The sequence below is a fragment of the Scyliorhinus canicula genome, chromosome 9 (genome assembly GCF_902713615.1).
Source record: "Scyliorhinus canicula chromosome 9, sScyCan1.1, whole genome shotgun sequence".
Taxonomy (NCBI): domain Eukaryota; kingdom Metazoa; phylum Chordata; class Chondrichthyes; order Carcharhiniformes; family Scyliorhinidae; genus Scyliorhinus; species Scyliorhinus canicula.
This window is the reverse complement of record NC_052154.1, coordinates 72259296-72403474: the sequence shown is the minus strand read 5'-3', so window position 1 is coordinate 72403474 and position 144179 is coordinate 72259296. Positions and strand designations below refer to the sequence as shown.

At 46.3% G+C, this 144179-nt stretch overlaps 1 protein-coding gene across 1 annotated transcript; it reads left to right on the top strand.

The window, feature by feature from the left end:
- Positions 1-42588: 42588 nt before the first annotated feature.
- Positions 42589-138080, top strand: fa2h (fatty acid 2-hydroxylase). The gene is made up of 7 exons (XM_038806904.1): positions 42589-43103; positions 118220-118300; positions 124977-125119; positions 127790-127893; positions 128528-128700; positions 132858-133110; positions 135248-138080. Exons 1-7 carry the CDS (start codon positions 42792-42794, stop codon positions 135325-135327), a joined length of 1146 nt encoding a protein of 381 aa, XP_038662832.1. The 5' UTR covers positions 42589-42791; the 3' UTR covers positions 135328-138080.
- Positions 138081-144179: the final 6099 nt, after the last annotated feature.

Sequence of the window (144179 nt, the reverse complement as noted above, 5' to 3'; positions counted from 1 at the left end):
ATTCTAACAGGGATCAGACTGGATACAGGGAGGGTGTTTTCCCTGGTTGGGGGACCGGGGACATAGTCTCAGAATATGGGGTAGACGATTTAGGACTGAGATGAGGAAATATTTCTTCATTCAGAGAGCAGTGAACCTGTGGAATTCTCTATCACAGAAGGCTGAGGAAACCAAGTCACTGAATGTATTTAAGAAAGGGGCAACACGGTGGTGCAGTGGTTAGCACTGCTGTCTCACGGCGTTGAGGTCCCAGGGTCGATCCCGGCCCTGAGTCACTTTCCATGTGGAGTTTGCACATCCCCCCCTGTTTGTGGGGGTTTCACCCCCACAAACCAAGATGTGCAGGGTAGGTGGATTGGTCACACTAAATTGTCCCTTAATTGGGAAAAATGAATCGGGTACTCTAAATTTATTCAAAAGAAAAAAAAAGAAAGAGATAAATTTTCAATTTTAATTGCATCAAGGGGTATGTGGGGAAAGTGGGAATATGGCATTGAGATTGACGATCAGCCATGATCGTATTGAATGGCGGAGCAGTTGCGAATGGCCGAATGGCCTTTCCCTGGTCCTAGTTTCTATGTTTCCATATCAATAGACTGGTCAGTTGGGCAGAAAAGTGACAAATGGAATTCAATCAGAGAAATGTGAGTCAATGCATTTGGAGAAGCCAAACAGGGCAAGGGATACACAATAAATGGCAGGATGCTGAAAAGTCTAGAGAAGCAGAGAGACTTTGGAATGTATTGTCTACAGATCACTTAAGGGAGAAGGACAGATAGATAAAGTTGGTTAAGAAGGTATACAAGGTGCTTTCCTTTTTTGCCTGAAACCTAAGAGTATCAGAGCAGGGAGGTTAGGCAAGAACAATATAAAACTCTAATTAGTCTGCAGCTGGAGTTCTGCATGTGGTTCTGGTCACTGCGTTACAGGATGCGATCACAGGGTACAGAAGAATTACAAGGATGATCCCAGGAGTGGAGAGTTTTAGCTATGAGGAAAGATTGGATAGACTTTGCTTTGGACAGAGGATTTTGAGAAGTAATTTAATTAGGATGTATAAAATTGTGATTGCCTAGACAGAGTGGATGGTAAGGTCCTATTTCTGTTAGCAGCGAGGTCAAAAATTGGTGATATATTTGAAAGAGCTGGTGGAAGGATTGGGAAAATTGAGGAGTTGGGAGGGTGGTGGGGGTCTGAAACCTGCTGCCTGAAAGGATGATAAATAGAGTAAGTCTGTTTAAAAAACACTTGAATATGCACTTTAAGTGTGTTTTTAATAATCTTTTTTATTGTCACATGTAGGCTTACACCGCAATGTCATTACTGTGAAAAGACTCTAGTTCGCCACACTCCGGTGCTTGTTTGGGTACACAGAGGAAGTATTCAGAATGTCCAAATATCCTAACAGCGTGTCTTTTGGGACCTGTGGGAGGAAACCGGAGCATCCGGAACAAATCCACACAGATACGGGGAGAATGTGCAGACTCCACACAGGCAGTGACCCAAGCCAAGAATCGAACCAGTTGCTACCTACAGGGCGATAGACAAAGGACAGGATTCTCCAGCCTCCCAACCACACGGGCTGGATTCTGCGATTTGGAGACTATGGGCTGGATTCTCCAATCCCCGATGCTGAAATCGCTTTCGGTTATGGGGCGGAGAATTCCAAATAACGACAAAATCGGGGGCGGTGCCGCTTTCGCGGTGCTCCGCCCCCTGAAAAGCAACGTACTCTAGGAGTACACCGCGCCATGTATCTACGGCCTCAGGCCATTGCCTGAGGCCCACCCCGCAGTGCTCCATCTCCAACCGGCAGAGTTCCCGACGGCGTGGGACTCTCATGGTCTCACCAGTCTGGAACTCCGTGTGGCAGCTGAGGACTCAGTCAAGCGCTGCCACAGTCGGGGGAGGGCTGACATGCGGGCAGGTGAGACTTTATTCGGGGCAGGGGGAACTGTGGAGGGACAGTCCGGGGCCTGCGAGCCAGCCAAAGGGGGAACTATTTTTGCGGTCCAGGTCTGCGGGCTGCTACCGTCATGAAGCATTAGATTCTTATTTTTCAGATAGGTCATGATTGTCCCAATGGCCTTCTTTTATACCATAAATATTTCTATGTTTATATCTCCCAATCTACCATTGCCAACTCGCCCCTCATTCCTATGCAGTTCATTTTATTTAGATCAGTGATCTTGGGTGCGATTCTCTGGAATAAATTCTAGGTGTGGTAGCGAGCGGGAATTGCCGTGAACTTCCCGGCGCTCAGCCCAGCGAGGCCAACAATGCTATTCAACGTTAACTGGTCCACTTACCAAGGCCTCACAGGCGTCTCACCGCAAATTAAGGCTCGCCAGCTGATTCGCCGGGACTGTGCTCGCCAGCCCCCCCCGCTAACAAGGTCGAGCAGCCCTTAAGCTGCTCTTGGCAGGGGTTGGTTTAAGGGGCTGGTTTAGCACAGGGCTAAGGAGCTGGCTTTTAAAGCAGATCAAGGCAGGCCTCCCTGAACAGGTGCCGGAATGTGGCGACTAGGGACTTTTCACAGTCACTTCATTTGAAGCCTACTCGTGACAATAAGCGATTGTCATTTTTCCTTTTCCTGATCAGCCAGCCCCAGTCAGCTCACAACAATGGCCCCAAGGAGACCAGCCTCAAGATTCAGGGACACTGACCTGTGGAGGCTCCAAGACACAGTGGGGGCTGGGAGGGATATCCTGTTCCCTTGTGGTTCCTGGAGGGTCAGGCATTGGGCAGCCAGTGCTGCCTGGGATGAGGTGGCGGCAGCTGCCAGCTCGGGGAGTGTGACCAGGAGGACTGGCCTCCAGTGCCGGAAAAAGGTCAATGACCTACACTGGACAGCACGAGTGAGTAGACAACAAGATGCCCCACCCCTCAAGGGAGCATCCACCCCCAACTCTCATGCGACCTCCAACCCTCCCTCCATCCTCCTGCCCCTTCAAACTCTCAACCCTCCCTCCATCCCCCTTCCCCTTCAACCCTCCCTCCAACCTACCCTCCCTTCAATATCCTACAACCCTCCCTCCACACCCCCCTCCCACTGCTGTGAACCACACGTGTGGCTAACGATGCCCCTTCTATCTCTCCTCAGGATAAGCTCCCCCATAATCTTTGGGAGAGGGACCAGACCGGCAGAGGGGTGCCAGACTTAAGGTTCCTCACCTCCTTCGAGGAGTGTGCCCTGGAGGTGATTGATGTGGCCGAGGACAGGGCAGTCACCCTGGCGGAGGCTAGCGGATGAAGCAGAGGTGAAGAACCAGCAGACCCCCCCCCCGGAGGACCTGTCAAACGTGAGTTGTTATTGCCTTACTGACTGACCCATCCCTCCCACTGACCACATGTCCATTCTCCCGCAGGTCCTCCAGCGGCGGCGCCGGCCCCTCTCCTGCCTCCCAAGAGACCACCTCGGATGAGAGCTCCAAGGATGCATCCCGGGCGGCACAGCTGTCATCCCGGCGGAGGTTATGGATGGTCATTGGGGCAGATGGGCAGGGACAAGGGTTGCCCCCAGAATGGGTAAACACGATCCAGGAGTTGACATGGTGGTACTATGAGTGGTTGCCCCCCAGTTGCGTTCCCCAGTGCCTCCCCCACCTTCCTATGGCAGCCCACCCCTGCAGAGGGTCCCCCACCCCCAGTTGAGTGTCACCCACCCCCCACCGAGCACTAGGGTGACAAGTCCAGTAACCTCGGGCTCTTTGCCTGTGAGCAAAAATGGCTACTCACCTCCTCGGCTCTTCACAGAAGCCCTTCCACCAGGTTCCCGTTTTTCAAATGGAGTACTAATCAGCGGCAGCATGAACATTTGCTGGGGAGGCTGCTGGCTGACAGGAGGCCATTGGATTAGGGATGGCTCTCGTTAATTGTATGGAAATAGGGCTTGAGTGGTGGTAATTGGTTTCTCGCCACGCTACAGCGAGATCATGATTTTGCCAATGGGAGCGAACGGTTGTATCAGAAACTGTTTGGCACCTGGAGCGGTTCTCGCTTTTGGCCTCTCTCATTATTCACCGGCCTCGTTTCACTTGAGTGGGGACGCAACAAGGCAGGAGAATCCTGTCCCTTAGTGTTGGACTTAACTATACCATTCTCACACTCAATATACAATTCTGTAATTATGGTCACTCTTTTCTTTATTTGAAGGTTACTAATTAATCCTTTATCATTGAACATTAGGAAGCTGTGTGACTGCAGGATACTCACACATCTTGAGCCTTCCTGGGAAATGATTCGGCAGTTTTAATCTTTTTGATCATGAATGAGGGTTTGCTGAACAACATTAGCAATGTCACGTGTAACAGGCCATAAGGGTGCAGTTTAAAAGCATTGGTGGCTCTTGGATATCATATCCAAATGGCCTTTCTTCAAACGTAAGCTTAAGCTGTGAGTATTCACCTGTGAAGTATTATAATAGGCATACCCAACTCCTTCCACGTGTGCACATTTGTCTAATAGAAGTCACTTAATAGTGGCCATGAGCAAAATGCGTAGCTAATTTTTATCTTAAAAATCAGGTCTGATTAGAAGAATTGCAACATCTCCACTGACCAATATTAACTGCTCAATGCAGCATAAGGATTCAATCCAGGATTTTCATAACCCACCATTGATGCCTTTATTAACTCCAGTCATTGAAGTGCCGAACCCTCACTAATCTGGGTGTCAGTTTCAGTCACGTAGATCTGCAGGTTTTTGAATTGGAGACGCATACCAGAACTTGAGTTTATATTCTGTTCCGGCATCCCAGCAGAGTACAATCAGACTGGTGTAAAACCTTCAAAAGGTGTATCCAGGATCCTGCTGCTCATTCTCGGATGTTCATGGTTTCGTGGCACTTTTCAGCCAAGAGTGGTGAATTTGTCCCATGTCCTAGCTAACTCTCTTCCCTTACCCAATCGCCAGAAAACAACTTGAGCTGGATTCTCCGCTGGCGCGATGCTCCGTTTTGCTGGCAGCCTGGGGGTGGGTTTCCCGATGGTGTGGGGTTGCCCCACAATGGGAAACCCACCCCCAGCCGGCATAACGGAGCATCCTGCTGGCGGGGTAAAACGGAAATGTGGCGTGGCGGGGCGGAGAATCCAGAGAAAGGGGAACTAGGCCACTGAGATAGAAGATCAGCCATGACCATATTGAATGTGGAGCAGGCGAGGAGGAATGAATGGTCTACTTGTGCTCCTAGTTTCTATGTTTCTATATCAATGGGCTGGCCATCTGGACAGAAAAGTGACAAATTCCAGTCCTACCAGTGTGCTCCTGATAGTTACGAACAGCTGAAATAGGGTGGAAGTAGGCCATTCGGCTCCCATAGCCTAGCTCCACCATTCAATACGATTATGACTGATCTGTTTGTGTTCCCAATTCAAAGTTCCCATCTATCCCCAGTAGCCTTTGATTCCCTTGCCTAAATAGAATCTCTCCACCTCCGCCTTAAACATATTCCATGATCCCATTGCCTTCTGAGGCAAAATGTTCTCGAGTTGCACAATGCTCAAGAGAAAATAATTATCTTCATCTCTGTCCGATGAGGGCAACCCCTAGTTTTAAAACAGTGCCCCCTAGTTCAGGACCCACCCACAAGAGGAATCATCCTTTCTATGACCACCTTGTCAAGACCATTCAGGACCTGATATACCAAGTCAACCCTCACTCTTCTAAACACCAATAGAAACAAATACAGTCTGTCCAACCAATCCTCATAAGACAACCTACTCATTCCAGATATCATTCATGATTGGTGTACAAAGGCCATCGACGGGATTCTTCATTCCTGAGAACAAGTGTTGACTCTGAGGCAGGATTCGCGGACTTCCACTAAAGCACCTGGATTTGCGGACTGTTGAGGGGCTAACACCAGCACCACATGGAACACAATCGATTCCAATGGGAAACGGTGCGGGGTTCACCGGGTCCTTGATTGGCAATCGGGAGGCTGACAAGCTGCAGCCTTCACTGCCCACCCACACTCATCCCAGCCAACAAGATGGCACTGGTTACGCTGATGAGTCAGCTTAGGCCTGAGGGCATCTAGCAAGGGGTGGCCTAGGATGACACCCATACGACCTGTGGCCATAGGTTCACAGTGGGCAGTCAGCAGCATGAGCAGCCTCATGGCTGCCTTTCAGGCCATGGCAATGGTGTTCTGCACCTGTCCACCCCAACTCCACAGCTCCACGGCCAACCCCCCGCTACTCTCCCCCGGCCCTGGCAGAAGCCCCCCAGCCAGCAGCATGGTTGTCAGCAAACTATGGCAATGTTGGTGACTTTCCATACCCTCTCTCTCTCCCTCAGCAGCCACGGCAACTTATTCAAGATTTTTAAAAGCACAAGTGAACCTCACGGTAGGGAATTCCCCCCGTGGAGGCGGAGAATCGCAGAGGCCATGGAGCAGACTGGGTCAGGCCCGCTAATGATATGCCAACAGCGTTTACTATATGTGCGGAGTGGTACTCATTAACGCTGCTGTTTATTTATAACGATTTGGCGTGAAACCGGCAGCCGGCACGATTTCGGCATCAAATTCAATTCTCCGTCCAATCGTGATTCACGATTCCGGCGTCAACTAACGGAGAATCCCGCCCCATGTATTTCCAGATCATTTAATTTAACAGGAACATAGAAGTGTACAATGTTTGTAGGTGATACCATTGAATGTTTAAAGTGTTGAATGAGATGCATGCCAAACATAGAGATCAGTTCTTTTCGGCAAGGGTCCTTATTACCTGCAATCCAATGTATAATCTGGTGCATAAAATAATCTGGGATAACAAACAACAGAACTGTTTATTCTTTGAGATTTGTGGGTGGGATTTCCATTCTACATGCACAATACCTCTCTGGATGATTGAGAACACCCACACCATACTGAATTACTAAATATCAATGCATAGTAAACACCTTTTCCCAAAGGTAGAGGAGTCTAGAACGAGGGGGCATAGGTTTAAGGTGAGAGGGGAGAGATACGAAAGAGACCAGAGGGGAAATTTCTTCACACAGAGGGTGGTGAGCATCTGGAATGAGCTGCCAGAGGCAGTGGGAGAAGCAGATACAATCTTTTCCTTTAAAAAGCAGTTAGACTGTTACATGGGCAGTGTGGGTATAGCGGGATATGGGCCAAATGTGGGCAAGTGGGACTAGCTTAGTGATAGAAAATGGGCCAAAGGGCCTGGTTCCATGCTGTAAATATCCATGATCTATGACTCTGTTAACAGATCGTTCATCTCACAAAATTGATCCTGAAAGTTAAATAGTCAAACCTGTCAGTTGTGTTCCTTGAATTAGTCTTTCTTCACAGACCAGAGAAGGAACATTTTTAAGCCCCTCATTAATACGTCAGTCCCAATTGGTTACAGTCTTCAGAGTTTTCATCTTGCCTCCGCATCCATTCTGGGTGACTCATAGCTAACTGGGGTATACTAAATCTCACTGCTTCTTCAGCATGCATCCTTGCCGAATACGAAGACAATCCACTAGATTTAACCCAAATTATCCTCACACTGAAGGTCGCCTACTCATTCTGAAGGAGGCTTGTCAAAGACCAGCTGCGAGGAGTTGGTTTGCCTTGTCCAGGTAGTCAGCCTTGATTCAGCAGCACTTTCAACTCTGACCAGGTAGGTTCAGAAACATTTACATATATTCAAGACTACTCCCATCCCCGTCCCTGTCCGCCGTCTCCCGTCACCCCTGAGCAATATTTAGAGAGTGCAGCAATGCTGGATGTGGCATATTTCAGGTGAGATGTGAAATCGAGGCTCAATCTTCCCCCTTGGGTGGATGTCAAAGATCCCTTGGCACAACACAAAGAACAACAGGGGAATTTCCCAGCGCTTTGGCAAAGGAAACCAAGAGTCAGAAAAACTGGGTCATTTTCAGGGTGGCAAATGTAAATGGTGGAGAGTGATAAATATCTACAGTACAGGGATCAGTGCTGGAGTCTCAACTATTTCCCATCCATTTTCATGACTTTGATGAAGGCACCCAGTGTATTGCAACCAAATTTGTTGAGGTCACAAAGAGAGCTGGGAAAGCATATTTGTGAGGAGGACACGAAAGAGCCCTCAAATCAATATAGAGGGGTAAATGAGTGGACAGAAATTTGTAGATAGAGTAATTGGGAAATTGGGAGGTTGCCCACTTGGGCAGGAGAATAGAAAAACAGCAGATTATTTAAATGGAGAGAGACTGCAGGATACTATAGCACGGAGGGATTGCAGGCACCGAGGGATTGCAGGCACGGAGGGATTGGGGGCACGGAGGGATTGGGGGCACGGAGGGATTGGGGGCACGGAGGGATTGGGGGCACGGAGGGATTGGGGGCACGGAGGGATTGGGGGCACGGAGGGATTGCAGGCACAGAGGGATTGGGGCACGGAGGGATTGGGGGCACGGAGGGATTGAGGGCACGGAGGGATTGGGGGCACGGAGGGATTGCGGGCACGGCGGGATTGCAGGCACAGAGGGATTGGGGCACGGAGGGATTGGGGGCACGGAGGGATTGCGGGGACGGAGGGATTGGGGGCACGGAGGGATTGGGGGCACGGAGGGATTGGGGGCACGGAGGGATTGAGGGCACGGAGGGATTGGGGGCACGGAGGGATTGCGGGCACGGCGGGATTGCAGGCACAGAGGGATTGGGGGCACGGAGGGATTGGGGGCACTGAGGGATTGCAGGCACGGAGGGATTGGGGGCACGGAGGGATTGCAGGCACGGAGGGATTGGGGGCACGGAGGGATTGGGGCATGGAGGGATTGCAGGCACGGAGGGATTGCAGGCACGGAGGGATTGCAGGCACAGAGGGATTGGGGGCACGGAGGGATTGGGGGCACGGAGGGATTGCGGGCACGGAGGGATTGGGGGCACAGAGGGATTGGGGGCACGGAGGGAATTGGGGCACAGAGGGATTGGGGGCATGGAGGGATTGTAGGCACGGAGGGATGGGGGGCACAGAGGGATTGCAGGCACGGAGGGATTGGGGGCACGGAGGGATTGCAGGCACGGAGGGATTGGGGGCATGGAGGGATTGTAGGCACGGAGGGATGGGGGGCACAGAGGGATTGCAGGCACGGAGGGATTGCAGGCACGGAGGGATTGGGGGCACGGAGGGATTGGTTGCACGGAGGGATTGGGGGCACGGAGGGATTGGGGGCACGGAGGGATTGCAGGCACAGAGGGATTGGAGGCACGGAGGGATTGGGGGCACGGAGGGATTGCAGGCACGGAGGGATTGGGGGCACGGAGGGATTGGGGGCATGGAGGGATCGGGGGCACGGAGGGATTGGGGGCACGGAGGGATTGGGGGCACGGAGGGATTGGGGGCACAGAGGGATTGGGGGCACGGAGGGATTGGGGGCACGGAGGGATTGGGGGCACGGAGGGATTGCAGGCACGGAGGGATTGGGGGCACGGAGGGATTGCAGGCACGGAGGGATTGGGGGCACGGAGGGATTGGGGGCACGGAGGGATTGGGGGGAACGGAGGGATTGGGTGCACGGAGGGATTGGGTGCACGGAGGGATTGGGGGGAACGGAGGGATTGGGGGCACGGAGGGATTGCAGGCACAGAGGGATTGGAGGCACGGAGGGATTGGGGGCACGGAGGGATTGCGGGGACGGAGGGATTGGGGGCACGGAGGGATTGGGGGCACGGAGGGATTGCAGGCACGGAGGGATTGGGGGCACGGAGGGATTGGGGGCACGGAGGGATTGGGGGCACGGAGGGATTGGGGGCACGGAGGGATTGCAGGCACGGAGGGATTGGGGGCACGGAGGGATTGCAGGCACGGAGGGATTGGGGGCACGGAGGGATTGGGGGCACGGAGGGATTGGGGGCACGGAGGGATTGGGGGCACGGAGGGATTGGGGGCACGGAGGGATTGGGGGCACGGAGGGATTGGGGGCACGGAGGGATTGGGGGCACGGAGGGATTGGGGGCACGGAGGGATTGGGGGCACGGAGGGATTGGGGGCACGGAGGGATTGGGGGCACGGAGGGATTGGGGGCACGGAGTGATTGGGGGCACGGAGGGATTGGGGGCACGGAGGGATTGGGGGCACGGAGGGATTGGGGGCACGGAGGGATTGGGGGCACGGAGGGATTGGGGGCACGGAGGGATTGGGGGCACGGAGGGATTGGGGGCACGGAGGGATTGGGGGCACGGAGGGATTGGGGGCACGGAGTGATTGGGGGCACGGAGGGATTGGGGGCACGGAGGGATTGGGGGCACGGAGGGATTGCAGGCACGGAGGGATTGGGGGCACGGAGGGATTGGGGGAACGGAGGGAATTGGGGCACAGAGGGATTGGGGGCATGGAGGGATTGCAGGCACGGAGGGATGGGGGGCACAGAGGGATTGCAGGCACGGAGGGATTGGGGGCACGGAGGGATTGGTTGCACGGAGGGATTGGGGGCACGGAGGGATTGGGGGCACGGAGGGATTGCAGGCACAGAGGGATTGGAGGCACGGAGGGATTGGGGGCACGGAGGGATTGCAGGCACGGAGGGATTGGGGGCACGGAGGGATTGGGGGCACGGAGGGATTGGGGGCACGGAGGGATTGGGGGCACGGAGGGATTGGGGGCACGGAGGGATTGCAGGCACGGAGGGATTGGGGGCACGGAGGGATTGCGGGCACGGAGGGATTGGGGGCACGGAGGGATTGGGGGCACGGAGGGATTGGGGGCACGGAGGGATTGCGGGGACGGAGGGATTGGGGGCACGGAGGGATTGGGGGCACGGAGGGATTGCAGGCACGGAGGGATTGGGGGCACGGAGGGATTGGGGGCACGGAGGGATTGGGGGCACGGAGGGATTGCAGGCACGGAGGGATTGGGGGCACGGAGGGATTGGGGGCACGGAGGGATTGTGGGCACGGAAGGATTTGGGGCACGGAGGGATTGCAGGCACGGGGGGTTTGGGGGATCTTTGTACCTGAATCATAAAAGGTTAGCGTAAAGTTACTGCAAGTAATTCGGAAAGCAAATAGTATGTTAGCTTTAATTGCAAAGGGGATGGAGAATAAAAGTAGGGAAGTCTTGCCACAATTGTATAGGTATTACTGAGACTCGAGTAGTGTGTATAGTTTTGGTCTCCTTACTTAGGAACATAGGCCATGTGACCCATGTGACCCCTTGAGCCTGAATCAGTTAGATCAGTTAAAACTTCAACCTCAACACCATTTTCCCACATCTTTAACATCTAGGAATCCATCAATGTCAGTCTTAAACATAGTCAATGACTGAGCCTCCACTCTCTGTGGGGTTTAGAATTCCAAAGATTTCCCAGCCTTGAGTGAAGGAACTGCTCCCCATCTCAGTCCTAAATGGCCGACCCCTTATTCTGAGATAGTCTGCTGGTTATCGAGACCCCTACCCCCCCAGGCCAGGTGAAACATCCTTCCTGCCTATACCTTGCTTAGCCCTGTAAGAATTTTGCACACTTCAATGAGATCACCTCTCATCCTTCTAAACTATAGAGAATACAGGCCCAGTCTCCTCAATCTCGCCATCCCAGGAATCAGTCTGGTGAGCTTTTGTTGCAATCTCCCTATGATGAGTATATCCTTCCTTAGTTAAGGAGACCAAAAGTGTACGCAGTACTATGGGTGCAGTAACACCAAGATTCAATAGCAGCTCCTGTACTCAGTTTCAGTGAGAAATCTGGCACGTAGCTCTCCAGCTGCACAGCCAGGTTTTCTCTCCAGATTCCCGGGCCCTCAGCGCACAGAGAATCTGGGAACTGTGGTTTGTGGGGTCATTCTGGCGAGGGGGGGGGGTGCTGGGGCAGTGCCCTGCTTGCTATACTTACCTGTGCACCCCCGGCATGGTCATCATGACTTGTTTTCGTGACGTCACCAGCGCCAGCATGACGTCACCCCAGCTGGATAGGAAATTATCTTGAGGGCAGAGGTAGTGGCATCAAACTGGCTCATGAAATTCCAAAGTACGCAAATCAAGCTCACACCCTTCCTGGGCGTGAACCTGATCATGTCATCGAAGGAGGAGGAGAGGGGAAGATCCCAAACCAAAATATCAACGGTGCAAATCCTGCTTTTGACCTTTCGCAGCCATTATGGCATTTGCCCTGTGGCTAGTGCAGCCACTAAATCGCATCTTTTGTTTTCTGTGCGTTAATCAATTCTCACTCACTGCCAGTAATCTCATGAATTCTAATTCTGCTTACCAACCTTTTGTGAGGGACCTTTTCAACAGCCTTCTAAAAATCCAGATACATCACATCCACTGGTTCCCCATTATCTATTCTGCTAGTTACAGCCTCCAAAAGCTCCAACAGGTGTGTTAAACATGATTTCCCTTTCATAAATCCATGTTGACTCTGCCCACACAGATTACTATGTTCTAAGTGTGCATTTGTCATATCCTTTATAATAAATTGCCAGCATTTTCCCTACTACCACTTAAGAAGAGTTGGAAGCTGTTCAGAGAAGATTTACGAGGCTGATTCCTGGGGCGAAGATGTTGTTTTCTGAAGAAAAGTTGAACAGGTTGCACACATTGGAGTTTGAAAGAATGAGAAGTGATCTTATTCAAACACAAAGGATTCTGAGGGAGCCTGACTCTTTTTAAGGAAAAATGTCAAAATAAAGGGGGCGGGATTCTCCCAACGGGAGACTAAGGGCGCGATTCTCCCGAGTTACGAAAAATCGGGAAGCTGGCGTCAAAAACGGGCGCGTTTGACGCCAGCCTCCGCCACCCCAACCGGGAACCGATTCATCTCCCCGGTCGGGGCTAGCATCGCGCGGCCGTTAACGAATTTAACGAATTTCGCTAAGCCCGCGAGCCAAAGTTAGCGACGGCTGACGCGTCAGATAACGTCAGCCGCGCATGCGCGGATTGGACGACTCCAACCCGCGTATGCGCGGATGACGTCATCACGCATATGCGTGAAACCCGCGCATGCGCGGGCCGGTATGCCCCTCAGCCGCCCCGCGAATGGATCCAGCGGGGCGGCGGAGGGAGAAAGAGTGCGCGGGTTAAGTACCCGCTGCCCGCGATCTGTGCCCACCGATCGCGGGCCCATGGCACCCTTGGCACGGCCGTGGTTCGGTGCCATGGTTCCCCAGATCGGGACTTTACGGCCGTTTTTACGAACGGTCAGACCAGGTGTGTTTTACGTTCATAAAAACGGCCGTAAAGGCCTTGGAAATCGGCCCATCGGCCAGGGGTGAATCGCTGCTCACCGTAAAAAAATGGTGAGCAGCGATTCGTGTCGGGGGGCGGTCGTGGGGGGGGGGGGGGGTGGAGAATAGCAGGAGGGCGTCGGACCAGCGTGTCCGTAAAAATTTACACCGCCCGCTATTCTCCGATTTTTCGTAAGTCCGGAGAATTGCGCCCTAAGTGCCGACGCCGGAGTGAAAACTGGAAAAACTCGCCCCTATTCTCCCACCCCCGGGGGGCTAGGAGCGGTGCCGCGTCATTTATGTGCGCCGGGCCTTGGCGCCGCATAAATTACGCGGACGGTGCTGCATAAATGACGTCACCCACACATGCGCAGGTTGGCCGGCACCAACCCGCGCATGCGCGGTTGCCGTCCTCCCCGCGGGCGCCCCTCAAGAAATGGAGGATTGATCTTGCGGGGCGGCGGACCAATCGCGGGCCAGACCCCTTTTGAGCACCTCCCCGGTGCTCGATCCTCTCCCCCCCCCCCCCTCCACAGGCCGCCCCCGGAGCATTCGCACACTGTTCATGCCGGCAGCGACCAGGTGTGGTTGGCGCCGGCGTGAACATGTCGTATTGGGCAGGCCGCTCGGCCAGTCCGGGCCGGAGAATCGGCGCCCTCCTGTTACAAACGGCGAGCGGCGATTCTCCCAGCGGCCTGCCGTAAATCTCGGTGCCCCGTTTTGGGGGGGGTGCCAGGCGGCGTGGCGGGACTCGCCCAGCCCCCCCGTGATTCTCCCACCTTGCGTGGGGTGGGGGGGGGGAGAATTGCGCCCAGGGTTTCCCCATTTAAAATGGAGATGAGGAGGAATTTATTCTCTCAGGGCATCATTTACCAGTGAACAATGGTGGCTGGGTTGTTGAATATATTCAAGGCTGAGTCAGAAAGATTTTTGGTCTACAATGGAGTCAAGGATTATGGACGTTTGGGAGTTGCGAAAGCAGGAAAGTGGACTCAAGTCCACAATCTTATTTAATGGTGGAATAGCCTTGAAGGGCTGAATGGCCTCTTTCTGAGGAGCATATGGCCTACACTTATCGCTCACCCCACATCATTGAAACAGATTATTTGGTCATTTATCTTATTGCTCTTTCTAATACATGGACTGTTGCTATAGTAAACGCAAGCCTTCCTTTTTCCTCAACCAGCTGGGTTACTGGGGAGAGGATGCAGCATATAACTCAGTGATGCAATGAATAATATGTTGCTCCATCCAGAAACTGACCTTTTGGAACATTGAAACAAGATCTCTCCCTTAGTCAATAAGTGAAATTAATCATGGGGAAAGCCTGTTTGCAATGTTATCATGTATCTACCTCAATGAGGTTCCTATAAAGTAACAAATGCATTACACGGGTACACCGAGGTATTGCTACAGCACTTGAAAATACCATGATTCTTAACTCAGGTGGGGAACTACATGTGATTGTTTTAATAAATTTAGAGTACCCAATTCCTTTTTTCCAATTTATGGGCAATTTAGCCTGGCCAATCTACCTAACCTTAACATCTTTTTGGGTTGCAGGGGTGAGACCCATGCAAACTCCACGGGGAAAGTGACTCGGGGCCGGAATCGAACCCGGGTCCTCGGTGCCGTGAGGAAGCAGTGCTGCGCCATCGTGCTGTCCAACTACATGTGTTTTAATGTTGCCAGTTAAACAATATTATTTAACTTGCATATCATTTGCAACTCAATATACTTGAAAAGCTTTTTTTACAATTTCTTCACATTAAAAAATGATATTGGTAGCTTTGTTGTCCCTTGGCCGTGACAGTTTTTCCATAACCTTTCGTCTGAAGGTTGCACATGAGTTCCAACTTGTCAGTGCACAATCATGTGGGTTTGTTGAAGAGCTTCTGGAATAACTTGTCCCGTGTTTCCCTGTTTTCTCATGGGCTCTGCCTTCATTTACATGTTGACGCAAGTATGCTATTTGGATCCTACCTTTTCATAAATACGTACATCTAACTTGTTAGGCCTATAAATATGAGCAACCCTGTTGTATAGGGAAGCTTTTGTTCTGCACAAGGAGACAAAAGCAGGTTGTGCCGCAGCATAAGCAATGTGTATACCACAGGCGTGCCTTTACAATGATTTGTAAGGAGAGATGTTGTGTAATGCATTGTATTGTGAATCAACATTCCCGCGAATTGTTGTATTTAATTTAAAATATTTGGCCCTTCAAGGACTCAGTTCTGGTGTTAAGTTATTTATCTAAAGACTATAAATATCTCAGATTAATGTGAAAAGTCGCCAATGTGCAAGATATGCATGTAAGATATACATCATTCCCGAATCACAGAATTGTTACAGTGCAGAGGAGGCCATTCGGCCCATCATGTTTGCACCGGCTCTCTGAATGAACAATGCACTGAGTGCCATTCTCCTGCCTTTTCTCCATAATTTCTGGACATTCTCTCTTTTTTGATAACAATTCCCTTTTGAATGCTTTGATTGAACTTCCCTCCACCATGCTCTGAGGCACTGCATTCCAGATCTTTACCACTCACTGCCTGGAAACATTTCTCCCCATATCACTTTTGCTTCTTCTACCGATGACTTTAAATTTGTGCCCTCTCGTTCTCAATCCTTTCATTAATGGGAACAGTTTTGCCATTTCTAATGATTTGCTGGAGTTTTTTTGTGGCTGTAACAGAAGGTTGATGAGGACAATGCTGTTGATGTGGTTTTTCTGGACTTTCTAAAGGTGTTCGATACAGTGCCGCACAACAGACTTATGAGAAAAGTTAAAGCTCATGAAATAAAAGTGATAGTAGCAACATGGACCTGGAACTGACTGTAATCGTCAATGGGCATTTTTTGGACTGGAGGAAGATACAATAGATTTTTATGTATGTATTTTCTGACGTTGTTATTGATGTTCTTGTTTTTAATTTTGTGCCTTTGTGCTTTGCACCGAATGTTGAAACGCCTCCCAGCAAAACAGTGCTAACGTCCTCATCCATCTTCATAACTGATGGTCTTCACCCCTGGAACCATTCTTATGAAACTTTTCTGCAGTCTCTCCAATGCCTTCACATCTTTCCTAAAGTGTGCTGCCCAAGTCTGGATGCTGTACTCCATACTGGAGCCCAAACTAGTGTCCGACACAACTTCAACGTAACCTCCTTTCTCTTTACTGTACGGCACTATTAATAAAGTCCAGGATGCTGTATGCTCAATTAACCACTCTCTCAAGCTGTTTTGCCACCATCAATGACATATGCACATATACACCGAGGTCTCGCTCTGTTTCTACACCCAATTTAGAAGTGTGCCCTTTATTTCATATTGTCTCTCTATGTTCTTCCTACTAAAATGAATCACTTTACATTTCTCCACATTGAACTTCAGCTGCTACTTGTACCACCACCCCACCAATTTGTCTACAAACATTTGAAGGTCGACACTATCCTCTTCACAGTTCACAATGCTTCCAAATTTCATATCAAATTGTGCCCTGTACACCATAGTCCAGGTCATTAACATATATCAAGAGAAACAAGGGTCCCAATGCTGAGCCCCAGGGAACTCATTTATTTATTTATTTTCATTGCCAAACAGTGCACACATAGAAATCCATTTCAGATCTATCTCCAGTCCAAAATATGCCAATTGACGATGACCTTTTGTTTCCTGTCACTCAGCCAATTCCAGGTTCATGTTGCTACTGTCCCTTTTATTCCATGAGCTTTAACTTTTCTCACAAGTGCGGCACTGTATAGAACATCTTTAGGAAGTCCATGCACACCACTGCAGCATTATCCTCATCAACCCTCTGTTACCGCCAAAAAAATGTCCAGCAAGTCAGTCAAACATGAGTTTTCCTTTCGAAATCTATGCAGGATTTCTTTAACCCATATTTGTGAAAGTAAATGTACATGGTGCAAAAATTGAGATGTAAGTTATATTGAGTAAATGGGGGAATCTTGGGAGAAAGAAGAAAATATTGTGTGGGATTCTCCGTTCCCCCAACGGCGATTTCATAATTGCCGATCGGGCGGAGAATCCCTTTTTACGATGGAATCGGGGGCGGTGCCTGTTTTCAGATGCTCCACCCCCCCTCCAAAACAGCATCATTGACGAGCCGAACATCATTGGGACAGCCTCAGGATGTTACCTGAAGGCCCACCCTGATGGGCCGAGTTCCCGACCACATAGTTGACTCATGGTCTCAGCGGTCGAGAACCCGGTGTGGCAGCTGCGGACTGTGTCCAGCGCCGGCAATAATCGGGCGGGAGCTGTACTGCTGGCCGAGGGGGCTTTGGTGACGGCTGGGGGACTGGGGGGGTGGGGGGGGAGGGTGGCCCGGGAGTGGCACAGCCGGCGTCATGTTGTACGGCGCGACTGTTGCAGGTTGCCGCCGTGCACATGCTTGGCCATGGAGCTGGTCATTCCAGAGGCGTTTATATCGAGAAGGCCGTGCATTTTACGCGGCGCCGCTGCTAGCCCCTCACTGGTCAGAGAGTCGGTGCTGGGGCCTCACCAATTTTTCCCACGTAAAACACCATGGATCTTCCAGAGATAGCCCCAAAATTGGAGAATCCAGACCATTGTTTTCTTTGATTATTTGAGAGTGTGGTGAGTTGGTAATGATTATAGTACAATAATGTATTGGGAGGTGGTGGCAGAGTGGTAATATCACTGGGTAGTAATCCATAGGCCCAGGTAACTGCTCTGAGGACATGAGTTCAAACTCCACCATGGAGGTTGGCAGAATTTAAATACAAGTCATAAAATCTCAATCTAAAACTGCAATATTAACTTGTAACAAAATCTGGAATTATTAACTAACCTCTATGAAACTATCATTGGTTGTCCATCTGGCTCATTAATATCCTTCAGAGGAGGAAATCTGCCATCCTTACCCGATACGGCCTACAAGGTCAGTGACGCCAATATCCCATGAAAGATTGAAGGAAAAACATTGCAAACAGCAACAGCAGCTGAGGAGTAATCTTTAAAAAGAGATGTTAGTCTTTTTTTCAAAAGCACTGTAAAGGAGAACGACAAACAATCTGTGTCTATGATGCATAATGATATTCGCACTGAACCACAAAGAGCAACATGCAATCAAGTTTATTGTGTAATCCACAGTTAATTACTTGCAATTAATACATGCAAACAAAGAAAGAAGAGGCTCACCCAATAGGCAATGAGAGAACATCCAATTCATACCAAGTGATTCAACTAAAGAGCACTGGTGCTCACCATGGACACGAAGTAGCTACAGCAGACAAAATATTAAACTATTCTCACCTCCACAAACTCTTGCATGCAGTATTTATATAAAGAAACACATGTTGCATTTATTTTAAGGAGGCAACATGATGTCAACAAATTACAAATTTTTCTGTCATAAACAAAACAACCCATCCCTAATTAATTGCCCCATTTGAAAGGGGCACTCTCACCCCTCTATAACAACAAAAATCTACAAGGAAATACATCAACTTAAATTAAAATGCCAATCCTGGGATTGATTTTGCATTTCAGCTCCTCTGTTGCCTACTTAAAAATAAAGAATTTGGCCACAATTCAAGCAGGAAGTTTAAGCATACTTTATATACCTTTAAGTTCCCCACAAGAATCTCAAGCATTAAAATAAATGTGACTTGTGGGATTCATGAGTGAATCCTTACCATGCTGGTTATCTGTGGCACCTTAACTCATAATAATGAAGAACAAATTGTCTCTTATTATCAGGCCTTGAGGATTTATCAGCTTTTAGTCCCATGAATTTCTCCAGCACTGTTTTATTGGAATATTAATTTCCTTCAATTCCTCCTTCTCACATGTGAAATCCAATGGTGTGCTTTCAGACATTGGGCGCAATCTTCCTAAAAAGGAACAAAGTCCCCCAGCAAGCACGTTTAGCCGTGTGTTTCCCGGCACTCGCAGTGCCGAGAAACACATGATTTTTCATTTTTTAAATTATTTTTATTGATATTTTCAAAAACATATCACAAACAGAAAATAACAACAAGAAAACAGTATTAACAACAACAAAAAGAAAAACACACTAACCCCCAAAACCGAACCCCCCCCCCCCCCCCACTAACTGCAAAAAGGAGAAATAGATAAACACCCGGCATATTCAATAACACATATACATATTTCTCCCTTCCCCCGAAACAAACCCCCCCCCACCCCTCCTCTCCCTCCCTCTCCCCCCCCCACCCCGGGGTTGCTGCTGCTGCCGGGCTATTTTCCTACCGTTCTGCCAGGAAGTCCAGGAAAGGCTGCCACCGCCTAAAGAACCCCTGTACTGATCCCCTCAGGGCAAATTTCACCTTCTCCAACTTGATGAACCCTGCCATATCATTGATCCAGGCCTCCACGCTTGGGGACCTCGCATCCTTCCATTGAAGCAAAATCCTCCGCTGGGCTACTAGGGACGCAAAGGCCAGAACACTGGCCTCTTTCGCCTCCTGCACTCCCGGCTCCACTGCAACCCCAAAAATTGTGAGTCCCCAGCCTGGTTTGACCCTGGATCCTACCACCCTCGGCACCATCCTTGCTACCCCCTTACAAAACTCCTCCAGCGCTGGGCATGCCCAGAACATATGGGTGTGGTTCGCTGGGCTCCCCGAGCACCTAGCACACCTGTCTTCGCCCCTCCACCTGCCGCCTGGCAAATGCCCTAACCTGCATGTACCTAAACATGTTCCCCAGGGGGAGCCCAAACTTCCCCTCTAACTCACCCAGGCTCACTAACCTCCCATCCACAAACAGGTCCCTCAACCGCCTAATACCTACCCTGTGCCAGCCCAGAAACCCGCCATCGAAGCTCCCTGGAACAAACCGGTTGTTCCCCCGTATCGGGGACTCCATCGAGCCCCCCACCTCCCCCCTGTGCCGTCTCCATTGCCCCCAAAATTTGAGGATAGCCGCCACCACCGGGCTCATGGTATACCTTGTTGGAAGGAGCGGCAACGGCGCCGTTACCAGCGCCTCCAGGCTCATGCCCACACAGGACGCCATCTCCATCCTCTTCCATGCTGCCTCTGCCCCGTCCATTACCCACTTACGCACCATCGCTGCATTGGCAGCCCAGTAGTACCCACAGAGGTTGTGCAACGCCACCCCCCCCTATCCCTGCCCCACTCCAAAAACACCCTTCTCACCCTCGGAGTCCCATGCGCCCATACAAATCCCGTAATACTCCTGTTGACTCTCCTAAAAAAGGCCTTCGGGATAAGGATGGGGAGGCACTGGAACAGGAACAAAAACCTTGGGAGCACCGTCATCTTGACGGACTGCACCCTGCCCGCCAGCGACAGCGGCAACATGTCCCATCTTTTGAACTCCTCCTCCATTTGCTCCACCAGCCTAGTGAGGTTAAGCTTGTGAAGGGCCCCCCAGCTCCTAGCCACCTGGACTCCCAGGTACCGAAAGCTCCTCCCCGCCCTTTTCAGCGGGAGCCTACCAATCCCCTCCTCTTGATCCCCCGGGTGCACGATGAACAGCTCGCTCTTACCCAGGTTGAGCTTGTAACCAGAAAAGCCCCCAAATTCCCTAAGGATCTGCATCACCTCCGGCATTCCCCCCACTGGGTCCGCCACATAAAGCAACAAGTCTTCTGTGTATAATGACAACTCGGTGCTCCTCTCCACCCCGCACCAGACCCCTCCAATTCCTCGACTCCCTCAACGCCATGGCCAGGGGCTCAATTGCCAACGCAAAGAGCAAAGGGGACAGGGGACGCCCCTGCCTCGTCCCCCGGTACAACCGAAAGTACTCCGATCTCCTCCTATTCGTGGCTACGCTCGCCATCGGGGACTCATATAACAGCCTCACCCAACTGACAAACCCCTCCCCGAACCCAAACCTTTCCAGCACCTCCCACAAGTACCCCCACTCAACCCTATCAAAGGCCTTCTCCGCGTCCAACGCCACCACTATCTCCGCCTCCCCTTCTACCGCCGGCATCATTATAACATTCAGAAGCCTACGTATATTGGTGTTCAGCTGCCTTCCCTTCACAAACCCTGTCTGGTCCTCATGAATGACCCCCGGCACACAGTCCTCTATCCTTGTGGCCAAGATCTTCGCCAACATCTTGGCATCCACATTTAACAACGAGATCGGCCTATATGATCCACACTGTAGGGGGTCCTTGTCCCGTTTAAGGATCAAGGAAATCAGCGCCCATGACATAGTCGGGGGCAAAGCCCCCCCCTCCCTTGCCTCGTTAAAGGTCCTAACCAACAGGGGGCCCAACAGGTCTGCATACATTTTGTAAAATTCGACCGGGAACCCATCCGGCCCCGGCGCTTTCCCCGACTGCATGCTGCCTATCCCTTTGACCAGCTCCTCCAGCTCAATCGGCGCCCCCAGCCCCTCCACCTGCCCTCCTCCACCTTCGGAAAGCTCAGCCTATCCAAAAAGCGCCCCCCCCCCCCCCCCCCCCCCCCCTCCACCGGGGGCTCGGACCAGTACAATTCCCCATAAAAGTCCCTGTAGACCCCATTAATGTCCACCCCCCTTCGCACCACATTTCCTCCCCTATCCTTCACTCCCCCAATCTCCCTGGCCGCGTCTCGTTTACGTAGCTGATGCGCCAGCATCCTACTCGCCTTCTCCCCATATTCGTACACCGCTCCCTGTGCCTTCCTCCACTGAGCTTCCGCCTTTCCGGTGGTCAGCAAGTCGAACTTGGCCTGCAGGTTACGTTGCTCCCTCAACAGTCCCTCCTCCGGAGCCTCCGTGTATCTCCTGTCCACCCTCACCATCTCCCCCACCAACCTCTCCCTCTCTCTTTGCTCTCCCCTCTCCCTATGGGCTCGGATGGAAATCAACTCCCCTCTAATCACCGCCTTCAATGCCTCCCAAACCGTCCCCACCCGGATCTCCCCATTATCATTGGCCTCTAAGTACCTCTTGATGCACCCCCGAACCCGCCCGCCCACCTTCTCATCCGCCAGCAGTCCCACCTCCAGGCGCCAGAGCGGGCGCTGGTCCCTCTCCTCTCCCCCAGTTCAAGGTCTACCCAGTCATGGTCCGAAATGACTATGGCCGAATACTCGGCATCCTTCACCCTCGAAATCAGCCCCCTGCTCAGGACAAAAAATTCGATTCGGGAATAGGCTTTATGCACGTGGGGAAAAAATGAATACTCCCTGGCCCTCGGCCTCGCAAACCTCCCTTCTGGTCCACAAACTCCCTCAACACCTTAGCCGCCGCAGGCCACCTGCCCATCCTGGACATAGATCGATCCAATGGGGGATCCAGCACTGTGTTAAAGTCCCCCCACAGTATCAGGCCCCCCGTCTCTAGATCCAGAATGCGGCCCAGCATACGCCGCATAAAACCCGCATCGTCCCAATTTGGGGCATAGACATTCACCAGCACCACCCGCTCCCCTTGCAACTTGCCGCTCACCATCACATACCTCCCTCCACTGTCAGCCATCACCTTTGACGCCTCAAACAACACCCTTTTTCCCACCAGAATCACTACCCCCCCGATTTTTTGCATCCAGCCCCGAATGAAACACCTGGCCAACCCAGCCCTTCCTCAGTCTAACCTGGTCCGCCACCTTCAGGTGCGTCTCCTGGAGCATAGCAACGACCGCCTTCAGCCCCTTCAGGTGAGTAAACACCTGGGCCCGTTTGACCGGCCCATTCAGCCCCCTCACATTCCAAGTTAGCAGCCAGATCTGAGGGCTCCCTGCCCCCCTCCCCTGCCGACTAGCCATAACCCGTCCCCTGCCCGCCCCAGGCCAGCGCCCCCCGCTCGGCCCGTACCCCATGGCGGCAAACCTCCACCCCAGACCCCCCGCATACTCCAGCTCCTTCCTGGCCATTTCAGCAGCAACCCGGCACACCCCCCCCCCCCCCCCCCCCCCCTCCTCCTCCTCAGGCTAGGACCCCTCCCAGCCACGTTACTCCCTCCGTAACACTCCCGTGAGCCAGCTAACTTCTGCTGACCACGGCGACTCCCGCCACACCTCCGACCCCTCCCAACGTGGGGCTACTCCTCCTCCCCAGACCCATCAGCAGACCCTCCTCCTCCTCCCCCTCCTGCTCTCGCGCGGGGGGAAAAAAGCCCGCGCTTCTCAGCTCCGCCCCCGCCCCCATCCACCCTCAGCACGAGAAACTGAAGAAAAGCCTTCCCTCTGCCCGACCCCGCCCCCACAAAAAAGACAGCACCCCACCCACCCAAGAACCAACACACAACCAGCTTAAAACAGCATAAAACAGCATAACACAGAGACCCTTCCCACCAAAAGTTAACACAGTTATTTACAAACCCCTGGCCCTCAGTCAGAGTCCAACTTCTCGGCCTGCACAAAGGCCCACGCCTCCTCCGGGGACTCAAAATAAAAGTGCCGGTCCTTGAAAGTGACCACAGACGCGCCGGCTGTAACATGCCAAACTTCACACTCTTTCTGTGGAGCACCGCCTTCGTCCGGTTGTACCCGGCCCTCCGCTTAGCCATCTCCTCACTCCAGTCCTGGTAGATCCGCACTACCATGTTCTCCCACTTGTTGCTCCGCTCCTTCTTGGCCCACCGAAGCACGCACTCTCGGTCAGCGAACCGGTGGAACCGCACCAGCACCACCCGTGGCGGCTCATTCGGCTTGGGCCTCCTGGCCAGTATTCTGTGGGCCCCCACCAGCCCCAGGGGCCCCTGGAAGGACCCAGCTCCCATCAGCGAGTTCAACAAAACGACCACATAGGCCCCCAGGTCTGACCCCTCCAGCCCCTCCATGAGGCCCAGGATCCACAAATTTTTCCGCCTCGACCGGTTCTCCATCTCCTCGAACCGCTCCTGCCACTTCTTATGGAGCACCTCATGCATCTCCACCTTTACCGCGAGGGCCGCAGCCTCATCCTCTCTTTCGGAGGCTTGTTGTTGGAGCCCCCGGATCTCCACCCCCTGGGCTGTCTGCGTCGCCAGCAGCTTGTCCGCATTCATCTTCAGCGAGTCTAGCAGCTCCACTTTTAGCTCTTGAAAACATCGCTGGAGAGTCTCCTGCTGCAGCTGCGCCCACTGCCTCCATTCCTCGAGGCCTCCACCAGGCGCCATCTTGATTCTCTTCCCCCGCTTTTTCTTAGGCGCTGTGGTGGTATGAATGTGAGCACTGTCATTGGTGCAGAGCATGGGTTTCCCATTGGCTCTGGCTGGTCATGTGCCTCTCGTCCGATTGGCTGGGACTAGTCATGTGACTGCTCACCAATTGGTCGAGAGGCAAGTAGACCCCGCCTCCGAGGCGGGGTATAAGTACCCAGATTCCCTGCGGTTGGCCTTACTCTGTAGTCGACCACTGGGCTAACAACTAGCTGATTAAAGCCACAGTTTGGATCTTAATCGTGTCTCGAGTCCAATTGATGGTACATCAATTTAATCAGCTAGAATTCTGGAATGGAGCTACGCATCGAGCCTGACTGCGTCCGCACCAGCCCACATGCTTCAAATGTGTCTGCAATCTTTAAACACTGGCAGGCGTGTTTTAACAGTTACCTGACAACTGCAGCCAGCCAGCCCACCAAGGAGCAGAAACTCCATATCCTCCACTCATGCGTGGGCACAGCGGTATACTCAATGATTGAGGACGAAAGCGATTACGATGCGGCCATGGAGATTCTCAAAGGGCACTTTCTCCGGCCGGTCAACAAAGTATATGCACGGCATCTCCTGACGACTAGACAACAGTTCCCCGGTGAGTCACTCGATGTGTTTTACCAGGCCCTCACAGCTCCAGGGAGAACGTGCGCATGTCTCCAAGTTTCGGCGACTGAGCACATGGAACTTTTAATTAGAGACGCTTACGTTGCTGGCATGCAGTCCCCTTCTATCCGCCAACGATTGCTACAGAAGAACACCCTCAGCCTAGCTGAGGCACGGACCCTTGCAACCTCCCTGGAGGTTGCTGACCTGAACGCCCGCGCATACACCCCCGGCCGCGCGGCAACACCCTGGACTTCATGGCACGCGCCACCCCCGTCCTCCGTGGACCCCGAACCCCCCCCCCCCAGCCAAGCCTGCGCTGCGGGTCGTTCCGACAAACTAGCGGGGCCCCGTTGCTATCTTTGTGGCCTCTCCAAGCACCCCTGCCCGCGCTGCCCGGCCCGCTCCGCTCTGTGCAAGAGCTGCGGGAAGAAGGGTCACTACGTGGTGGTCTGCCAGACCAAGTCGGTCGCTGCTGTTCCGCGCAGCGACCGCGGATCCCGGGCCCCCCTAGGGCCCAGCGCCGCGCACCAACGTCTCCGGCCCGCCTCCCGACCACCGCAATGGCCCCACGGTCCTCCCGACCCTCGCTCCCAGCTGCCCCGACCGGCCCGCAGACGCCGCTGACACTGTCCCCAGCCGCCACGAGGTTCCCACGGGCACCGCCATCTTGGGCCCCGGCGACATGTGCGGGCCATGGGCGCTGCCATCTTGGGGCCCCGGCTCCACGTGCGGGTCCTGAGCGCCGCCATCTTGGGACCCCGACTCCACGTGCGGGTCCTGGGCGCCGCCATCTTGGGCCAACATGGAAGGCCCTGCCAGCGATTACTCTGCCACTGAGGAGGATCTGGAACTCTCACCATGACTTGCTTCCATCAAACTCGACCAGTCGCGACCACGCATGCTCGCCAAGACTACGACAACGATCCAGCTCAACGGACACAAAACAAGGTGCCTGCTGGATTCCGGGAGCACGGAAAGTTTCATCCACCCCGACACGGTAAGACGCTACGCGCTCCCCATCCATCCAGTTAAGCATAAGATTGAATTGGCCTCGGGTTCGTACTCCGTCCAAATCACTGGGTGCTGCATAGCGGACCTCACGGTCCAGGGGAGGGTTTTCAAAAACTTCAAACTCCTCATCCTCCCCCTTCTATGCGCTCCAGCACTCTTGGGCCTGGATTTCCAGTGCAACCTGCAGAGCTTGACCTTTCAATTCGGCAGCCCTATTCCCCCTCTTACTGTTTGCAGCCTCGCGTCCCTCAAAGTGGACCCCCCTTTCCTTGTTTGCTAATCTCACCCCAGATTGTAAACCTGTCGCCACTAGGAGTAGACGATACAGTGCCTTGGACCGGACCTTCATCGGGTCCGAGGTCCAGAGGCTCCTTAAGGAAGGAGTTATCGAGGCCAGCAACAGTCACTGGCGAGCCCAAGTGCTGGTAGTTCGGACTGGGGAGAAAAACCGGATAGTCATTGATTACAGCCAGACCATCAACAGGTTTACGCAGCTGGATCCTGGTTAACAGGATCACGAAATACAAAGTCTTCTCCACGGTGGACCTTAAGTCTGCCTACCACCAGCTCCCCATCCACGCGAGTGACCGAAAGTACACCGCGTTTGACGCAGATGGGCGCCTCTACCACTTCCTCAGGGTTCCATTCGGTGTCACAAATGGAGTCTCGGTCTTCCAACGGGAGATGGACCGAATGGTCGGCAAGCACGGCTTACGGGCCACCTTCCCGTACCTCAATAACGTCACCATCTGCGGCCACGACCAGCAGGATCACGACACCAACCTCCAAAACTGTCCACGTACAACTACGATATCTTGTATCGTCCTGGGAAGCTCAACGAGCCTCCCGATGCCCTATCCCGTGGTACCTGTGCCAGCACACAGATCGACCGCCTCCGCTCCATCCACACGGACCTCTGCCATCCAGGGGTCACCCATTTTTACCATTTTATTAAGACCCGCAACCTGCCCTACTCCGTTGAGGAAGTCAGGACCGTCACCAGGGACTGCCACGTCTGCGCCGAGTGCAAACTGCACTTCTACCGCCCCGGACGAGCGCATCTGATCAAGGCATCCTGCCCCTTTGAACGTCTCAGTATAGACTTCAAGGGTCCCCTCCCCTCCAACAACCGTAACACATATTTCTTGAGTGTTATCGACGAATCTCCCGCTTCCCTTTCGCCATTCCCTGTCCCGACATGACCACAACAACCGTTGTGGTCCTATCCATCTTCTCCCTGTTCGGTTACCCCGCGTACATCCACAGCGACCGGGGGTCCTCCTTTATGAGTGACGAACTGCGTCAGTTCCTGCTCAGCAGGGGCATAGCCTCTAGCAGGACAACCAGTTATAACCCCCGGGGTAACGGTCAGGTCGAGCGGGAGAATGGCACCATTTGGAAGACCATCCTGCTGGACCTACGGTCCAGAGACCTCCCTATCCCCCGTTGGCAAGAGGTCATCCCCGATGCCCTCCATTCAATCCGGTCTCTCCTCTGTACTACCACTAATCAAACACCTCATGAACGTCTTCTGGTTTTCCCCAGGAAGTCGTCCTCAGGATCCCCTCTCCCGACATGGCTGGCGACCCCCGGGCCCATCTTGCTCCGGAAGCATGTGCGGGTGCACAAGTCTGACCTGCTGGTTGAGCGAGTCCAGTTACTCCACGCCAACCCGCAATATGCGTACGTGGAGTATCCCGACGGTCGGCAGGATACGGTCTCGCTTCGGGACCTGGCACCCACCGGCGTGTGGCCTTCTCCCACTACATCAACACCTCCCCCCCAACCCCAATTCCCCGCAGCGTCCCCTGCGCCCCCACGACCCAGCACACATGCCCCTGATTACAGCGTCTCCACCACCAGCCCGGGGTACGGAGACACATCTACGACCGACGCTCCCGGAGGCAAGGACGACCATCGGCCCGACGTCACCGGCTCCACTGCGACGGTCCTCTAGAACACCACGGGCACCCGACAGGCTGATCGTGTCCATCTAATGCGACCATGGAACATTTTGGACTTTGTTGTTATTCTGTTGCACCTTAAGTAGTAGTAGTAGTATTGTTTTTTTTGCCACGAGCCAGTGGGCAGCCCACCTTTCTCGATTTTCGCTGCTCATACCACCAGTCCTCGGACTTCCCCCCCCCCCCCCCCCTCTCTCTTCCACTTACACCCCCCCTCAGCCTTCTTTCTCCACAAGGGATGAATGTGGTGGTATGAATGTGAGCACTGCCATTGGTGCAGAGCATGGGTTTCCCATTGGCTCTGGCTGGTCATGTGCCTCTCGTCCGATTGGCTGGGACTAGTCATGTGACTGCTCACCAATTGGTCGAGAGGCAAGTAGACACCGCCTCCGAGGCGGGGTATAAATACCCAGAGTTCCCGGTGGTCAGCCTTACTCTGTAGTCGACCACCGGGCTAACAACTAGCTGATTAAAGCCACAGTTTGGATCTTAATCGTGTCTCGAGTCCAATTGATGGTACATCAGGCGCTGCCACCGCTATTTTGCTGGCCCCACTCCTGGTCAAGGCTTTAGACCACTGGGGATCCGCTGCTGACACCTTCCCACACCTTTTCAATGCGATTTGTGTTGAATAAGGGGCCTGAACAGGGAATGCATGGCCGAGGCTGCACATAGCCTCATTTGTACAATAGGGAGCTCTGCTTGCAGGAACTCCTCGTTGTAGCGAGAGATTGGAATGCCATTTGTAAATGGCGTCCCGATCTCCAAGGCCCCAAAATAATCCCTGACCTCCTGCCAGACCAAACACAATATTGGAGGCCCCCCCCCCACACCCCCAACAACCACGCCAGGCAACATCAGCCTGATCTTGCACAAAAAATGCCAGCTTGGCACCTGGGCAGTGCCAACCTTGTAGTGCCCATGCCAGCTGGCAGGGCCACCTGGGCACCTTGGCAGTGCCAGGCTGAAGCTCAGGTGGCAGTGCCACCCTGCCCAAAGGGCAAGCAGCGGGGGGGGGGGGCCCCGAACCCCTTGGAGACCCCCACGAATGTCATTCCATTTCTGGGGACAAGTACAAAACAGCTCGAGGTCTCTGATGTGAAGGGGTTGAATACCAAAGACTCAAGTACCGTGGAATCTGCCCATTAGAGTAAGGCTTACTGCCTCGCTCTAATATGCAGATTTGCCAAAAGCCGGTCCCGCTTTTGGAGGCGGGTTTCACCTCACAACACCCCACAAGATCACGTTGAATCTCGCGAGGCGTTGCAAGCTGGGTAGATCTCGGGAGCGTTGCCTCCCCACTTTCAACAGCCATGCTGCGCCGTAGTGAGCTGCTTTTCTGGCGCTGCATGGTTGTGGGATCATACCCAATGTCATCGAAGTACAGAATATAGAGGAGAAATAGGAGTGGGCTAAGTATAGATCCTTGGGAACACCAGAGGTAACACCACAGAATCATTTTACAAGATGTAAGGATCTTTCCTGCTGAATCCCTTATTTCCCCTTCATTTTTGCTATTATCATTTTTGATCCATGGATGCTTAATGGACCTGTATCTTTAAATCAAGCAGCAGCGAGAATGAGGAATTTAAATGTTACAACAGATAATACTCTGTCAGCTTTGGACAGCAGGGCCCAGACTTCTCGGCACCTGAGAGATGGGGTGGGACTCAGGTCGATAGTTTGGCTGGTGGCCAGTGAATTGGCAAAATGCCATATTCTGCCCGGTAGCAGGTGGTGATTGGATCGTACCTGAGTGGGTGATTTCCAAAGATCTACAGAAAGCAGTTTGATTTGTGGAAGCACAGGGACAAGGACTTGCTCCCTCTCTCTCTCTCCAGAAAGGCTGTGAGTTGATGTCTTTCTGAATCTACAGGGAAACCATCACAGGCTGCAAACAGAGACCTGGATTTGAAAGCCTAGATTGAAGGAAGAAAAAACTGCATAGCTGGACACAGAATCTGTACAGACCTACAGTGAAAACATTGAACTGAAAGCCTGGATTGAAGCAAAGGTGCTAAAAACAACCATCTGAAACAAGACTCTTATCATTTGACTTTCATCCTTATTATTTTTATACTCCTTTTTGTTTGTCTGTCTTGTGTGCGTATGTGGGTGTGTGTGTGTAGAGGGTGGAGGGAAGTTAAAGTGGGGGGATTAGGAATTAGATAATAGTTAATCAGTTGTATTTGCTGCGTATTTAATTTTGTTTTTTGTTATAAATAAAAAGTAATTGTGTTGACATTTACAAACCTAGTGACTGTAATTATTGGGCAGCCAAAGGCCAAAGACTTTGGGTATTTTTCTAAGAATTATTGGTTAATTCTCTTATAAAAGGTGAAAGATTTATATGATATGAAGAGAAACCAGAGTGTATTGGTTAATTCAATTATGTTGCGACTCCAGTTCAAGAGGGGCTGGAACTGACTGCGCACTACCCCAGGGTGGCGTAATAAAGAGGAGGGAAATGTTGGGAGATGGGGGATTTTGAGAGGCATTTACAGGGTTAAGTCAACTGGAAGCACAACCACTAATGGAGTGATTAAAAATCCAGGTACTCAAAAGGTCAGAATTGGAGGAGTACAGGCTCCTCAGAGATTTATAGGGTTAGAAGCAATTATACAGATAGGAAGGGCACAGGGCCATGTATGGATTTGAAAACAGGGATGAAGAATTTAAAATTTATGCATTGTCAGACAGGGAGCCACTGAAGGTCAAAATATAAGTTGAAATATGGCAACAGAATTTTGTACGAGCACAAAATTACTTGGGGTAGAGGCATAGAAGAGAGAGCTGGCCAGAAACGTATTGGAATGGTCAAGAAATGGAAGTAATAAAAGTATGGATAAGCAGCTGAGCTTAAGGAGGGTTGAAATCAAGTGATATTACTGAGGTGGAAGTAAGAAGTCTTCATGATTGTGTGTACAAGTGATTGGAATCACAACTTGGGATCAAACAACGTAAAGGTTGAGAATGGTCTTACTCAGCTTAAAGCAGTTACCAGGGATTGAAATGGTGAACAGAGGACATATTTGTATTGGGGACCCAAAATAATGGTTTCAGTCTTCCTACTATTGAGTTGGAAGAAATTTCGACTCAACCAATGTAGGATGATGGACAAGCAGAATGTCAAATTACAGGCAGTTGTGGATTCCAAGGTGCTGGTGAGATCGAGCTGACCATTGTCCGCAAGCTTGCATAATCTGATATTGCATCTTTGGGTGATATAGGCCAGGGTTATCATGTAGATGAGAAATCAATAGGGGCCAGGAGTAGATCTTTGGTGATCTCCAGAGTTAACTTTGAGGGAGCAGGAAGAGAAGCCATTGCAACTGATTCTCTGGCTTTGATTCAATAGATAAGAATGGAAGCAAGCTAGAGCAGTCCCACCCAGCTGGTAACAGAGAGGCACTGGCAGAGGATGCTGTGATCAACTTTACCAAAAGCTCCAGACAGGATGAGAAAGAATAGTTTAGATGATCACAAACAACATCATGTGTGATTTTAACAAGGGCCATTGCAATACTACATCGGACCTAGAAAGTTGATTGTAGAGATGCAAACATGGAATTGTGTGAATGATGTGCACAGATTTAGAAAGGAACAATACATTCAAGGATTTTGGACAGGAAGGAATCGTGCCATGAGGTCTTTTACACCCACTTGAGAGACAAATACAGCCTTGGTTTAACATCTCATCTGAATAGCACCTCCAACAGCGCAACAATCCAACAGCAGCACACTAAGATGTGTGCTGGAGTATGTGCTCAAAGCTCTTGAGTGAGATTTGAAACTCTAATTTTTTTTAAATTTAGAGTACCCATTCATTTTTTCCAATTAAGAGGCAATTTAGCGTGGCCAATCCACCTACCCTGCACATAGAACATAAAACATAGAACAGTACAGCACAGAACAGGCCCTTCGGCCCTCGATGTTGTGCCGAGCAATGATCACCCTACTCAAACCCACGTATCCACCCGTAACCCAAACAACCCCCCCCCCTTAACTTTTAGGACACTACGGGCAATTTAGCATGGCCAATCCACCTAACCCGCACATCTTTGGACTGTGGGAGGAAACCGGAGCACCCGGAGGAAACCCACGCACACACGGGGAGGACGTGCAGACTCCGCACAGACAGTGACCAAGCCGGGAACCGAACCTGGGACCCTGGAGCTGTGAAGCATTTATGCTAACCACCATGCTACCGTGCTGTCTCTCAGAATACCTTCAAACAACTTCCCACCCAGAGGTTAGGTTCACGGGTCTGTAGTCTCCAGGCTTTTCCCTTCCCACTCTTTGGGCTGTGGGGGCAAAACCCACACAAACACAGGGAGAATGTGCAAACTCCGCATGGACAGTGTCCCAGAGCCGGGATCGAACCTGGCTGGCACCGTGGCGCCGTGAGGCAGCAAAGCTAACCACTGCGCCACCGTGCTGCCCGTTGAAACTCTAATTTAAAAGGTAAAGAGTTCTAGATCTTGAACCAAGGCTGGCATTTAAATTTATAAATAGTACGTGCATTATAAGCAATACTGGATTTAATCTCCCTGTTTGCCTAAAGGGGAAATACCACAACCTCCTTACACTATACAGGCTGTAAAATGTCACACAACATAAACAAGGTGCTTATCTTCTTGTATTTTGTTTATTTACACTGAATGAGATCAATCCAGCTAAATCCAAATACTTTACAAAGCTTGAAAATACATCAAAGAATGAAAAATCACTTCAGAAACTTCCGGAAAGTTGGTGGGATTATCGGTCTGTAAGAAAGATGTTTTAATACTGACATTGCACAGGTGAGGAACCTGGTTGGTTGTGAGGGAAGGGAAAAGCCTGGCGACTACAGACCCGTGAACATAACCTCTGGGTGGGAAGTTGTTTGAAGGTATTCTGAGAGACAGGATCTACAGGCATTGAGAGAAGCATGGACTGATTAGAGACAGTCAGCATGGCTTTGTGAATGGAAAATCATGGATTAGATTCTCCATTTCAGCAGCTAAGTGCCGGCTCAAATGGAGAATTTGCAGCGTTTTACAACAAAACAATCGGCACCAACCTTCACCATTTCTGGGACTGGTGAGGGGCTAGTAGCGGCGCCGGTTGAAACTCCCGGCTCCCGCGCCGAAAACTGCCGGAGAATGGCCGATCCCTGACCGCGCATGTGTACGGAGGCGACCTGCAACGGTCGCACAGTACAACATGGTGCTGACCGTTCGAGGACCCAGCCCGCCATCCGCGACCCCACAGGCCACCCCTGGCCACCCTCCACACCCCCACCAGCCCCCCCTAGCCCACGCAGAAGTCCCCCTGGCCGCTGCATGGATTTTGGCCGAGTGGGGCGGCGCTGGACACAGTCTGCAGCTGCCACGTCGGGCTCCTGACCACTGAGACCACGTGTCCCGTGCAGTCGGGAATTCGGCCCAGCGAGGGTAGAACATCGTGGGAGGGCCTGCAGATGATGCTCCAATGCCGTTGCAATGGTGCGCTGTGCGTGATGCGATGACACCATTTCGGAGGGGGTGGAGCATGGCTAACCAGCATCAAACTGGCTTTGACCCCTATTTGGGTGTCGGGGTCGATACTCCGCCTGATCGCCGATTACGATATCGGCGTCAGGTAATGGAGAATCCCGCCCCATGTCTCAGGAATTTGATTGAATTTTTTGAAGGGGTAACCAAGAAGGTAGATGAGGACAGTGCAGTCGACGTTTTTACATGGACTTTAGCAAGGTACCGCATGGTAGATTGCTGCATTTGTTAAATCTCACGGTAGCCAATTGGATACAAATCTGGCTTGATGACAGAACACAGGTGGTTGTAGATGGCTCTTTTTCAAACTGGAGGCCTGTGACCAGCGGTGTGCCTCGGGGATGAGTGCTGGGTGCACAGTAATTTATTTATTTATTTGGATGAGAATTTAGGAGGCATGGTTAGTAAGTTTGCACAGTGGACAGTGAAGAAGCTTATCTAGGATTGAAAATGAAATGAAAATTAAATTAAATTAAAATTGCTTATTGTCACGAGTAGGCTTCAATGAAGTTACTATGAAAAGCCCCTAGTCACCACATTCCGATCTTGATCAATTGGCCAGTGGGCCGATGAATGGCAAATATAGTTTAATTTATATAAATGTGAGGTGATGCATTTTGGTAGATCGAATCGGGGCAGGACCTACTCAGTTAATGGTAGGGTGTTGGGGAGAGTTACAGGACAAAGAGATCTAAGAGTACAGGTTCATAGCTCCTTGAAAGTGGAGTGACAGGTGGACAGGGTGATGAAGAAGGCATTCATTGGTTTCATTGGTTAGAACACTGAATACAGGAGTTGGGACATCTTGTTGAAGTTGTACAAGACATTATTAAGGATACACTTGGAATACTGTGTACTGTTCTGCTCACCCTATTATAGAAAGGATATTATTAAACTAGAAAGAGTGCAGAAAAGATTTACTAGTGTCATGTGAGAGTATCTTTAAGAAATGAGTGTTTATAAATTTTTTTTAAAATATTTTTATTCTCCTTTTTCACATTTTCTCCCAAATTTACACCCACCAACAATAAACAATAATCAGCAACAAATATGTCAATCCCCATGACAATAACAACGATCCCATCCTCCTACCAACCCCCAAACATCAGCCCGCATGTTTGATGGAACCATCAATTCACCAGACACGTGTTTCCGATATGAATCTAGGCTTTAATCAACATACTTCAGAGCCAGCCTGTTACCTGTTGATGAACTCTCTGTGAACTGCAGGCTGACTCTGGACAAGGGTATTTATACAGCAGCACTAGTGGGAGGAGTCGTGGGCAGAGCCAAGGGTGGAGCCCTGTACAAGCTCCTGAGCATTCCCAGAGCTACTCCCCCTAGTGGTCGGGTAATGCTACTGCGCTTACAATATACAGTGTGAATTTACCATGTTATATTCACCACATTCACCTCCTGCAAAGAAATCAAGTCCGGCGGGGGTGGTGGTTTACAAAGTCAGTCTGTCCGGTGGTCGAACTGTCCGGAGCACCGGGGTTGCAGCCTCTTGTGGTGGCTGGATGGGTGTTGAGTGCTGGGGAATGATGACGGACTCCAGGGAGAGTTGGATCCGAGCTTGATACTCTCCTGGTTCGACCGGGGACTGGGGGCGCTGGGGGCTGGCCGGTGTGGGCGCGCGGAACTGGTGGAGTGAGCTTGTGGGCTCGGGAGCACGAGGGGGCGGCAGCATGGGGTGTAGGGTGAGGGGTCCTTCTGTGAGGGTCGAGGGGGCGCTGGATCCGGCGGGTGCCAGATCCCGGAGGGATACAGTGTCCTGACGGCCGTCAGGGAACTCGACGAATGCGTACTGGGGGTTGGAGTGGAGCAGGCGCACCTTTTCAACAAGGGGGTCGGTTTTGTGCGCCCTGACGTGTTTCCTCAGGAGTACGGGGCCCGGCGTCCTCAGCCATGCCGGAAGTGAGACCCCCGTGGTAGTGCCCCTGGAAAAAATGAAGAGCCTCTCGTGAGAGGTCTGATTGGTCACTGTGCACAAAAGGGACCTAATAGCGTGGAGCGCGTCTGGGAGGACTTCCTGCCACTGGGAGACTTGGAGCTTTCTAGACCGGAGGGTCAGTAGGACGGTCTTCCAGACCGTCGCATTCTCCCTTTCTACCTGCCCGTTCCCCCTGGGGTTGTAGCTGGTAGTCCTGCTCGAGGCAATGCCCTTGTCGAGCAGGTACTGACGCAGCTCGTCGCTCATGAAGGACGAACCCCGGTCGCTGTGTACGTAGCTGGGGAAACCAAACAGGGTGAAGATGCTATGCAGGGCCCTAATGATTGTGTGGGAGATCATGTCGGGGCACGGGATAGCAAATGGGAAACGGGAGAACTCATCTATGACGTTTAGAAAGAAAACGTTCTCGTTAGTTGAGGGGAGTGGCCCTTTGAAATCAATCGCGAGGCGTTCAAAGGGCCTAGAAGCCTTGACCAGGTGGGCCCTGTCTGGTCTATAGAAGTGCGGTTTGCACTCCGCACAGATCGGGCAGTCCCTGGTGACCGCTTTTACCTCCTCGTTGGAGAAAGGCAGGTTTCGGGCTCTGATGTAGTGGGCGAGCCGGGTGACCCCAGGGTGGCAAAGGTCATTGTGGATGACTTTCCATCGGTCAATCTGCGCGCTGGCGCATGTCCCGCGGGATAGGGCATCCAGAGGCTCGTTGAGCTTCCCGGGTCGATACTTAATGTCGTAATTGTAGGTGGAGAGTTCGATCCTCCACCTCAGAATTTTGTCATTTTTCATTTTGCCCCTTTGCGAGTTGTCAAACATGAAGGCAACTGATCTTTGGTCGGTGATGAGGGTGAACCTCCTACCTGTGAGGTAGTGCCTCCAGTGGCGAAAAGCCTCCACAATGGCTTGTGCTTCTTTCTCGACTGAGGAGTGTCGGAGTTCTGAAGCAGAGAGGGCACGGGAGAAAAATGCGACTGGTCTCCCTGCCTGATTTAGTGTGGCTGCTAGAGCTACATCTGAGGCGTCGCTCTCAACCTGGAATGGAGTGGATTCATCCACCGCCCGCATGACCGCTTTGGCGATGTCCTCCTTGATGCCGTCGAAGGCCTGGCGTGCCTCGGCTGACAGGGGAAATCGTGTGGCCCTAAAGAGCGGGAGAAAACGGTGGAGGTTGGCGTCATGTTCCTGCTGGTCATAGCCACAGATGGTAACATTGTCCAAGTACGGAAACGTGGCCTGCAGCCCGTACTGGTCCGCCATTCGGTCCATTGCTCGTTGGAACACCGAGACCCTATTAGTGACGCCGAAAGGGACCCGGAGGAAATGGAAGAGGCGGCCATCGGCCTCGAATGCCGTGTAGTGGCGGTCCTCCGGGCGGATTGGGAGCTGGTGGTATGCAGACTTCAGATCCACTGTGCAAAAGAGCTGGTACTGGGCGATCTGGTTCACCATGTCTGCAATCCTGGGGAGGGGATACGCGTCGAGGAGCGTAAATCTATTTATGGTCTGACTATAGTCGACAACCATGCGGAATTTTTCCCCGGTCTTAATGACCATCACCTAAGCTCTCCAGGGACTATTGCTGGCCTCTATAACCCCCTCACTGAGAAGCCTTCGGACCTCTGTTCTGATAAATATCCGATCCTGCAGGCTGTATCGCCTGCTACGAGTGGCTATGGGTTTACAGTCCTTTGTGAGATTGGCGAAGAGAGGAGGGGGGGGGAGATTCGCAGCGTAGCGAGGCTGCAGATAATGAGTGGGGGCAGGGGCCCCCCCGAAGCTGAGGGTGAGGCTCTTAAGGTTACATTGGAAGTCTAGGCCTAATAATAGTGGCGTGCAGATTTCGGGCAAAACGTAGTTCGAATTTCGAGTGGCTAGCACCTCGGATTGTGAGTGTCACGGCGGTGCGTCCCTGGATCTGGACCGAATGGGAGCCTGAAGCGAGCGAGATAGTTTGCTGCGTGGGGAAAACGGGGAGCGAACAGCGTCTTACCAGGTCTGGATGTATGAAGCTCTCAGTGCTCCCGGAGTCGAAGAGGCATGGTGTTTTGTACCCGTTGATTTGGAACTCTGCCATCGAATTTCGCAGATGCTTCGGGCATGATTGGTCCAGAGTGACTGCGCTGAGTTGCGGGTAGTCGGCGGCTCGATCAGCTGTGCTGGAGTGGCCCCGTGATGACTGCCCTCTGAGTTCGTAGTCGTACTCTTCCGATGAGTTGTCCGAGCGTGGAGATGCTGGTCGGGCCCGTGGATCGCACGTGGCGGGCGGCGAGGAAGATGGCGTCCAAGATGGTGGCCCCCATGAGTCGCACGTGGTCGGCCGCGTGGTGGAGGTTTGCCAAGATGGCGGCCCCCATGGATCGCACGTGGCGGGAGGGGGCGGAGTCGGGGCATAGGCCGCAGAGTTTCGGGCCCCACAGGCCTGCGGGGGTGGGGAGCGATTACTTTGTGCCGCTGGGGAGTTGGGAGCTGGGGCCCTTTTAGCGAGGCACACTCTTGCGTAGTGGCCTTTCCGACCGCAGCTGCTGCAGGTCGCGTTGCGGGCCGGGCAGTGCTGCCGCGGGTGCTGGTTCTGGCCGCAGAAATGGCAGGCTTGAGCAGCATAATGGCTGGCTGGGGCAGCATGGTGGCTGGGCGGCCGCGTAGCACAGGCCTGGGGGAGTCGCTGGTCGGGGGCCCATGATTGGGTCGCGGGGTCCGCGGGGAATGGGTTAAGGCTGTGGAAGGAGACCTCCATCGTGGTCGCAGCTTCCACAGTCGTTTCTAAGTCTTGGGGCCCCTTTTCCAGCAGCCGTTGGCGCACATAATTAGACCTGAGGCCCGCTACAAAAACATCGCGTACCGCAAGTTCTCTGTGTTCAGCCGCTTATCATTGTGTCAAAGAGGTCTTTTGTCTTCTGAATGTTGTTTGGGAATTTATTAAGGATTACTTAGTGCTGTATTCTTTGGGGGTTATATTTGAATTAATGGTTGCTAAGATGTTCACTGTATGTTTTAAAAAGGTTAATTTGAGTTCATCGAATAAACATTGTTTTGCTTTAAAAAATACTTTTCCATTTCTTTTCAATTTTTTAACCACACCTGTAGAGTGGGCCGTGTGCTCCCCATACAACAATCTATTTTTTTTTTTTAATGATTTTTATTCAAATTTTTCAACAACCAATTTTCTCCCAACAATAAAATAAACAAGGCGTAGAATAAACAGAAACAAAAGCCCCTCCCCCCATACAAAACAATAAATTAACAACAAAAAAAGTAACAAACGAGTAGTTGCAAAAACGAACCCCCTTAACAGACCCATAATCCACCCCCCCCCCAGGGTTGCTGCTGAAATTGACCACCCTCTAACACTCCGCCAGGAAATCAAGAAAAGGCTGCCACCGCCGACAGAACCCTTGCACCGACCCCACCACTCACCATTACGTATCTGCCACAGCTATCCGCCACCACACTCGCCGCCACAAACGACCAGCTCTTACCAACTAAAATCGCCACCCCTCGATTCTTCGCATCTAGCCCCGAGTGGAACACCTGCCCAACCCAACCTCTTCTCAGCCTCACCTGGTCCGCCACCTTAAGCTGCATCTCCTGGAGCATGGCTACGTCCGCACCCAGCCCCTTCAAGTGCACTGTTGCACGTTTTACTATGGGCGTAAAACGCGTTTATTGGGGTGTATTAACTTCCAAGTGCTTAACACCACTAGGCTCTGTCTTATGTATTTATTCAGCTTAGGAGTCGCCAGTTGCCGTATAGACAACGTCACGAGTATTCCAAGGTCAAGTTCAAAGTAATAAAGACGATACACCGATTAGTAAGGTCCAAACGATAATATTTATTATACAGTTATAATAAATACTCATGCACACACTAAGAGACTAAGCTATGACTAAACTAAAGTAATCAGAATACTTATCTAACAGGAACAGGCAAGGTCAGGGAGCGAGGCCTTCGTCCTGGTCTTGGGCTGCAACCTTCAGCAAGCGTTCTGGTCACTGGGGGTTCTAGCGGGCTTAGTTCGCGTAGCGAGCGTCGTACTGGCACTTACGGTTCGGCGGCTGGTGCTCAACGGCTGGAGTCAGAGTGGATCTTCAAGTTCTTGGTCAGGGCCGGAGCACGGAATAACAGACCTTGACCGAAGTTGAGCCGGAGCACGGAAAACAGACCGGACAACACGAGGTCCCTGTCTTTTATAGGGATCCCATTGTCCTTCCCTCTTCTTGGGCGGGCTTTAACCTTTGGATATCTATTGGGTCAATTCCTCATCGATACTGTTTTCATTCCCCAATGCGAGGGGGTCTCCGTGATGGGGGGGGCGTTTCTTATGCCCTTTTGTTTGGAGGTTTCTGGTGCCTCGATGTCTGGGCCTTGATTCAAATGTGTCCATTCAGAATCAAATGTATCTATTGTGTGGGTGTTCAGGTCTGATTGCCTCATTAGCATGCAAAGCGTTTTGCCATTTGCACCTAGCTAAGGTCTTCTCACCTGAGCCCAAACTGGTTTCTGTTACTTGCAGAATGCAAAATGCTCTCTTTGCAGACTGCTGATCTGGCTAAACTGCCTGTTTCCCTGCAGACTTAGCGCTTGGCTTATTTTGTAGCTCAGCGTCCATTTTAGGTGGCTACAGCACCAAGACCCGGGACCGCTTCACCAGCCCATTCAGCCCTCTCACGTTGCATGTGACCAGCCGAATCGGGGGAGTGCTCCCCCGCCCTCTGCGCCGGTCAGCCATGACTCTCCCTCGGCTCACCACGTGCCCACAAAACCCCCCAGGCCCGTTCCCCACGGTGGCAGACCCCCCTCCCAACTCCCCCCATCGCCAGCAGTTCCCCTTCAGCCCCTCCAGCAGCAACCCGGTACCTCCCCCCTATTCCCGCCCCCTCCCCCCCCCTCCCCCCCACCCCACTAGCTAGGGCTCCCCCCAGCGGCGTAATCCCTTCCATCGTACTTCCGTAAATCAGCCGACTCTTGCTGACCCCGGCTGCTCCCGCCACCCCAATGACCCTCCCCAGTGCAACACAACCACCACTCCCCCCACCCAGTGCCGGTCCCGCCCACTGCTCCTGCAGCGCGGGAAGCCCGCGCTTCCATTTCAGACCCCCCCCCCCCCGACCGGGAAAAAGAAGGGCGCGTGACCCAGCGGGCCCACGAACAGCTCCCCAGCCCTCCACTAGTGAAAAAACAAGAAAGCACCAAAATGAATAATAAGAGCCCCAAAAATGTGAAAAAGCAAAAAAAAAAGGCTGAATGACATAACAACCACAACCAGAAAAACGAAAGGATACCACGGAGGACAAAGCCTCCGGACTATGTACATCAGTCTGCAGCCCCCCAGTCCTCAGTTCGAGTCCAACTTCTCTGCCTGGACGAAGGCCCAGGCATCCTCCGGGGAATTGAAGTAGAGCTGGCGGTCTTTGTAAGTGACCCAGAGACGTGCCGGCTGTAACAGGCCAAACTTCACTCCCTTCTTGTGAAGCACTGCCTTCGTCCGATTAAAACCAGCCCTTCTCTTTGCCACCTCCGCACTCCAGTCCTGATAAATCCAAATCTCTGCATTCTCCCACTTGCTGCTCCTCTCCTTCTCCAGCACACACTCACGGTCAACGAAGCGGTGAAAACGGACCAGCAGCGTCCTGGGCGGCTCATTCGGCTTGGGCTTCTTCATCAGCACTCGATAGGCAGCCTCCAGTTCCATGGGCCCCCAGAATGACCCTGCGCCCATGAACGAGTTCAACATCACCGCCACATAGGCCCCCAAGTCCGAAACTTCCAGCCCCTCCGGGAGGCCCAGGATCTGCAAGTTCTTCCTACAGGAGCGATTCTCCATCTCCTCCAGCCTCGCTTGCCATTTCTTGTGGAGCGCTTCGTGCGACTCCACCTTCACTGCCAGGCCTAGGATTTCGCCCTCGCTCTCCGAGGCCTTTTGCCATAGTTCCCGGATCTCGTCACCCTGGGCCGTCTGAGTCACCATGGGCTTGCCAGCGAGGCCTTAAGTGGTTCCAAAAGCTCAGCCTTCAGCTCTCTGAAGCAGCGCTGAAGCAGCTCCTGCTGCTCCTGCGCCCGCTGCTGCCACGCTGCCGGCTCCCCGCCCACCGCCATCTTGTTTCTCCTGCCTCGCACCTTTCTTTGCTCCAAAGCCGTTTTTTAAACCGCTCCGCTCCTGGTCCAGTCCATCCACCGGCAGAAAAGCGCAGTGGATGTGTTCCCACACCGGGAAAAGTCCAGCGAGCACCACAACGGGCCCTTAAAAGAGCCCAAAAGACCGAAAATAGCGGGAGCTACCGAATGTGCGGCTTAGCTCCGCATCACCGCAACCGGAAGTCCACCATACCACAATCTATTAAAAGTTGTGAGTCAGGTGAACTCCATGATACACTTCTGGGTTCTCTAAACTATGGCCCATAACACAAGGATGCTACCGGGACTTGATGGTTTAAGTTACTTTTTTTATAAATTTAGAGTGCCCAATTATTTTTTTTCCAATTAAGGGGCAATTTAGCTTGGCCATTCCACCTACTCTGCACATCTTGGGTTGTGGGGGTGAGACCCGCGCAGACAAGGGGAGTATGTGCAAACTCCCCAGACAGTAACCCAGGGCCAGGATTGAACCTGGGTCCTCAGCGCCATGAGACACCAGTGCTAACCACTGCCCCACTGTGCCGCCCCGATATGACATCTTTAACACCGTGATGAATCATCCCCAAGTGTGTCCCTGGAGCAGTATCAGACAAAATTTAACACTGAGCCAAACAAAAAGATATGACAGGCGGCCATGTAAGCTTCGTTAAAAATGAAGATTTTCAAGGAGAGAAGCTTAGCCGGGGTGGCCTCAGATATTCCAGGTCCATTTAGACCATCAATAACACCTGCCTCCACCCACTTCACCTGATGAAGGTGCAGCGCTCTGAAAGCTTACAATTTCAAATAAACCTGTTGGACTTTAACCTGGTGCTGTGAGACGTCTTACTGTATCAATAACACCGCGGAGATACAATCCCTGCCTCAACTGATAACTCACTGAACAAGCTTAAAGCAGATGGGGGGGGGGGGGGGGAGGGGAGATGGGTGAGCCAGCAGGTAGACACTCTGAGAGGCTGCAGAGGCCAGAGTTTCCCGCTCAAAGTGCAGCAGCTAAACTACTCCAAGGTCCAACCTCCTCGCTCTCCAGCCGTGGTAGAAGGGGAGATATGGATGTAGGCTATGGGAGATGGGTGGATGTCTGGTTGTCTTAGTCAATGGAGGAAGTCTCTCATTAATATGAATGCTGGGCCACAAAGTTCGGCAGAGGGCGGGACCGTGTCAGGTGTATGTTGGCGTCATGGCTCATTATGTTAATGCTGGGCAGTGGAGGCGGTCGCGAGTTTTACAGTAGTGGAATGTGAGTATTGGGAGGTGAGGCAAGGCAGGGCAAGGAGCAGTGTAGTGATTAATACAGACAGAGCGAGAAAGAAGGACAGCCAGTCACACACGCACAGAGATGGAGAAAAAGCGCTACTTCAGTGTAGACGAGGTGCAGCAGCACACGACAGTGGACTCCTGCTGGATCATCCACGAGCGGCGGGTGTACGACGTGTCAGCGTTCATCCAGCGCCACCCGGGCGGAGAGCAGATGATCGTCCAGCGGGCGGGCAGGGACGTGAGCCGGGACATGGCAGGACCGCCACACCGTCACAGCCCCAACGCCTTGCGCTGGCTGCAGCAGTACTACATTGGGGAGCTGAGGCAGGACAACCAGGTGGAGGAGGACGAGGAGGAAGAGGAGGTGGAAGAATTCGCCCAGAAAAAACAAGTAAGTCTAAAAAAAAGTTTTGGGGTCAACTCACAAAAGTGGCCCGGGCCCCTCCCAGTCATCTCTTGCAGCGCCCCCGCCAAGTGACATTTTGTGCAAAGTCATCTTTTCATTAAAGTGAAGAAAACGCGCAATATTTCTCGCAGACAAAAAAAAAGCAAATTTGGAATATTAAACAATTTTGTTAAAACTCTCCGTATGTGAAACTTTTAATACAACCAGTAAGTGCAGAGTGAGGGATACAACAATGGAACCAAATCGACGGGGAAGATTTATGCACAGGTTGACAATTAAAATCTTTTGGCTTTGTGTAAACAGCACACCCGGAAGTTCTGGATGCTCTCTAGTCTACTGTGACTTACTTCAGTGCCTGTTTTTGTTTTTGTTCTAAAGAAAAAATGCACCTGCTCCAGTACTTGGGACTGAGAGAATCCAGGCTCTGTGTGTGGCGAAAAATATCACAGAGGCACCGTTTCAATGTTCTCTGGATCAGCGCGGAGAACTGTTCTGAGTGTTTAAAACAAATCTGAGCGAAAGTAAAAGAGAAAAATAGCTTACGCCTGTGGTAACTGTGGAAAGGGGAAATGGGCTTTGAGAAATACAACGCATTTCATGGCCATTATTTGAGTTACAGGGAGGAGATTTGTACCCAGGGGAGGGAGAGTGGATTGTGCATTGATCCCTGTCGCGGAGAAACAGGTGCAACAGCAAGTATTTTTTTTAAAGGGCGTTAACCGACAGGTTAACAACCAAACCGGTTTAGCAAGTGCATTCATTTCTCGTTTCTCCCGCCCTCCCCCTTATTTTTTGTAAGCGAGGGTGTCTGTGGGAGAGAAGATCTGTAAAAATGCAGTTAAAATAAATCGACCTTGCTGAAACTGCAAACACAAATAAACTCATGCCGGAATTCTCCAGTTACTGTGAGGAGTTGGCCGTGTATTCCATGAATTGCAGGGTCACAGACCCCCCCCCCCCCCCTTGAGTGCCACGGTTCAATCTCTGTGTAAAAGTTGTGCCTATAACACAGCTCTGAAATAGAGCACGGGGTCTGCCTGCTTTTTAGGCGAATTAATACATTTATCAAGTTCTGAAATAGCTTGGAAATGTGTGATGAGCAGGAATGGTCAGATTCACCATGGCCTCATACAAGAACGCAGCACAGAAGATCATTATCATGTCTTATCTATGCCAACTCTTTAACAGAACTACCCAATTAGTACCACTCCCCTGCTCTTTCCACATAACCCGCTGATTAGTTTTTTCTTTAAGCAGAGATCCATTTTCCGTTTTGAAAGCAGCTAATGAATCACCTTCCACCAACCCTTCAGGCATTCCCAATCAGCACCTGCTGCTTCCCCCTCCCCAAACCCTGTTGCTTCTGGTTCTTCGCCAATCGCAAATCGTTATCAGCGTTCCTGTCATTGGGAGCAGTTTCTACTCTTTATTTCTTCTCTCGAAACCATTTGTGCATTTGAACACACCCACCCCAATCAAATCTCCCCTTCCATGTTCAAAGAGGAGTCCCGGCTTCTCCAGTCTCTGCTCATAGCTGAGGCCCCTCATCCTGGGTACATTTTAGTAAATCACTTCTGCACTCTCTTTAAGGCAGCACGGTGGTTAGCACAGTTGCTTCACAGCTCCAGGGTCTTGGGTTCGATTCCCGGCTTGGGTCACTATCTGTGCGGAGTCTACAATTTCTCCCCGTGCGTGCGTGGGTTTCCTCCGGGTGCATCGGTTTCCTCCCACAGTCCAAAGATGTGCAGGTTAGGTGGATTGGACATGATAAATTGCCCTTAGTGTCCAAACAGGTTAGGTAGGGTTACTGGGTTACAGGAATGGGGTGGAGGCCTGGGCTTAGTGCGCTGCCCTTTCCAGGAGCCGGTGCAGACTTGATGGGCCGAATGGCCTTCTGCACTGTAAATTCTATGATTCTATAAGGCCATGTCATCTATCTTCCAAATGTAATACCCAGAATTGGTTACATTCTCCAACTGAGACCCAACCATGTTCTAACAGTTTGCTATGGCACGCTTGCTTTTGTATCCTCTGCCTTTGAACGGCACCAACGATTCCTATATGCTTTTTCACGAAACAGCTTTGTGAACTTGTCCTGTTACCATCAACAAATTTTGGGCAAATGTTCTCTGGTTTTTTTGCTCCTGTATCCATTAAAAATTATATTAGTTCATAATGCCTCCTTTTTCTTGTACCAAAGTGTATCACTTAACACACTCTGGGTTAGATTTTGTCTGTCGTGTTTATTGGTTTTCCCTAGTCTCTTGACCTCCTTGAGGTATAGAACATAGAACAGTACAGCACAGAACAGGCCCTTCGGCCCTCAATGTTGTGCCGAGCCATGATCACCCTACTCAAACCCACGTATCCACCCTATACCCCCAACAACTCCCCCCCCCCCCCCCCCCCCCCCCCCCTTAACCTTACTTTTATTAGGACACTACGGGCAATTTAGCATGGCCAATCCACCTAACCTGCACATCTTTGGACTGTGGGAGGAAACCGGAGCACCCGGAGGAAACCCACGCACACAGGGGGTCATGATGGAGTATGTTGATATCCTCTTCATTGTGGTTACAACATTGCTGAGATTTGTACCAGCTGCAAACTTTGAAATTCTGACCTGAATACCCAAGTCCAGGTCATTAACATGCGCACCAAATAATCTGGAGGCCATAAAATCTGATCCTTGGCAATAAAGCTTGCCGTTAAGTATGCACTTTAATAGAATGAGGTAGTGACAATATGCCTATATTTCTAGTGTTTATTATTTTGGAATGGCTGATTTATTTTTAAGAAACAACTATACTAAAAATAGGGGGACTGCGTCAAGCAAAGTTACCTTGCAAAAGTTCATGTGGTCACTCCCTGGTGTAGGAGAGATGGGGCATTTTGGTGACAGACATGACTTGTGCACATGGAGAAGTTTCTTCTGTGGGACAGGATTGGAGGCAAGGCAATATTTATGAGCAATTTTCTAAAATTTCTGTAGAGGGTCTCAAGTAAAGATTGTAAATGGATAGGTGGTCAAAATGGTACTTTTGGAAGGAATGTTGGGAAGTGGGCACTTTGTAGATTCCTCCCTATTTAAGCACATTAGAAAACTGCATGAATTGTTCGTGAGCGCAGTAAGTGTTTAGCACTGCAGCCTCACAACGCTGAGGACCCGGGTTTGATCCCGACCCTGGGTCACCGCCCGTGTGGAGTTTGCACATTCTCCCCGTGTCTTTGTGGGTCTCACCTCCACAACCCAAAAAGATGTGCAGGGTGGATGAATTGGCCACGTGAAATTGCCCCTTAATTGGGGAAAAAAAGAATTGATCATGGTGATGCTGTGCAAACACTAACTCGTATTCCATATAAAAAAAATTCTAACTTCACTCTTGGCATTGAATCCTTGTGGTAGGATTTTTCAGGTCTTTCTGTGCTAAATAACAGGATATTTTTCCTCTTCTAATTGCCACACGATCAACTATCATGTACCCTGTCCTTGTATACATTCTTGAGTTGGGCATATTTTCCATGTCGAGTTAAGATCAGTTGTATTATTTCCCTCAAAATACAAGTCTTTCCTGCATTAATATTTTTACATATTGCTGAATCCATAAATTGGGAGGGACATGGTGAGATTTTGTTCGAGTCTTAGACCCTTTCTTTGAATTATCAGCCCATTGAGAGCATAGTCTGTCTCATGGTGGGGATGCCACCATGGTTTAGGATTTAATTGCAATGAATATTTCAGCAATTGTGTTCAGTGAACTTGTACGATTCACAAATGTAAATTTTTTTGCACTTTGTTAGTGAGACTAGGTTCTTATTACTCATGCTAGATCAGCAGGCACGATCTGTAATTGAGAACTTTCAGTGTACTCAAAAGAAACTACCCTTCGTATTCCATAGAATCCTTATAGTGCAGAAGAAGGCCATTCAGCCCTAGAGTTTGCACTGACTCTCCGAAAGAGCAGCCCATGTTATCCCCATAACCCTACCTTTGGACTGGGGAAGGAAACCCAAGTAGACGCGGGGAGAATGTGCAAATTCCGCACAGTCGCCCAAGACTGTGATCGAACCAGTGTCTCCGGTGCTGCGAGGTAGCAGTGCTAACCACTGTGCCGTCTCAAACACAGTCCGAAATATCACACCTGGCAACACTCACCCTTTTTCTCCCTGCACCGCTCAGTCAACCAAGTTTCCATGTACAGCCAAAATTTTTAGTTCCTTTTAGGCCACTGAAATGTATGAACAAAATGGCAAGAGCTTGTTCATTGGATGCATATATTGGCTCTATGAAGGAAAGTGTTATGCCACTGAAACACTTTTATTTGTTCATAGGACGTTGGAGCTGCCCCAGACCAGCATTTATTGCCCATTCCTAATTGCCCATGAGAAGGTGGCAGTGAGTTTCCTCCTTGAACCGCTGAAGTGCTGTAGGAACACAGGAGGGGTTTAGACCCAGTGACAGTGAAGGAACTGCAATATATTTCCAGATGGCGCGTGAGGGGGGCAACCTCCAGGTGGTGCTGTTTCCATGTATCTGATGCCCTTGTCCTTCTGGATGGTGGAAATTGTTGAAACGTGCTGGCGAAGGAGCCTTGATGAGATACTGCAGTGTATCTTGTAGATGGTACACACTGCACTGTTGTCACTGTGCGGCTGTGAAATCTGGGTGGGGTGACAATCAAGAGTGCTTGTTTTTCCCCTATTCATTCGTGGGATGTGGATGTTGCTGGCTGGGCCAGCATTTATTGCCTCTCCCTAATTGCCTTTGAATTGAGTGGCAGTGTGTCAACCAGATTTGTCAGACCAAGTTAAGGCATGAGAGATTCCCTTCCCTCCGAGGCATTAGTGAACCAGATGTGAAGAAGTGGTCATGGTCACCATTAGACCTCTAATTCCAGATTTTCTGATTTATTGAATTCAAATGTCACAATTTATCATGGTGGGATTCTAACCTGGATCCCCAGAGCATTACCCTGGGACTCTGGATTCCTAGTCCAGTGAAAGTACCACTATGCCACTGCTTACCGTTTGGACTGGATGTTGTTGAGCTTCATGAACAGAGACGTTAGTGCAATCAAACGGCCTCGCTGCGCCCCACTCGGTAATGCAGTGAGGCCGTTCAATCTCGTGGGCCACCTTTCACGAGTTCTTAACGCCTCGCAAGATCACACATTTAAGTGAACCATTAGGCTCATGTAAATATGTCGGCTCCCAATTCTCCCGAGGCCTGGAAACTAAAGCCCATGCCAGGGAGACCTCACAATGGTGCTGCTTAGCACTGGTCCACGCAAATGTGGACCTGGTGTAACGGCATTTGGGGTGTCTCTCAGGCCATTGGAGACCCCTGGGTGGTCAGGGATAGGGCAGGGTTCCACCCTGGCTCTCCTCCTGGCCCCCAAGCACCTTGGCAGTGCCAGACTGTCACTTTGGCACTGCCAAGGCTCTTTGGTAGCACTGCCTGGCTGATGGGGCACTGTCAAGGTGACACTGAAAGGTGGGGGGTGAGGAGGTATGAAGGGTGAGGGTCCTGAAAAGGAGGGACTCTAAAGTGTGTGGGTGGGGTGGCATGAAAATGGGGAAGGGGGCTCTCAACGGCCCAATAGCAGGGTGTACTCACTTGGGAGGTGTGGGCTAATGCTCATGTGTTTTTGTGGGGGTGGGGGGAATGCTCATGGGTGTGGGGGACCCTCAAGCTCACTTGGAGATAGTGGCAACCCGACCTCTGAGGAGCCGGTCTTGCCAGTGAGTCCAGCTCTCCATTGTTGAAAAAAGGTGGGCTAAGGAGCACTAGAACCACCCAAGGTCCAAAAGAATGACTAAGTGTCGGTAAATATCAGTATGGATTTCACCGAAAAAGTTAACGAGAAACACCCCTCCAAACCTGCCCAGAATGACACTTGGATATTTTTCTGTTGAATTGCGCACATGTGGTGAGTTGTTCACCACAGAATTATCGGCCTTTGACCTGCTTTTATAGCCACAATATTTCTAAGGCTGGTCCAGTTCAGTTTCGGGTCAATGATAGCCCATAGAATCTTGATAATGAAGGATTCAGCAATGGTAGTGTCATCGGGAGATGAATACATTCTATCTTGTTGGAGGTAGTTATTGTTCGCACCACACAAGTCCCAGGCAGTCATCCCAATCCTGAAAAATGTCCAGGTCTTGCACCATGTGCACATGAACTGCTTCAGTGTTTGAGGATTGGTGCACCTATTGTGCAATAATCTATGAACATCCCGACTTCTGGTCTTATGATGGAGGAAGGTCATTGATGAAACAGTTGAAGATTGGACCCTATCTGAGGATCTCCTGCAGTCCAAGGATGAGATGATTGACCTCCAGCCACCACCATCACCTTCCCTTGTGCCAGATGTGACTCCAACCATTCGGGAGTTTTCCTGCTGATTCCCACTGACTCCAGTTTTGCTAGGGTTCCTTGATGCCACACTCTGTCACATGCTTCCTTGATATCAAGGGTAGTCACACTCGCCTCATCTCTGGAATTCAGCTCTTTGTGTCTATGTGTGATCAAGGTTGCAATGAGGTCAGGAGCTAAGTGGCCCTGATGGACCCAAACTGAGTGTCAGTGATAGGCATTGCTGAGTAAGTACAGCTTGATAGCCCTGTCAGTCTCACACTTTGATGGGGCAGTAATTGACCAGGTTGGATTTCTCTTGCTCCTGCAGTTTCCACATTGCTGGAAAGATGCTGGCGTGCTAGCCATACTGGATCAGCTTGACTAAGGGCGTGGCTAGCTCTGGAGTAAAAGACTTCAGTACTGTTCCCTCCATGTTGTTGGAGCCCAAAGCCTTTGCAGAACCTAGTGACTTGAGTGGTTTCTTGATATCATGTAGAGTGAATTGAACTATGATGCTCGGGTCCTCAGACGGTTTGAGATGGGTCATTCACTTGGCACTTTTGGCAGTGGATGGTTGCAAGTGTTGCACTCATCTGCTAGACTCTCCCAATACTGAGGATGGGGCTAATTGTGGAGCCTCCTCCAGTGAGTTGTTTAATTGTCCACCACTATTCACAACTGGATGTGGCAGGACTGCAGAGCTTAGATCTGATCCATTAATTATAGGATTGATTTGCTTTGTCCATCGCATGCAGCTTCTTGTTTGTCAATCCTGTGTTGAAGCTCCACTAGATTGACACCTCATATTTTGGTATACAGTGTGATGTTTCTGGCAGGCCCTCCTGCACTCTATATTTAATTTCTGTTGGATTCCAGCACCAAGGGTGATTCAAAAGTACTTTTATGTCACAGATGGTTTGTCAGCAATTTAGCAGAATTTGGGATTATGTTGGGCTTTTAAAAGTTGGGAGTTGCTTGACATGGTGAGTAGAAAACATTAATTATATGGATGCAGAGGGCAGCACGGTGGCCTAGTGGTTAGCGCAGCTGCCTCACGGCGCTGAGGTCCCAGGTTCGATCCCGCTCTGGGTCACTGTCCGTGTGGAGTTTGCACCTTCTCCCCGTGTCTGCGTGGGTTTCGCCCCCACAACCCAAAAATGCGCAGAGTAGGTGGATTGGCCACACTAAATTGCCCCCTTAATTGGAAAAAATAATTGGATAATCTAAATTTTTTTTTTAAATTAAAAAAAATTATATGGATGCAGAGTACAATACCATGTTTATGTGAGCAGCACTGACGAGGCTGTAATGATCCCCCAGGCTCCTCAAGGGCATGAAGAATCCACCATGTAGTCCAGACTGGGTCGAATTTGCAGGTTTCTTTCCCTGAGCTACTTGAGATTTTACAACAACTAGTCCATAAATTACTAGTTTTCTGAATGAAATCTGAAGTCAAGACCTTGTCTTGTTTAGCCCAGTACTACAGCCTACTGCTTTTGCTATGTACATTTTTATTAAGGGAAACAGAAGGGAATTGAGAGTTGCCATCACAATGGTTCCGTCTCAGAATTAGAGTTGCAAAGCTACCAACTTCACTCCAGAGATAAGAGTCCATATTTCCATGATAATATGTCAGTGCAGCACTGAGGAAATACTGCACATACTTTCAGTTGCAATGTGAATCAGAAAGCCCTGATTCTCCCCCCAGGCGGGCTTCAGCAATCCCTTGATACTTCTTAAAAACAACAAGGGAAGTCTCCATGTTCTAGAAAACATCCATCCCTCTACAAACAGATCACCTAGTTTATCACATTCCTATAATAACTACATTTCAGAAACATTTCATTATCTGTGATAAAGTAACGTCTCCATAATCCCAGATGACCATAGGTTGCTTTCCCTTTTGAGGGGGGAGAGCTGACTGGTGGTGATTTAACCTGAGGGTCACCACACCTCGGGCAAGGTTGAGAAGGTGGGACCTTCACGAACGACTTCAGCCGGTACAGAAATTGAACCCACGCTTTTGGCCTTGCACTGCATCACTAACCAGATGAGCCAACTGAGGTACCTTGCCATAGGTGCTATAGAAATGCAAGCGCTCTAAAAATAACCACTTTGCTGCAGTGATTGAAATTGTGGCTTTAAAAACAATTTAGAGTACCCAATTCATTTTTCCAATTAAGGGGCAATTTAGCATGGCCAATGCACCTATCCAGCGCATCTTTGGGTTGTGGGGGCGAAACCCATGCAAACACAATGAGAATGTGGAAACGCCACACGGATAGTGACCCAGAGCCAGGATTGAACCTGGGACCTTGGCACTGTGAGACTGCAATGGTAACCACTGCGCCACTATTGCCCAAAATTGCAGCTGTTAACAAATCTGTTTTTCTTTATCTTCTCCCTTTTGCATGCCCCCACCACACAGACATTTTATTCAGATTGTTACGTTACTCATTCCATTGACTACTAATTGTTGGAGTTCTAATTCACTTTGAAAACTAGGATTTAACTTCAAAGGGTAAAGTGCGTCTTAAAAATCACCCCTGTGGTTTACTTGTTTTCTCATACTGTTGAGTGGACCATCAAGTCGGACATGCTTCCAGTAACCTAAGTGAATATGCTTCAGATCTAATATACTTTTCTACATGTTTTTCTTTTCTATTTCTGGAGAACTGGATTGTTTTATGGAGATGGACCGAGATCAAACATTGGCTCTGAGGTTCAATGGATCTGCACGTGCATATGAGTTCAGCATTCCTCTGGAAAACTAAAAGTGCCTTTTTATCCTGTTGGAGCCATTGAATTGAGGGGCCTCTCTACAATTTCAGGATTGACAGCTCTGTAGACTCATTAAAAGATAGGTCGTTTAAATCTGAAACAGTTAATTTTGTGGACAACTTGTTCGCTGGGTACGAATAACAGAGCTTTACAGAGAAGCGATTTAAAACATACAGTGCAGTGAAGTTATTCTCTTAAAATATGTTTTTTTGTATTGTCCTAAAGTACCTCAATGACCTGAACTGCAGGATATCTCTTCATATTGGGGCTGCAGAAGTATGGCACGTGAATGGCTGCAAAAGAGGCTGACCGTGGTCTTCAACCAGTTTTTATTTTGTTCATTGGTCAACTGAAACAACCCATTGTGGGTGGTGGTAGTTTGTTACAGTCCACTCTCGAGTCCAAGTTGCTGTTGCAAAATACACTTTTACATGCATGTTGCAATCTGGAGCTATGGAGAGTGTAGTAGAGTCTCCCAACATTCTTTCCATCTGACTCCATTACTGACCAGGAATCCCTCTTGCTTCTATTTCACGCTATTGAAATGTGTTGGAAGGATTTGGTATTCAAACTGTTTGGCCATGTTATGGACACTGCTTCCTTGGCTATTAAGTCCTCAGGTGGGACTCTTAATACATAGCTTCTGGCTGAGGTTGGGGCATTGCCCACTGTGCTACAAGACCTCCCACCCACAACTGGGAGTCATGAGCAAATATTTTTTCTCCTGACTCTGAGCACGCAACCCTATCACTCAGCCAGTTACTTGCTCCTTTCCTTTTGCTATTGTTTCGCTCTCCACGCCCCCTCATACTTGGCTGCAGTGTAGGGATTGACTTAAGTAGTCGGAGCTTTTTTGAGGGGGTGATTGTGGATTTGAAGCTTCGGAAGTGCGTTATCCGCCCAAGCTTCTTGACCTGGGTGGTTTGGTAACTTTGCCTTGGCACTATTGATATGTTCCAGAGGCAAACCTTGGGCTAAGACTCTAATATTGGCATCATGATACATGGTCTCAAAAGTTTTGAGCTGAAATGCAAGATGTGGATGGATTTGTTAAAACAGAGCAAAGCTGATGTGTTTTAGGTGTCTGAGACTGTGCTCTGATCTGATGGTGGCTTGTTGTCAATGGTGTAAAAGCATTCATGTTACCTCCTGAAGTTTCCACTGAAGAGCAACTGATGGGATGCTCTGTACCTTCATGACAATAAAAGCTTGTTGTCATTTGAGGCAGTGGAGCATCAGCGACATGTGTTTATACAGCTTCTTATACAGCCACGGTGATGGATGTTTGAAAAGCACATGCTGATTAGGAAGGGAGGGGTTAGAAGTGACAGCTTGATCATATGACTGCTTAAGGACCATGCAGAATTTTAGGCACCCAATTTCAAAGTTCTGTGTAGATGTTTCACAGTTGAACAAAGCAGTTGTTGAATGTGAAGTTTATCCAAATTCTCTGGATGCAATTTTTGCAAAATTTGGAAAGAATTCAATCTTCACCAAGCTAGATGCAAATATAGGTTTTTGGCAGCTCCTCCATGAAAAGCCTGGGTCTTGCAACCTTTACACCATTGGAGAAGTTTTGTTTCAACAATTACCCTTCAGCACCACAAATCTTCCAGTGGATATATGCAAGTAACCCAGAAGGACTAGCTGGAATTGTATGTCACATGGGTTATGTCCTGATCCATGGGTCCACTCAGAACAGAGTGAGCTGTGCTACAATGCCTGCAGGAAGCAAGACTTGTGTTCAACAGCAAATGTGAATTCTTGCTGACCGTCAAGTTCTTTGGGTATATTGTGGAAGCATCTGGTCGTTGATCCGCAGAAGACAGCAATAAAGGAATTTCCAGCTCTGTGGACCATGACTTTGAGCTCCAGATATTCCTAGGTATGGTAATCCAAGTTAATAAATTCCTGCCCAATTTAGCTGTGCCACTACGCCTCCTATTACGACATGGCAATAAATGGTGCTGGGAGGAATCCAGCAGATGTCTTTTGAGAAAATCAAAGGGGCTGATATCACCTGATATTTTATCTCGCTATGACCCAGAACTACCTATTATCATTGCTGCAGATGGAGGATTGGGAGCTGTACTCGTTTTCAGATGCAGGCAGATGGGAAGCTTGGAGCAGTTTACTGCATGTCCCACTCAATGACAATAGATTGAACAGAGATGTGCAGTAACTAGGAGGGGGAAAAGCATTGGGCAGCACGGTTGCATAGTGGTCAGCACAATTGTTTCACAGCTCCAGGGTCCCAGGTTTGATTCCCGGCTTGGGTCACTGTCTGTGCGGCGTCTACATGTTCTCCCCGTGTGTGCGTGGGTTTCCTCTGGGTGCTCCAGTTTCCTCCCACAGTCCAAAGGTGTGCAGGTTAGGTGGATTGGCCATGCTGCATTGCCCTTAGTATTGGGTGGGGTAAAGTTGGAAGGGTGGGGGGTTGGCTAATTCTGTTGAGTACAAAGAGCTCAGTGAGCTCAGTTTTAGAAGCACTGGGAATAAATCTTGGTGTTTGGATTGATGGTATAACTGGCAATGTAGGTGGTGCGGTACCGTACCACATAATTTTGGCAAAGATTATGATGCGGTAGCTTTTAGAGTGCTTCACAAGTGCTTATGATATATTTAGGCTGGTGAAGGGAAAAAATGTTAACTTTGTTTGAGATCACCCTGCAGTGATTCTTACTGGAAAGACCATGGGTACCACATTTGGTTTCAGAAATGTTTGAGTAACTTGGCTGTTGTTACTTTTGAACCTGAGTCATTCGGCGGGATTCTCCATTCTTGAGACTAACTGTTCAAGCCGGGGCAGGATTCGTGGAGTTCCATGACAGCAAAACTGGCACCGCACCTGGACTGACTTCAGCAACTGGTAAGGGGCTAGTACTGGCACCACGTGGAACCCAATCAATTCCATTGAAAAACGGTGTTGGATTTGCTAGGTCTGTGATTGACATTTGGGGGAGGCTGACTGGCTGAAGCCGCATATACACACTCCACTCCCCACACTCACTCATCCCAGCCAACAAGATGGTACTGGTAGCGCTGGAGCATGCCCATCCTGCTGAAGGGTCGGCTGGGGCCGACCTAGGGAGTGCCCTGGAGGGTCAAGCATAAGACCTGTGGCCCTAAGTTAACAGTGGGCAGTCAACGGCATGCGCAGCTGCACGGCTGCCTTGCAGGCTGCGGCAATGGTGTTCCATCACCGACCCCACAGTCCACCTCCTGACCACACCCCGCTACTCCCCGACCCCGGCAGAAGCCCCCCGGCCAGCGGCACAACTGTCAGCAAACTATGGCGATGTTGTAAGGGAGGCGGTGGCTCTGCGATATTGTCACTTGACTAGTAATCTAGATACCCAGAGTAACACTGTGGGGTCCCAGGTTCAAATCTGCCACTGCAGATGCTGAAATTTGAATTAAATAATTAAAAGTGAGGGCAGCATGGCGGCGCAGTGGTTAGCACTGCTGCCTCACGCCGCTGAGGACCTGGGTTCGATCCCGGCCCCGGGTCACTGTTCGTGTGGAGTTTGCACATTCTCCACATGTTTGCGTGGATTGCACCCGCACAACCCAAAGATGTGCAGGCTAGGTGGACTGGCCACGCTAAATTGCCCCTTAATTGGGGGAAAAAAATAATTGGATACTCTAAATTAAAAAAAAAAAATTAGAAGTCTAATGATGAGCATGAAACCATCGTCAATTGTTGTAAAAACCCATCTGATTCACTTTATCCTTTAGGGAAGGAAATCTGCCATCCTTATATGGTTGCCTACAAGTGACTTCAGACGCACAGCAATGTGGTTGACTTTTAATTGCCCTGTCATGGGCAATTGGGGATGGGCAATAAATGCCAGTGACGCCCACATCCCATGAACAAACAAAAAAAACTTTTCATACCCCCTCTCTCTCCCTCCCCTCACTCTCCCCTCCCCTCTCTCTCCCTCAGCAGCCGTAGCGCCTGTTTCACGATTTTTAAAAGCACAAGCGAACCTCGCCATCGGGAATTCGCCACAGTGGAGGCGTAGAATCAGAGGCCCAAGGGGATACCGGGTCGGGCCCGCTAATGATATGCCATGGGTGTTTACTGTACATGCGTTCTGGAACGCATTGACGCCACGGTCGAGGCGATGGGGAATTGCGATTTATTGTGAAACGGGCCTGCCATGATTTCTGCATTAGAACCGATTCTCTGCCCAATCGCGTTTCCTGATTTCGGCATCAGCTGATGGAGAATCCTGCCCAGCCCAATGTTTAGTGATAAAGAGTGAACGCGGAAAATCTAAACCTTTTATCCAAGTTATATTGGACTTCACTTCTGTTAATTAGAATTCATTGGAATTCTAACTGTTTATATTGCAGATAATCTAGATTGCCTTGGTTCCTGGCACACTAACATCTGCCCTTTTTCTATCTTCTTCTTGGGCTGTCCTTCGGAGTCAAGGAGGATGACTAGCTTCCACACTAAAGGCGAGTTCTCGGGTGACTGAGGAGTCCAATGCATGACCTGCAGTCTCTGCCACAGGTGGGAAAGATGATGGTTGGAGGAGTGGGTGGGTGGGCCAACTGGCTTGCCATGCACTCATTTTGCTGTCGATGCCTGGCTTCAGCTTGCTCTCAGTGATGAAACTTGGTTCCTTCTCGGATACTTTTCTTCCGCTTTGGATGGTCTTAGGCCAGTGACTCACAGATGTTGGTGGGGGTGTTGAATTTTTTCATGGAGGCTTGGAATGTCCTTGAAGCATTTCCTCTGCCCTCGTGGGGCTTCCTTGCCGTGTTAAAGCTCCGAGTAGAGCATTCGCTTTGAGAGTCTTGTGTTTGGCATTCAGGCAATGTGGTTCACCCAACAGAACTAATCGAGTGTGATCAATGTTTTGATGAGGGGGTGTTGGCCTGGTGAGGACACTTGACATTAATATGTCTATTCAGCCAATGGAGTTACAGGATCTTGTGGAGAGGTAGCGCTGGTGGCACTTGTCCAGGGTTTTGAGGTACCAGCTATACATTGTCCAGCTCAGAGTGATAACTGTCCTAATGTAACCATACTGCAAGAACAGATGGGTAGCATCTTGAGACATATTTGACCATCCTGATTTCTCTCTCCTACTATCCCTCAATGTGTAGGCCCGTGGCTTATGCAGCACATCAATGACCTTTCCATGTCTGGTGGTTACCGTTGTCAACTCTCCGGATTTTAAAAGATAAATCTCTGGACACTACTGTGAGCAATGCTGGGAAAAATCAGATGAGTGATTTTTAAAAGCACCTTTCATTTTACTTTTGAACATTAAAAAAAAATGTATATTGGAGGTTGGGTAAACAGCTATTTGGTTGAAAGGATGGGCTGGAGATGAAAGTGACTAAACCACTCCTAGTTGTGGAACTCAAAACATTTTTTTAGTCAGAAAATAATGAGAGTCCGCATTGCCTGCAGCAGGATTTAGTTTGTTGAGGTGGCACCTCCTTTTTAAGTAAGTGTCAATGGCTCCTGGACAAAGTAATGTTGCTTAATCTTTCTTGCAGCTGACTTTGACTGACTATAATGGGTAAATGTAATTTAAATATATACCCCAAGCATCGGCAAGATGCAGCCATGGATATTACTTATCCTGGAGAAGAGTTGTCTTCGTGAGGCAGAATGATAGTTATCCATCAGATCTTTGCGACGATTATGGGGAGTAAAATAATTGGAATTCAACCTGGTAGGGAGAGAAGGATTTATTATTGTCAAGGAATGTTGTTAATCATAGCATCTTGAATGCAGAATTATCCACGTATTTACATATCCAACAGTTAAACCCATTGTACATGATGGACTAGGCAAAGTTTTTTCTATTTTGCTCCAACTCGATACTTGCAGCTTCAGCACAGTTTCTGCAAGTGTATGACTGAACAGATTGTCTAGATATTCCGAAGATATTTGTTACTCAGTTTGAAGGTTTTAATGTTCACAAACGTACTTTGTTTACCAGCAACAGCAGAGTGAATAATTCGGGATTCTCCACTGGTAGTTTTAAACACGCAATCCCAGTTGAAAATATCTTTTTAAATATTCTCAGTACACCAACAGAACCAAAGTGTGAAATGAGAGAGGCCATTCCTGTCATCAAGCTATATCTTCAAATGTGATGTCCTATTGTGGACTTTGGCCCCATCTGTTTAATCCCCTTTAGGGAACGTTCTGTGCACAATACTCCCTAATCCCCAAAAGTGGTTATGCAACACTCCGGAATAGTTATCCACCCTCTCATTGCCACTGACACCCCTGATGTAATGTTCTCACAACAACAACATCTCCATACCCTGGCAGTGTGGCAGGCAGCCACACTATTGGATTGATCCAATATGCAGCTTGCTGTAATCGCTAACTGCTCTGGCTATTCAAAAGAAAAAGATATATTTTTCTCCAATTAAGGGGCAATTTAGTGTGGTCAATCCATCTATCCTGCACAGATTAGGATTATGGGGATGCGACCCACGCAGGCACGGAGAATGTGCAAACTCCACAGAGGCCGGAATCGAACCCGGTCCTCGGTGCCATGAGGCAGCAGTGCTAACCAATGTGCCACCGTACCACCCACTGCTCTGGGTATTTTCTGTTTGAAATGTCTTCTTTTGCGACCGCCTTGCCATTTCTCAAACTATTAATTGCTTTGGTGGGTTCTGTAGTATTTGGAACCCAGTGGGGGCTTTTGTCCAAGTGACCATTGATGTGTGAGCCTCGATATTAAATGTCTACCGCTATAGAATATTTTATTGCAGATTCCTCGGAGCCGAGACCAGTCATCAACTGATTTCTGTGGTGTTGCTCTGATGCAGAAAAATGTTTTTGTATCTTACAACAGTCAAAATTTTCATACCTCTGATTCTTGGCCACCATTTCAGGGTCAAAGTCCAGATCAGAGACCCTGGTGCAGATGACACTTGGAGGAATTAGCTTCAGTTAGATTAGACAGGAAATGTTCCCATCCAGGAGGTTGTTAATGTTGAATGGACAGTTTTTCCTCCAGGTGTGTCTAAATCTGCTGCCCAACACTGCCTCTGCTGACATAGGTAATTCAGCACCAATCAACACTGAGACTTAATTGATTTGCTTGGCTCAGCCACAAACTGCATAGTCTTAACGTAAAATTCGAAAATGCTGGAGAAACTCAGCAGGTCTGATCGCATCTATGTTTAAGCTCCCGGAAGAAACCGAGAGCTCTCAGGCCCTCCTGTGGGGACGGAGGTGTAGATGGATTGGACCTTGATGGTGAAGAGGTGGTTAGGGCCAGGAAATTGGAAATTGTTGATCTGACGTAGGGCATCTGAGAAATCACGAATGTAGGTGGGGAGGAACTGGACAAAGGGAGAGAGAATGGAGTCTGAATGGGAAGAAATTAGTTCTGAGAGGCAAGTTACAGGCATCTCTTCCAGGACTGTCCTGCATGTGGATTTTGGGTAGGTGGTTGAAGCAGCCTGTGCAAGGTTTTGGGCCTGTTAGAAGTGTGGAGGAAAGACCTCCTCCAGAGACAATGAGGTCAGACTTTCCAGCATTTTCTGTTTTTATTTTGGATTGCCAGAGTCTGCAATATTTTGCTTTTATTGACTGCACAAACTAATTGCGCCATGTAAGGAAGCAGCAGAATATGTAGCCTCAATATTTAGTTCAGTGGTAGTGCACTTGTTTCATGAGTCAGATGATCTTTGACTCGATGCCCAATCTGGTGACTTGAACATCATCCACGGCTGATACCGGGGTGCAAAACTGAGGGATGTTTCACCTTCAAAGGTGCTGCCTCCTTGGCTGCAATGTTAAATCCAAATGAATGTGCCCAGTTCTCAAGTGGGCACAAGTGATCACCAGCAAGGGATTTCTCTCAAGCCCGAAGGAATGTTTATCCTCAACCAGCTAAAACGGTTTGTATAGTAACTTATCTTGTTGCTGCTTGTGGGACTTTGTGCGCATTGGCAGCCATGTTTCCCACCATTGCAACAGTACCTACACTTCAGGAGTACTTGGCTGATCGGCAGTTTGGGTCATCTGCAGGTCATGAAAGTTGCTAAATTTATTTCAGTTTTTTTTTAAATTAAAATTTAAGAGTACCCAGCTCATTTTTTCCAATTAAGGGACAATTTAGCGTGTTCAATCCACCTACCTTGCACATCTTTGGGTTGTGCGGACGAAACCCACGCAAACACGGGGCGAATTTGCAAACTCCACATGGACAGTGACCCAGAGCCGGGATCGAACCTGGAACCTCGGCGCTGTGAGACTGCAGTGCGACCACTGCGCCACCATGCTGCCCTATTTCAGTTGTTTTTGTGGGAGTCAGTTCCACGTGCCTTCCTGTTGGGGGAAAGAATGAGAAATAAAACCTGATTCTCCCTGATGTTCAAACTCTTCTGAAGTTTATGAATTTCAAAACTTTACCCTTTCGAACTGTTTTCACAATGACATTCTTATTGTTTGATAACTGTCCGTACACCTTCAACTTATAAAAGCCAAAGAGAAAATGCTGGAAAATCTCAGCAGGTCTGGCAGCATCTGTGACGAGAGAAAAGAGCTAACGTTTCGAGTCCAGATGACCCTTTGTCAAAGCCGTATTGTTTAACCTTCAACTTATGGCTGAAATGCTTTAGCGAAAATCTGGGGCCATTTTTCCCATGCACCACCTTAAACAGAGAATTGCCTTATTTGTCGGTGCTGGCAATTGGGAAACCTATTGAGAAAAAATGGAGAAGGCAATTCATCCACAGGATGGATGAGGTTTGGTCGAATAGATTTCTGGAAGCAGAGAGGTCGCGATTAAAGACATGGGTTATAAAACTGAGATTTTCTGTAGTTAAATGGGATAGATTTGGAACTATCTCACAGCATCTACGAGGTTCTTTGAACCATGAGGAGTGGCAGAATTTTATCAACCATAATCCTGTAACCTCTTGGGTTGGCATATTGCTCATTCTACCATTGCCATCAAGCCAGGAGATCGACCTGGTTCAAGGAGGAGTGTAAGAGAGCATGGCAGGAACAGAACCAGGCATGCCTAAAAACGAGCAGCCATCCTGCTGCAGCTACAACCCAGGACTACATGCATGCTTTAGCGAGAGCACAGCATTATGACAACCGATAGGTCAGACTAGTTCAACAGTCCTGATATTTTAGTTATGAATGATGGAGGACAATTACAACAGGAGGAGGCTTCACAAACATCGGCATCCTCAATGATGGCAGAGCCCATAGTCCAAACCCCAGCGTACAGTTTATCAGTGCATAATATCAAGGAACAGGTGAAGACGCAGGATACTGCAAAGGCGATGGGTCCTGACAACATTCTGGCAATAAGACTTTAAAGACTTGTGATCCAGGCTAGCCATGTCTCTAGACAAGCTGCTCCAGAGCAGCTACAACCTTGGCATCTACCCAGCAATGTGAAAATTACCCTGTCCTGTCCACATAAAAGGACAGCTTCAAACTGGCCAATTCCCAACCTCTTAAAGTCAGAAAATGTGTTCTTGAAAGTGCTAGAAAGTGACACTTAGTCGGCAATAACATGCTCACTGATTGTTTTGTGTTCTGCCAGGGACATTAGACTCTGGATCTCATTTACAGCCTTGGTCCAAAAATGGATGAAAGCAATGAGATGAGAGGGACTACTCTTGAGATCAAGGCAGTATTTGGCAAAAGTTTAAAAAAAAATAAAAAAATTTAGAGTACCCAATTCATTTTTCCAATTAAGGGGCAATTTAGCATGGCCAATCCACCTAACCAGCACATCTTTGGGTTGTGGGGGTGAGACCCACGCAGACACGGAGAGAATGTGCAAACTCCACATGGACAGTGACCCAGGGTCGGGATTCGAACCCGGATCCTCAGCGCCATAGGCAGCAATGCTAACCACTGTGCCATCGTGCTGCCCTGTATTTGGCAAAAGTTGACAATCCTGTTGAATAGTGATACAGGCTAGAGGGTCAAATGGCCTTGCTCTTCCTCATTTATACGTTTGCAAGTGTGGCAGCAATCAGCCCCAGCAAATTGAAGTTGCTGTGTTTGGGTTGAAGGGGCGAATTCTCCACTGGTTAGTCGTATCAAGTGCAAAGGAAGATGGTTATGGTAGCTGCAAGGTTGTCATCTCCGTTTCAGTATGTCACTACAGGAGTAGCTCGGGTAGTGGCCTAAGCCCAACATCTTCCGTTATTTCATCAGTGACATTCCCTTTACCAGATGATCTTGCATAGTGTTCAATAATATTCACAACTCTGCAGATCCTGAAAACGTCCCTGCCCCTACACAGCAAGGCCTCGCAACACTCAGGCTTGGACTGATAAGTGGTAAGTAACATTCATGATCAACTCCCTCAAAAAACATTCTTACCATTTCCAACACTATTATTTAACTTCATTAAAAGACAATGGACATGTAACATTGATGTGTTTTGGGGGCAGTGTTCATTGGTGCTTTGTTTTTACTATACATTTCCCAATGCTGGAGATCCTTGTCACAGTTGTAACCTTTATTTTTCTTCCCTGTTAGGGTCTCCTTTGCAATTGCAGCACATTAACAAAGCAGATACTTAAGTTGTTTACAGCATCCTCGCAAATCCGACGTCCATAAAACAAAATTGTGACCATAAAAGAAACTATTGTGTTTCACTTTTCACAAACTGCATTCTTTCATTCATTGGAAGCCCCTAATATTTTCCCCCTGCCAAAGAATCAGTCTTGTTTTCTATCACTGACAATGCTCCAGTTGTTTTCCTTCTCTTTCAGTGCATTGCTGTGTGCACTGTGTAACTCAACACAATCCTACAGCAGCTCGATGAAATCTGAAATGGAAAATGTATTGGCTCAAAAATCACAGTATTCGTTCTGTTCTATTGGTATCACTTACCCAATCATCATCTTGCGTTAAATCAGGGTTGAAGGTTTTAATTTTGCATGTGCAACACTTCTCCAGTTGACCCCTCTCATGAATACTTTGTTCAACAAGTTTAATATGTTAACTTAATGGAATGTCACCATTAAATACAGACCTACCTTAATGTACCCTCGGGTGCATATTTTTTCCTTGTAAGGTTGAAGTGTCGGTGTAAACAAGTACAGCATAATAAACAACTTCAATTTTACCCATCCGTTTTTTAATAATACACTCAATGGAAAATGAAAGCAATCTCTGCTATTATTTTATCAACTTTGATCTTGCTGCAGAAGCTGTTGAGGAAATAGTTCTTGTATGAAAGCCTGCAACTCAATCCAACAACTAGAAAGAGCAAGTCTGTGGATGACTTTTTGCATGGGGCTAAAAAAGATACTTCTGGTTAGTTTCATGTCCCTATTAGTGATTGATTAGTCATAATACTTGTGAAGAATTCTGTTCAGTTGTATTGAAGTGATTTATTCTTCTGGTTTATTGAAAGTTGCAGTTCCTTTACATTAAATTCCTTTAATGATTTGGTTTTGTGGGGTGAGGTGGAGGTGATTGGGGAATTGATGTCACAACCCAGATGGCCTTGGGTCCTTCTTCCACCTGCTCACCTCTCATCAAGAGGAGGAACAAACTTCTTGATGCATGTGTTGCCTTGGAGATGTCATCAGTGTACAGGCAATGAAGGATATGCAAATAATAGAGCACAACCAAAATGATGACCTTTGCTGAGCAGACAATGAGAGTCATTGTGCAGCAAGATTGCCATGTTAGTTGGCATGGCTAACATTGTAGTCTGATAACACTGTAGTCTCACGGCACCGAGGTCCCAGGTTCGATCCCGGCTCTGGATCACTGTCCATGTGGAGTTTGCACATTCTCCCCGTGTTTGCATGGGTTTTGCCCCACAACCCAAAAGATGTGCAGAGTAAGTGGATTGGCCACGCTAAATTGCCCCTTAATTGGAAAAATGAATTGGGTATTGTAAATTTATATTTAAAAAAATTGGAGTTAAGAGCTATTGATTATTCCTTAGCAGACTATTTATTGTGGAGGTGTATTATAAGTAAACTCTGAAGATTTAGCTTATAATTCAGAATGAGTTAATTAACCCTTTTAAAGTTCAGTTATCCCTAAGAGTTTTTTCTCTCTCTTGCTACGTCAGATTTGACACTCTCAATACATTTCTGATTGATTTCCCACTTTCAATTGCCTATTGGCTTGAGCTGGTCCATTCACTCACGAACCACACTTCACCCTGCTGCAACGCCCCCCCCCCCCCCCCCCCAACTGTCCCACCCAATTTACTGGTCTACACAGTCCAGTAATGCCCCCTCTTTCGTTTAAATTCTCAACTGCATCTTCAAATCTTTGCATGGTATTTTCTGTAACATCCCCTGGTCCTCCTCCGGGTGCGATTCAACCAGGAAAAATGTATACCCAGTTTTGGGCACATTTAGCAGGGTGTTTCTCGGTGTCATTGCCGGTTTTTTTTAGCCTCGGGGAATTTTTCTCCGCTGAGGCCGCAATTGGCGCCCTGGACCTTGCCGGCAGAAAAAGCTCCGTGCAGATGATAATTATGATCTTTTTGTCACAAGTAGGCTTGCATTAACACTGCAATGAAGTTACTGTGAAAAGCCCCTAGTCGCCACATTGCGGTGCCTGTTCAGGTAGACGGAGGGAAAATTCAGAATGTCCAAATCCACGGCCTTCAGGGCTTGTGGGAGGAAACCCCCGGGGACACAGGGAGTACGTACAGACAGTGACCCTAACTGCTAATCGAACCATGGACCCTGGTGCTGTGAAGCAACAGTGCTAGCCACTGCGCTACTGTGTGGGGCAGCATTTTGGAAGGCTGTCCAAATCTTGCTCCCCCCCCCCCCCCCCAGCCCAACGTTAAGATGTCCCTCCTGGGCCCAATCCCTGGCATTGCCAACTTGGCACCTGGACACCCTATCAGTGACTGACAAGCACACTGATCCACGTTTGTAGAAACCAGTACTAAATGGTGCCCTATTGAAACGTCCCATGGAACATGGCCGTTTTTCCCGGGTGCTAAGAGAATCCTGCGGATGCATATTTAAATTAGCCTACTGGATCATTTAAATATGCTGCTCTGGACCATGCCCAGTGGGGGCGAGATCCATATAATAATCTTTATTGTCACAAGTAGGCTTACATTAACACTGCAATGAAGTTACTGTGAAAATCCCCTCGTCACCACATTCCGGTGCCTGTTCGGGTTCACAGAGGGAGAATTCAGAATGTCCAAATTGCCTAATAACACATCTTGCGGGAGGAGACCGGAGCATCCGGAGGAAATCCACACAGACATGGGGACAATGTGCAGACTCCACGCAGATAGTGACCCAAGCCGGGAATCGAACTTGAGGCCCCTGGCACTGTGAAGCTATAGTGCTAACCACTGTGCTACCATGCTGCCCAAGCACCGTTTCATGAGATTTAATAAAATCTCATGAGGCATTACGAGCATCACAAATCTCGCGAGAGACCTCTCGCAAAATTCAATGGACTCGTCCCAACACCACGTCAGACACCACAAGGCTGTTAAATTGTGCCCTACAATTCTGACCTCTTGTGCATTCCCGGTTTTCCTTGTTCCACAAATGACAGTTATCTATCTTGACCGTAAGCTCTAAACCCTTTCCTTGAGGTCCTCCGAACTGACCTGTTTAACCAAGCCTTTGGTCCTAATATGTGCTTTTAATACCAAAAAATAATTCTGATTACACTCTGGAATCTCGGGAATGTTTGTATAATAAAGGTGTTGTACAGTTAGAGGTTGGTGTATGCTGTAGCATCGAGCACAGCCACTGCAGAAGAATTTTGCTTCAGTCTTTAACAACTTGTGTACCACTTGCATTTTCTGTAAACCGATACTTGCATTCATTTATAGAATTTGAGATTTTCCCTCTGGTGTATAAAGGCATATTCTCAAGTAGTTTCATAGCCGATTACCTCATTGTAAAATTTATACCCAACTGGCTTGCAATGGAGAAACTTGAGTCATATACTTTTGAAATTGGGTTAACAATTCTGGATGCAGTTTTATTTAGAGCTATAATCACATGACCGACCTCTGAGCAACACACCCTTGCTGTCCCATCATTGGTTGCCCTATATCCACCCTTTTATGAAGCTCCATCTTTGTGTAAACCAGTTTGACAACCAACATCTTCACCTGATTGTCCTGAATAATCCAGGCAGCCAACACCCTTCATTCTCTACCTCCAATATTTGTACAGTATACTGAAAATTGTTCAAAAAAAAAGGGTGGTGGAGCTGGCGGGAATGGGAGAAGATGGGGGTGAAGAGAGAAGAACCTACTTCCCAATGCCCCTGTGATGTCGCCTGAACTGCTGCTCAGCAATGTTCTGGCAATTGGTCCTTAATTTCTGGAGACTCCAGGGCAACCCAGGAGGGTTGGCAACATTGTTTTGAAATGGGTCTGATGGATTTGGAAAGTTGAGAGAAAAAATGCTGGAAACATTCCGCATGCCTCAGATAGCAACATGTAAAGAGAAATTGTTAGCTTTTCAGGTCATTGACCATTCTTATTAAAGGCCATTGACTTGAAATGTTAACCCTGTTTTTCTCTTCCATGTGTTCCCTCCAGCACCAGTATTTTGCTTTTAATTTGGACTTGAATACACTTTCCAAATGTTGTGTCTGCTCACATATTGTACACTACCTAATGTCAGAAAAAAATTCTGCACCATTTTGTACTATATAAACATACAAGTTAATTATTGATCTCCTCGTCCAAAATCTACTCCATTCCTCATTTTGCCTCATTTTTATTGGCACTTAAATTGTGCTCTTTGTAACTTAAAATAATGCTTCCAGCAAATATTGTTCATGTTATTTAGTTACTACTCATTTATTTGCTGTTCGCAGACTTGGTCATCTGTTAAATGCTTACCAATGTCCCTGTTTATTTCACCCCTGAAAACTAGGAGGCAATGTGATGGCAGGGATTCATGGTTTGGAGGAAAGTCCAAAAATCTGTTTTAAAATATATAATTGGGTTCTCCTGATGGCTCAATTGGTATGTTTGCTGCCGAGGGTAAAATGTTACCTTTTTGTCCCCAGGTATGTGCTGAATAGTGCTTCAACTCTCCACACTGGCAAGATGGAGCCAAATTAGTCAATCATGGGATGTGGGTGTCACTGGCCATGTCAACATTTAGTGCCCATCCCAAACTGCCCTTAAACTGAGTGGCTCGCTGGGCCATTTCAGAGGGCAGTTAATAGTCAACCGCATTGCTGTGGATCTGGAGTCATGTGTAGGCCAGACCAAGCAAGGATGGCAGATTTCCTTCCTGAAAGAACATTAGTAAAGCAGATATACAACAACCTGTGTCCCCAAAGCATCAGCCTCGGCCTGGATTTCATAATCCAGTGAGATACTATTATGTCACCATCTTCCTTCAGTTCATGACTTGCAATCAATGACTCTGACAGAAGTGAACAGTGTAGTGAAGATGTGATCGGGAGGTTCACTGGCTTGATTTTGACGGATGACTATTACAGGCAGTTGATGTGAGGGAGTTATTGAGAAATGTCAGCACATGTTCATAAAATCATAGACTCAATGTTGAACTGTACTTACCATGTTAAGAGGACAGAGGTTGGTATTGACAGTGACAGAATGAAGAAGATACTGTGTTTTAAATTTCTGAGTCAATACTGAATTGCTACAGTTTTCAAGGTCATTGCCAGGGTGCAGACGTTTTTCACAGCCTTCTGCCCCAAATACTGGTGTTAGGTGGTATAATTAAAACCCAATGGGCGCGATTTAACTAAAAGGGAATGAGTTCCCATAGTCATAGCACGGAAAAACATGGCTAGAAAATGCTACCTGTGTGGAGCCTCAGCGGCGAATGCACGGTCGAGGCCGCATTTAGCCCAGTTTTGTGCAATGAGGAGCTCCGCTCGCCGGAACTCCTTCAGTGCTGCGAGAGAACGGGATGCTGCCATTCCCTCTTTCTCTCTCTTTCTTCTCCCCCCCCCCCCCCCCCACACACACACACACACACATGGCACCTCTGGCCCAATCGCTGGCGCAGACAAAATGCCATTATGGCACATTGGCTGTGTCAATCTGACACCCTAGAAGTGCCCCTGCGAACTGGCAGTGCCACCTGGGTACCCTGGCAGTGTCAGGCTGGCATCCAGATGGCACTGCCAGGGTGCCAGGCTAGAAATGCCAGGGTGCTTGGAGGGTACCAACCTGTCAAAAGGGGGTGCACCTGGGGGCCTCCGATTGTCATGTGAGAGTACCTTCAAGAAATGGGTGTTTATTACTGCAGTGATGTCAGCGTGGGTGGAGCTGAGCTGTCTGTCAGCTTTTTACTTTTGTTTTAGGCTGTTTGCTGCAGGGTGTGTTTTAGTTTTGTTTTCAGTGTTGGAGCTGAAGCAAGACCAAGCAGGTGTTCTCTCTGCCATCAAAAGACTATCTCTTGATCATTTGGTGAATTCAAAATATAAATGTTTTCAGTAGTGACTTTAACCTGATGTGCTTCTGATAAAGGTTTTGTTTTTAAGTTGTATGGATGTTAAAAGGAAAGCTTAAAGGATTACTTAGTGGTGTAGAATTTTGGGGGTTGCATTTGAATTAATGGTTGCTAAAATGTTCACTGTATGTTTTAAAAAGATTAACTTGAGTTCATAGAATAAACATTGTTTTGCTTTAAAAAATACTTTTCCATTTCTGCGGTACCACACCCGTAGAGTGGGCCATGTGCTCCCCATACCACAATCTATTAAAAGTTGTGGGTCAGGTGAACTCCATGATACACTTTGGGGTTCTCTAACACTGGCCCATGACACGATCCTATCGGAGACCCCACGAGTGCTGTTCCGCCTGGTCCCCATTTGTGGCAACCAGTACTGAATGGCACTCGCTCGAGGTCTCCGAGGCGCGAAGGAAATAAATCCCAAGCCTCGGGTACCTCGACAATTTGCACATTAAAGTGAGATTAGCTGTCCCGCTCTTACATGCAGATTTGCTTTAAAAAAATGATCCCGTCCACAATGGGCAGGGTTTACATCGCAACGTCTCGCAAGATCTCGTTGCACCTCGCGAGGAGTTGTGAACCGGGTAGATCTCGGGAGCGGGATCTCTCGACTTCTATCGGTCATGTTGGGCTGTGGTGATCTGCTTTTTGGGTAGTGTGGCTATTCATTGGCGCCCAATGTTTCAATTACCTACTTTTCCCAAGTTGTGATTTATAAGAATTGGATTGTTCTACATTATTACAAATTACAAATGTAGTCACAGGGTTAAGGAAAGGTGTGGCTTATGTTATACCTCCCTATATTCTGCCTCAACAGTGTGATTTTAGACCAATCTTGGAGACTAAATCTTCTCCAAGCTTGTCCTGTAGTTTTTGAAATATTCAAGCCAAATCACTTCCATACGGAGTGGGAAGACAAAAAAAAAAGTTTCATGACCGCTTGATGCATCGATTATTTTCATGACCACTGGAAGTCTTTATAGCCAGCAAAGCTCTTTCTGAAGTATAGTGGATGTGGCTTTCAGTATGTGCACATCAAACTCCTACCAACAGCAATGTAATAATAGGCAGTTAACCTTCGCAAACAGCAATGTGATAATGGGCAGGTAATCAGATTTTTGTGGTGATTTGACAGATAAACATGAATCAGTATACCGGGAATAACTTCCCTGCTCTTCAAGAGTGCCATAAGTTCTTTCCATCCACCCAATCTTGTCCCGTAAGACAGCAGCTCTGACAGTATAGCACTCCTTCAGTATTGCATTGGAGTATCAACCTTAGTTTTTGTGCTCAGCTGCTGGAATGGGTTTGAACCTGGAACTTGACTAAAAAATAATCTTGATTTTTGGTTTGTTCTATAGAAGTTCAACATATGTCTTTGTCCGATGACATCGCTGTTCTGCCTCTTGCTGAAGAGAAGTTGATATAACATTCTAAAACCAATAGAGTTTTCCATTACTTCCTGGGCATGCTACATGCTTATCTGGTTACCATTTGTACAAGCAAAGCAGAGCTGAACTACAAGCTATCTAAAACCTAGGGTCATAAATACAAGATAAACACGATAACTCGGTAAGGACTCCCAGCCAGATTTATTTTATCCAGAAAGTGGTTAGAATGTCAAACTTTGTATCATGTTTGAAAGTTGAAGCAAATATCACGGATACATGTAAGGGGAAACTAGATAAATACATGCTGGAGAAACGATATTAAACCAAATGGCAATAAAGTGGGAAGACGATCATGTTGATTTTAAAGACACGCAAAGGGCCTGGAGGGTGAAATCACCTTGGGCACAATTTAACGGCCGAGCTGTGCCCGCGTCGGTTAAAGAATGGGAGAGGCCAAAATTGTCATCCGCACTGGTTGTGAATCAGTTCACCATTTAACTGGTCCACTATTGGTGGTGGGTTCTGGATCCCGCCCAAACGTGCCGAGACACCAATTAAGACCAATCACTATCTCATTAGCGAGATACTAGTCCAATCTACTGGCCTCTTGGGAACTCACCAGTGAGAGATCACGTGGGTGTCCCTTAGCGCTGGTCCACACATCAGGCGTATTGCCATCTGGTAGGGTCTCCCAGACCATTGAAGACCCTGGGTGGCCATGGACAGGGCAGGATGGCACCCTGGCTCTCCCTCTGGCACCCAGTCACCTTAGCACTGCCAAGGTGCCAGTGCCTGGGTGCCACTGCAAAGAGCTGCGACCTGAGGGGTGCCATGCCCATGAAAGGGGGTATGAAGTGTGGGGGTGGTGAAGTGGATATGAAGGGATCTCCTGAAGGTTGTTGGGGGGGGGGGGGGGGTGTGAAGGATGGAGATCCTGAAAGAGTGGTTGGGGAGAACTGAAAATGGGCAACCCTCAGCGAGCTGTCCTCATGGTTGGGGGGGGGGGGGGGTGAGAAGGTTAATACCCTTATAGATCCATTCTCATACTTCACACCACTATTTATGACTGTGCTTCCAATAGCCTAGGCCACTCACTGGAATGCCCTCGATTAAGGCCCTCCACATTTCCATCTCCGTTGAACTTGGTTTATCCATCTGTGCAATGTTTTTGATGCCATAAAAATAATTGTTTAATATTATCCCAACTTTACAGCATTTTAGAACATATATCAGAGTTTTCTTTAATGGAAAAGTAAACAAACTTTGAGAATTAATAGTTCAGCTTTGCACAATTCCTGAGGGGCAGAAATTTAAGCCTCTAAACATGTTGGGTGTTCCCCATAGTAGACTTGCAGCTTAAGATCTCCCAGCCGCACTCTCTGGCTGGCCTTTTTATTCATTCGCAAGCATGCTAGCTCTAATTACTGACATTTAGCTATGTTGCATTCCTTCCCAGATGTTAGTGAGAACAATGTGATTTTAGTCATTCATGGGATGTGGGCTTTACTGGCTATTACTCATCCTTAATTGCCCTCGAGAGGATGGTGATAAACTGCCACCTTGGACCAACAGCAATCCGTGTGGTGTACGTATACTCACAGTGCTGTTAGGGAGGGGGTTCCAGGATTTTGCCCCAAGTTATTTGTTTTTAAGCCTCTGGACTTGGGCATTTTCCAATTTGAGAGACGTCTGTGGGGAATAAAGACTGCAGAAACTAGTTTTTTTTTAAATTTAGAGTACCCAATTATTTTTTCCAATTAAGAGGCAATTTAGAGTGGCCAATCCACCTACCCTGCACATCTTTGGGTTGTGGGGGTGAAACCCATGCAGACACGGGGAGAATGTGCAAACTCCACACGGACAGTGACCCAGGGCCGGGATTCGGACCCGGGCCCTCAGCGCCGTAGGCAGCAATGCTAACCACTGTGCCACCGTGCTGCCCTAGAAACTAGTTTTTGACCGAGTTGGAGCCAGCGCCATAATGAAGATGAGCATCAAGTGCCTCCAGCTATTGAAGTGGATGTGTGCTATTTTGTTCATAGAGCAGCACTGCCTGGACAGCTGGACCACTTTGGAATCAGTGCTGTATGAATAATTTAAATCCAGAATCCAAGTTTTCATTTTGAGAAGTTTGTAACTCATTGGGAATATTAATTAATTTGTAAAACTGCTGTAACTCTGTGCCCCGGTTGGGAGTGTTTGTTCTCTCTGTATGTATGTATGTATGTATGGAACATTTTGTGCTTAAAATGGTTCATAAATGTTTGAAACAAATTGCATCGCCATCATTTTTATACTGGCACAATATATTCTAGGTTTCCTAATGGTCCAGCCAACAATTCCATCTATAAGTCTGTTGTTTCTTGTTGGAATTTCTGAAGTATGCATACAAACCTTGTGTTAGAGGAGAATGCAGTGGGTGTGTTAATGCTCTGCTCCTGGAATGTATTCCTCCCGCTCCCCCCACCCCCGTGTCCTTCCACAATGTTAATTTACAAAAGCCAGTTCAGCTGGACGTGCATGTGTGTGTGTGTGTGTGTAGTGTGAGCGAATCTTTGGTGTGTGAGCATCTAATATGAGTGGATAGAAGTTGAAAATCTATGAGATTCACTGCAATGTTGCACTGAATTATGCAAACACATATGGGAGGGGTGAATGCAACACCTCATCTCATAAAAAACTTTGTCTCAATTTTCCAAATTCCTTGTGATGCAAGAATTCAGAGAACCTGAGTAGCCACATAGGTTTCAATGTTTGTTTAGCACTCCCTTGTATGGGGCCCACCAAGAGCTTCCAAGTCTGTGAAAATGTGATTGGCTCTACAATGCACCGTATAAACTATTCATTGTGTTTGTGAGGAGGGGATAGAAAAGCCTGCACCTGTTTGGTTATAGGAAATATGCAAGTAATTGTGGTATTACAATTGACTTGTTTAGCAAATGTTTTAGTATCTTACAAAAAAAACAATCCCAAACATGGATAATCAGGAAGTGGAGGGGTGGGTGATTCAGTTGTTGCTACTCTTGTCCATATTCAGGCCAAGGAATGGTTATGTGTATTTTTTTCAAGGGGTGCTCTTCCAACTCCCGGGGAACTGAGGGAACTGAAAACTATATGGTTTTCTATTGGCTAGTGAGTCATTCTGTTTGCGTAGCATATTTATTCAAAGAAAATAATGTTGTTAGGTCATAACATAAATGTTAAATTGGTGGGTGATCCTTTCTGCTGACTGCATTCTTGTGCCACCTGCTTGCATCCAATGTCCTAGTCCCAGCCATCTTTAGGTACTTCTTCATTGATCTTTCCTCCACCAGAAATGAAATGAAAATCGCTTATTGTCACGAGTAGGCTTCAATGAAGTTACTGTGAAAAGCCCCTAGTCGCCACATTCCGGCGCCTGTTCGGGGAGGCTGGTACGGGAATTGAACCGTGCTGCTGGCCTGCCTTGGTCTGCTTTAAAAGCCAGCGATTTAGCCCAGTGTGCTAAACCAGCCCTTCACAAGTCAGAAGTGGAGATGTTCACTGATGATTGCACAACTTTGAGCACCATTTGTGACTCCTTAGGAACTGAAGCAGCCAGTGTCTATATTACAGCATGACCTGAACAAGAGACCTGTTTGGTATGGGTGGCATGGTAGCACAGTAGGTAGCATTGTTGCTTCACAGCCCCAGGGTCACAGGTTCCATTCCCGGCTTGGGTCACTGTCTGTCCGGAGTCTGCACGTTCTCCCTGTGTCTGTGTGGGGTTCCTCTGGGTGCTCCGATTTCCTCCCACAAGTACCCAAAGATGTGCTGTTAGGTAATTTGGGCATTCTAAATTCTCCCTCCGTGTACTCGAACAGGTGCTGGAATATGGCGACCAGGAGCTTTTCACAGTAACTTCATTGCAGTCTTAATGTAAGCCAACTTGTGACAATAAAGATTATTATTATTATTATTGTTATTATTATTAAGTGGCACATAACATTTGTATGTGCCACTTAATAACCACACGAATAGGCATTGACGAGAATCTGAAAGTTTCCAGTTGACGTTCAGTGGCATTACCATTATTGAATCCCCCATCCCTAAGGGTTCCTATTGACCAGAAATGGAACTGGACAAGTCATAAATACTGTGGCTATAAGAATAGAATTCTTGATTGGTAGCACACCCACTATCTTGAATAGTCACTGCCTCCATCACCAACTCAGCGACAGCGGTGTGTACCACCTAGAAGATGCACTGCAGCAACTAGTCAAGCCTCCTTTGGCAGCACCTTTAGATTCCAAACGCATGAACTCTACCACCTAGAAGAAAACGGGCAGCAACTGCCTGGGAACGCATGCACCTTCATGTTCCCCTCCAAGCGTCACACAATCCTGACTTGGAAATGTACCACCATTCCTTCATTGCAACTGCCTTTTTCATAAGAACAACAAGCTCCTGCACTTGCTAAATCACCAAATATGGGCTAACACTTTGCTTTTGGAAACCAATGCTATTTGGCTGATGTTGGAGCAGTACATGAATGGCAATTAAACTGTGACATAAAAAGGCTGCAGCAGCCCCAAATTTCCAGAGTAGAAATGATCAACTATTGTATCAACATTCCTAAGAGCATAAGCTGCAGTAATACCAGCACGTTCTGCTGTTGAAAGGGTAAAATGCACATTCTGGGTCAAAGCATTTTGCATACTGATTATGCTTACATGAATAGCTTTTTTATTGATAGCTATGCCTTTAATTGCCTTGCCCCTGAAGTGGGATAACCCACCTCCCACAAGGACTTACCAGTTTTCCTCAGCCCTTCAATATCTTCCTGATCAAACTTTCAGTCACCCTCCTAATTCATATCTGTTTTTGGCTGATTGTACCTCTGTGCGATACTTTGGAATATTTTTTGCTGTTACAGCGGCTATATACCTTAAGTTGTCAATTCTGCAGTTCTAGGGCAGCGCAGTGGTAGCACTGCAGTCTCACGACGCCGAGGTCCCAGGTTCGATCCCGGCCCTGGGTCACTGTCCGTCTGGAGTTTGCACATTCTCCCCGTGTTTGCGTGGGTTTCGCCCCCACAACCCAAAAGATGTGCAAGATAGGTGGATTGAACACGCTAAATTGCTCCTTAATTGGAAAAAATGAATTAGGTACTCTAAATTTGAAAAAGATTCTGCAGTTCTATTCATAGATAACAATTCTGACCTTTTGACCAAAGTAATATAACACCAGAACAAGATTTATGGGAGGGTAAAGTCTGTGTGCAAACTGCCCAGATTTATACTGTCACAAGTAGGTCCTCATTCACTTGAGTCTGTGATTTTTACCATGGGGACAAGGAGAATGTTTTAGCCATTCAAATGTGGTGAGCCAGCTGACAGCTTTTGCTGTTTAGTGCATCAAGCTTTAGGAGCATTGACTGATAAAGGAGACTGGGTGCTGTGACTGGATATGCAGTAGCAAAACTTTTCCATGCGCAGAAGGTGATGAGTTTTTATCTGAAGTGGCTTTGCTCAATTTAATGGGGCCCCTTCAACCAAAGTTCCAAGATGAATAGGACCTGGAAGGCACCTTGCAGAGATATTTAATGGTACAGGTTTTCTGGCTGGGTGTATCCAATTGTAATAAAAATCACCTCATTTAAATTGTTCATTCTGAAGGGAGCGTGGCAAAAACAACTTTGGCTAATGTGATGCTGTAAAACTATAATAACGGATGAAAAATTGAAATTGGATTTGTTTTTATTTTTTAGCACTCTTAAAAAAAAAAAAAAATTTAAAACCCATACAAAGTTCGTCCATTAATATTTTAACACTGTAAAGGGCAACTTCAGGGTTTTTGTTCTGATGGGTTGGGGGAGCTATTCATGTAAACAGAATCAGTGTGCAATTTGAGTTGTTGAACTTTTAAAACGTAACTATGGAACTTCTAAAGGTGTTTCCAAAATAGAGGAATTTGCAATTGGTCACTTCCTAAATGACTGACTTGAGTGTTTAATAAAGATGTTCTGGATTCATGTCTCGGTCATCCTTTTGCTGTGATGTGGTGGCACTTGCATATGGTAACTAGTTATATATTTATCCAAACTATAGTGCTTTTACATTGTAAATTAAATTCTGGTTAGTGTAAAGAAATAGTTGTCAACCTATCTCAACAATGGTCCATTCTCTCAAACTTCTTTTAAATATAGATAGCTTTTATGTAGAAGCTGCCATTAAGTTGAATTTGCCTTGTTGGGGCCATGGATCATCATCAACGACAGCTGCTTTTATTTATATAGCACCTTTTAACATGATAAAATGTCGCAAAACACTTCACAGCAGCATTATCAAGCAAAATTAGACACCAAACCACACAAGGTGGTTTGGGCAGATGGCCAAAAGCTTGGTCAACAAGGTAGGTCTGAAGAAGCGTAAAAGATGAAGTAGTTTAGGAAGGGAATATTTCTGAGGGTGGAGATTTGAGATGGAAAATGGCTGATGCCACAGATAGATTTGAAACCAAGGGTGAGAATTTGAAAACGGATGTGTTGTATAACCAGGGACCAAATCAGTGAGCACAAGAGCGATAGATGAATGAGACTTGCTGAGGGTGATGCAGCAGTTTTCAATGACCTCCTGTTTAGGGAGGGTAGAAAATATGAGTCCGACAACGAGTGTGCTGGAATTACCAAGTTGAAAGGTAACAAAGGCATTAAATAAGAGCTCAGCAGAATGAGCTGAGACAGGGTTGAAGTCTGCCGATGTTATGAAGTTAGAATTGAAAGGATCTCGGTGATGGCACCTAATTCAATGAATCATTAGTGCAGTTTAAAATCACTGAAGTGGAGCTTAGTGATGTAAAAGTCTTGAGTCTCAAAGGTTCCAGATAACCGCAGTGGTTTTAGAAGTCGTTTTTAGAGATGGTTGAATTGTTCACAAAAATGCTTTTCCTCCAGGATTGAGAGAGTGGGGGAGACATGTAAAAAGGAAAACTGGAGCCATCCCAATGCACAGGAACTGCTGAGACTGAGAACAGAATTAACGTCTCATTCTTTAAGAGGTTGGTGTCAGCCAGTTTTTAACTGGGTATGCAGCTTTTAGTGACCTATGATGACTTGTGCAAGGCAGAAGCAACACCTGGTCCGGCCTACATGTGACTCCAGATCCACAGCAATGTGGTTGTCTCTTAACTACCCTCTGAAATGGCTTGGGGAGCCTTTCAGCTCCAGAGCAATTGGAGGTCGGCAGCAAAATCCCAGGCCATGCCAGCGACCCCACGTTCCATCAAAGAATAAAGGAAAGTATCCTTTGGGCAGCACGGTAGCATGGTGGTTAGCATAAATGCTTCACAGCTCCAGGGTCCCAGGTTCGATTCCCGGCTGGGTCACTGTCTGTGTGGAGTCTGCACGTCCTCCCCGTGTGTGCGTGGGTTTCCTCCAGGTGCTCCGGTTTCCTCCCACAGTCCAAAGATGTGCGGGTTAGGTGGATTGGCCATGCTAAATTGCCCGTAGTGTCCAAAAAAGTAAGGTTAAGGGGGAGAGGTTGTTTGGTTACGGATATCGGGTGGATACGTGGGTTTGAGTAGGGTGATCATTGCTCGGCACAACATCGAGGGCCGGAGGGCCTGTTCTGTGTTGTACTGTTCTATGTTCTATCCGTTGCAGGAAAATAAGAGCACAAGTGATGTTGGTTAGGGAGAAGGTTTCAAAGTAAACCAAGATGTTATAAAGGCTCTTCCAGCGATGGGGGGAGTGGGCGAAGATGCATGAGGGTCAGAGTTGCACAATTGGAGGGGAAATGTGGAATGATGTCAGTTCTTGGAGGGATTTAATGGAGGATTTTAAATTTATTGCTTTGGGGGAAAATGGCGAGTCCGTGCAGATCAGAGGGAACTGAGGAGAATTGGCAAAAAGCATTGTGGGCCAGGTAGGTAACCTCTCATCGGTATACAGCACTGTTTAGTCAGTTTGGAAACCAAGGTAAAGTGATGAATTATTTCTATTGCTGTTGGAATTCTAGGATTCTAAAATCGCCCCTTGGTGTCCAAAGGTTAGATGGGGTTATTGGGATAGGGCAGGAGAGTGGGCCTAGGTAGGGTGCTCTTTCAGAGGGTCGGTGCAGACGTGATGGGCCAAATGGTCTCCTTCTGCACTGTAGGGATTCTATGATTGTCCCTGCCAGAGCTCCATTCCTTCTGTACGCTGGTTAAACATAGAGTTAGTCATTGTTCATCATCTAGGGTTGATTTGGGAAGTTGAGCTGTGCAAGCATTAGTCACAATTCTTCTCCATTCTTAGCGAGTGATCACTATATGTTTTGAAGAATTGCCACAAGAACTTCGATAGGCTTATACCAACAGGTGCCTGGTGTATTGCAGGCTTTGTTTGTAAGTGGGTTAATATCCTCTTCCAGCTTGAATACTGGGCCAAAGCAGCTGCCTTGAAATTCATGGTAGCCTAGTACAAGCGGACAACCAGTCTGTGGATAATCTGTAGGGTGGAGAAGGGACGGTGTTCGTGAAATTGCAATTGTGTTCATCAAGCCATAAAGTGAAAGATGTTGTGCCGCTTACTTTGGACTCAAATTTATTAAAAGGATATCACGTAAAATGTCCTCCAAATAACTTCTTAAGGACCAGGAGCAGTGCTGCACATCTGCCATGTTAAGTGTCTAATTGCAGTCCCTCTGCTTCCTGGTGCAATCCCCTTGACAAATCAATTTTGAAAAATGAAGTCTGCGCAGCTGATCTTTGCTCGTTAGCATCTGTTACCAGGCAATCTCGTAGCATAGTTGAATACATTTAGTAAGCGTCAACGGGTGCTGTATTTACACTTCTGCTTGGAGTGACTCCAGCGAAACTTGTTTGTGCCACTGAAGCTGTACTCACCCAGATGTTCCACCCTAGATTTCTAGCTGCGTAATTCTAAGGATAACATTTACGAGATCAATTATCAAAGGCTTTGCGAACCATCAGCCTCAGCAATCCATTATCTCTCTTTTTGCTGTCGTGAAGGGTTTCTTCATACCAAGCTCAAGAGTCAAGTACAGAATGAACTATATTTTGAAGGGCCCCTCCCTCTGCCCCAGTAACCTTGTTTAATCTCCAGCCTTGTTCCCTCCCACTATTTTTTTCACATCAACCACACTTGTCAAAGTGAGGTCATCCAACTTTTAAAACATTTTAAAATTATTTTTTTTAAGAGTACCCAATTAATTTTTTCCAATTAAAGGGCAATTTAGCGTGGCCAATCCCCCTAGCCTGCACATCTTTGGGTTGTGGGGGCGAAACCCACGGAAACACGGGGAGAATGTGCAAACTCCACTCAGGCAGTGACCCAGAGCCGGAATCGAACCTGGGACCTCAGCGCCATGAGGCAGCAATGCTAACCACTGTGCCACCGTGCTGCCCTTTGAGGTCATCAACTTAACACACTTTAAATGTTTAGTGCTCTGCTGTAGATCGGGGTTGAAACCACCAGACTCTTTTGACTTGATACTTTGCTGGTTGGATTTGTGATAAACTAATGCATGTCCCTTCAACGTCTCAGAGTGACATCTTTTCTTGTTTGGGAGAACTGGATTGGGCGGGGGTTTGTTCTTTTCCTTTTTGCCCCTTTTATTGTAGCACAAATGCAAATGACGGTTTCTATTCCATTAAAACTATTTGGGTGTGATATACTGGATGCGTTGCTCCCGAATGGGAATGTGACGCAGCCGGGAGATGCTAGGAGAGGCTTTCCCTGGGCTTCTCGACCACCAGTGTGCCTCACAAGCTCTACCCAGGACTCGAGTCACCGCGATCAGGATCCTGCCCACAATAGGTTGAAACCCACTTGGGCGTCCTGGCCTGGGATTTATCTGGCTCCTTGTATTTAACGGCCTGCCCAGGGAGACCCTAGTCAAGCACCATTTCGTACTGGTCCACACAAATGTGGACCTGGCGGAACGGTACCTGGGGGAATCTCCCAGGCCATCGGAGGCCACTAGGTGGCACTGCCAAGTGTCGTGGCCTGAGAGGGCCATACCCATGAAAAGAGGGATGGAAGAGGGGAGTATGGATTGGTGAATGGTGGATATGGAGTGGCCTCCAGAAGGTTTGAGGTGGGGGGGGGGGGGGTGAAAGTGGAGGGTCCTGGAAGTCGGGGGGAGGGGGTGCTTGCCAAAAGGGGTTGTGGGGAGACCTGAAAAAGGAGAAAAGGAGGCCCTCAGTGGGGTGTCATCACTTGGGGAGGGGGGGGGGGGGCGATGCCAATGTGTGTGTGGTATGAGATTACCCACTGGGGGCAGGGAGGGGGGAACGGCCCTCAAGCCGACATGGAGAATGGGGCACCCTTTTTAAATTGGTGGTCCGATTTCTGAGACGCCGGTCTGACCAGCAAGTTCGACTCCCCAGTGGTGAATTGTGGACTAGCATGAGGAGAAACTCCCCGGGCCTAAAAAAGTGACTTGAGTGTGGTCAGATAGCAGTTGGGAGGAGAGAGCCGAGGAGAAACCCCCAGCAAATCCTGCCACATATGACACTTGGAAACCCTTCTGATCGCACCTTTTATGTTTACATGTGTTTAACATGTCAAGTAAAAATAGTATCATATGACAACTTTTAATGTTTTTAATTATCTGCATGAACTCCTATTTGAATGGAGGAGAACCTGAATTGGATCTGTTAACTTTCTGTTATGTTTTAATGTAAGTATTCATCTTTCCAAAATGATCTGGCACTTCAATTCAAATTCTTGTTGGGTTACGGTGAGCAAAACATGGTTCGAGTGGCATCAGATACCTGTAGAGTAATTGCCTGACATGTTCTCAACCCTCCTCCAGGTTTAAAAGGGCTTCTCATTTTCCCGTTTGATATTCATCAAGAATATTCTTACTGTTTTGCAATTTGAAGGGTTTTTTTTTTGTTGTAAGTACCAAAACGAATGGGGAGATGATGGTGTGGCGGTAATGTCACTGGGCTAGTAAGCCAGACTAGTAAGCAGTTCTTTTGAAGTGGTCTGTCTTTTAAAGGCCAATGCTGTCACTGTCTCAAGAGGGTTCCACCTTTGCTCCGCACTGGTATCGGGTCCATTTATTGTCCTGGTGGCGTTGAAGAAGCCCCGGGTGTCATGCTTGTTAGTGAGCAGTTACAGCTCCTTGGCTTTCTCGGTCTACCATTGATTCTTGATTTCCCTAATTGTTCTCTGTACCTCCGACATACATGTGAGCCAAGATCTATTTAATAACTTTTTTTTGAGGGCATCTTTCTGCTGGACTCCTTTAAATATAGTGCTGGGTTATGGGGCTGTGAGTTCTTGATGTCAGATCAAGATTCTGCTTTAAATCATTTTGTGTGTTTCATGAATCCTTTGCAAAATGCAGGGTCATTAATGGAACCACAGAAACGTTACAGTGCAGAAAGAGGCTATTCAGCCCATTGTGCCTGTGCCAACCATAAAAGAGAAAAATAACATGGCTGCTCATTTTAATCCCACTTTCCAGCACCTGTTGAGTAACCTTGCAGGTTGCAGCACTTCAGATGCAGACTCTGGTACTTAGTTGAGCGTTTCACCAACTGCCAATTTAGGCAGTGAATTCCAAATACTCACCACACTGGGTGAAACAGTTTTTTCCTTGTGTCCCCTCTAGTCCTTCTACTAATCACGTAAATCAATGTCCCCTCCGGGTAAACGATCCTTTCCTGTCTACCCTGTTTATTCCCCTTTGTACACCTCAATTATGTCATCCCTTAGCCTCCTCTGTTCTAAGGCAAACATCCCTAGCTTATCCAATCTCTCCTCCTAGTTGTAATTTTCAATCCTTGGCAACATCTTTCAAATCTCCTCTGCACTTTTCCCAGAGCAATTATGCCCTCCTGTCATGCGATGACCAGAACACACAATTCCAGCTGTGGCCCAACCAGCATTTTATACATTTTATACAGTTACATCATTAAATCCCTGCTTTTGTATTCAATACATTGCCCAGTAAAGGAAAGCATTCCATATACTTTCTTGACCACCTTGTCCACCTGTCCTGCCTCCCTGTCTCCCTCCAAGTCTCTCTCTTCCTCAACCCCTGTAAATCCTGAGCTCCACCCACCCTGTCTGCATCAATGGTGCTTGGGTGGAGATGGTTGACACCTTCAAATTCCTAGGTGTGTAGATCAACAATTTTTCCTGGTCCTTCCACGTCGACGCTCCGACCAGGAAAGCACAACAGTGCTTCCACTTAAGCAGGAAACTAAGGAAATTTGGCACGTCCACATTGACTCTTACCAATTTTTACAGATGCACCGTAGAAAGCATCCTATCTGGCTGCATCACGGCCTGGTATGGCAACTGCTCGGCCCAAGACCGTAACGGCCCAGTCCACCACACAAACCCGTCTCCCATTCATTGCCTCTGTCTACACCTCCTGCTGTCTTGGGAAAGCGGGCAGCATAATCAAAGACCCCTCCCACCCGGCTTATTAATTCTTCTAACTTCTTCCATCGGGTAGGAGATACAAAAGTCTGAGAACACGCTCGAACAGATTCAAAACAGCTTCTTCCCCACTGTTACCTAAATGACCCTCTTCTGCACTGATCTGATCTACTGAGTAGTACTGCACTTCTGTATGCTTCACCCAATGCCTGTGTCTATACATTTACATTGTGTATTTATGTATACCCAATTTTTTTTTTCATGTATGAAATGATCTGGACTGTACATAGGACAATACTTTTCACTGTACCTCCGACAAATCCAAACCACTGGCAGTCCCGTCATCCCAGGAATCAGACTGATGGACTTTCTCTCCACTCCCTGTATAGCAAGAACATCCTTCCGCAGATAAGGAGACCAAAACTCCAGTTTCACAGGTGTGATCTCACCAAGGCCCTATATAATTTCAGCAAGACAACCCCGCTCCTGTACTCTAATCCTCTCGCAATAAAGACCAGCATACCATTTGCCGCCTTTCCAGCCTGCTGCACCTGCATGCCTACTTTCAGAGACTGGTGTATGAAGACAAACGGGTCTCGTTGCCGTTGCATGTTCCCGTCTCGATTTCTAGCCATTCAGATGATCTGCCTTCCTGTTTTTGTTACCAAAGTGGATACCTTCACTGCATCTGCCATGCATTTGCCAACTCACTCAGCTTGTCTAAATCACACTGAAGCATCTCTGGATGCTCCTTACAGCTCACCCTTACACCCAGCTTTGTGTCATCTACAAATTTGGAGATGATATGTTTAGTTCCCTTGTCTAAGTTATTGTGAATAGCTGTGGTCCTGGCAACGATCCCTGCGATACCCAACTAGTCACAGCCTGCCATTTGGAAAAAGACCCATTTCTTATAACTCTTTCTTTCCTGTCTACCAACCAGTTTTCTATCCGTCTCAATACACTACCCCAATCCCATGTGCCTTAATTTTGCACTCTAATCTCTTGCGTGCGACTTTTGTCGAAAATGTTCTAAAAATCCAAAGAAACAAAGACTTCCAGTAGATTTATTAAGCATAATTTCCTATTTGTTCATCCATTCTGATTCTGTCCGATCCTGCCACTGTTTTCCAAGTGCCCTGTTATTAAATCTTTTATAATAGGCACTAGAATTTTCCCCACTACGGACGTCAGGCTGACGTGTGGGTTTCCCCACGTTACAAAAATAGTCATTATATTTCATTGCCAGTTACACTTTGGACCCCAGAGTGGTAAAGTGTACAATACAAATGCAAATGAATTCATTCCTTCACAAAATCTGCCTAAAATGTTCAATTTTGTGTGGGAGGGAGTTGTCTGACAGGTTAAAATTGCAATAACTCCAAATTAACTTTTAAGGAAAGTTGTATTCCAGAGTGAAAAACTTTCTATTCCATTTTGCAAATTCGAGCAGTTCTTGCTTGTTATCTTTGGAAGTCAGGGTAACCTTTGCAATGTCCATAATGTTGCTCAAGTCCAAATTCAGTAAATTTATAATGGAATATAAACAGAAAATGCTGGAATAGGAAAACTGAGTTAATGCTTCAGGTAAATGATCTCTCATCAGAACTACTGCTATCACATCATAGTCTGGAAAAGTTAACTCTTTCCCTCCCCACAAACTAACCTGCTGAGTATTTCCAGCATTTCATTTTTTACTCATCTCTAACAGCTGCAGTATTTTTCTTTTGTAACTTCTCATTTTTGCATTTTTTTCCTTACACTGAACTGTGCTTTGTATTCTTGTCTTTACTTGATATTTATCCCATCGTTCCTTTAGCCATGTGCAAACCTATTTAGTTTCCAATTCTCCCCTCTCTCTCTCTCTCCCTTCTCTCTCTCTCTCCCTCCTTTCTCTCTTTCCTTTCTCTCTCTCTCTCTCTTTCTCTCTCTCTCTTTTTCTCTCTCTCTCATCTCACAATGCTCTTGGTTCCCAAAGTCTCCCCCCTCCCCTTGTTTTGATTGCACAATTCATGCATCCATGGGCTTTCTGGAGCTGTGCATTCCACATACTTTTAAGTCCTTACCTGTGCAAAGCTTTCTTTTCTATTGATTTGTTATTATTCATGTTTTAGCTATCATTTGCCTTTTGGTCAAACTGATTTGTCATATTTGTGGGACTTTGTTCCCAACCTTAAACTAGATTGAGATTTGTCCCTGTTCCGGTCCATAATGATTGAAAGGCAGCATTCGCAATACGATCTCTTAGATGAATGGATGTTAAGCAATTAGAGTTAAATCTGAAGTCGGGGCCCCAACCCAATTCTGGAGTGAGAAGCCCATCTCTAAATCCCATTCAACTTCACTCCGGAGTCTAGATCAAAGTTAACTCTTGAATTCACACTATTTCTATATTTTGTAGCTTTCTTGCAATCAAGCTACTTCACGCAGAAGCTACAATTACAAAAATGCATTCAACGTTATGTGAAAGCTAGGAATTGCTTCCTTGTGGCAGCAGTTGTTCAACAGTAGCACACTTGCCTCTAGAATCAGAAGGCCATGGGTTCAAGACCCATTTTAGAGAGAGTTGAGCAAAAGATCTCGGCTGAAACTTCAATGTAATGCTGAGGGAGTGCTGCACTGTCAGAGAAGCGATAACTTTCAGATGAGGTGCTAAACCAAGGTTCCATCTGTCTGGACAGAGCTGGCAAATTCGCCTTGGTGTCCAACCAATATTTATCCCTCAACCAACATCACTAAAATAGATTGTGTGGTTATTTATCTCGTTCTTGTTTTTTGAGACTTTGCGGCTTTCTGTATTACAATAGTTCATACACTTGAATGTTTAATTAGCTGTAAAACATCTTGGTATGTCTCAAAAAAGGAATGATGCTGTAGAAATTCAAGTCTTTTGTAAATTGCTGTCACTGTTAAGGCCTTGTGAATGCTTAACACCTTATGCATTTTGGTACAGCATCTTTATGCGGTGGAATGCAATAAGAAGCTGTTTATAAAGGACTAATGCAAAAGCAAAATACTGCTGATGTTGGAAATGCTCAGCAGGTCCAGGCAGCGTCCTTTGAGAGAATCAGGGTTATGTTCCAGGTTAATGATTTTGTTTCTATTCACAGGCGCTTTCTGATCGGTGTATTTCCAGCATTTTCTGCTTTTTACATCTACTTACAAATGACATGCCCTTAACAAGCATAACGAGAAATTTTGTGGTCCATTCACTGTCATAATTTCATTTCTTGATGCTGTTTCGGTAGACCTTCAATTGACCTGGCAAATTTTCAGATTTGTGTTCTAATTTCCCCTGCCATACTTTCCCTCTTAATGGCTAAACTTTTCAAGTTTCCATTTGATTAGTTTCTTTCTCCCTTTGTAGATGGATTTAAACCCAGCATTAATTTTTTCAATGGCTTTCTTGTTTCAACTGGTAAACAAAACTAAGTTTGATCAGCTTGTATCTAATGCTACTTGCGCGACTTTGTGGCTCACTCAAGAAGCATAGTTCTGACCTGTTCTTGTGATTGCAATCGGAGTATGACGATAGGTCTCAATAGTCTGGATTTGGAAACTTTGGCCAAAGTTTCTGTTTGCTGTCTATCAGACCCTCCAGAAAAATGTGGTCTGTGAATTAGAATTGGGTCTGGAAGAGTCTTGGCTATAATAACCTCTACTGTAGAAGTCGGCATACACATAGATGAATATTGAAGACTTGGGCAAGTTGCCTTTTGGTACTTCGCACATGTAAAACCCAATCCTAGCAAGGAGTCAGCACCTTCAGGGTAGGAGAAAATGGATGTATGGAAGTGGCCAACAAAATGAAAAGTAGATGTAGAATTTATCCCCGATTTGTGGTAGTTAGAGTATAAAGAAGAGTCACACTGGGCTCGCAGTGTTAACTTTCTTTCTCCACAGATGCTGCCAGACTGGCTGAGTTTTTCCACATTTCCCCTTTTTAACTCGGGCAGTGGTAATCAGGTGGGTTGTATTGCAGCTAAGGATAGAGTTGATCAATTCCATGATTAGGGAAATAGGCACTTATTTTAGTGGACCAGTAATGGGGTCAGAAAGTAATCTTGGGAGTGAAATAGAATGCCAAGGTTATACGCTGGTTCAAGCCCAGATGACAGCCAGGGAGGGAGATGGAATGGGATTGTTGGGAGCTAAAAATTATTGGTTTCTGTTTTCCAAGATTAATTTTGAGCAAATGCAAACATGATCAAATTATATCTTTAAATAAAATATTTGCCCTTTTTAAATTTGAGTGTCACTGACTTAAAAATGAGTGTTATTCAGGATAAGCCACTTCCTGTCAGTTGCTAAGTTGTTCAGAACCTGTTTAACGACTGGCTTTGTGTTGAGTTATATGAAACATTCTTTGCCTCTTAATGAAGCAATAAAATTCTCCCACTAATGTTTAAAAAATTTTGAAATAATCGCTTCCTTGTTACTCAATTGAACAGGGATGGAACTGAATCCCTCAAGTGGGACACTTTTCACTGTAACTGAATGTGGCAATGTGATTTGATGACTCGAATTGAACTTTTTAGTTGTACCTAAACAATTTATTTTGTGTGCATTGTCTTCTACCAGGCTTTGGGAGTGTCAATGTGAAAATGATGACTCAAGCTGTACAGGAACATATTTCTTATGCTTTTGCATTTATACTGATGGGTACATTTATTGTACACTTCTTTCCATTAAAGATTAAGCCTGAATTCAATATTCAATTTATGACTGTACATTTAATTTGGGTGGGAGGGTGAAGAATAAAGATTGGATAAGAGGATGAGGATTGTGACATTTTGTGTGAAAAGATGGTGGGGGAAACCATCAGCTATGTATGAGTCATAGACCCTCTTCACATCAGAAGGCAGTGCGATATATAGAAAAATCTCAATGTAGTTTCCAGATTGTGACAGATTTTGTTGGGGGATTTGAAGTGTCTGATATTCTGACTGAGGCAAGAGTGATATTGGTCAGTCACAGCTGACATTGTGAAGAGCGTAACATTTCAGTATCATTGTTTTGAAAGATCGTAAATATTTTATTGTAAAGATGCATATATACCTGTCAACCTTGAACTTGAACCAGTGATGAGGAAGAAAACAGAAGCATTTGAGGAAGCTGTGGGTTCAAATTCCACTCTAAAAGATTTTGGAACATATTCTGGCTATCACTTAAGGTGAGAGTTGCCGGTCTTAAGACTTCAAGCCTTAATGTGTGAGGAGCCAGATGGATACACTGACAGTTTGCTCAGTCAATGTAGTGCTGAAGATAGCAAGGGCACAGACTGTACTAAGGTGAGGAACTTCCAAGGCCTATCACAGAGTGGCCCGGTAGCAACAGTGCTGATCAAGCCCAAAAGGATATGTCTGCCAGGCTAGACATACAACAGGTGACGAGAGAACTGCTGACCTGACCTCCTCCCACCCTTGCCACACCGTTGCCAATCTACTTGTCACAATTGCATCTTTCCATGGTGGTATTGGTAGGTGTGATCACCACAGTCTCCTTGTGGAGACTAAATCCAGCCTTTGGTACTGACAACAACCCTCTATTGGGTTGTGTGGCCCTATCACCAAGCTTAATGCGATTCAGAACAAATCTAGTAACTGAAAACTGGGTAGCCCTGTGGGTCATCATTAGCAGTAGAATTTCTTTCAAACACAATCTGTTACCTCATGACTCAGCATATCCTTCTGCCTACCATTACCATCAAGCAAAGGAATTAAGGCTGGGTCAATGAGGAGTATAGGCAAGCATGCAGGGAGCAGCACGAGTCATGCCTAAAGATAAAGGGCATAATTCTCCCAAAGGGAGACAAACAGCCGACGCCGGAGTGAAACCCGGAGTGTTTTACTCCGGCGTCGGAGGCCGCTCCTCTCCCCCTATACGCCTTCCCCACCCAGGGGGCTAGGAGCGGCAGCGCGTGAATTCAGAGTGCCCAGCCTTGACGCTTGCATCAAAGCAGTGCGCCGGGAATGACACGGCCGGTGGGAAGCGCCGATTCTCCAAGCGGCCTGTCGCAAAACGCGACACACCATTTTGGGGGGGGGGGGGGGGGGGGTGTGGGAGAATCGCAGGAGGTGCCAGGGCGGTGTGGCGTGATTCGCCCGGCCCTCCCGCAATTCTCCCACCCAGCGTGGGGTGTGGAGAATCACGCCCAAGGTGTCAATCTGGTGAGTTTATTACACAGGATTTAATGCATGCTGAACAGCTGAGGCAGCATGCTCTAGACAGAGCAACGTGACCTCACAACCAATGAAATCAAAGCTGTGCAGTACTGCCATACCTAGTCAGCAGTGGTATTAGACCATAAACAGCCAACCAGAGGAGGGGACTTCATGTACCTCCCATACTGAATGAAGGTAGAGCTCTAGCATCAATGTAAAAATCGAGGTTGAAGCATTTGTAACCATCTTCGGCCTGAAATTCATCTCTACCTTCCCAGCAGCACAAATACCTGTCTTCAACCAATTCAATTGCCTCCTCATGATGCAAGGAAATGACTAGATAAAACAAAGACTGAGCTCTGACAAAACAACACTGTAGCACTGACTTATGCTCGAGATCTAGCCCCACCCCGAGCCAAGTTTATCCAGTGCAGATACAACTCTGGTATCAAAATACCCACATATGTCCTGTCTACAACAAAGCACGGCTAATCCAATCTACCTCATCTGTCTACTCTTCATCGGCAGAGTAAGAGAAAAGGTAATTCTTAGTGCTGTCACGCAACAATCTGCTCACTGCCCAGTTTTACTGGGACTAATCGACACTCAGTTGGAGAAGGGAGATGGCAGTGACTTGACATCAAGGCAGCATTTGACTGAATGTGGCATCAAGGAACCCTAGCAAAATTGAAATCAATGATAATTAAGGTGAAAACTTGGGAGTCATATCTAGCACAAATGAAGGTGGTTGTTGGAGGCTAATCACTTTGGCCCCAGGAAATGACTGTACGAGTTCCTCAGGCTAATGTTCCAGCCCTATCATCTGCAGCTGCTAGCTCAATGATCGTTCCTATGGAGATATTTGCTAATTGCAGAGTGCTCAGTATCATTCTTGACTCGGACTGAAGCAGTTCACACTTCCATGCTGTACGTTCAAGCTTGGAATACAAGTGACAGGAAACATTCAAGTCATGCAATGACTGGCTCTCTTTGGCATTCAGTGGCACTATCATTACCAAATCTGCCACTCTCAACATCCTGGGGGTTACCACTGACTAGAAACTGAACTGAACCAGCCATATACATACTGTGGCTACGTGAGCAAGTCAGAGGCTAGGGATTGTGCAGTAAGTAACTCACTGCCTGACTCCCCAAAGCTTGCCCACAATCTGCAAGACACTAATCAAGAGCATGATTGAACACTCACTTGCCCGGGTGGATGTGGTTCCAAATCAGGACCTTCATACCAACGAGGATAAGGCAACCTGTTTGGTCAGGACCCAATTGATTTCTCCATCACCAGCCCAGTGTCAAAGGAGCACTATATCTACAAGATGCACTGCAGCAACTTGCCACGCCTTCTTTGCATCACTTTGCAAACCTGTGACCTCCAAACCACATAGCATTCTTTCTTTGAACTAATTGTTGTTCCTTCACAGTCACTGGAACTTCCCTAACAGCCAGTATGTGTACACACACCAGACGGACTGCAGCAGTTCAAGAAGGTGGTTCACCACTATCTGCTTGAGAATGGGCAATAATAATAATCTTTATTAGTGTCACAAGTAGACTTGCATTAACACTGCAATAAAGTACTGTGAAATGCCCCTAGTTGCCACACTACGGCGCCTGTTTGGGTACACTGAGGGAGAATTCAAAATGTCCAATTCACCTAACAAGGACGTCCTTCAGGATTTGTGGGAGGAAACCAGAGCATTGGAGGAAACTCATGCAGACATGGGGAGAACGTGCACACTCCGCACAGTCAAGTGACCCAAGCTGGGAATCGAACCTGGGATCCTGGAGCTTTGAAGCAACAGTGCTAACCACTGTGCTACTTTAAATGTTGGCTTTGCCAGTCATGCTCGTATTCCCATGACGAGATTTTAAAAAATGTTTTGTGGGGTTGGAGATTAGTGCAATCTAATTCGAAAGAGACTGGAGTTCAAATAAAAGTGCCAATAATTTTGTTTTGCATATATTTGCTCATGGCTTTTGCCAGTGAATCTTGGAAGGGGCTGAATCTGGACTTTCCCACCAAAGGAAATTGTTTATCCACCACATCAAATTCACGAATTGTCTTAAGTACTTCAAGCCACAATCGCTGCTTAAGCTTCTGCACTCCAGAGAATACAAACCCAGTCTATGTAACCTGTCTTTATTTTTAACCTTATCCCATGATGATTTTGCAATGCAGCCCCACCAAGGCTGGAAGCCCTTGCTCTGAAGCACATTGCTGCTGTAGAATGGGGCAAACCATGACCAGGATGGTTGCTTTGTAAAAACGTTCAGTCGTGTTACTCCGTGCCGGTCTTACAGAATCAACAACTTCCTTTTTATAGTAAAATGAGCCAGGCTCACCGAGGTTGGCTTTGTGATAGGTCAGTGCCGGCAGACCCCAAAGCGCAGATCGTGCACCCTGAACTACATCCCCAGGTAAATGTGCAGTATTCACCCTCCACAGTCGGCATGCTTTTTTTCCAGTTGTGGATTTCAAACGGGCATTAGCAAAGCATCGGAACAGTATGGTGGCATGGAACTAGCTGAGTGGGTCTTGCAGAGAGCCAGCACAGGCAGGCACAGTGGGCCAAATGGCCACTACCTATGCAGTAGCCATTCTATGATTCTTTGAATTGGTACCAGCTGGGTAAGACCCATGCATTAGGTGACGGGGACAGCTGTAGCATAAAATAAGGAGCTTTACATTGTTAATACAACACTCTGCAGTTGATACAATTTTTAACGTTGGTGAAAAACCACCCTGTGAAGTGATGCAGAACCTTGAAATGGCTGCTCTGGTTATTTGATTCAGATTGTAATTGACCTCCTCAAACTAAACATGAACTGTAGCTGCTTCTGGGATGACATTTTGGGCCCACAGAAAGGACTATTGCATATCCAATTTTTTTAAAAGGAAATATGTAATGCTTTTATTCAAATTGGCAAACTTGTGGTAGAAGGCGTGATCTCTTGTCCGACCAGCACCTCTCTCCCGACAGCTCATCTAGCTGGCCCCGCTTGTGCAAAGATAGCTATTGAGCACTGCCTGATTAGTTTGATGTGGAGGACGGCACTGCAGCCCAATCTTGCCCTGCTTCCAATAACTGCTGTGATTTTCCTCCGAGTGCTGGGGCATTGTGTCCTTGTGCAGTGTCTCTATTTCCAGTTGATTAACGGAGTTGAGATTGGGAATCAGTGCATGTGGAACAAGATCATTTTTAAATGAGCAGTTGGAGTTTAAACTGAAATTGTGAATCTTGGTATCGCAGTACATGTGATACCATGATCAAGCCAACCCCTTTGCATCTCAAACTTATGCAAAATCATTTTGTCAACGGGGGCTATCCCAGGCACTGTTTCCAAATAGTGTACGGTGAGTACTGCCTTGAGTACAGTTTTAGATTACTAAAGCAATATAGATTAGATCCAGATTTCATTTTCATGTTTTCCTACTCCTCCACTGCATTTTGTTCTCAAATCAAGGAACTTTGCGTGTTAAGCCAATCATGGATTCCTTTGGCTATAGTGTTGGCCTGGAGTGTTAGAATTATTTGCTTCTCTGAAGAATAACCCAGCCGCAGTGTTAGTTATCACTAACAAATATTCAGCGCCATCTTCAATTGGGCACATTTTATAGCTGCCTACTTGTAGTTACTTTGGTGATTACATGTTATGTTTAGAGTTTGAGTTTCTTTTTCTGATCCGACAACAGTGTATTGGTGGGGGGGAAAAATGTATCATCTTGTAGCTTGTTTCACGTTTTATACCAGTTTGCTTCCTGTCCCTTCCCGCTATACTTGGCTTTTGTGAGAAGGTCTTACCAGAATCATTGACTTTATTTTAAGAAAGAACTTCTCCATGCATATACTTTTTGGTATATTGAAGGTTGTATCTCAATTGCTAGTAGAAATAATATAATTGTTCAAAAATGGGCAGCACGGTGGCGCAGTGTGTTAGTCCTGCTGCCTCACGGCGCTGAGGTCCCAGTTTCGATCCCAGCTCTGGGTCACTGTCCGTGTGGAGTTTGCACATTCTCCCTGTGTCTGCGTGGGTTTCGCCCCCACAACCCAAAGATGTGCAGGCTAGGTGGATTGGCCACGCTAAATTGTCCCCTTAATTGGAAAAAATATGATTTTTTTTTTTAAATTTAGAGTACCCAATTATTTTTTCCAATTAAGGGGCAATTTAGAGTGTTCAATCTACCTATGCTGCACATCTTTGGGTTGTGGGGGTGAAACCCACGCAGACACGGGGAGAATGTGCAAACTCCACACGGACAGTGACCCAGGGCCGGGATTCGAACCCGGGTCCTCAGCGCCGTAGGCAGCAATGCTAACCACTGTGCCACCGTGCTGCCCGGGAAAAAATATGATGACTAGCAAATCTTCATTCCTAATAGGTAATTGTCATAAATTACATCTGCTCCATTCTTTGTCTTCGATCCATACATCAGCTAAGTCAACACCTTTGAGATCATATTGGTCAGTATGGCCCAATGCCACAAACATCCACCTGCCGGTGGTTGAATATTGGAAGCACATTTTATTTTAAGTGTAAAGGTGAGCTGTCCAGTTAAACATACCAGAGAGTTCAGAGTTTCAATTCCTGGCCTTTGTTATGATGACCTGTATTGGCTCATATGGCTGTAACTAGTTTTGCATCACTGGGTTATGGAGTAGAAAGAATTGGCTAGTGGCACTTGATCACTACCTGGTGATTGTGAGTTGAAGTGCCTGAGCGAGGGCGGGTGGCTGAGCAAGAGCACGGAATGTGTCTGTCCACCCCGGCCCCTGAAAGTAAAATAGCCTGCTGAGGCAAGCACAGAGTAATGGTCACCAGGTTGAGATTTTGGAGAACACTTGCAAATTTATGCCCCAATAAAAGCCCAAACCTTAGGATTGGCGTGGAATTGAAGAAGTAAATTTCAATTGAGTTGTGATCTGAATTAGATAGTATGCTGATGGAGAGGGAATCTGTAAATTACTGCACAAAAGCAGGAGGGTATGTTTGAGATAATTGCACTCTGGCTTGGCGAAGGACTTGGGAGTTGCAAGTGTAATAGGTTTAGATACCACCAAGTAATAATGGGATACCGACTGCTGTCTGAGGGACTATGGTTTGAGAAGTGGATGAAACCAGCATTAACCTGTCACTAAGGGAGGGTGTCGATTGTTTTTTTTGTAGCTAAGATACCAGCAGTCTTAATGGCTGTCACTTTTCTGCACTGAATAGGTTTGTAGATACCGAACATCATTTAACAAACCGAAGCTGGAGTTTACAGAGTAAAGCCAACAGTGGACTTCATAATATTATTATTAATAATAATAATTTGAGTTTTTTTTGCCTGTGCTAAAGGAAGGTTGTAAGATTGCAGTTTGGTCGTTGGCATTCCAGGTCTATCCAGCTAAATACTCCCATCAAGGACCCACATAACTAGATTGGGTAAGGCTGCTGTGTAGGGAGCCGAGGGTGAGTGTCCGAACGAATAACATGAGTTCTGGATATTTTGCTCTGCACTATGGGACCAGGCAGGGATATCCTTTGTCCCCTCTGTTGTTCGCGCTTGCGATTCAGTCATTGGCCATCGGAATGAAGAGTTCGGAGGTTTGAAAAGGGATTCTGCAGGGGGCTAGAGCAGAGGGTATCTTTGTATGTGGACGACTTTCTGTTGTATGTATCGGAACCGAATGGATTGATGGGGACATATTGGAGTTACTTTGAGTATTTGGGTCTTTTTCAGGATTATAAACTAAATTTAGAGACAATTGAATATTTTATGGAGTGTCTGCCAGGGGTGGGGGCAGGAGTGTAGGGGCTACCATTCCGTAGGGCAGGGACTCGCTTTAAATATCTGGGGGTGCAGGTGGCATGGGATTGGGGGGGGGGGCTCCGTAGGTACAGCATTTCTAGTTTGATGGGAAGGGTGAAAGCAGATCAGACAAGGTGGGATGGTCTCCCTCTGTCGCTGGCAGGTCTGGTACAGGCAATTAAAATGAACGTGTTGCCGCCATTTTTGTTTATTTTTCAGTGCCTGTCAGTCTTTCTGCCAAAGGCATTCTTCAAGGAGGTTGAAAAGATGATTACCTCAATTATATGGGGCGGGGGGAGGTGGCTAGGATTAGGACGGTGCTGTTGCAGAGAGGACAGCAGCCGGGAGAGTTGGGTCTTCCAAATTTACTGTATTATTACTGGGCAGCGAATGCTGAGAAGGTGCAGGGCTGGGTTAGAGGGGGGGGGGGGGGGGGGGGGGGGGAGACTCCCAGTGGGTCACAATGGAGGAGAGTCTATGCAGGGGATCGGGGCTGAGGGCGTTGGCAACATCTCCACTCCTGATGGCCCCGGGGAAATACTCGGGGAGTGTGATAGTAATAGCAACATTGAAAACTGGAGGCAGTTGCGCCAGTGCTTTAGGCTGGGGGCCATGCCGATTCAGGGGAATCACAGATTTGAGCCAGGGAAGTGGGATGGGAGTTTTGGAAGATGGGAGGTGAAGGGAGTTGGGGCACTAAAGGATTTGTTTCTGGGGGCTGATTTGCAGGACTGAAGGAGCTGGAGATGAAATATGGGTTGTGGTAGGGGGAAATGTTTAGGTATATGCAGGTAAGAAGACGATACTGAGCTTCCCGGTGGTGCGGCCTTCACACTGTTGGAGGAGGTGCTGACGACAGGGGAAATGGAGAAGTGCGTGGTGTTGGTGATTTATGGGGTGTTTCTGGAAGAAGAAAATGCACCGCTAGAGGGGATTAAGTGAAAGTGGTAGGAGGAGTTGGGAGGGAGCATGATGGAGGGGTGTGAGGTGCTCCAGAGGGTGAATGCCTCAACTTTGTGCGCGAGGTTGGGGCTGATACAACTGAAGGTGGTGTAGGGCGCACCTCACAAAGGCGAGAATGAGCCGACTCTTTGAGGGGGTAGAGGATGTTTGTGTGAATTGCAGGGGTGGGCACCCAGCAAACTACGTTCATATGTTTTGGTCCTGTCCAAAGCTGAAAGGGTATTGGAGGGAGGTTTTCAGGTTAATTTCGAAGGTGGACTTTGAGGCTTGAGCCGGGTCCTCTGGAGGCCATATTCAGGGTATCAGATTGGCCGGGGTTGGCAGCGGGTGCGGAGGCAGATGTCGTAGTCTTCGCCTCGCTGATCGCCCAAAGGTGGATCTTGTTGGGGTGGAAGTCAATCTCTCCACCCTGTGCCCTGGTGTGGCGGGGGGATCTGTAGGAGTTTTTAAACACTTGAGAGGGTGAAGTTTGAGTTGAGGGAAAGGATGGAAGGGTTCTACAATTCTTCGGCTTTGTTCATTATGCACTTTCAAGAGTTGGATGACATTGAACATAGAGGGGGGGGCGGAGTTGGACTGTATGTTGTTGATGACTATGTATGGGTGGATGGTGGATTCCTAATTCCTTTTCTTTGATTGTATTTGAATTGTTGGGGGGGGGGGGGTGGCGGGATTGTTGAACAGGGGTTTGATATTGTATTTGTTGTTCTTAATTGTTGGTGGGTTTAAATTTGGATGAAAATGTGAAAAAGGGGGAGAATAAAAATAGTTTTTAAAAAGAGAACCCACATAACTGCAAGCACCAATATTTTGGCACACATGATTCAACCTGCAGCCTTGAGTAATACTTTTTCCATCCACTGTTCAAGCCGATTGCATTAGCTATGAGGAGCGGTTGAATAAACTTGGTTTGTTCGACGGAGATTGAGGGGCGACCTGATAGAGGTCTACAAAATTATGAGGGGCATAGACAGAGTGGATAGTCAGAGGCTTTTCCCCAGGGTGGAGGGGTCAATTACTAGGGGGCATAGGTTTAAGGTGTGAATGGCAAGGTTTAGAGGAGATGTACGAGGCAAGTTTTTTTTTTAACACAGAGGGTAGTGGGTGCCTGGAACTCGCTGCCGGAGGAGGTGGTGGAAGCAAGGACGATAGTGACGCTTAAGGAGCATCTTGACAAATGCATGAATAGGATGGGAATACTGTAGAGGGATATGGACCCAGGAAGTGTAGAAGATTGTAGTTTAGTCGGGCAGCATGGTCGGCACGGGCTTGAAGGGCCTGTTCCTGTGCTGTACTTTTCTTTGTTGTTTGATTGCAACTACACATAGGAGTCCAACCAAAATGAATAAAGTCCTCAATGTAGGAGATACTTGGCCATCAAGAATGGGGTGACAATTTTGCCATCGTGTGTGGGAGTGCTGCTGGGGAGGGAGGGAGAATAGTGTGTGTGTAAGCACCACTCTTTTACCACCCCCCACCCAGTCCAAAAGGAAGAGGCACACAAAGGGAGTTGGTAGGCAGGCAGAATGAAGCAAAATACCATTTTATCAATTACTTTGTTCAGCCACTACCCTTCTGTGGTTGTGTCACGACAACAGACCCATTGTAGCCCCCACAAATGTGATGCACTACTCAATTGACATTGCCGATCTCTCTGCCCTGTGCCAGCACATGCAAGCCACAAGTGAAATCAACAAACCATAGGATTCCTATTGTATCTCTGTACCTTTGGCAAATAGGATGGACTCTGCCCTGCCACGTCTTTCTGGTCTTCGCTCATACCCCCCATCCACTTCTCGACTTGGAGTCCAAACCTCACGTGGATCATTGTGTGTTGCTAGGGGCAGATAGGGCACCCGTGAATTGTGCTTGGGAATTTTGGTAAGAAAAAGGAATATATTTTTAACAAAAGTATGCCATTTCCAAATAATTGCTTGTATGATTTCAGTGCACCATGCAACAGTCCGTCAAATGAAGCCACGTCAAAATTCCTGAGTTCTTTCCCAAAGATTGCAGCCAACCGTTGCCCATTTGCACAGCACATTTATTTTAAAAATTACCAAATGATGGATCACACCTACAGCACCCTTGTTGCTTGGCTTTTTTCAGCTTCTGAGGCTACCTGCCAATTTATCACACGTTTGTTCCCATTATTTCGCGTATTGTTTAGCTAAGCTGTGTCATGAAACTCTACTCCCAATAATGTGTCACCTTCTGCAGAATGGAAATTGCATTGATAAAGGAATCCGGGAGGTGCTATCCTGAGGGTGCAGCTAAACCCCACCTTGTGTGAAGCAGTTGTAGCAATACGTGTAAAAATGTCTCATTTACCCTAGCCCTACCTTACCCAAGCCCTACCTTTTCAGGTCCCTGAATTTTTTTTTCTGGGTTTGAGATTCCTGGATATGCTGCAGCTTTACACGTAGCAATTTCATTCGGTTGTAAAATTGTGAGCCCCTATATCCTTTGATCAGTACGTTGTAAGTAGCATGGCATTGTGTCTTCATAAAAAAAGGTAACCGTTACAATACATTGGATATATTCAGGCATTTGCAGCAGAAAAAAAGTCAATTTCTAATATCTAGATACGTGAGAATATTGAGGATCAGGTAATGGCTCGCAGTATAAAAATAAAGTGCTGTAGATGGTGGAAACCTGGAACAAAAATGGACAGCACGGTAGCGCAGTGGTTAGCACTGCTTCACAACGCCAGGGTGCCAGGTTCAATTCCCAGCTTGGGTCACTGTCTGTGCGGAGTCTGCACATTCTCTGTTTGTCTGCATGAGTTTCCTCCACAAGTCCTGAAAGACGTACTGTTAGGTGGATTGGAGATTCTGAATTCTCTTTCCATGTACCTGAATAGGTGGTGGAATAGGGCGACTAGGGGCTTTTCACAGTAACTTCATTGCAGTGTTAATGTACTACTTGTGACAATAAAGATATTAAAACTAAATTAAAAATGAAGAATGAGGGCAGCACGGTGGCCTAGTGGTTAGCACAACCGCCTCACGGCGCTGAGGTCCCAGGTTCGATCCCGGCTCTGGATCACTGTCCGTGTGGAGTTTGCACATTCTCCCCGTGTCTGCGTGGGTTTCGCCCCCACAACCCAAAAATGTGCAGAGTAGGTGGATTGACCATGCTAAATTGCCCCTTAATTGGAAAAAATAATTGGGTACTCTAAATTTTAAAAAAATAAATGAAGAGTGCTAAGAATGTGCAGGTCGTGTAGCATCTGTGGAGAGCGAGAAACAATTGATGCTTTAGGGGGATCATTCTGCAGCAATGCAAGTTAAATATATAACCGGTATTAATACAGAGAAAGCGAGCAAAGAACAAGAGGGAAGGTCTGTGATGGGATGGAAGACAGGAGTGATTAAATGACAAAGGATGATCATTCAAAGCAAAAGGAGGTGGCACAGAGACAAATAAAGAAACAAAAAAGGGTCAAGAGGAGGTATAAATAGGCAAGAGCAAAATAGTCAATGACAGCTGATGTCCCAAAAAAGAATGGAGACGAGCAGAAATTGTTGAGCTCAATATTGGCTGGAAGACTCTGTGCTAAATCGGGAGGTGAGGGTTCCTCGAGCTTCATTGGGACAGTGTAGGAGATCAAGAACAGAGAGGGAGTGGGGAAGAGAATTAAAATTGCAAGTGACCTGAAACTGGTTTATGCTTGCAGACTGAATAGTGTTGTTCCATAAAGCAATCACTCAATGTGTGCTCCTCTTCCTCCAAGGGGAGGAAACCCAATCTTGAGCAGTGTGTAAACCACAGGCTGGTAGTTTGGTGATCATATCATGCTGGAGATTGCAGGCAAAGATCTGTGAAAGAGGAAAGCTATTGACATAACAGGTGAGGACATAGGAAAACCCCATTTATGGTTCTGGTGCAATGGGAATGGGACGAGGGAAGAAATGTGGGAACTGGAAAGTACATGATTGAGGGGAGCCCCATCTTCCAGAGTGGAGGGAATCCTTGCTTGTGGGAGGAAAAAAGGAAGATCACTGGCCTGGAAGGTGACATTGGTAGAACAGATGTAACTGAGATATTGGAGAATGGAATCAAGTCCTCACAGGGAGCAGGTGGAATGATGAGTAATCCAAATAGCCCATTCCCAGAAATGGAGGTTAAATCGAGGAAGGGATGGATTGATTATGTGAAGAGGAGGGAAGATGACAATTGGTATCTCCCATCTCTGATGCGAGAGTAGGAAACAGCACTGATTTAGTAAAAGAGTCATGGGAAGGGACCTGAATAGGACTTGGAACAAGGAATATTCCTTATATTCCACACGTGCAGGCAAGCTCAGGCCCAATGTATTCCTGGAGCAACAGCTTTTTATATGGAGGGTGCAAGTGAAGGTAAAAGGTAATTAGTTCATTATAAGAACCAATTCAGCTGGGTGGAGGAGGATAGTGCTGAATGATGGGTGTGACGCAGTGTTTCCTGTTAGTCAGAGATTGCAGAATTAGTGACTGCTCCATTATTGGAATTAATGCTGCCCAGTATAAACTGAAATAATCACGTATTTGGTGATTAACCAGGAGAAGTGTTTGCTTTCGTATTGTACTTACTACTTAGATCCTTTGCTCCTTAACTAAAAGCCAGTGTACAGATACAAAAAGGTCAAGACATCTGATACGATTCTGACCTTTACGGCCCAAGATCAGAAATGCAAAATCTAAGGACGTTTTGTTTCAGATGTGCAGAAACCTGTCTGAAGTATTTTATTCAGTTTTGTATACCTTGGAGAAGATGCAACAGATAAAGGATTAAACCCAAGGATAAATTGGAAAAAAATTTGCTTTGTATTCCCTTAAGTTTTGATCGGTAATCTAATCGAGGTGTTTAAAATGAGATTGGATAGGACGATTAGCGAAATGGAATCTAGGTTAAAGGGGACTAAGTATTGCATTATTGTTATGATGAACCATTCAAGAGTGCAATCGGGTAGTCATTTTTTCACAAGGGTGATGGAATTCTAAAACCTTAACTTTTTCCCAAACCAAATGGCTGTGGCTTCTTTATCAATTGATTTTTTTTTTTTAAATTGGTACCCAATTTTTTTTTTCCCCAATTAAGGGGCAATTTAGCGTGGCCAATTCATCTAACCTGCACATCTTTTGAGTGGGGGTGAAACCCACACAGACATGGGGAGAATGTGCAAACTCCACACGGGCAGTGACCCAGGGCCAGGATTTGAACCTGGGTCATCAGCACTGCAGTCCCAGGGCTTTCACTGCGCCACATGCCGCCCTTGTCAATTGACATTTTTTATGGCTGAGATTAATAACTTCGCAATAAGTTTGGCGACACAGTGGTTAGCACTGTTGCTGCACAGCACCCGGCAGGTTCAATTTCAACTTTGGAGTTTGCATGTTCTCTCATTGGTTTGTGTTGGTTTTACACCAGGTGTTCTGGTTTCCTCCCCCAGTCCTAAGATGTGCAGGTTAGGTGGGGCTATGGGGATTGGACGAGGGAAAATGGGCATAGGTACTCTTTAGTGGGTCGGTGCAGAGACATTTGGCCCAAATGGCCTCCTGCACTGTAGAGATTCTGTAAAGCCCAATGGAGCTGAGTTATAGTACAGATCCTTTGCAGCCTGATTGAATGTGTGGATCAGGCTCGAGGGTCTAATTGAACTACTCTATATTTTTCTCCTCTTGGCTTTTTATTTGTCTAGAATGTTTTTAATCATGGTGATTTCTTTTTATTCTCGTTTCTGATCTTGGGCTTTTGATGCACATACTACTTAGAATTCAAAGTTTACTCAATTCAAGTTACTTACTTTAGTATTTATCTTTTAGCAGCATATTCCCACTTAGCCCATCACATTTCTGTAGTCAGAGTGTAAAAGTATAAATCTTCAAGTGAGAAACCGTTTGCATTCTTCGGGGCAGACCTCTCAGTTGCTGCCATACGATTAGAAACTGTCTGAAATGACACTGCATTACTACCGCAGAATGTTATGATGTTCAGACAAGGAAATTCCGCAAGTCAAAGACCAGTTCAGCCAGTTTTGTTTTTCTATTCACTGCATCCCATGTGGTTAATTTGGACTGTCCCTCGGGATTGTTAGGTGAAACATAGGAATTGCAAATATATTCTGCTCTGCTGATGGTTTATCTCCTAGCTGCAGTTTTGTAAACTTTAGCTCCTATTGCTTCATGGGTTTATAAACTTGGGTAGCTCATTGTGGTGATAGCCACTGTAGATATGCATACTTGCAGTAGGGGGCTGTATGGCTGTACCTGTAATACAGGTTCCTCTGGTAAGTCCCTGCCGGCTAGCTCCGTCCACAGGGAGCTTGTGTATAAATCTGCGTGCGAGTCACTCAGACTCTAGTCTACAGTTGCAGATGGAGGAATAGCATCGCACAGCAATAAAGCCTCTATTGTACTTGTCTCTCGTCTTTGAGTATAATTGTTAGCGCCACAATTTATTGCTGTGCAATTTTCCGTTCACCATGGACATCAGAATCAAGCCTGACCGTCTGCAGCTGGATCCGCAGTCGCCTCACGCCAGAAAAGACTTTGTTCACTGGCTGGCAGTCTTCGAGGCCTACATCTCTTCAGCGGACCCTCTCCCGACGGAGGCTCAGAAAAAGCATCTCCTGTACTCCAGACTTAGCTCCAGTGTCTTTCCGCTAATTTGAGATGCGACTGACTACACCACAGCTATGGAACTGCTCAAGGAGAACTATGCACAGTCGGCGAACACCCTGTTTGCGAGGCATCAACTCTCTACTCGCGTCCAGCAGCCGGGTGAGTCGATTGAGGACTTCTGGAGGGCCCTTATACCTCTGGTACGAGACTGCGACTGCCGGGCCCTCACAACCACGGAACACTCTACTTACTCATGCGCGATGCCTTTGTTACAGGCATTGCATCGGACCCCATCTGGCAACGACTGCTGGAAGGGGCCGCCCCCGACCTCGCGGCCGCAAAGGCTCTGGCGCTTTCCATGACGGCCGCCTCCCGTAGTGCGCGATCTTACTCCGCTAGCCACACGGCCCACCCGTCCTACCCCTCGTGGACCCCGCAGACGGCCGCCAGGACACAGTCTCGCTCCGGGACCTGGCTCCCTCAGGTGCCGATCCCATGGCCACGCTCCCTTTCCCCCCGCGCCACCCTCCTTTTCCCCGGCGCCCCCCTATTCGTCCCCACCAGGACCATCCCTTGTTCCCCTGCCCACACTGGAGGACATGGAAGATTTTGGCTCGCTCTCGGAAGATTTCGGCTTGCTCTCGGAGTCATCCTGCCAGCACCTGCACCAACGTCGCCACCACAGCTACGCTGATCACAGCGGAAGATTCGACCGCCGGTTAGGCTCAACCTGTGACCTGCTGACCGGATGGACTCTTGGTTTTCTTTGTTTGGACCATTTTGTAAATATTTCATCCTTTGTATCATAGTTACAGGTCACTCCCGCCGGACTCATTTTTACAGGGGGTGAATGTGGTGATAACCACTGTAGATATGCATACTTGCAGTAGGGGATGTATGGCTGTACCTGTAATACAGGTTCCTCCGGTAAGCCCCTGCCGGCTAGCTCCGCCCACAGGGAGCTTGTGTATAAATATGCGTGTGAGTCACTCAGACTCTAGTCTACAGTTGCAGATGGAGGAATAGCATCGCACAGCAATAAAGCCTCTATTGTACTTGTCTCTCATCTTTGAGTATAATTGTTAGCGCTACACTTGTATTGTTTCAGAGGTGGCACAGTGTGAAGGGGCTCTCTGCTGGAAGTGCAATTACGAAGCTGCAGTATTGTAATCCAGTAGTCTGGGTAATCTGTTACTGCACCTATACAATTTGGACCCAATGATGACCTCCTTTGCTGTAGTGTGCCAGTGTTGGCATTGGTTAGTTAGCACCACTTTACCCTCTACAAAGCCTTCACATCCTAAATGTGGTGCCAAAAATAGTTTTAAAAGGTTTGGTGTAGCTTCCTTGCTTTTGTGCACTACCCCCAACTATTTTTTAATGTCTCATCAATTTATAAAATCATGGAATCCCTACAGTGCAGAAGGAAGCCATTCAGCCCATCGAATATGCACCAACCCTGCAAAAGAGCACCTACCTGGGCACACTACCCCACGCTAACCCTGTGATTTGGCACAGTGGCCAGCACTGCTGCCTCACAGTTCCAGGGACCCGGGTTCGATTCTGACCTCTGGTAACTTTCTGTGTGTGAAGTTTGTACATTCTCCCTCTGATTGCGTGGTCCAAAGATGTGCAGGTTAGGTGGATTGGCCATGCTAAATTGCCCCTTAGGGCAAAATTACAGGAATGCGGTGGGGAATTGGGCACCGGTAGGGTGCTCTTTCGAAGGGTCAGTGCAGACTCGATGGGATGAATGGCCTCCTACTGCACTGTCTGGATTCTATGTAACCCTGGCCTATTTCTGTAATCTAACCTGGACATCCTTGGACACTAAGGAGCAGTTTAGCATGGCCAATCCGCCTAACCTGCACTTCTTTGGACTTTGGGAGGAAACTGGAACACCCGGAGGAAACCCACGTAGGGACTGGAAGAAAATGCAAACTCCACACAGTCACCCAAGGCCAGAATTGAACCGGTCCCTGGTGCTGTGTGGCACTGATACTTGCCCTGTCATTTTTTTAATCCCAAAATGTATACCGTGCCAGTTTGAGAAAATGGTTATAATGCCAAATTAATTAATTAACTATGTATTTTTTTGGGGCTAAAATTGGACAAGCATGTTCTTCTTATTGAATAAGAAATCCTTGAGGGAGATTTATTGTCTTCTGCAGATCACTTGATACTAAGAACCATCGAGTTAATGATTCAGGAGTTCTGATGAATAATGATCTTTATTGTTACAAGTAAGCTTACATTAACACTGCAATTAAGTTCCTGTGAAAAGCCCCTAATCACCACATTCTGGCGCCTGTCCGGGTACACAGAGGGAGAATTCAGAATGTCCGAATTACATAACCGCACTTCTTTCGGGGCTTGTTGGAGGAAACCGGAGCACCCGGAGGAAACCCACGCAGGCACAGGGAGAACATGCAGACTCCACATACAGTGACCCAAGCTGGGAACCGAACTTGGGACCCTGGAGCTGTGAAGCAACAATGCTAACCACTGTGCTACCATGCTACATTAGTAATGTGGTCACTATTTTACGCATTAAGTTAAGTGTAAAGGGGACTGCAAATAAACACATTTAAGCACTGTTCCTCTATTTCTTTATAAAGGACTTGAATCTTACATTTAAGCATCCCATCATTTAAGCACAAGATCATTTCACTATTTCACAATTCTCAACAGTATTTGTGTACACAAGGATTGTGAATGTAAACCTTGTTTAAAAATGCCATTGGATCACACCACTACAGTCAAATTATACTGTGTCAGTAGCCAGAATGGTTTAAGTATCGAAGTGTATGGTCAGCTATGTGCTCGCTCTTTTTTTTTCTTCATCCATCTCCCATGAAAGAATAAAGAACAGACCTGAACTAGTGTTTGCTGGGTTGTGCTCCCATTAACCAAAAACTACTCCAAAGAAATACTTGCATTGCAAAGCATTTGGGATGTCAGATCGAGCAAATGTTCAAATTTAAAAAATGGTGGAACTACTGAGCAGTTTGGACAGCACCTGTGACGAGAACGAGTTCCTGTTTCGGACTGAGATTGCCCCGTCTGAACAGTTCTGATTAAAGATCATCTTGACCTGAAATAGTGGGCTGCATTTTGTGTGTTTCTGGTGGGGATGGCACACCATAAATAGGGCGGGTACCTGTCCCGCCACAATCCCACCACAATAATGCAGAGGGTGGGCAGGTGCTGCAATCAGCAGCCCACCTGCCATATTCAGATAGGTAATCAAAGATCAATTGGGCTTGATACCAAGCCAGTTGACCCTGAAGACACACTGCCCACACCAGAAAAAATGCTGGGGTGGGTAGACTTGAGTTTAAAAAAAAAAAAATTTACGTTCAAAGAAGAAGGAAGGGCAAAGTTTGATCATTGGTGTTCCATGGGCTGATTTGCTTCTTGCTGCAATACTGGCAGCAGCTACTAATGCACTCTTGGCACCACTGAGAGTTGCCGACCAATGGGATTGGCTGCAGAGGGCGGGGCTGCCTCCCCAGTGAAGAGAAGAAATCTCACTTGGCCCATGTTAAGCCTATCCACACAACCATTATGGTTGCAGGGCGGGTTGCTGTGGAATAGGTTGGCTGTATGCCAACTTTGATTGTGAGGGGTAAGGGCACCCCCTTCCCATTTTGTTCAGCCAATTAACTCTATTTCTCTCCATAGATGCTACCTGAGCTCCTGAGTATTTTCAGCATTGTCTGTTTTTATTTCAGATTTCCAGCATCCCCAATATTTTGCTTTGTATTATAATCTCATCCAATGAATATGGTGCCGCTTTTAATTGACGTTGATTGTTTATTGTTCTCTCTTGAAATGTGCAGGTTGCTGAGAGTTCTTTGGGGTTAATGAAACTATGAGCTCATCTACTTAATTATGTCAACCCGATCAAATTGAATGCTGAACTAGGTGTGACCAAGTGTTCTTCATTCCATTGTTGTCAGTCGCATGACCAGTTTTTCCAGAAAGCTTGGAAGTTACTTTGAATTTGAGCATAGTGTATCTTGCTGAATGGTGTATTACCATAGTTACCAGTTACAGCAACCATTATGTGCATTTATAGAATGCCTTTAATGTAATAAAATACCCCAGAGCCCTTAAAACACAATTTGACACCAAGCCACATGACTTTTGAGGCTTTTAGGAGTGTCTTAGAGTTTTGGGGGGGGGGGGGGGAATGGCGACTTCCATCAACCATGGGGATTACAATTCCCATCAACGGTGAGGACGACAACCTAGAATGTGCAAGACAAGAGGATAGATCTTGTGCTTTGGGCAGTGTTGAGGCCGACCAAGGTTAATTCCTCAATGGTTCCTGTTCAGCTATGAATATTGAGATATACTGCTGTTCAGCTTTGGAAACTTCGAATGAAAAATTTCATATCATCAAAATGATTAAACTTAATTACTGCAATCTGAATTGTTTCCATCAGGTTTTCTATTTTGAATAGAGGGTTAGTCGAACCACGTACCTACAGATTTGCAAATTATCAAGTGCAGTGCAATGAGCCAGAATTTACAAACCAAATTTAAATTTCATGCATTGAAGCTAGAATAGGTAGGGTTTTGTGAGGCCTTGATTTAACTAAATACTTAAAGCTTTAATTTAGTGATTTCCTAAATTGTAAGTTTGTTCCTACCTTGAGTTACAGTTGAATTAGTCACGAATACAGTGCAAACAGTTAGTTTGCTGAATAGAGACATTATGTTATGCAATGTTTGTGTATGGGAAAAATAAGACTATTAAAGTATAATAAAAAAATACTAATTCCTCTAACTTGAGGTTTAACTGCTTTTCAGATGCCAAAGATCGTATCTGATTGTAACAGTGGGAAATGCACATGTTTTTTTTTTAAATGAAAAGAAAATCTACTATTAAGAAAGAAGAATCAAAGATCAACCCAATTAGGCTGTTGGAGAACATGGGATGAAACAGGCTCATATTCTGACTTCCTTAGGACCAGGGTTTTCCAGGCCCCAGGGTGGTGGGCTTTGTGGGGGGGGGGAAAGAGCTGCAGCGCTGATGCATTCCTGTCACCAAGAAAGTTTCCTACGGGATGGGTAACAGCAGTTGGCTATATGGTTTATCAGCAGACTGTTTTGTGGCCAAGTCTCGAATCACTGTTAACGAGAGAGAGAGAGTGTGTGTGTTTGTGTGTGTGAGAGAGAGATCTGTTTATTTTCCTTTCACAATAAGGAAACCCAAAGAGAGAACTAGGCCTACACGCTTCAATTATTTTGTTTTTCTTTTAAAGGGGTGTGTAGAAGAGGCACAGGCAAGTGTTTAAATGTTTTTAATGTGCCGAACCACTGGAAGAGGAGCTTTGTGGAACATTACCACAAGATGAGCAAATATGATGCTGAGCAAATATAATGCTACCTTTTGACTGACGAAAGGGCAGCACGGTGGCGCAGTGGATTAGCACTGATGCCTCACGGCGCCGAGGTCCCAGGTTCGATCCCGGCTCTGGGTCACTGTCCATGTGGAGTTTGCACATTCTCCCTGTGTTTTGCGTGGGTCTCGCCCCCACAACCCAAAGATGTGCAGGCTAGGTAGATTGGCCACGCTAAATTGCCCCTTAATTGGAAAAAATGAATTAATTGAGTAAAAAATCGTTGACTGATGGATGATGCCTGACATGAAAGTAAAGTCAAAGAATAGGAATTTAGTTGAAACTTCTAAAAAGCCCAAGCTCTGATTTCTCCAGAGATCAGCAGGATGCAGATTTGGTATTGAAAGATACATTTTTAAAAATAAAGTTAAAGCATCTAATTACTTGTTCAATTAAGGGGCAATTTAACTTGGCCAATCTACCTTCCCTGTACATCTTTGGTTTGTGAGGGTAACACCAACGCAGACACAGAGAGAATGTGCAAACTCCACACGGACTGTGACCCGGGGCAGCGATCGAACCCGGATTCCCGCCAGCAAGTAATGGGAGATACACTAAACAAATGTCCCAGATGTACTAAATGAAACTTGTTGCTACTTTCCTCTTTCTAGATTAGTTTAAATGATGATCCAAATGTGGTCAGTTAGCCTGGTAATTTTGTGTGTGTGTGTCCCACATTGGCGTGAGGAAATAAATGGAAGACTCTGAAAAAACTGAATTCCCTTTTGTCAGGGGTTCAGATTCAGAAACATGAAGCAAAATAGTCAAATATTCAGCTGAACGCTGGATGAGAAAGAGGCGGGAATAGCGATATTTAGCATCATGTGTACATGGGTAGAATCGGCAGGTGAAATTTAATGCGGATAAGTGTTAAATACTGTGAATTAAATTGCAAAATAAATGGCTTTGTGCTTCATGAATGACGTTGAAGTGGCTGAGGGTGAGCCTGACATGACTGGGTGTTTCTGGTGCAGTAGGTAGCATCCTTACCTCCGAGCCAGACATTTCGGATTCAAGGCTCACTCGGGGACTTGATGGAAGGTGCGCTCAAAACACGGTCAAACAGATTGGTTAATGATCTGCAAAATTCTTCCAATTTACCCACAGCGAGTGTATCCCAGTCAGCTACAACTTGCAGTACCTTGCCAAGCATAACCATGATCCAACACATGGAAGTCCAGGGTCACCCACATGAAGAGAGTGAGTGAACCCGAACATCTTGGAAGCTTAATATTTGCACAGTGTCTTAGAGTTCCTCTATCTATTTTAGGGTTGAGAGCAAATTAATTATTTGTTGCTTTTAAAAAAAATAAATTTAAGTACTCAATTTGTTTTCTCCAAATAAGGGGCAATTTAGCATGGCCAGTCCACCTACTCCTGTGTGGGGGTGAGATCCACGCAGACACTGAAATGTGCAAGCTCCATATGGGCAGTGACCCAGGGTCGGGATCGAACCCGGGTCCTCAGCACCATGAGACAGCGGTGTTAACCATTGCGCCACCATGCACCCTACAAATTAATCATTTTGTAATCACCAAAATTAAGTCCAGCTGGTGAGCAATTTTAAAAATGATACGTAAAGTTCTGGCAGCAATATAGCAAGGAGGCGTTATGCAAATCCATCGTACTGGATACCAAGATAGGAGAGATTGGATCCTTGAAAGGAAGTGTCTGTGGAATCCTCTTGGATGCATTATGTTCTTAACATGGAATAATACGGGCAGCACGGTGGCACAGTGGTTAGCATTGCTGCCTACGGCGCTGAGGACCCGGGTTCGAATCCCGGCCCTGGGTCACTGTCCGTGTGGAGTTTGCACATTCTCCCCGTGTCTGCGTGGGTTTCACCCCCACAACCCAAAGATGTGCAGGTTAGGTGAATTGGCCACGCTAAATTGCCCCTTAATTGGAAAAAATAATTGGGTACTCTAAATTTATTAAAAAAAAAAAAAAAAAAACATGGAATAATACTTTAAATGAAATTGTTGGAGTAAAATGGTGGTCAGGTTAATATCAGGAAATTTCTCACTGGTCAGCATGTGGAGCATGCTTCCAGGGAGAGTAGGTAGGAATCTTGTGACTGTCTATAAAATGAATCAAAATTAGGTCAGGCAGAAATGTTATGTTCTTTCTGAATTTGGGTGGGCTAAGTGGCTTTTACCATCAGTAACATAATAGAAATGTTATTCCTGAGAGTTGTGACGTTGTTCTAGTTCTTGAATTACATGCGAGATGGAAAGCTGATCATTTGATATCGGAGTAATTTGGGATTGTAATGTATTGCTATATTGTAATATATAATCTTATAATTACAATCCTGTCAACAGTTGACTGAATATGTGACAGAGTTGAACAAGACTGGAAAATGGTGTTTACAAGTGAACCCTGATTTTTGAACTCTACATAACTGTAAAAGACGTAAGAAATGAAAGTGAGCCTGCCTTGATATGGGGTACAGTTACTAAATCGAAATCCCATTGAGAATAGCTTGGTGTATAAACAATCTTCTTGACGTGAATTAAATGCTTTGATTTGATCTGGCACTTGGTCTAAATTGGATGGAATTTACCATTGTTTGATCATGGATTATGGTTTTTGGTCCATTCCATTTTAAGTAAGCTTCTAGAAGTGGCAAAACACATACCTGAACCTTGATGCTCACTTCATTTGAAGTCTGCGGTCCTTGTCATTTTTCAGATTTCCTAAGGAAACGTACTATTGATTCACTTCTTCTTAAACTAGAACCCTAGTACAATTATAGAAATAGGACAAAGATTAATCATCCTTTATTGTGGAACTAATGAGATGGCTTGTATAAAATACACATTACTATAAAATAGTAATTGTTTTTGAGTGAAAGGTATCTCTCAAAATTTGAATCCTTTATGGTGCTTAATTTTTTGCCATGGGTGGCTAACGTTACTTTGCCTCCTTGCATGCTGAAGAAATGGAAAATGCAGATCGTGACCCATTCCTGTTCAGTGCAAGGCATGATTTCAATCTGAACACCATAGATTGTTGTAGAAATATTGGAGAAACTTGCATTCTTTGGCACATCTATTTCACCGGAGAAATGTATGCTAACTCCTACGAACAATTTCAATGTGAGCAATCCAGTAATGGTTTGTGTGCATAATCGCACCTGCAAAAGACTTCATATCAAAGGAAAGTCCTCACAATCTCTAATTTTTTTTTTTTAATTTAGAGTGCCCAATTATTTTTTCCAATTAAGGGGCAATTTAGCGTCGCCAATCCACCTACCCTGCACATCTTTGGGTTGTGGGAGTGAAACCCACGCCAACACGGGGAGAATGTGCAAACTCCACACGGACAGTGATCCAGGGTCGGGATTCGAACCCGGGTCCTCAGCGCCGTAGGCAGCAATGCTAACCACTGTGCCACCATGCTGCCCCCACAATCTCTAATATAAAGAATACTTGTTCTTATTCATACCCCATTTATAGTTGAGATTTTCTGATTCCCTGTGTTGGAACAGAGCTACCAACCAAACTCTCTGCCCAAAACTACATTAGTCATAAAATCTGAGTATGTTACATGACCAATTAATATTGACATTGCATAAGTGGCAAACCAAATCCATTTTTTGCAATACTGTATGTTACTCAATGCATTTATAATTACAGTTAATATACAGCCTACACATATATTCAGCCGAGGGAATTTTCAGAGTTTCCACCCCTGGTGTACCATGGCTGAAGGGGTATTACTACGTATTTGTGGCAGCTGTCCCAAACTTTAGTGTATTGCTCACCAGCGTTGTGTTGGGGGCAAAAGTGCTTGAAAGTTAAGCTCTGAATATTGTTTGGAGAGGTGTTTCGGTTGAAAGTTTTTGAAACTAAATAAATGCATGGCTTTCAAAGAATAAATGTTCCAGCAATTATATAAGATGTGCAGTTTTCTACACAAAAAAGTATATTGGCAGCGATAATGGATGTAATGTACTGAATGATCAAAACATCATTATACAGAATGCAGATTTTAAATTATTGTTGAAATGGGAGCAAAGGTGTACTGTTCCTAGTTCTAGGATATACCGACTTCTGATACTGCAGTTTGGCTGTTCTGTGTTGCCCACAGAGGTTAGGGGTATAGTTGAGTATGGTGTAAAAAATACTACAATGAAAGATTGATGTATTCAAAGTTTATGCAAATGATTAATCAGGTGAATTTAAAAAAAAAAAGAAGAGATCTCTACTTTATGCGATCGTAGAATCTCTACAGTATAGAATGAGGCCATTCAGCCCATCGAGTCATCACTGACCCTGGGAAAGAGTACCCTACCTATCCCCATAACCCAGTAACCGTATCTAACCTTTTGGACACTAACAGGCAATGTAGCATGGCCAATCCACCTAACCCGCACATCTTTGGACTGTGGGAGGAAACCGGAGCACCCGGAGGAAACCCACGCAGACACTGGGAGACCGTGCAAACTCCACACAGAAGACAGTCACCATAGGTCTTAATTGAACTCGGGTCCTGGAGCTGTGAGGCAGCAGTGCCAACTACTGTGCCACCATGATGCCCATTTATGATGGTACTGTTTTTTATATTATAATGGTACCCTTCTTTCATTTTTTCCCCCTAACTGAACATTTTTGAAAAGAAGTTAATTCTTTTGGAGTTGTTGATTAAATTGATATTTATTGCCTATCACTTGAGAAGATAGTGAACGCCAACTTAAATACCTGCAGTCTGTCTAATGACGTTGCTCCTACAATGCTGTTAGGAAGGAAGTTGCAGAATCTTGATGCAGCAAAAATGAAAGAATAGTGAAAAATATCCAAGTCTGGATGGAGTGCAACTTGAAGAGGAAGTTGGAGTTGACGCTGTTCCAATGCACCCCTATGCTCTTATTCTTCGGTGTTGGAAATCATAGAAGTTGCTGTCCTGGATGTTTTGGCCAATTGTTGTGCAGCTTGTAGATAGTACTCCAGAGCCATGATACGCCAGTGATGGAGGGAATGGATTTTTAAGCAATGGGTGGAACATCACTCATCAAGCAGACTCCTTAGCTCTGGAAGGTGCCATTTATTTTTGGAGCTTCACCCATCCAGATAAGTGACGAGTATTCCGTCACACCATCAAGTTGGGCATGTATATAGTTGGAGGCTTTAGGAAGGTGGGGCATTCATCGCAGGCTGCCCAACTTACTGTAGTAACAGCATTTATGTGACTAGGCCAGTTGAGTGCTTATTTCTTAAGTCAAATTATTTTATAGTTATCTCCTCGCAATGTCTAGTTTGCCCTGAGGTGGCCACATGTCCTGATGAGCAGCTTCAACACTATTGTAAAATAGTGTTCATTACTGCTGAATCCTCAGATGTTAATATGAAGAACTTCTTTGATTTTGAATTTTTTAAATAAAGTATACTTGCATGCATTTTCATTACTGGTAATAGCTCTTGATTCATACAGCTGATAAATGAGATACTATCCATATATTTATCACCATTTGGACCAGGTCAGCCTAATTATTGAACAATGTGGAATAGTATTGTACCAGAATTGCAATAGGTGTACCCTTTCACAATTGAATTAAGATGACTTTTACCATTAATGAGCCGAAATCCAATTGACTGGCTTCACCTTCCAAATTCAGCTTTCATGTGCATCTTCTTTTCTACTTGCCCCTATGCTAACCAGCTGTTGCACCACTTGTAAATTATCCCAGTATTGTAACCTTCCTTTACTGATTCTCGGTACTGTAGTTGGTTCAGGAATGTTGAACAGTGAGCCCACATATTACTGGGCATCCTGGGGCTCCAAGCAGTAGTGCAAAAAGTCTCTAATAATGCACTTTCTATTGGGTGCAGGGTGGGAGTGGCGAAGAAAAAATCCAGTAAGGATGCAATTAATAATGAGAGCTTTGGATTTGAGTTTGATGAAGGCCCAAACCAACAGTGCGATAAAATACTTGCCAATCACCTAGATCTATACAATATAATTGAACTTGTAAACCCTGCATACTTGTGCTCCAAACCTATTTCTCGCAGGGACAATGTAGAAATATGGAACTCAGTAAAATTACCATTTTTAAAATAGGGAGCAGCTTTTGTACCCACTGATATCATAGGTCTTTGTAAAGCTTGGTTTGTTAATGGGATATTTATATTTTCTGGGCCTGTGAATGTGAGCTAGTGAGCATGAACTTGCATCTGTTTTTAATGTGGTAAACACTGGTGCCTGGTGACAGTCAGGATCATATCAAATGTCACAAAGGAACTTGATTTGTAGCAACAGGTTGGGTTGCCAAAACATAACTTCATATTTTGTTTCAGAACTGACCTGTTACACACACTATGCTTGACCAGGTATATAAGCTCTTGTATTTGCTTTTAATTCACATCCTTAATTTCTGTCACCAAGACGACTAGTGGAAGGTCTATATTAAAGGTTTTGCAAGTGCTGCTAATTGTCTGACCCAGTGGTGCCACTAGGGAGATTGGGAACTATGGATGCAAGTTCAGTCCTGTCGCTCTCCGTGCAGTGTTGTTGTTGTCCACTCTGCAACAGACTTAAGTCACTCATTCTCTTCAGGTCTGCAGACAAGCGGCTCTGCCTGTCCTTGAATGTTGGAAAAACAAAACTGATGTCGACCCACACCTGGTAGCCAAATATTCCACCTCCCATATATGTTAAAGGGGAGACTGGGATATGTTGAGCAGTCTTCATCCTTCTCTCCTGTCATCTCTCAACTCTCAAATGTCCAATGTTTCGGGGGGAGGACAAAGAAATTGTGACAAAGATACATTGAGCCTGCCTTGATAAGTAACAGCATTGACGTTGATGACGAGGAGGAGCTTGCTGCCAATCATTCAAAATGGCAACAATTTGTCCAACTTGCTTTGAGTCACAATGTCTTAATGATGAGGCAGACCAGCAGCAGAGGAGGAAAGAAAAGTGAGTCCTTTTCTGCTATTCAACTGGGTCACATTTGCTCTATAAATTTTTTAATTTAAAGTACCCAATTCTTTTTTTTTCCAATTAAGGGGCAATTTAGCGTAGCCAGTCCACCTACCTGCACATCTTTTGGCACAAAAACGGAAAATACTGGACAATCTCAGCAGTTCTGACCAAGAGTCAAAGCAGCTTTGACAGAGTCATCCAGACTTAAAACGTTAGCTCTCTTTTTTCTCCACAGATGCTGTCAGATCTGCTGAGATTGTCCAGTATTTTCTGTTTTTCTTTCAGATTCCAGCATCTGCAGTAATTTGCTTTTATCTCCAAATCTTTGGGTTGTGGGGGTGAGACCCACGCAGACACAGAGAAAGGTGCAAACTCCACACGGACAGTGACCTGGGGCCAGGATCAAACTCTGGTCCCCAGCACTGTGATGCAGCAATGCTAACCACTTCGCCAGTGCGCCACCCCTCGTTTGATCTATAACTTGACTCCATCTTCCTTCTTTGGTCCCGTAGCCTTGGGGAACTTTACAAATAAAAATGTTATTTGATGCATTGCCGAATGGAGGCAATTTTCCAAATGCCATGGCTGGGCAGTGGAACCTGCTAAAGCAAACATGGCAGGGTTGGTTTTAATTTCCTTTCATTTAGAGCAGCAAAACCTGAGGTTAGCCTGATTGGGCTGCAAGATGAATTTCAGTTAGGACCTCTTTATATTGTCTCGTCAATAAAAAATCAATTTCAAGCCATTTTGAGGAGCGTTCCTTTTGGCTTCTCGTAACTTTCAGCAAAACCATTTCATGGAAACAGTCTAAAACCTGAAAACATATGCCTGATCTTAAATCCTGCACTCATTCAAAGACAACTCCCTTCAAAGAAGTGGTATAATTTATGGTGTTTGGTTACCACCTGCAGTGTATTGCAAGAACATTGCTAGCTCTTGTGTTTTGTATTCCATAGATCTGATCGGTTTCATTCGAGAAAGCTCTTGCACAATATTCCTACATCGTAGTGGTGCTACTTGTTAGCAGAATGGTTTGCTATCTTGGCTTGAGTTTGGGTTTTGCTGGTGAAACATCTGTTGTTCATCTCATCAGTTGTGATCCATTGGATAATGCTGGAGATGATCATATAGGGCATACTCAGTTAAGTGATGTAATAAATGGGGGGGGGGGCAGCATAGTAGTGCAGTGGTTAGCACTGCTGTCTCACGGCGCACAGACCCCGGGTCACTCACCGCGTGGAGTTTACACATTCTCCCCCGTGTCTGCGTTGGTCTCACCCCCACAACCCAGAAATATGTGCGGGGTAGGTCAATTGGCCACGCTAAATTGCCTCTTAATTGGGGGAAAAAGAATTGGGTACTCGTAAATTTATTTTTAAATAAATAACGTAATACATACATGCACCTGATGTGCATCCATTGACTATCGGTGATTTTAATGTATTCTATGAAGAAACCCTGCAGAAACTTATCTGTATACCACAAAGTTCCTCTCTGCATCACTTGAAGCCCAATTTGGATGCAAAAGATCAACGTTGAGTTTTTTTTTTAAAAAGAGTCCGACTCCTACAACAGAGCTGCTGGACAGAAGTGAAGGAAAGCCAAGTTCATCTGGAGTTTCCTGGGATTCCAAGCAGACCTGGGTTGGGCAAGTTTGATTAAGAAAGCCTGGAATTTAACACTGAGGCAGTCCTGTATGTCAATGATAATGTGATTCCACTCTCAAAAACCCATTGACGTATGGAACGTGACTATGTTTATAGGCCTGCAGAGGTCCTTCTAACTGGTAATTCGGAGACCTGTAAAATGTGTGTCCCCAGGCTGGTATATTTTTCTTTAATTTTGAGGAATGTTCACAATTGTATAGTAACTTGTAGCCTAAGGAGAATGGGATTTGTATCCAACAAACTATCTAAGACTGAGACATTCCTTATCTTCTAATTTGTAGAAGATACACTTGGTTCTATCACCGGTGTTGTACATGTTGCTTAAGCACAGTTTTTCTGTAGTTTTCTCAACACCCACTATTCCCTCCCCAAATAAATTATGGAACGATTCTAAACAAATTACTCCTTTTCTTAGCAGAAGCAAAATATAATGACCAGCAAGTTTCAGTTCTGTTTCATTTCCTGAAGCTTCGGCTTGCTTAGTTGCTGACTTCAATACTTTGTTGGAAATGTTGCCTTTTTCTGAGGCATTTGTATTCTGTTGTACAAAATAGACTTGGTTTCTAGTTCTGTTTTCCAAAGCTAAGACAGCTAAGTTCTTGCTCAGCTGTTCGACTTGAGTATTAAATTTATAATTATACTGGTCAAATGGCATTTAATCTGCTTTCAAGGAAGTCTTATTATATTCATGGTAGTTTATCAATTTTACTGATTTGTATCTGCATCTCCTCTTGAAATCAGATTATTGCAAATAGGATTTATTTTTTAACATTCTACTTGCTGCTCTGAGCACTGGAATTGTGTGGCTAGTGCACTATTTATGTAATCCTGCATTGGCCTTGGAGTGGGATGTTGTGGCATTTCAATCGGAGGGTGTCCACACATTCTTCTAGCAGGAGGTGCAGGCATTCAACAGCAATGACAATAGAATAATAGCTCCTTGTTTGATTTTTATTTCTGCCTCTCCTCCGGAAAGTGACTGGTGCCAATGGAATTGCACCTCAACCAAGAAATAAATATCTTGGGGATGGCAGAAAATTGTATGCCGGAAGTGTAGCATAAATTTAACTTGCATCGGGCTACTCCCAGGTGAAGGATATAAGATTTTGTTTGTGTTCACTGGAAATGTTCAAAAGGATTCACTAAAGGAAATGCCCGCCATAGTCTGTGCACTCCCATCATTGTACATGGCGGGGCTAGGAACTGTTTGTTTTTTTTAAAAACCCTGGGGCTGTATGTTTAGCATGAAATTAATATTGTCAGTATAATCTGTAATTGTAGTGCCGCACACTGTATTGGAAGAAACCGATCTCTTCTGCACTTTTACACTTGTTATGGGCCAGGGTTTAGAGAACCCCAAAGTGTATCATGGAGTTCACCTGACCCAGAACTTTTACTAGATTGTGGTAGTGGGAGCACACGGCCCACTCTACGGGTGTGGTAGAGCAGAAATGGAAAAGTATTTTTAAAAGCGAAACAATGTTTATTCTATGAACTCAAGTTAACCTTTTTAAAGCATACAGTGAACATCTTAACAACCATTAATTCAAATACAACCCCCAAAGAATACAACACTAAGCTTTCCTTTTAACATCCATAAGACGTTAAAACACCTTTTACCAGAAGCACATCAGGTTAAAGTCACTACTGTTGTTAGTTTTAAATCACCAGGATCGATTTACAGTCTTTAGATTACAGAGAGAGAGCGACTCTAATACACCTTCTGGCTGTGACTGCAGCTATCTAGCTCTGTAAACGAAACTAAAAAACACCCTGCAGCAAACAGCCTAAAACGAAAGTAAAAAGCTGACAGACAGCCCAGCAGTCTTAAAGGTACTCTCACATGACAACTCAACAGTTCAAATTTAACATTACACACTACGTTCACAAATGTAATCTTCCCAAATGTTATGAAGTATATTTTTAGAAAAAGATGTCTCTGCACTAAGGTACAATTTAAGCACTTTGTGCAATTACTCATTCACTGAGCTCAAAGTAACTTGATGAACCATTGGTTCTGTCGGGCTGATGTTTCTGTTTCTCTTGCTTTTCTCTCCTCCCCTTACCCCGTGCAGGCCATAGAACTGAAATAATTAAATTCCAAAACATGAGTGAAGTTGTGTTTTATTATTGTGCAAATGAGTGGTTCACTACGACATGGTTGGTTTGGTTTCTGCTTTTATACTGGATTATGACCGACTGACTTTTTAAAATTCCACAGGCTGTTCGAGAACGAAGTGCAGCCAATCGGGGATCAAATTCGGTGATGGATGCCAGATGCAAGTCGGTGGATCCAGATAACGTAAGGGGCTTGTTAAAGTCGGAGTCAGTCAATCCTTTACTCAAGAGTAACTTTGCACAACTGTGGAGTAATTTTCTTTAAAATTCCCTAGAATCATTCGATAGCTGATGGGTATACAGAATAATCCAAATTCAATGGGGGATGGGTGAGTAATTGGGGGAGATGAAATCTTTAAAGCCCTAATCTATTGCAAAATATTGTTTAACTGAGCAGGTGATTTACTGCATATTCATTTCTGAATGGTGTTGAGGAATATAAGATCAGTTTTTCTGCCTTCTTTTGGGTGTTCAATATTAATCCTCAACTATATATAGTATATTTTAGTATTTTATTTTAAAAAAAAAGGTCTGCTCCAGAATATGGACAGTTCTGGGAAAATAAAAGCAATTCCAACCCTCCCAATACCCCCCTCCCCCCCGCCAATGTTCGATGCAATCCAATTCTCGAAAGTGCATAACTAATAATGCCCATGAGTTGCAGGACCCTTTCACAGCTACCAGAGAACCAAAATTGGTCTCGGTGCTCCTGGATTAAGAAGAGGAAATTTAATAAAAGGTTTCATTCTTGATCGGTGTGGCCCTGTTTGTATGGATGTCTGATCAGCACAGAATCCAACCTGCTTGTGATGCTTGGGTGGATTATATCTGAATAAATGGTTGGGGTGGTTTTGCAGTGCCTTTCGAACCATGGCCAAATGAATAATACTTAGATTGGAGTAGAGAGAAAATTCTACAGATACTACATGTGTGTTTTTTCTCCTTTTTCACATTTTCTCCCAAATTTACACCCAACAATAAACAATAATCAGTAATGACTAATGTCAATCCCCATATTAATAACAACGATCCCATCCTCCCACCAAACCCCAGACATTAGCCACATGTTAACATAAACAAATGACAAAAAGGAATCAGGAATCACCCATAGTCACCATTAACACATTCAGTCCCCCCTCCCCACAACCCTCCCAGCCCCCATAATGTTGGAATGTGATCCAATTCTCGAAAGTGCATAATGAATAACGCCCATGAATTGTAAAATCCCTCCATCCTTCCCCTCAGTTCAAATTTGACCTTCTCAAAAGTCAAGAATTCCAGCAGGTCCCCCTGCCACGCCTGGGCACAGGGTGGAGAGGTTGATCTCCACCCCAACAGGATCCGCCTTCGGGCGATCAATGAGGCGAAGGCTACATCTACCTCCGTGCCCGTTTCCAACCCCGCTGGTCCGACACCCCGAATATGGCCTCCTGAGGGCCCAGGTCCAGTTTCACGTGCACCACTTTAGAGATTATCTTAAACACCTCCTTCCAGTAATCCTCCAGCTTTGGACAGGGCCAAAGCATACGAGCGTGGTTTGCGCCCCCCACCCCCGCAACCATCTTCTACCCCCTCAAAGTGCCGGCTCATCCATTCCCTTGTAAGGTGCGCTCTGTACACCACCTTCAACTGTATCAGCCCCAGCCTCGCACACGAGGTGGAGGTGTTCACCCTCCGGAGCACCTCATCCCAAAACCCCCCCTCCATACCCTCTCCCAACTCTTGCTCCCATTTTGCCTTGATCCCTTCCAGTGATGACTTCTCCTCCTCCAAAATAGCCCCATATACTGCAGATACTACCCCCTTCTCCAGTCCTCCTGTCGTCAGCACCTCCTCCAGCAATGTGGAGGACGGCTCTACTGGGAAGCTCTGTATCTCCTTTCTGGCAAAGTCTCGTACCTGCATGTATCTAAATATTTCTCCCTACTCCAGCCCATACTTTGCTCCCAGCTTCTTCAATCCGCAAAATGATCCCCAAGAAACAAATCTTTTAGTGTCCCAATTCCTTTCTCCTCCCATCTCCGAAAATTTCATCCCACTTCCCTGGCTCAAATCTACGGTCCCCCCCGAATCGGCATTTCCCTTGACCCTGCCCCAACCCAAAGTGCTGTCGAAACTGCCTCCAAATTCTCAACAAAGCTATTACTACCGGACTCCGTGAGTATTTCCCCGGGGCTGTCAGGAGTGGCACTGTCGCCAGCACCTTCAATCCCGACCCCCTTCCCAAACTCTCCTCCATTCTGACCCATTGGGTGTCAACCCCTCTGACCCAGCTCTGTACCTACACCACTATCGCCGCCCAGTAATAATACATCAGATTCGGAAGACCCAAACCCCCTGCCTGCCTTCCTCTCTGTGGTAGCACATTTTTAATTCTGGCCACCTTCCCTCCCCATATGAACGAGGTAATCATCCCTTCAATCTCTCTAAAAAATGCCTTTGGTAGGAAAATCGGCAGGCATTGGAAAATAAACCGGAATCACGGCAGCACATTCATTTTAACCGCCTGCAGCCAACCCGCCAGTGTCAAAGGGAGACAATCCCACCTTGCCAGATCAGCTTTTGCCCTCCCCACCAAACTACAAATGTTGTACCTACGGAGCACCCCCCCCCCCCCCCCCCCCCCCCCCCCCCCCCCAACAATCTCGAGCAACCTGCACCCCCAGGTATCTGAAGCGAGTCCCTGCCTTACGGAATAGCAGCCCCCCACCCCTGCCCCCACCCCCGACTGAGACACCACAAAATATTCACTCTTGTCTAGATTTAATTTATACCCTGAGAAAGACCCAAACACACTAAGCAGCTCCAGTATTCTCCCTATTGACACTTTCGGTTCCGGCACGTATAATAATAAGTCATCAGCATAAAAGGACACCCACCAACCCCACACTATCCCTTTCAATACCCCCAAACTTCTTCATGCAATGGCCAATGGTTCAATCGTAAGTGCAAACAGCAAGGGGGACATAGGACATCACTACCTCGTCCCACGGTGGAGAGGAAAGAATACTGAGCTGATGTTACTTGTGCGGACACTAGCCCTCGGCTCCTTATATAATACCTTTACCCAGTCCACAAATCTGGGTCCAATTCCAAACTGCTCCAGAACTGCCATCAAGTACCCCCATTCTACCCGGTCAAACCCTTTCTCAGCATCCAGTGCCACCTCTATTTCCTTCCCCTCTGCCAATACCATAACCACGTTCAATACCCTCCTAATGTTCGAAAAAGAGCAGCTCCCTCTTTCACACCCCGTCTGATCTTCACCTATCACCTTCAGGAGGCACTCCTCTAGCTTACCTACCAGTACCTTCGCCAATATCTTTGCATCGACGTTTAAAAGTGATGTGAGCCTATATGACCCACACTCCGTCGGATCCTTATCTTTCTTAAGTAACAGGGAAATCGATGCCTGTCCCAAAGTTTTGTGGTAACGCCTCCTCAAACATCCCGACCATCAGCTGTACCAGCTTATTTTTGAATTTGTTATAATCCACTAGAAACTCATGCGGCCCTGCCATCTTCCCCGACTGCATCCTCCCAGTCGCATCTTTTATGTCCTGCTCCACTATCATCCCCTGTAATGTAGCCCTGTCACCCTCCCCTAACCTCGGGTACTCCAGCCCATCTAGAAATTCCTGCATCTCCCAGTCTCCCCCAGGTGGCTCTGACCTCTCATAGAATTCCTTAAAGACCTTGTTAATCTGATCTGGAGCTACCACCAATTTCCTGCCTTATCCCGCACCTGGACAATTTCCCTTGCCGCAGCGTCCCTACGGAGCTGGCCCGCCAACATACGATTTCTCCATGCTCGTAAACTGCCCCCCTTGCTACATGTGTGTGTTTTAACCAAATAAGAGGGGAGAGTTGGTTGGTTTTAAAATGCTATATACTAACATTTATGTTAGTCTTTCACAAACCTTTTTTTTTCTGATATAGAAGTAAAATATCTCTAAAGTAGGCATTGCACTACTGCTGTACTTGGGGTTTAGTAATTAAAATTTGCACCTGAATGTCAGTCTCTTTCTCAGTGCCCCTGTTTCTCCTGAAAGAGGCAAAACCATCCCGCTTCTCTGTCTCCGCCAAGGTGGGTTTTGTTGAAGTGTTGGAATGTGTGCCGTGGGATAACTTGCCATTCAATTTGTCCATTCTGGGGAAAATCTCATCCTTTTGCCCTGAAGGCTATGGTCTTAGTATTGCACTCTGGAATGTTAACACTCGCCGGATTAGTTAGCGTGACAGTGCACTAACTGCATTTTCCATGATTGTCTTCGTTACTCTATTCTAGACAGACAAACCTGTATTGTGAGCTGCCAATTGTTACTTGTCCAACTTTTAAATCACCTAATGGTAACTCTGGATTTCAATTGTTGTGCCATGCTGAGTGATTCTGGCCTTGTGGCCTGAAACTCCTGTGACCTCCTTGTGATGTGCTGAGTTCATTGAGAGGAGCAACATTGAGAAACAACTGACTGGAATCGGTATGGTTTGTGGTGCACTGAATAACTTGTTGAATTAAGCAGAATGAGAACCGTAGTGTCCATTTTCACACCCACGTTTACAGGGAAAGCCTAGAGTTCAACATTTCTTTAAAAAGAAATTTAGAGTACCCAATTATTTTTTTTCCCTAATTAAGGGGCAATTTAGCGTGGCCAATCCACCTATCCTGTACATCCTTTTGGGTTGTGGGGGTGAGACTCGTACAGACACAGGGAGAATGTGCAAACTTCAAAAGGACAGTGACCTGGGGCTGGGATTGAACCCGTGTCCTCGGCGGCGTGATGCAGCAGTGCTAACCACTGTGCCGCCTCTGAGTTGAACATTTTGCTGCAATCTACGGAAAGGCAAGGCAGCTTTAGCATTCCGGTATATGTTGGGTTTTTAGGATGCTCACAGTCCTTCCTTTCCACATCTAATTAATACATTTTTTATCAATAAATCCTTTTTGCATTCCATTACATTAAGTTCAACAACTTCAGACTGCAAACTCTCTCCTCCACCTTTACCCGTTTTTATTTTTCTATTTATTTTCATTTTTTTCCATTTTTCCTTCCTGCTTTCCACCTTTTCCCCCTGTTGCCATCTCCCCCACCCCAATAGGGCCATTTAGTCCCTGTCCCAGGTTGTTCTTTTGACGTGCTGCTTGCCTTTTTTCTGCCATTAACACAAACTTTTTTTTCTGATGTGTCACTACCCTTATTAGCCTTGATCGCCACCACTCCCATTCCTTTTTGTCAACAAATCCCTTGTCAATTTCTTCCTAACCTCCACCTATCACTGACCCTCTATCCAGACCCCACACGCGCAGACGCACACACACACAACAGTAGAGGCGTCATTGATCGGCCTCATTGGGCCTGACTCGGTGATGTGACAAGGCCGTTAAATCTCTCGAGGGGCGGCACGGTGGCACAGTGATTAGCATTGCTGCCTACGGCGCTGAGGACCCGGGTTCGAATCCCGGCCCTGGGTCACTGTCTGTGAGGAGTTTGCACATTCTCCCTGTGTCTGCGTGGGTTTCACCCCCACAACCCAAAGATGTGCAGGTTAGGTGGATTGACCACGTTAAATTGCCCCTTAATTGGAAAAAATGAATTGGATATTCTAAATTTAAAAAAAAAAAAAAAATCTCTCGAGAGGCTTCTTGCGAGATTTGCAATGCACTGAATGCCTCGCAAGATCTAACGGGACCTCGCAAGATGTCACGATTAACATATATTTAAATGAGCAGTTAGGCCCCGGAGCGAACGACCGCACCCGAAGGACCACACCATGGTGTGATCCAGACCTAACTGGACCTGGGGAGGGAATCTCCAAGGCCATCAGAGCCCCCGTGTAGTCGGGCTGTAGGCAGGGTGATACACTGGCACTCCCACTGCTGCCTTGGCACTGCCACCTGGGCAGGGGCACTGCCGGGGTGCCTGCGTGGCACTGGCAGGACTGCCACGGTACCAGGCTGTCAGTGCCCAGGTTGCCCATGCCAGGGATTAGGCCCAAGGGTGCTGCACCCTTATGAGGTTGCATGATGGGGGCTCGAGGACCCTCTAACAGATAGGCAGATAGGTTGGGGCATATGGGGGGTGGGTGGGCGGGGGGGGGACGGGGGGACCTACAACACCATGGTGGGGATTCCAAGGGGAGTTAAGAGATCGGGGTGACGGGGCATTTAAAAATGGCACCCTGATTTCTTCCTGCATTGACAAGCTGAGCTTGTCCGTGCAGAAAGTGAGGTGCGTGCGTCCTCGGCGGGCGATCCTCACCAAGGCCAAAATAAAATAACACTCCGTTTGATAATGGGATTGTTCTCGATGCTGCAGGCACCGAGAAACACTCTGCTAAACGTGCCCAAAATCACGTCCTGTTTCTAATTCCCTATAGCTCTGATAAAGATTCATTCAGACTCGTAACATTAGCTCAGTTCTCACTTCACATATGCTGTCGGAACTGCTGAGATTTTCCAGAATTTATTGCATTACATGTAGTGTATGAGATTCATGTAAAATGCACGCATTCAGACATGGAACAAATATTCAAGACGTTGAACAAACACTCCGAGCCCATCAAATCCAGTGAGCTCCATATTGGGTCTGAGTTCCTTAAGTCCCCTCTACCTACCTAGCTCACTGGGCTAAATCGCTGGCTTTTAAAGCAGACCAAGGCAGGCCAGCAGCACTGTTCGATTCCCGTACCAGCCTCCCCGGACAGGTGCCGGAATGTGGCGACTAGGGGCTCTTCACAGTAACTTCATTTGAAGCCTACTCGTGACAATAAGCGATTTTCATGTCATTTTTTCATAATTTTGAATTTGCAATGCAAGCAAGGTGTTAATACAGTGCATCTCTCTGATTTTAATCCTCTAGGATTTAGTAGACTGGAAAAAACCCCTGCTGTGGCAAGTAGGGCATTTGCGTGAGAAGTATGATGAATGGGTGCATCAACCGGTAGATCGGCCCATTCGCCTCTTCTATTCCGATCTTGTAGAGGCCTGCTCCAAAACCGCCTGGTAAGGAACTAAAGTAGCAGTTTACCTATATTTCATGAGCTACAGTGTAATTTAACTGAAAAAGAGGCTTTGGACATCATTTTGGATTAAACCTTTTATTCCAGGGAACTGGATCAGCATAGAAAACTGGAGATTAAATGTTATATTTCCTGAGATTTGGGCATCATTAGTAAAGGACATTTGTTGCCTAATTTCTCTTGAAGGTGTTGGTAAGTCACCTTCTCAAATTGCTGCAGTCCATATCATCTAGACACACCCACAATTCCAAAACTTTGACCCAGTGACTGTGAAGGAACATTAATTATAGCTCCAAGTCAGGATGGTGAGTGGCTTGGAGGGGTGCTCGCAGGTGGTGGTGTTCCTAGGTTTCTGCTGCCCTTGTCTTTCTAGGTGGCAGAGGATGCGGTTTTGGAAGGTGCTGTCAAAGGAGGCTGAGCAAGTAGTTGCAATGCATCTTGTATATGGGGCACACTGCTGCCACTGTGTACTTGTGGTGGAGGGAGTGAATGCTGTGGTGGTGGGTGGAGCGCCAATCAAGGGGGCTGCTTTGTCTAGGATGGTGTTGAGCTTCTTGTGTTGTTGGATCTTCACTCATCCAGGCCAAGTGAGTATTCCATCACACTCTTGACATGTGACCCCCCCCCCCCCAACCAGGACAGTTGATAGTGGGTGATTCAGTGAGAGCGATGCCATTGAATATCAAGGGGAGTTGGTTAGATTTTCTCTTGTTGGAGGTGGTCATTGCCTGGCACTTGTGGGATGCAAATGTTACTTGCCACTTTTCAGCCCAAGCCTGAAAGTTGCCCAGGTCTTGCTATATATGGACATGGACTGCTTCAGAACTTACAATTGCACAGCATTCATACCATTTGTGACTCGTCAGTGAACCCTGGTGGAACCCAAACAGTGTCTGTGAGCAGGTTATTGCTAAGTAAGTGTTGCCTTTTTTTTGCTAAGTAAATGCTGATAGCACTGTTGATGACTCTTTCCAGCACTTCGCTAATGATGGAGATTAGACTGATACGGCAGTAATTGGCTGGGCTGGATTTGTCCTGTTTCTTGTATACAGGACACACTTGGGCAATTTTCCACATTGCTGGGTAGATGCCAGATGTACTGGAACAGCTAGACTAGGGGCATGGCAAGTTCTGGAGTTTAGAGTAATTTGTGATGTTAAGCATGATGGCCCTAGTCTAGCAGCCTGAATTTGGAAAGTACAGTTGTGTTTTCTTTTTTTTTAAATTTAGATTATCCAATTATTTTTTCCAATTAAGGGGCAATTTAGCGTGTCCAATCCACCTACTCTGCACATTTTTGGGTTGTGGGGGCGAAACCCACGCAGACACGGGGAGAATGTGCAAACTCCACACGGACAGTGACCCAGAGCCGGGATCGAACCTGGGACCTCGGCGCCGTGAGGCGGTTGTGCTAACCACTAGGCCATCGTGCTGCCCTCAGTTGTGTTTTTTAAATGATTACCAGCCTTTGAAAGTAATGCGTGATGAAAGTAACGTGTGACAAAAGTGAAACCATTCTTATCTAAAATTTGGCACGTTATTGGCCTCTTCAGTTATATTACCAACAAAGTTCAAAAACTCCATTCAATCGATTACATACTAACTAACTTCATGCAATTTAGATTTCAGTTTTTATTTATGCCTGATATGGTGGGGGTCAGGAATACCATTCAATTGAAATACAATTAGAAAGATATGCAGCAGACAAAATTCAACATCAGAAAGGAACCAGACTAAAGTGGGGAAGAGTATTGTACTGTATAGAATCCTGTTTTGAAGAAAGTTAAATGGACTATTTCAGAAAACTGGCAACATTAATAAATCAATGGCATCTCAATCAACTTGAGAGCAGAGATCTGCATATGATGTTCTGGTACCTGTCATTCATCACAACAGTTGACATGATGCTTACCTTTGCCTTTTTATCAGAGTTATCTGGCTGTATTAGTGAGAGACTGGACACAATCAAATGAAGCTGTATTGTTTCTACATGAGACATTGGTCACGTATCTGGAGCTGTGTCTGCTATTCTGGCTATGTGATGAGCAGAATAAAATGTATTGCCTTGAGGGCAACAGGGATCAGCAGCAACCATAATTCTTGTTCTCCAGCATGTAAAAGCTGTGATGGAAGACTATGGGTTTGATTCCTTAAGAGATTTCAAATCGGGAATTGACCAGTATTGATCTCTTTATAATTAATTCCAGTACAAAGGTTGGCATTATACGTCACAGATTGTATTTGCATGATGAATAAGGAAAAGTTCCATTACTTGTTAAGACTTTGTGGAGATTGAACATTATTCAAAGCTTTTGAGCTCACCTCTTGCAACCTCTTGCTTGTTGATAAGAATACATGTGTACATTCCAGTGTCCCTGCATTACATTCCAGCCTCTAGCTCATGAGGGCCTTCATACATTATTAATGAAACAAGCACCTGACCAATGAAGCGACTTTTGACTGGAATGCAGTAAAGATACCATGTCCTTGGATATTATGCATGCCTTTGTGTGTGAAGGTTGGAATCCATCCAATAAAATGAGGGACGTGTGCCATGGGTAATCTAGAATACTCCCCAAACAATAGCATCTGTACTTCAATGTTCAACTAATTGCTTTCTAAAGTTTGTTTTTATTCTGTGCTCTCTTTGCAGGTATATGGTACCTTTGGTTTGGACTCCTGTTGTGATTTTATTTAGTTGGTACAGCTACACTGGGCTGGCCCAAGGCAACACTCGACTTTTCACATCCTTTGCAGGTATTCTTGCAGTTTTGGAATAGCAAGTATCCAAAATTGTGTAATTGAGTTTGCTTAATGATGCTTGGTCAACTATTGATATCTTCTCACTGTGCCCCTTCTGAAGTTGCATAGAATCTAAAATAATATATCTGGCAAGCTGTGGGCATTTACAAATCACTTCTGTGGGAAGGTAGCAATGCATGGTTTAGAAGCTCAAGAGATTTGTGCTGAAGAATGGTGGACAGCAAGTTCTCGCGAACAGAGTACTGACATTGAATGATTCCTCAGCAAGGGGGGTGGAAGGTCTGAAATGTGAATGGATTGTCTCACGCCTATTTGTGTATTTTATCCAATTACCAAACGGTGTTGGCAACAGCCTGACCAGAATCATGACCAAGAATTGGCATTGGAGGGGAGTGAGGAGGAAAAGGGCAAAGTAAAAATGTTTTCATGTACTTTTTCATTACCGGCTTAAGTCTATAAGGAAGCAGAGCAGGAACTTTGAGCATTTCAAAACTTTAATAGAATGTCATTTATAGAGTAATCTAGTCTTGCTTAATGTGAGTGATCCTGAATATGTCAAGATACAACAGTGACTGAAACCTGTGGGATGAGGAACAATGATTCATTAACAGTTTCTCTCTTTCTGTAGACTATTCCATTCCCGTCCACAAGTACTGCTTCCCCTTTTTATTCGTGCTTGGAATGTTTCTTTGGTCCCTGGTTGAATATCTGATCCATCGATATCTTTTCCATATGAGACCGCCTGCCAGCAATTACTACCTCATCACTCTTCACTTCATGCTTCATGGGCAACACCACAAGGTGATTGGATAGACTCCGATGTGATCTGACTTTCTAAGTAGGGCTGCTACTTTGATTTCCATAATGAACTTCCTATTCAAATACTTTTAAATCCAGTCGTTTTTGAATTTTCAGTTTGACATTGCATTTAAAATTTTTGCCTTGGCAAAAGCACAAGTGGCTTTTCAAATCTCATCTCTTTTGTTGTTGAAACAATTAATGACATCTGTTCAGATTGCTGTAATGAGGTATTTTTACAGGGCGCTAGAGTCATCTCTTTTCCATAACCCGTGCAGTTTTTTTTTCCATAATTAACGAGCTACAATCCCTAACTGGAGTTTGCCTTTCAGATCACTCGGTGACGGACCTGATGAGTTCATCGCTGCAGTTTCTATGCTATTTTATTCTGTCACCGACATCCACTTAAACTGGTTGTCAAAATTCTAGAGCTTGAGAGGAAGAAGCAATTCTACCACATGTGACAGTTCAGAGGCAGATGCATGTTTCACATAGCTAGCAACATCCCAATTTTTCTATTGTAAATGGTGTCAAATTAAATTGTACAGTTTCTTCACTTTATTCAATATGTTTTATATGAAGCCATAAATTAAGCAATTTTCAAAATATTTTCCCGTAAGTGGAGGTTCACAAAATAGCCAATATGCTTCTGCGCTTCCTGCTCTGAACTGTGTCTGTGCCTTTAAAGTATTCTGTGTAGAGTCACTTTGATAGGTTTGCCAAATCTGAAGAAATTTGAGGCATTTCAAGAGTGCAGCCCTCCTTATAAGTTTAATTGTAGCCCTGTGATGTACATTTTATGCAGCAGCAAGGTTAATTGTAGTATTGTGCACTTTTTTAAACTTATGGTGCGAAGATCTTTTTGGCATGTGCACTGAAAATTTGTCTAATGGCGGATTATAAAAGAATGTTAAGCAACTAATGGCAAACTTCAATTCCCTTAAGAAATGTCTTTGCATTGCCATTTTGGTTTCTACCATTGTATTTGGGCTTTTATTTTGAACAACATCCTCCAAATCCTATTCTCCTGTCCGAAGTAGTCCTGAACACTGAACGTGCAGGGATATTGACTTCTGAAATTATAGAAGTCCTGTGAAAGTTGTTAAGAGCTTAATATAGTAGTTTAATGGTTCTCTTCTGAACCTTGTCTGTCTAATTCGGTGCTGTCACAGAGAGTCTTATTCCACTCCATACCGACTGTTGGCCTTGATATCAGTGTTAAATGGCATCTCCTGCATCCAGGATTTCAATGATCAAGCTATTTGGGATGGGAATCATGATCAAAACTGACATCTGTATTTTTAAAATTTGTCATTACTCTCGCACATCCTTTGAAGACCGTCACATCATTGTGACTAGAGAACAGTGACCAAGAACTGGTTCATGATTCTGAAGCCCTGAGAGAGTCCGGGTGATCTCACTCTGGGGATGTGTTCTGCAATCTATTTCCTTCTCAAAGTGTTGGGTCCATAGTTTAGTAAGGAATTCTTCTGTCTTTTGGCATTCTCATGTTTAAGAATAATTTAAAACTTTTGATGATTGTATACAACTTGATTTCAGACCTGATGGTCGCTTGTACCCTATCCTATTTCAATCGAAATCCATGGATATGAAATCCATGAGAAACTTTGTATTAGCAGAAGTTAAAATGACTATCTTTAATTGTGAGAAACCCTAAACAGTGTTAGATTAATGTAACAAAAGCAAAAATACTGCGGTGCTGGAGATCTGAAATAAAGAGCGAGAGTGCTATAAAAACTCAGTGGGCCTAGCCGAATCTGTGGAGAGCGAAACAGTGTTAGTGTTTCGAGTCCAGTGTCTCCAATAGGGATTTCAGGCACTTTGTCATACTTTATGTCCCTTAATCAGTTCCAGCACCATCACGTGTGGTGCATCATCACACACTCCCCAGTGTTATGATTCTGAGGCCCATTGAAAATTGCATTCATTGTGCTTGAGTTTAGTTTCAGATCATCCAAGTTGGTGAGCTTCTAACCTCTTTTTGATAGCACTATCATTGGAGGGGTTTGCTATTGGGTATGTGAAATTATTGGATAAAATATTTTTGATGATACAAGAAGCCACCGTGTTTGAGATTCCACAGCAATTTAGTGCTTAGACTTGATTTTCATTAATGGAATAAAGACCCACCTAAAACATGGCAGTTATCCACTTCATTTGATAAACGTTTAGGTGAACATATGGACAAACTGTTGCTACATGTACACCAGAATAATAAACATCTTAGTTATGACATAGTTTCACAAGACTATGCAAGATCATTCCTCTTAAATCGATTCCTATATGCTCTGTTGTAATAGCTGCCTTGTGACATTGAATTCTTGAGGTTAGCAGTCAGGGTTAACCTGCAATTTCCCTACGCACTCCAAGTATTGATCATATTTTGATGTTGTGCCAAAGCTGTGTGGAGGATCTTTTTTTTAATTCTAAGATCTTTCTGGTTCTACCTGCACTTGTTTTAAGAATGCTATCACGCTTATTCCTTTGTTGTTTAACCAGAACTTGCACTGTAGATCACAGACTGTGGGCAGGGTGTCTGCAGTGTGGGACTGGTGAAGATCACCAGGTTCTCTTGATCTGTGTGAGATATCAAAACAGGCTTTTGGTCAAAGAGATTCCTACCGTCCAAAACTAAGTGGACCCAATACTTAATGAAGGGGAAATTACTTTCTGTTCTAAACACTACGGCATAAAACTGAGAGAATTTCAGAAAAAAAGTGTTGCTACTATTTACATATTTTTTAAAATTCATTGGAAGTTGGAAACCAAAATCACTAAATTAGCGTTCCACTCTTTTAAAGTTCCACCAGGCTCTGTTACCAGTGTATACAATACATCACAGAAAGCACTTGTGCAGATGGGACACTGATCCTGTCATGCCCAGGCCTAGACATTGCAGATGGTTGAGCAGAGATTTTTTTTTTTAAAAAAGGGTATCATTGTGCAAAGGGATTTCTGTCGAACTTTTTATTTTAATGCACGGAAAGTTTAATTTACTTACTTGACCAAAGATTTCCATCATCCTCAACTGTCGTTTGGAGCAATGCTCTTCAAACTTTTTTTTTCCGGGGACCCATTTTTACCAACTGGCCAACCTTCGGGACCCAACCCAGCCGACCTTCGGGACCCAACCCAGCCGACCTTCACGACCTGCGCCGGCCGACCTTCGCGACCCACCATTTTCTCTTACCTTGTTTACTGCTGACAAAAATGGAGGAAATGGTTTTGGGTCCCTTTGGCCCTCGTACACGCTCCTCCAATGGAAACTGTTGGATGAAGGTGAAGCCTTCCAGTGTCGGAAAGTATAGAGTCTCCATCTGTCCAAAGGTCTGCAATTTTTTTCCCGGTAAAATTTTATCAATAAACCCCCATCCTCCCCGAACTTGTAAAAAGAAATGAATAAAATAAATGAATAAAACCTCCCTGAACTTGTGAAACAAAAAGCTGCGACCACTTTTTTTTAAAAATGCGGCCGCACTGCGCATGCGTGCCCAATCGTCGGCACACATGTGCATAATTTTGCACATGCACGCCGATGATCTGGCACGCATGCAGCAGTGCGGCTGCATTTTTTTTTTACATGTTCACGGCCATTTTGAAGGCCGCTTGAAGTTGGGGGTTTTAAACAGCCGGCTGCTGCGGCTGTTGTGCGCAGATTTGCGTGATCGGGAGCGCCGCGTCAAACCGCTCCACGATCCTCCCGACACCCGCCCGCAGGTCACGCCCCTGAGTTTTGCAATGCCTGGTTTAGAGTATGACAGGATCAGCATCTTAAGCACAAGTGATTTTAAGACGGAAAAAAAAATATATCAAATATTTTACTATTTAGCAAATGTCTTTCCCTTTTTTATACCTCACCCCCCCCCAAACCCCAATTATATACAAAGTAAATCTTACAACTCAGGTTTTGAACTCTTGGAAGTTCTTCCTCCTGCCTTTAAGATGTGGAGCCTGCATGTTCTACAAGGTCTTGACGCTGAAAACTATCTGTGCAGTAGATCTGTTACTCTTAATTTAGAAACAAACAAATTAATGCTGTAAGTTGAAGGAGAGGAGGTTGTATTCCATCAGTATTGTGCACCTAAGCAAACCTGTCATGTAAAGACTGAAATATGTTATATTCTCTCTCCTCTCTGCAGTCTCCATTTGATGGATCACGTTTGGTCTTCCCGCCTGTTCCAGCATCATTCGTTGTAGTGTTATTTCTTGCTGCTTTCCACTTGCTTGCTCCAGGAGCAGTCGGCATGTCCATCTTTGTTGGAGGTCTATGTGGCTATGTTGTCTATGATATGATACATTATTATCTACATTATGGAACTCCAAAGAAGGGCAGCTACCTCTATGGACTTAAAGCATACCATGTTAAACATCATTTTGAACACCAAAGATTAGGTATATACAACTGCTTTTTAACATGTTTGTAATTAATGTTGGGAACCGCAGAATTAACGATTTATCGCACTTTATTCTCCTTTACCACTTGTGGCCAGCTAATTAAGTGTTTGTCTGTGAGGGAAAAACCCAAGCTGAGTAGTTTATTCACCCTTAAATTTATTTTAAACTGTGCATGTCTAGTTACTAGGCTTTTTAAAAAAAAAAAAAAAAAAATTTAGAGTACCCAATTCATTTTTTCCAATTAAGAGACAATTTAGCGTGGCCAATCCACCTACCCTGCACATCTTTGGGTTGTGGGGGTGAAACCCACGCAAAAACAGGGAGAATGTGCAGACTCCAAACGGACAGTGACCCAGAGCCGGGATCGAACCTGGGACCTCGGCGCCATGAGGCAACAGGGCTAACCCACTGCGCCACCGTGCTGCCCTAGGTACTAGGCATTTTTAATAATCTTTATTGGTGTCACAAGTAGGCTTACATTTTCATGCAATACTTGAAGGACGGAAGAGGCAGTGGCTTATTCTGATGGTTCAAATAGATATTGAAGATGGCATCAGCGTATGTTGAGGAGCTGGAAGTTCCTCTAAGATGTTCTGGACAATATTGACCCATCCAAAACCCCTCAAAGGTTGCTGTCGGTACGGATGCTGACAGTTCTGGGCTACTGTGGTAATATGGGGCGCGATTCTCCCAGCCCTGTGCCGGGCCGGAGAATTGTCTCAACTGCGTCACACCCCGCCCTGACACCGGCGCGGTGTCCGAGGTGCGGAGAATCGGCGCGTTTGGCACGGCGCCAATCGCGGGCCGCTGTCTGCGGCCGGGCCGCCGATTCTCCAGCCTTAATGGGCCGAGCAGCCGCGAAGAAACGGCAGAGTCCCACTGGCGCCGTTCACACCTGGTAGCTGCCGGCGGGAACTCTGCACAAAGGGTCGGGGGGGGGCCTGTGGGGCGGGAAAGGGCGCTCCTTCACCGGGGGGGGGGGGGGGGGGGGGGGGCGGCCTCCAATGGGGTCTGGCCCACATTAGGGCCAGCCTCTCTGGCCCACCCCTACTTTATTACATGGCCGGTCTCTGAACCCCCACGCCATGTTCGTTCGGGCCCGGCGCGCTGAGGAAGTCCCCCGCACATGGGCGGGTTTGTGCGGCACAACTGCACATGCGAGGGTTGGCGCAGCGCCCATTTGGCGCCGGGAAGGGAGGCTGGAGCGGCATGAACTGCTCCAATGCTGTGCTGGCCCCCTGTGGGGGCCAGAATCGGTAGTGCTTGCGCCGTCGTGAAATGCGATGGCGTTCACGATGGCGCGAACACTCTGTCTCTGTTTCGGAGAATCGCCCGAGGTGTGATGCTAATATCTGGGGGAAAATGCTGCCCATTTGTACTTTTGGAACTGCTGTTGCTGGTCTCAATTTAAAAGTAAGAGGGGCTCTGTCCAAATGTACGTAAAATATTCAAACTGTTAATCCTCCATTGGGTTACAAACCACTTGTTCCTTCGTAGAGAGCCCATTCTATCTGAAAATAGATCCGAACATGAAGCACTGAGTAGAATTCTTCTCATCCTTTTAGGGTGAGGTGCATCTCCATTAGGAAGGGGAGATTCTGGGAGATTGCCCACCTCCATGTTGTGCACTTAGCTCTTTAATATTCCCTGGAGAGTGATGGTTTATCTGGGAAGCGTTTCCAAATGCTGAGCACATACGCAGTGATTTGTTTTTCAAATAGCGCCGCTTACAAGTGGCCCCTCTCTTATGTGTCAACCTGAACATTGAATGGTTGCACGTTATTTGAGTTGGGGGAGGGGCAGAAGCAGGGAAGAGGGGTGTGCACCGTGGCCAAACCTGGTTGAGTTATGATTTTATAAAAGGCATGTGTACATTTTATTTTGGGAGGAGGGGGGTGTGGTCACAGGAAACGTAATCTAGGGTAGGAATCCCAGCTTTTCTCTAGTTGTAAAGTCCGTGGAAAGGGTAAAATTGATGAAGCTGAGTGTAGACCAGGGAATTAGCCTGGAACCTTACAGTCAGTAAGACTTTATGTCAGTCTTCATTGCGCCTTGTCATTAAGGTTTAATTTGGTATCCATCAAATGTAGTGCAACTTCTAACCTGTAGTCTTTATTTCCCCGCTCCCATTTAGGATTTGGAATTACGAGTCGGTTTTGGGACTACCCATTCCACACAGTAATTCCAGAAGAAACATTCGAGAAGAGTCACTGATGACTATGATTGGTCTCCAAATCCACACTATTAATGCCTTGTCAATCAGCCAGCCACTTAAGAGAATCTCTATCCAGATACAGTCCTACATATGGCCAGGCCCAAGTCTCTCATCTTCAGCTACATGTCGGATTCCTTCTACACTTGGAGAAGGCAAAAAAGCTTAACTGTTTTCTGAATTGTCAAAATATAATACCCCAATATTTTCTAACAAAAGTGCCTGATCTCTGGGAGCTGTTGTCTGTTGATCAATATTTATTAATTGTTAAATGTATATTTTTTTGGACCTTGATATCTATAAATCTTATCAAAGTGGTTATGTATTGTAGGAAGTATTAACACTAAAGTTTGGGTTTTTGAATTTTCTGCAGTTCATGGTTAGTAAGTAAGAATATTTGGAAAAGGGAAATCAAGCTGCACAATTTAATTTATCATTCAGGTTTTACTTGTTTTGTTAATTTCCATATTTGCAAATGTGAGGAACAATGAAACTCTCATTCTGAAATTTTGACTCTTGTCTTTATATTTTACTACTTTAATTTATCAGACAAAACCTGTACTTTCCGCTCTCCAGTTAAAGCTTTGTCTGCACAAAAACCTTTTCCTTAATGTTAGGTAAATTTTGGGATATTTTTTAATATTAGTGTCATGCTATTCCTTGGTATTCAAATGTGCTGCAGCTCTGTAGATCCTTGGAATTTTGGGTTATAATGTGATGTTGCTCTACAAACTTGCAGTCTTTTTTTTTTATTTTAATCATCAAATTCTTCCAGCATCTAGTGTACATCTGCCAATTGCTGTGCATTGAATTCTTATCTTTAAATGTCACACTTGCGTACCCCGTCATGCTTGTTGAGAAAGCAGCTGCTTTACATTCACCAGTATTTTAACATAAATATGGGCTGTAAAGAAAACTTGCACCTTTCTCCAGCTTTTGAAGGGAATTAAATATAAATTTTCTTGTTAACAAAACCTTAAACAAAAATTGAAAGAAACGTTTTGGAAGAGTGGGTGTTGTGATTTTTGTATCTGCTTGTCCATGAGTTAAGGGGCTTGTGTTGCACTTTAAAAGGTTGATAGTTTTACCAGTCAATTTGCAGAACAGTACAGACCAATGTATGCAGTTGGAAGTTCCCAACAGCAGAAGAAAATATGGAAAACTTTTAGCAAATGGAGGTCGGAGGGGAAAGTGGAGGGTGTTGGAAGCATAATCTGTATAGTTTCTAGTCTGTTACTGTTGCGCATGAAAAAAATTGTACAGTTTTTGGTGCGGGATGTTGTTGCACAGACCCCCAGCCCCAAGCTCAGGCTTTAATGAAACTTGTTCCTCATATCATTAGAATCTTGTATGCTTTGGGCACTGACTATATTTTGAATGTAACCTTGGGCTGACTAGTTCCATTACTTTCTGGGACAGAATGCTGGCTTAACTATGCAGTTGAAGAAATTTCATTTTTACTGTTTTACTGCGAATATTGATGCATTTGTGAATGCTTAAGAGTCTATATAAGGTGAAATGTAAATGTAAATAAAGGTCTGTATATTTTGAAAGTAGTTCTTTTTTTTTTGGTCCAACTTCTCTTCCCAAGCAATATGTTTGCTTTAATTCCTTCTGACTAGCATTCTAATAATGTCACAGGTTTTTTGAACTGATCCCGAAATGCAAAATGATGTAACTGTTTGTGAGCCTTACCCAGCTTGTGAATAACCTTGGTCAGTTGCCACAATTGCTGGGATATGCCTGTCGATCAAAATGCAATAGGAGTTTTTACATATACATATATATATATGTATATATATATATAGGCCAAAGCTTTGAAGTATATAAGGCATTGCTTTTATACTGCGCCTATACATCGATTCATTGTGTACATTTTTGTGCACTAGTGGTTTTTAGTTTAGAGACTTTAGGTTCTTGTGTTAATTCTTAGAACCATTGGTACATATAAATGATAAAGTAATAAAAACTAAATGATCTCTTCAAACTCTAATCAGGCCCCTGGGTCTGGCAGTTACCTAATTTCCTTTGCAAAATAGGTGTCAGCTATGGTGGACCAGTGCCTGCTGTTAATTGCTTGCTGTAACATTAAGCTGTAGTTTGATCACCATCACTGACTAAACTGAAATATGAAACACAACTTAATTGCTAGTTTTCTTGAAGGGAAAAGCTAAACTGACAGATTAGTAAATCCAATTCATCTCTTCCTTTTAGATAACGCTGTTTCTTATCTCCATTCTGACCTTGGGAATAAAATTGTTCCTCACATGTAAAATGTCATGTAAAACAGAATCGAAAATGTAGAGGTGCAATTGGGCATTACTGAAATGTGTACTAGACATTGTGGATATGTGTGAGCATTTTTTTTACATGCAATTATGAACTCAGTAACTGAGGGATACGGTAAAATTGTCTCACTTGAATGCGATGCTATTGTTGGGGTTCTGTGAAACTACATTGAAATGGCAGAGTGGAATGTACCCCATGTACAGCATTGCTCCAGTAATTCCAAATGTAGAATCTTGTGTAATGTTAATGAATTTATATCTGCAGCATTGTATCAAATTGCTTTTTATGATTGACTTAAGTGTTAATAAATTTCTAGTTTATAAAATGACCTAAATTGAGGCGACCAAGAGTTTTGTTGCAGATTGCTGACTTGTGACTATAAAACTAATTAATCTATCAAGCACCGAGTTGTCAGACTGCAATTCATTTACATTTAACTGTTTAATAAATTTGGCGTTTGGAACAACATTAACAATTGGAGAACTTATTACCATCAGTTTTGAGATCTATTTGTTCAACTTCCAAGTTGAAAGGCAAAATTGTCCTCTTGAAGATTAATTTGTTCTGCTTTAATCTCCAGTTGTGGACTGAATGGTGTCTCTTCTCTGAACCACTCCCACAAAAAGTGGGTGGGGGAAATTGATGGAAATTATGCTTGAAAATTGAATTGTCTATCTCTGGAAATTTAATTGAGTAATCAGAGTTTAATATCACCGCTTGGCCTCCAGCATCCTGCTTCATGTCACAATGCTCTGGGAGGAGGGTTGGAGTTCCTTTTCCCTATGTTGATCGGCAAGGTTGATACTTGGGCATCATACTGAAGAACCATTTGAGATGATTATTGTGTATCGGAGTACAGAACTATTAAAGGAGAAAGCAATGAGTAGGATGTTCAAAGAGTGGACAATGAGAAAATCTGGCACATGGCCAATTTTATACTTTCACAAATCTTCCCTATGAAAAAAACAAATTGACTGCTGCTATTAGCCATCATATAAGTAAAATGGGATGTTTTTTAACTTGGGATCATAATTTAAAACTCTGCTGCACTATTCATGTGAGCTTTGCCTGTGCCATTGGGACATGATCGCGTCGTGGCCGGGAACTGGTGCAAAATAGTGACTGCTAAATGGTGGAGACCGCTCTTAAAATGTGGTTGCTGACCTTGGGGCTAGAAGGGTTATTTCTTCAGGGTGAGAGAAAGAATGAATAAATAATAGTGAACGGTCTTGGAGACACTCGGGTGAGTTACTTCTAAAGGAAGGCTATTGACATGAAACTTGACTCTCGGCGAATTGGTTAGCAGTGCTGCCTCACCGCTCCAGGGACCTGGTTCAATTCCGGCCTTTGGGGACTGTGTGGAGTTGGCACTTTCTCCCCGTGTTTCCTCCAGGTGCTCCGTTTTCCTTCACAGTTCAAAGGTGTGCAGGTTAAGTGGATTGGCCCTGTTAAATTGGCTATTCGTGTCCAAAGATGTGCATGTTGGATTGGGTTACAGGGATAAGACAGGGCAGTGGGCCGAGGTAGCGTGCTCTTTCAGAGGGTTGGAGCAGACCTGATGGGCCGAATTGCCGCCTTCTCCACTGTAGGAATTCTATACCTGAGTATTTCTAGAATTTCATCTGTTTGTTTCAGTCTATCCACTAGACTTGATGCAAGATAGTAGCTGCAAAATATGACTGTGAATTCAGAGCTATTGGCAGTCTGCTTGATCTGCAGAAATACTTCCAGCAATATAATCTGCCACACATGATGTGGTGAGTTTGTAGCAGTCTGAGGAAGAGTTATACTCGATTCAACGTTAACTCTTGTTTCTATCTCCACAGATACTGCCAGACCTGCTGAGTATTTCAAGCACTTTGCTGCTATCTGAAATGAAAAGTAATCATTGGTTTTGATAAACTGGCAAACAGGGATGAAAAGTGCATGCATTATAAACCTGTTATTATAAACTGCCTTCCTTCCTAGTCCAATTGGTTAATTTCATTATAAAATTGAACTTGAAATGAGCCCTCAGTTTATGCTTATCGTAGACGACTCCAGTGGATATCATATTGAAGATGCTTTCTCTGCCAATCTTTTACCATTTCCTTTTTTAGTTGTTTCATTTAACTGCTTAAAGGTTAAGAAATCTTGTTACCTCTCACCTAAAACTGAGTGTAAACTGCACTCCCCGTGTAGATTTGCTTAACAGACTTCTACCTTTTCATTATCATCCTCCCACATTTCAGCTGCTCTAGCAGTTTGAATGGAGAGGATCAAGGTATGGCTTGTTTTAAAGTGTGCTTTGAGTGGGACAATAGTGATTCAGTCCTTTGTTGGATTGTAGACGTAAAAGATAACAAATTATGTAAGTTGTCTCTCCACGCTCTCCTCAACCTGTCAGACCAATACAATAAACAGTCCAATGCCTTGCCAGTCATAAACCACCTGCACAGTGTTTAGGAGGATGTAGAGAGGTCAACAAATGGGAGCAAAGCAGCATTTTACATGTGGTGAAAATGCTCTGAGAGTTCTGTTTGATGGCGAATCTTGGATTTCAAATGACTGAAAAGTAATCATGATATTACCTCACAAATTGGAATTCTGTGTAGCGCACAAAGGAAACATGTAAGTGATGTTGTTCCTAAGCACCAGCTGCCCTTGTGGAGGTAGTGGCTATGTTCGTTGCATGCTTTCTACAGATTCACCATTAAAAGAAAATTATTTTGCTTCAGCTAGTATTTCAGAGTTGTATAATGGAAATTGGAACTTAATCTTCTAAACAGACAAAAAGAATACAGAAAACAGTGGTGGGCAAAGAATGGCAAGAGTGAGCCGTAAGACTTGTGGAAATATACACCCGAGCTGAGAACAATGAAAGGCTGATCAGTAATTGTGTATATGTAGGTTGGGGATAAAGTAGGTCAGTGAAACATAAAATCCATACTTCATTCAGAAATTACAATATGAACCAGCCTTGTTGGTTCAAACAGTCCATATTGACAATTCTCTGCATGAGCAATAATCCGAATTCCACTTGTCCACCCTGTTTCTATATACCTTTTATCTCTTTCTTTAACTACAGTACCTACTTATCCTGTTGTTAAACATTGATATGATCTGTGCTTATCTTGACTTTTTATTTTCAAGTTTCCTGTGCTTGCTGCCCTAAATCTTTTGCATTTAATTTTATTTCTATATCCTTCCAGAGTGTGCTCTTGCTCGCTCGCTTTGTCAATCTATCTACATACTTAAAAACTTAAGCAACTAAAATGGGACTTATCCCCAGGACCTCATGGCCTGAATCCTAGGGTTCCTAGAGATATAGTGGATGCAGTTGATTTTCCAAAATTCCCTTGATTTCAGAATTGTCCCAGTAGTTTGGTAATTAGCAAATGTACATCTGCTATTCAAGAAAGGAGGGAGAGAAAAAGGGGAACTACAAGCAAATTAGGTGTTGGGAAATTGTTGGAATCTATTAAGATTAATGTGCAGGTTCAGTCAGCAGTTAGAAAAGCAAATGCAATGTTAGCATTCATGTCGAGAGGGCTAGAAATAAGACCAAGGATATACTTCTGAGGCTGTATAAGGCTCTGGGAGGACCCCATTTGGAGTATTGTGAACAATTTTGGGGCCCTCGAAAGGGTCCAGAGGAAGTGCACAAGAATGATCCCTGGAATGAAGAGCTTGTTGCATGAGGAACATTTGAATACTCTGGGTCTGTATTCGTTGGAGTTTAGAAGGCTATGGGGGGGATCTTATTGAAACTTACAGGATACTACTGCGAGACTTGGATAGAGTGGATATGGAGAGGATGTTTCCACTTGTGGGAAAAACTAGAAGCAGAGGGTACAATCTCAGACTAAAGTGACGATCCTTTAAAACAGAGATGAGGAGAAATTTCTTCAGCCAGCGGGTGGTGAAACTCTTTGCCACAGAAGGCTGTGGAGGCCAAATCACCGAGTGTCTTTAAAACAGAGATGGATAGGTTCTTGATTAATAAGTCGATCGGGGTTATGGGGAGAAGGCAGGAGAATGGGGACGAGATAAATATCAGCCATAATTGAATGGCGGAGCAGACTTGATGGGCCGAGTGGCCTAATTCTGCTCCTATGGTCTTATTATAAAGTGAGTCTTAATCCACCTAAATCATAACATGGATCACACAAAGTCAACATTGGGCGGGATTCTCCAGCCATGTGTGACTGCCGACCGGAAATTGCCAGTGTCATCAATGGGACTTTACACGGTCCGCATCCCGCTCGTGGTGATCTTGCGGCAGGTGGGTAGAAGAATCCAGCCCACATCTAACGGAGGGGAAATTGTATTTGTTTTGGAGGGTAGATAAAGGAGAACCAGTAGATGCAATGCACTTGATTTCCTTTTTTTAAATTTAAAAGTGCCCAATTTGTTTTCCAATTAAGGTGTAATTTAGCATAGCCGATTCACTTCTTTGGGTTGTGGGGGTAAGACCTAAGCACATACTGGGAGAATGTGCAAACTTCATCAATGACCTAGGGTCGGGATTGAACACTGGTCCTCGGCGCTATGAGGCAGCAGTGCTAACCACTGCTACCGTGCTGCCCAGAGCACTTGTATTTCCAAAAGGCATTCAAGAAGGTGCCATGCAAAAGGTTAGTACACATGATGAGGGCTCATGGAGTTGGGTGATGATATATTAACATGGAAAAGGATTTGTTAACAGCCAGGAAGCAGAGTGTAGGGAATAATGAGGCATTTTCAAGTTGACAGGCTGTGACTTGTGGAGTGCCTCTGCAATCCAAATTAATGGCCTAATTGGGCCAATACATAACATCATTGTTGCATACAAGCTTCTGAAAGGTTGTGAAAGATATAGATGGGATGCATGAATGGAAAACAAAGTGACAGATGGAGTATCATATAGGGAATGTGATGCTATTCACCTTGGAAATAAGGGAAACCTTTTTTCATAAGGTGTGAAAACCTGTATATATGAATGTTTCGAGGGATTTTCCCCATTTAAGGAGTACAATCTGCCAGATTCAGGAAAGAAGTACTTTTATTGGAGACAGCGCAGTGAGTGTTCACTAAATTGGTACCTGCGATGAGAGGCTCAATACATTGCTCCTATAATCTGGAGTTCAGAAGAATGGTGTAATATCATTGTAAGAAGTTTTTGAAAGGGCTCGACATGGTAGACACTGATGATAATCACTTATTGTCACAAGTAGGCGTCAATGAAGTTACTGTGAAAAGCCCCTAGTCACCACATTCTGGCATCTGTTCAGGGAGGCTGGAACGGAATTGAACCTGCACTGCCAGTCTTGTTCTGCATTACTTAGCCCACTGTGTGAAACCAGCCCTGTAGATGCAATCCCTTTTAAAATGTTTAAAGTACACAATTCATTTCCCCTCCCAATTAATGGGCAATTTAGCGTGGTATACACCTAACCACATCTTTTGGGTTGTGGGGGGGGGGGTCAGACCCATGCAGACACGGGGGTTGGTGATATGATTTGCATAGCTGTCTGCCATTGGTGCAGAACACCGGCTTACCATTGGCCCTGGTCGGTCATGTGCCACTCGACCAATTGGTTGAGACCAGTCATGTGACAGCTCTCCGATTGGTCGAGAGGCTGAGTTAACCACGCCTCCTTACCGAGGTATAAATAGTCGCAGCGCCTGGCGGTCGTCCATTTTATTGTAGACAACCGCAGGGCTAAGTTCTAGCTTATTAAAGCCTAACTTTTGTATAGAAACTCTTCTCTTGTGCAATTGATGGCACATCAGGGGGGAATGTGCAAACTCCACACAGACAGTGTCCCGGGGCCAGGATCAAACTACTAACCACTGTGCCACCATGCCACAGGTGGTTTCCCCTGGCTGGGGAATCGAGAACACTGCTCTGGATAAGATATCAATAATTTATGACTGATGTGAGTAGAAATTTCTTCACTCAAACCTTTGGAATTCTCTGCCACAGGAAGTTGTGGCTGTTCCATCATTGAATATGTTTAAGGCTGAGATGGACTGATTTTTGACCTTCAGGAATCTAGGTATTGGGCGGGAACATGCAGTTTAGGTGGATGGTCATATTGCATGGTGAAGCAGGCTCAACTGGCTTATGGTTTATTCAGCACCTGTTTTGTGTTCTTGTGTAACTGATGCCCCTCATCCTTGGAACCGTTATCATACTCTAATGCCTCTGCACCCTTCTGAGGTTGTGGTGCCTAGAATTGGACACCAGTGAAGCTCATTGGAACTTCCTTGGTTTTGTACTCTATGCTCAGGATCCCATATGCTCAGGATCCCATATATACCTTATCATTTTTTCACCTTCAATAATGTATGCACGCATACTGCCAGATGTACTCCCTTTAAAATTGTATCTATTATGGTGGCACAGTGGTTAGTGGTTCGATCCCAGCCCTGGGTCACTGTCCAGGACAATACTGCCTCACTCTGAAAAGGAATGTCAAACCACAGGAAAGGACGAGGGCAGCGGAGTGCAGGAGACAGAGGGAACAGCAAACTAGCGGGCACAAGGAAAGGGGTAAGATCAGCCCTGGGATGGGGGGGGGGGGGGGGGGGGGGGAGCACC

Bases quoted from the DNA above. Each gene is read 5' to 3' on its own strand.
- fa2h (XM_038806904.1), top strand. From the start codon at position 42,792: ATGGAGAAAAAGCGCTACTTCAGTGTAGACGAGGTGCAGCAGCACACG. The intron at 127,894-128,527 runs GTATTCTTGCAG...CTCTTTCTGTAG, and splicing joins ACTTTTCACATCCTTTGCAG to ACTATTCCATTCCCGTCCAC. The intron at 133,111-135,247 runs GTATATACAACT...GCTCCCATTTAG, and splicing joins TTTTGAACACCAAAGATTAG to GATTTGGAATTACGAGTCGG.